This window comes from Cheilinus undulatus, linkage group 14, assembly GCF_018320785.1.
Source record: "Cheilinus undulatus linkage group 14, ASM1832078v1, whole genome shotgun sequence".
In the NCBI taxonomy this organism is placed as follows: domain Eukaryota; kingdom Metazoa; phylum Chordata; class Actinopteri; order Labriformes; family Labridae; genus Cheilinus; species Cheilinus undulatus.
The window spans coordinates 21,783,834-21,928,012 of record NC_054878.1 but is presented as its reverse complement, the minus strand read 5'-3'; the positions used below and the strand labels follow the sequence as shown (position 1 = coordinate 21,928,012).

Sequence of the window (144,179 nt, the reverse complement as noted above, 5' to 3'; positions counted from 1 at the left end):
CCAATCCCAAGTCTTTTAACATTCATCCGTTCATAACACTTGGGTCTCTTCCTTGTATCTTAATCCCTCTCACCAGAGACACATGGAGGGACACAAGGAAACAGAACAGAGGAGAAAGGACTGAAGAAATATTTTAAGATATGAGACATCCTGTTATTTTTGCTGAGTCACATGAAGCAACATCCAGTAGTGGTGACAGAGGAAGATGCACCCCAGATTTCACTGCCCCTCCATCTTCTCACTTTACTGCATCTTCCTCTACTTGTTTTCTGTGATTTCCTTTACTCTTGTTCTGCATCTTCCTCTACTCTTTTTCTCTGCATCTCCTGGTGTCTTTTTCTTCATCTCACCTTTCTCTCTCACCTTACACCCCCTTTATTCTTCATTTCCCTCTTTTCTATTTCTGCATCCCCTCTCATCTCTCTTCCTGCTTCCCCCCACCCCAGCATAGCTTCGGCAGATGGCCTTCCAACATGAATCTGGTTTTGCTCAGATACCCTTTGCCACTGCAACAACATGTTTTGTGCTGAGCTCATGTGGATTAATGTTGGGTCTTTATAATCATATATTAGCGTGAACAATCTAGAACGGCCTCTTCGCAGTGTGTCTTGAGATTACTTTGGTTATAAATTGGAACTGTACAAATAAGAATTGCCTGATTGAATGGTTGATTTATTGAGTTGAAAATGAAACATGGGACACAGTGGCTCAGGACTGGTTGGGGCTGGAGCAGTGTGAGTGCAGGCTTGCAGGGCAACTGGGCCAAGGCTGAGTCAGTCCTATTATCACACCTATTTCTTCACCTCTCAGGATTGATCTGGAGTCTTCTTGAGGACAACCAGGTATCACACATAATGAGAAACAGATCCTGGATCCAATTAAGTCTCAGCTGCCAATAATAATCAGACCTTGAAATCAAACTGCCTCTCAGGGCTGTTGCCAATGCTCTCATTAGTCATTTCTTTTGGGTCTGAATTTACACTCCTACCACCCTTACACTTTTTAATTCTACCATCAATAATTAAACAAAATGAAACACTTCTAAACACACAGGCAGAGAGGGAAGTCATTTTAAAGTTGAAAATTATATTGCTTTTAAGTTATCACTCTAATAAACATTTTCTTACTTTGGAGATATTTTAAGTGATCTCTACTTAAATTACGAAGGCCATTAGGCATCACTTTGATGTCACTTTAATGTAAGCCGTAAGAAAAATCTCCAAGTGCATAAGTGTAAATGAGCAGCATCATTTTGTCTCACTTGGAGAGTATCCACTTATTTCTGAAGTATAATTTAAGAACCGCAAAGAAGTTTGAATATGCGTTAAAATTTTTTTTTTTTTTTTTTTTTTTTTTTTTGCACTGCACACAAACCATTCACACTCATATCTGACGCCACTCATTTATGGGCATGTCAGTTCTTGACTCATCAAGAAAGCACAGCAATTTTCTGTAACGATTACCCAAAGCCAATCATACAGACGCTGATTAGCACTTCAGCGCCTGTTTGGTTGGCCGCGTTCATTTCCAGGAATGAGAGGGGCCATTTCTGGGAAAATAACACAGAAAACACACACAAACACTCAATCCAATATCACTCACACACCCGATAACTATCATGTTGAGCCGTAGAAAAAAACAAATCAGAGAGAGTTGAGAGGAGCTCAGTTGTACCGTGAACTTTGTGTGACACTGAGAGGCTCCAGTCAATCTGTTAGTGAAGAAACTAAAGTTTAGTGAGAGAAGCATGCAGCACACGGTCATCGAATGCCAACTGTGTATAAGAAGAGGACAAGGAGGTCAAAGAAAAAGATCAATTACTCATTACAAACCCTGCCTTTCTCAGTTCTTTGTGTGCCATTAAGCAAATGTTTATTTGCAAGCCAATGAAGCCGACTTAATTGATCTGCAAAGAGACGCTAGAAGGGTTAAGATTAAATGAACACGAGACAAAGTCTGTGAGAAGAGGAGAGGGATGGAGAAAGTCGGTCGTGTTTCCAGTCAACTCCAGCAATCTTTTTAAATATTATAAAAAATGTTATTGAATGTTAAAAAAGAAAATGTTTTGATGAGATGTTTTGAAGGATCAATCTCAAGACTCTTAGGTTAAATACTCAAGGCAATAAAGGCTCCTGGAGCCATCCCAAACTTCACGTTTATTCTGATGGGTCCAGCAAATAGAAATAAAGGGCTTAAGGACCAGAGTTCTTCCACTAACCTTCTAAGACCTGAGCTTTAGTTTGGAATGCTCTTTTTAGTTTTTATCACTTATTTGTGATAAGAAGGACCTGATAAATTAAAACATCAGCCTCATCTTTGGACAGGAATTTCTTGGAAATTTTCCCTTTCAATTCCTTGTTTAATTCTTAAATATATATATATTTTTAAAAACATCCCATAAAAGACACCTCAAATTTCTCTACAAAGTCCTCCCTAATGTTTCAGTGAAATTTTATTTTTAAAAAAAAACATTCCAATAAAGATTTCCCTAAAAATTCCTTTTTTTTTTTTTTTTTTTTTTTTTTTGCAAATTCTCTTAAATTTCAAAGAAAGTCCTTTAAAATTCTGTTGATATTCTAAAACATATTTTTAAAGTATCCAATAGGAGGAACCTCAACATTTCTTCAAATAATTCCCAAATGTATCGATTAAATGTAATCATAAAATAAACAGTCCAATAAAGTGTTCCCTAAAAATTCCTTTGAATTTTAATCTAATTCCCAAAATTTGAAAGAAAATTTCTTCTGAAATTGCTCAGCAACTAACCCAGATTTACAAATATATTCCCAGATTAAAAGAGAAGTTGTAAATGTCCAAATAATTTCCCAGAAATTTCCATAAAAATGCCAGAAAACCTCCCCAAACATCCAAACAAATGACCAAAATTAGCGTAGAAATTCTAAAAAAGGAGATTTTTCCCGAAACTTCCAATGAAACTACTCAAAATATACAAACCCCCCAGATTTCTAATAAAATGCAAGAAAATTCCCAAGCAAATTTCCCATAATATCCAAACTGCAAATTCTCCCAGAATCCACACAAAATCCATGCAAATTCCCTAAAATCTCAAAATTACAGTAAAAATTTAAAACATACTTTTATCAAAGATATATTTTGTGGCTTTTTATGCCTTTATTGATAGAGGAAGACAGTGGATAGTATTTGAATAGGGATGAGAGAGTAGGGGAGAGACATTCAGGAAATGGTGCCAAAGGCCAGACTTGAACCTGTGCTGTCCGCGTATATGGGGCGTACCTTAAACCACTACACCCTTAAAACAGATTTTTCAAGTATTCATAAAAGGGACCTCAAAATTTCCAATTTCCCAAATTTTTCATGAAAATTTTATCATAAAATAAACATTCCAGTGAAGAATTCCCCAAAAATCTTGCTGACACTTGTGACAGAGTAAACATTCCTTTTTACTGATTTCTGAAGAATAGCCTGGCACTTTCATGGTTTACTTTTCCATGTTTGATCTTGACTCTTGCCGCACCAGGCTTTGGGCTTATAAACTTTGTAACCAGCCCCGACTCCCAGCTGCACAAGAACGTGGACATTAACCTGTGAAGAGGATTAAATGTTGGCAGTGGTAGCACTGCTAACATTAGCCGTACATTTTGGGACTGATCCGGATCACCATCTGGAATTTCCAGGAATTTTTTTGAAGGATTCTTTACAATTGGGAGATGGGGCTAATGGCCGAGGTCTGCGCTGTTACCACTTCACACCAGGAGATGGCGGACATGAGTAACTTCAATCCCAGCAGCAGTTTTTGGTGCAGCAGTTTTTGAGTGTGTTTCTATTCAAAGTTTTGGATTTTATAGAGTCTGAAAGACACACGTCCCGTCGAGGAGACGAGTCAGAGTGTAACAGAGAGAAAGACAGTGAATTGTAGCGAGAATACTCACAATGCTGGGAGGAATAGAGGAATAATCACCCTGTCATGACTTCCAGTCGTCCAGTGAGATCATGGGTGCATCTGATGGCACCCGTAGTGAAGCCAATGCTTTGCCACTGTGTTTCCACCCCACTGGGGAGGGAGTAATCGGCAAATGGGGGGCACATGGGGACGGATCCAGGAATTTTTTGAAGGGTTCTTCACTATTGGGAGATAGGGCTAATGGCGGAGGTCTGCCCTCTCTGAGTGCTTTTCTAGTCTTGACTTAAAACTTGTCAGCTACAGGAAATTATAATTTGCATTTAATCGGATGTGAAATTAAATGCTTAGGAGCATTGCTAAGTTAGAGTTGAGAATTGTTGTCTGCACCAGCATGCACACATTGTTTTGATAATACTAATCATGGCGAACTAAAAAGTTTAATGGCCTTCAGATGTCCTCTGACTGGAGTACAAAATTTTACCATGATAATTGCATTTGACCTCATTTTTTTTTAAACAGGGGGTGATTTTATGCATATTTCTGATGAAACACAAGAAGACATGAAAAATGGTTTTGCCTCCAGATTCTGCATTCATCTGCAGAATGTGTAAACAAACCAAGCTTGTGAAAAGAGTAATATCATCAGAGGTTGTCAGCATACACCATGCATAACCTTTGACCATAGTCTGCAAGCTAATTGAGAAGAAAGAGATGAACTTGATCAAGAAGCAACCCCTTTAGTGTTGAAAAATAAAGCAAATTCTCAGGCACGAAACACTGACGTTCCTGGAGTGTATTACCAGGGGTGAAAAGGCCCAAACAAAAAAGATACCGTTGAGTTTGACTCTGGCCGCACTCATGCCCCTCTCCAGCCCAGGGTTGTGGCACGTCAGGCCCTGCAATGAATCCTAAGCACCCTATGTGCCTAAAACCTATGCACAGGTAACCTGACACACTAGATGGATTTGTTTCACACAACCATCTGGAAACCTCTCCTAGACTGTGTTTGGGAAAGGCCAGAGCCTATCAAAAAAGACTCAGTGGGTGGTTGGATGGACGTTCTATCTGTCACATCTTTACGGGCCAATCAGAGCAACAAAACACATGAAGATTAGACTTTTGCAGAATCCGATCAGGGGAAAGACAAAAGCATCATTTCCACAAAGAAAAGAGCTCACTGCTGTTCTTTGTTCTCCTTTTAAAGAAGCAATGTCATCAAGTTCTGATAAAACTGACGCTATAGCAGCATTCATGCTAATTTCTTCCACCATAATTGCACCGGCCTCTTGTCGCTGCTTGCTAACGTCACAACTCTTACTCCTGATTGGTCCTGTCACTTTCTTACAGGGCCCAGTCTGTTCAGATGGGAGCTTTGCAAGCTGGATTCGCCAGTGAGAAACACGGAAACCAGCGAATCCATCTGCTTTGCAAGGTTAAAGCACAGATCTGTATGTAAAAAAAAATCAGTCTAGTACAGCCATCCTTGCCTTAGAGATAGGCATCAACCACTCAGTCCATCCAGTTAATCCACGTTTCAGGAGCAACAGCTCATAATTAAGCTTCTGATGAATCATCTTCACATTTTTCTGCAGCTGCTTGCTGCTGATATTATCCTGTACTCGTGCACTCTAGGATGATGGCTTCAACGTGCTACTTCATCAACAACAAGAAATCAGAGACAGAGATCACCTGCAATGATTACAGAAGATTGAGAGAAATATTGCAAAATGCAAGTGATTTTATTCAGGTGTCTTTATACAAAGTTCTGGTGATGAATGCTGTTAAATGAGCAGTAACACTCAAAAATAAATCAAAATGAGCTGAGACTTCATCCATCTTGATACAGGCTATGATTTAACCAAACTGAAAAAGTTTAGTATGACATTAAGTTTCAGTGGGATTTCTACCGCTAAACTTCAAGATGTGCATGAAAGAGGAGGGGGATAATGAGTGACAGGGCTTTTGCACAGTATTGATCTGTTGACCAGATAATCACTTTGATTTAGTGTCACTCTGTTTCATGATTTAATTAGGATCATTGATGTGTTCGGACATGTCATTGTAGATTAAGGTATCCCTCTCCTTCACATTCCTCCTTCTTTTACAAATCAGTCGGCCGATGGAGCTACACCTGCCTCCTGTTTAGAAATAGATGTTCAGTCTGCAGGGCAAATCGAAGGCAAATGTAATTTTGGACTGTGATACTCTGTGGATTGTTTCTTTTGATCCTCTATAATGAAAGAAAATCTGGAAGAGTGATACTTTTTGTCTTGCAGAAAATGTGTTTAAGAACTTTTCAGATTGAATGTTTCTCAAAGAAAGTTTCTGTTGTACCAGATTGAAAGTTTGTTAACTTTTAACAACTTCCACGATTTACACAGGGTGCGTTATTGTCACTCAAGTGTCTTAATCCTCTGTAGATGCAGTGACCTGTGGGAGAAATCTCGTGGTCTGGGGCTTAGAAGTGGATGGACAGATGGATGGATGTGCACAAGGATGCGTGAAAAAGGTGCCCTGAAAATTGGCTTCTCTCGCCTCTGCCTCACAGACGCAGGCGGCTAAAAACAATAGGAAAATAGAGGGGAGTCTGGGAGACGGGGAAGGAGGGTTATCGCCATGGGGCCTGTCAGAGAAAGCGCTGAATCGTGGCCTGGCTCTTTTTCTCCTGCCCAAAAAAAATTCCACACCCCATTACCCCCCCATAGCTACACCTGGCCTCAGTCACAGAGGTGGAGGGGTGGCATCGGCTAGTGGAGGCGGAGAAGAATGACACATATGCACATATCCAAACTCTCCTACCTCTCGAGACAAGCTGTAACAGCGAAGCAGCACCATCAAGATGAGGTCGCGGTCCGCCAGATGTAGGATGCAGACGGAGCTACTCAAGTGAGCCACAGAGCGAAAGAGATGTAGGAAGACGAGGAGGGAGAGATTGGAATGGGATACACAACTCATGATAAACACATCCATCCTCATTATTGTAATAACCCGCCTGCCACGCACCAATGCAGCATCTCTCTTCCTCTATCTCTGTCTCTCCCCATCAGTCCAACTCTCTCCCTCTCACACACATACACACACATATTACAGGCAATACATTTCAAATGAATGTATCAGTGCATAAAAAATCCTGAATTCCAGTTTTATACTCTGGCCCGCCTATCTAATCTCAGAACTGCAGAGCAAAATCACTTTTCGGTGCAATATTGTGATTCAGGAGAGGTTCTGCACCAATACTTCTGTTGGATTACCAATGAATGTTTCCTGTGGCTCCTGCATTGTAAGCTCATCACCTATTCCTGCTCTGTCCACGGGCCATGAGAAAAGCTGAGGAAAGCAGGGCTAGGATTAGGGCTCTAAAACACACACATATACACACAAATATACAACTTCCTCTAAATTCAACAACATCCCTGCTCCTCTCTCAAGGTGATTCAGGAGGTGCTCCGCCGTAAATCGAACACTTCTCATGGAGTAGTGTGGTGAACTCAAGAGTATAATTTACAAGTTTTATGTAAAATAAAGTAACCTCACAGGGAAACTGTCTATAAATAAGTGTGTTACATATGTGAATTAAAAGCCTTTGCTTACCCTGCCAACTATATACATCATAATAAATTGTTTCTCTTCTGTTCTTCTTCTGCCTTTATTACACAAAACGTTGTTTATTTCAGTAGGCCTGCCCACAGAATGGGCTGGGTCCCTGATAAACCCAGATAATGAGCCCTCCCCAGTTGTGATTTATTGATAGAATCAACGTATGTGTGTCGGACCAGTAGCATTGGTGCTAGCACACATTCTGGCTAATATTTACCTCATTTTGGAACTTTATAGCGGGCAATTATTGGGATCTAATGTCATAAGTTATTTTATTTATGCCACTTCTTAACCTCTTTTAATCACTTTTCCTCACCTATTTTTGGCACTTACAGAATATTGCCACTTTTCATGATTTTTTCACTTTTCTGCCCATTTTTGCTACATTTTAAATGCTTTTCAGCACTTTGCCCCACCCATATCTGTCACTTAAAACACATTTTTGCTACTTCTGAAATCCCATTCTACTACCTTCTGCAATTTTTTGTATTTCAAACCCATTTTCACCACTTTGAAGCCACTTTCACCACTTTTCTGCCCATTTTTGACACTTTCTTTTACCTCTGTTAAGTAATATTTGCTACTGTTAACCAAGTTTGACCATTTTTTAATCGTATTTTACCACCTTTATGCCATCCTTTGCCATTTTTAAGCCATTTTGCCTCTTTTGAACACTTTTCCACCACTTCTTCTACCACTTTACTGCTATTTTTGACCAAAGTTGCCTCTGTATGCCTATTTTTTAGAACTGTTGACCCCTCCAGACCATTTTCTACCCATTTTTGCCACATTTAAAATGTTTTTCATAACTTTTCCCCAAATTTCTTAAAACACATTTTTTGCAACTTTTTGACCATTTTTGCTGCTTTTGAAATCCTATTCCACTACTTTCTGCACAGTCTTTAACCCATTATCACCACTTGTAAAACATTTCAGTACTTTTTCTGCCATTTTTGACCACTTTTGACCCATTTTTGCCAATTTTGCTTATTGTATTGCCCATATTAATGAATATCTGCCACTGTTTACCAATTTTTACCATTTTTTAAATCCTATTTCACCTGCTTTATGCTATCCTTTGCCATTTTGCAACATTTTCAAACTTTTCCAACACCTTTTTCTGCCAATTTTAGCCACTTTAAAGCCATTTTTGTCAATTTCTGCTCATTTAGCCACTGTTACCCCCCCCCCCCTTTTTTTTTTTACCACTGTTAGGCCCATTTTTGTCAATTTTACCATATTTCACTACTTGTTGCACCTATTTTTCCATCTGTAATGCCATTGTTGTCATATATAACTCATCATCAGTATTTTGCCTCTGTTAACCCATTTTTGCCACTTTCAATTTTACCACTGTTGACCCCTCTTCACCACTTTGAGGCCCATTTTTGTCAATTTTGACTGTATGTCACTATTTTTTACCCCCATTTTTGCCACTTTAAAATCATTCTTGTCAATTGTAACCCATTTTCATCTCTATTCTGCCTCTGTTTATCCATTTTGCTACTTTAAACACATTTTACTTCTGTTTTAAGAAAAGGCTTTAAATTTTGGAGAAGACTGTATACTACAAGATACATAATGAGATATATGTTGCTTTGATAAGAGTGGTTTTAAGTCAGGTAAAAAAATATCACAGCTTTACTTTAAAATGGACCATGATTTTGCATTCCACTTTGTTCCCCTTATGAATGGCCTTTTACTTCAGTACAAATATTACCATGCATGCATGTGCAATAGATTGTTTGCAGATGCTGTAACAGAGAAGAACCCCACACTGGGGGCAGGGACTGATTCGTGCATATTAAAGCGCTGTCAAAATGCCAAAGTTTGGTGATGTGTACAGGTACGCCAACTGTTTAAATCTTAAGCTGCTGTGGAGTTCCCTAAAGTAGAGACACATATTCAAGCAAAAAAAGTTTTGAAACTTGGTAAACTGTGGTAAACATGGATTAAAAGCTTCGACTAAAGCCTGGATGAGCGGTGCCAGACAATGCCAACTGAGTTCAGTTTGTTGCAAGTTTTTAAACCTTGATCCTGCTCGTTTTTTCACAGCTGATCTCTGTCCAGCCTTTCTGGATGCAATAGGAAATCTTTCTGTTTTTAGAGAGCCTGATCATTTGGCTCAGCTCAGAAATAAGAACTGTTTTTTGGCTCCAAAACAACTCTTCATTTGGTATCAGTTTTGGCTTTTAAAATGAATGTGGCCAAATATAGGAAAATCCTTGAGGACAATTTTACTCTGTCTGCAAGAAAACTTGGGAGAAGACTTATTTTATAGCAAGGCAATAACCTGAAGCATACAATGAAAATGGTTTAAAGAGAACAAGGTGAATGTTCTGGAGGGGCCGAGTCAAAACCCATACCAATGAGAGAAAAAATGAATCGACTCCACTGTAACATCAGGGTGCAACATAACAAAAACTGAAAAAGTGAAGGGGTCAGAATACTTTCTGACTGCACTGTAAATACACAGCTCGTGTTTTTGTAAATATTTCATGTATTCTGGTTTAATTTTAAAATTCATATTACAGAAAAAAAGATATCCCAGCTTCAGTCTCTGAATATTGGCAGCCCCATTTCTATCTCTTTAAAACTGCTCAGATGTCTCTTTTGGTTCTGCTCCTCGCTCATCAGAGACGGGGTGAGAGAGATGAGAGGGGAAGAATAATCAATTTCTCCTCCTAGCACATCTCCATCAACTGTGGTATAAATAACTAGATTGATATTAGTGTGTAGAGGCCTTAGGGGAGACATGGCCTATCGACCTCAGCAGCTTACAGAGCACTAAGAACAAAGATGGCGGTGAGAATAAAATGAGAGTCAAAGGGTGAAAAAGGTTAAGACGAAGGTTAGGAAAAGGGTGTGTGTGTGTGTGGAGTTTGATAGTGTTCTTTGGCATGTTTGAGATTGTCTGAGTTGGGAATGTTCCTCCAGTATGTCATCAGGGTTTTAAAGCTGTAGTCCAGGCCTAGACTTCAAGGTGTGTACAGGTACCAAAAAATTAAACAAATGGCATGTGACAGTGCAATTTCAGTATATTCTGTGCTACTTTTTTTTAGTTTGGAGTGGTTTATTGGTGCCCACAAACAATCTAAAACAATGTAAGAAAGTGGGGGAAAAAGTATTGGGCACAGACTGATGGAAGTCAAAGACTGTAGCAGCACTTCCTCATGCAGCCGTCCTGAGTGTTGGTGATCTCTCTGTTGGGGGGAGGAACTGTCAGCCTGACAGCTGGTATGGATCCAATCTAACCCCAGTCTGTCTGGCAGCTTTGCTATTTGTTCCTGTACAACTGGCCCTGCCACGTCAGAGAAAGGTGTGTATGTGTGTTGCTGCTTGGAGCCTTTGGATGTCTGAGCTGAGCACATGGAGGGCCAGCGGGGGTTGCCACCCTTTGGCTTCAACTGGTGCCAGGTGTTAGAAATCACCTGCTGCTTGGTGCACAGGTTGTAGAAAATGCTGACACGCACACAAAGACACAGGCAAAAACATTAAGCTGATATGTTGGCACAACAAAGAAGACAGTAGTTTCAAGGATAGCAGTTTACATGTTTATCAAATTAGTGGCATCCTCTGATTATGAACTGGAGCATCACAGGAGCAAAATGTAGCACCCTTTTAAAGCATTCTCTGGAGTATTAATATTATGTATTAGACATCTTTACATTGACTTTACAGGTAATTGCCTCACATGAATGATTTTACTTGCATCTGGTGCAAACACAACATTACAGTTAGCATGGAAGAAAGCCAAATAGTTATAAATAGTTTTTACAGACTGATTTTTGGGCCTGTGTTCATTTTTTCACTCACAGCGTCCATGTTTCCGAGGGCTTCTCACTAGCACTTACAGTTACTACACTATATAAACTAATGCTGGGCATAGATTAATTTTTTTAATCAAGATTAATCTCACTGCAATCCTGTAGTTAATCTAGATTAATCTAGATTAAAATGCTAGATTTGAATTTTGCCAAAGACTTTAAAAAAATGCTTGACCTATCTAAATATTAAGGAAAATGCATCACAGACTGCTTGAGAACACCTCGCTTGCTCTCCACTGAACCCTCACTTTAAACACCAAAGTTTGCTCATTTATCATGTGGACCATGGGAATATAACAAAGAGATGGGTGAAGGATGATCCAGATCAGCGCCTGTTCTCTCTTGCTTGCTCACCACCGCCCGACTCTCCTCTCTCTCCCTCTCTCTCTCTCTCTCTCTCTCTCTCTCTCTGAACCTCACTTTAACACCGTAGTGTCCATGACATCAGTCATGAAAATCTAACAGATAAAGGCATATGTTTGTAGCCTACTCACAGGTCATTACAGAGACAGAATTAAAAAGTTGTTCTCCATCTCTCCAACTTGTCTCAGCGCTGTGATGCACGAGCATGTGCTGTATTAAGCTCTCTGTCAGGATGGATCCAGCAGGATTTTAGGGTGCTTTCACATTAGGCCCAGTTGATTCGAACCGCGCCACGGCACGATTCCTCCCCCTCCCCCTTCCCCTGCAGGTATGCTTTCACACTAGCAATATCAAACCGTGCCCTGGCGCACTTGTGTATTTACTCGGTCTGAAACAGAGTAAATGGTTTACAACCCCGCAAAGGGGGAGAAAGAAGAAGAAGATTGTTTTTGTTTTGACCCGGCAAAAAGTCCATCATGCATCCATGGATGATTAAAATCACTTTTAAGATGCCAGCAATTTCGTTCTTCGTATCTGCACATCTACATGCAGCTCAGAGGATTAAATGGGCTCGCGCTGCAAAGATACAGCGGTTTTTGAGGTGACAGGAGAATTTTATTGCCTTTGCATTTCCTCTCACTGACTCCAGCCTGTGTTCATCTGTAAGGTGAGTCACAGCACACCATTTATTGACTGGATTCTGATGATTTCCACGCTTTATTGAGGAAAAATGTGAACAAACTGCCGCGCTGTTTAAAGAAGTTTAGTTTTTACGATGATGTCATAAAGCTGATAAGGCGCTCTGTCCCAGCGCAACCTCTGGTTTGTGCTTATGTGTAAACAACATGTAATATCGACTACTGGTTGTAATCACACACCCAAGCATCCACTCTTTCATTAAAAACAGACGTTGTCCAGTTCAGCGGAGCATAAGCCTGCTCACAGCAGACCCAAACCTCTGCTCTCCCCCCATTGGAAATGACTGGAGGTGTGTTGGTAGCCCACTACATGGGCTCGGTGGCGTGTCTGTAAGCCCCTTTAGTGAATAGATTAACGTGTGATAATTTTCTTATCGTACGATAAGAGTCTCACGTTAACATAGCACGTTAACACCATTAACGGCCGAGCAATAATATAAACTAAAGTATTTGGCCACACCTGTTAATTACTGAAGTCAGGTGTTTCAATCAGGTGTATAAAATCAAGCACCTAGCCATGCAGTCTCTATTTGCAAACATTTGTGATACTAAATTGGTCATTCTGAAGAGCTCAATGTCTTCAAGTATGGTTGCCAACACTCTTCTGACTCCATAGCTGAAGAGTTCTGAACTTCCACTGGCCTTAATGTGAGCACAAAAACTGTACTGTAGGTGCTTCATGTGTGTTTCCATTGCCAAGCAGCGGCATGCAAGCCTCATCACAACAAGTCCAATGCCAAGCATGGGATAGAGTGGTGTAAAGCACACGACACAGGACTGTTGAGCAGTGGAAACACTCGGTGGAGTGATTAAACACGCTTCTCTGTTTGACAGTCAGATGGGCAAGTCTGAGTTTGGGAATGCTACCTGTCTGACTGCATTGTGTCAACTGTGAAGTTTGGTGGAGGAGGGATAACGGTGTGGGGTTGTTTCAGGGTTTGGGCTAGACCCCTTATCTCCAGTAATGGACAATCTTAATGCTTTAGCATGACAAGACGTTTTGGACAATGCTATGCCTCCAACTTTGTGGCAACATTTTGGAGAAAGCCTTTTTCTATTCCAGCATGACTTTGCACCAGTGCGCAAAGCAAGGACTACAAAGACGTGGTTTGATGAGTTCAGAGTGGAAGAACTTGACAGACCCGCACAGACCCCTGACCTCAACCCCACTGAGCACCTTTGGGATGAGCAAATCAGGCCTTCTCCTCTAACACCAGTGTCTGATTTTAAATGTTCTACAGAATAAATGGGCACAGATTCCCACATAGTCACTCCAAAATCTTGTGGAAAGCCTTCCAAGAAGAGTGGAGGCTGTGAGGGTAAATGTATTTGAGTACAATGTCATTACGGTCTCTGTTGGTGTAATAGGCAGGCAACCGGATATTTTTATGCATATAGTGTAACGATAATGTACTTCTCCTTCCCTCAGTAGTGACCTTTAGGTCTGTTTCAATAAGCTCTGTGTATTTACAATTTTCCACTTTCAGGGAAATATCACTAAAACTTGACAATACTGTAAAGAAATCTGTCCTTTTATAAGCTGAAGGTTTAGATGTATCCCAGAAAAGATTAAGCCTGTTAGTTTTTCCTCCTTGTTGCTGTTTACAAAGCTGATATCAGAAATCCCACATTGTCTGATGAGGGAGAAGTGACGGTGATGGCACTGTCCTGGACATCCACAGATACTGACACAGATATTGATTATTTGTAAGTCATGATAGCAAAAACAAATATTTGTAACTGACATGCATCTACGATAAAAAATTAGCCATTAGTAAGTTTCAGTTTTTCAAATTTTAGATTTACAGTCTATAATAAGATGAAAACCTGTCATCAAAAGCTACTTCATGATTAAATACTAAGGAGGAATGTGTGCAGAAATAGAGGTTAGTTTAAATCTTAGAAAAAGTATACTGTGTGTGAATCATTAGTACAAGTTCTCCAATTAAAACTTCTCTTAAGTCTTGCATTCAAAATCAGAGCTATGTGATCATGACACACAAAATATACTTACTGAAACAAAAGTAAAATTTCATTTTAGAATAATAAAAAAGAATGAAAACAGAGCCAGAGGGGGAGACAAATCACAGTGGAGCCAAAGCAGAGAACTTTTAATTAGTTAACAAGTCAAAAAAAATGAAACACTAATACAGAAAATTGTCAAATGCTGAATTTGTTTTGGCTGAGAATCAACCAGGCTGGTATTCAGTCGACCCCTGCTTTGAGGGCAATTTGAATGAGGAACAATAAAAAGCAGCTAACAGAAGAAATTTTTGCATTTAAGATACTCCATGCTAATAATTAAAAACAATGTGGGGAAAAAAAGTTTTTAAACATTAGATGGCAAACACTTTTACTAGTAGACTATGGGGAAATATGCCCCAATGATTATTGAGCCATGTTCCTCAGTTGGTGGGCCAGGACCCAAAAGCTGATTGCAAAGCTTAGCTTTTATTTTGAAGGACATGTCTCAGCCTCATTGTTTTGCATCATTTGTTTGGTTTTAGACCAAACTGCCCGGATTATTAATTAGAGCACTGATCTCTTGAATAGATTGAAGTAAGAAGCCAACTCAAAGTTATAAAACCCACCTGTGCCTTATTATGAATAACTTTTATTTATTTATTTAGTAATTGGTGTATTTTCCATCCTGAAAGTTTGGCTGTCAATGTCTTTTTGGAGGAATTTGTAGACAAAAAACTATTTATTTTGCAGTATAGGTCTCAATGCTGTTTGTGTGTGTGGGATAGAGAGAGAGAGGTGATGACTGGAAACTCGTCTTCCTCGGTGTGAGAAACTTTTACAAGTACGACTTCACTCAAACAGTGTGAGCACCCAGGTCGTTCACAACCATCGGACCATATAGTGTGAGCACATAAACCACGGGTGATGGTTGTGCTTCGCAAGTGAGTCGACGCACTGTTTGAGTTGACATTCTGCCACGACTGTCGGCTTAACTCTTCAGGTATTCCTTTTTTCTCATTTTATGACTTAAGTGAAGTTATGTCTGTCTCCCATTTATGAGATTTGTTTTAAGGTTGCTGCTGAAAACAGTCTATTTCCTGATGCTGCTCTTTAAAATAAAAGTCTTCTATGATGATTAGCATTGGAGACTTTTATTTTGACAGTACTGGCAGGAATAGGACATGTCTATCATAGGAAACTTCACTTAACTTTAGCGCCATCATGCTAACACACACGGGGATTGAACTGTTGCTGCTTGGAGAGAGACAGACACAGTCCTGTTAATAATACAGGACTAAAGACAAGTGAGATATAGATTAAACACACCTTCAGCTGGTAAGATGTTTGTTCCCGCTAAAAATAAACAAGCACTCCAGCAATTAGACTGACCCCTGACATTACAGTGAACTCCGGCCAGCGGACAGTAGAAGTAGGAGATTAAATTTACTGTTTTCTGGCACAAATCTCTTTATTATGATCCTTAAATGACCCGTAGGCCACCGTGGCTGATAGATTTGGGAAATTTACCTCTCTCTACAAAAACAGCAAGTAGCTGGCTGTTAACTTTCAATAAAATCAGTGACATCAGCTAAAAAAAAAGACTGAATTCAGATGAACTGCTTGGCGATTTTATATCATTGTAGGGTTAGAAGGGTGGGGTAATTCCCCATGAGGCCCCGTGACGTAGATTCAGTCACACAGAGATTTCAGTGTTTTCATGTTGACAGCAACCTTATTTCAAAAAAGTTAGTATGTTTAGACACAAATTTTGGGTTTCACTTTACAGGAACTAACAAAGAAAACCATAAACCTACCATTCTGAAACTACCTCTGATCATCATCTTGGATTCTGTTTATAAGTTAATGCTGGTTTAAAAATGAATTTGAAGTTGTCAAAGTCAAAATAACAGGTTTAACTGACACAAGTTGATGCTTTTAACACTCTTATGTAATTTGGCGTATTATTTTGTCCACTCTGCAAGAGAAACAGAGTTTTTAGATCTTATTAAAGCAGCCTGTGTGATGTACAATTACATGTGTGGGAGGCTTGTCAAGTTCCAAACACCAGGTGGTCAGTAGAGGTGTTAAGCATATTTAAATGCTTTGCTACTACAAAGTAAGCATTAGAGCAGCATGTGCAACATCCCCTCAAACCTACACTGTGCTACAAGGCAGTCATCATGTCATCAAAGTGATTTGAAAGAGCCTGCAGGGCTGTAATGAGACAGCTGTGTTTCCATTAAGTTCCCACATATGCAGACGATGTGACTGCTTATATAAGACTCTCACTGATTTGATATACTTTTGGGCTACCTTAAATGTCACAGTGAGTACAAACAATAGCTTTTCAGGAGGAAAATGCCAAGAAAGGCTTTCTTTTTCCAAAGATAAGAAAATAAGTCCTGCAATATCACAGTACAAAAATGCTCAGAAAGAGGGTACAGTATGCTGCAACTTAAAACAATAGCTGACACAATCTTGAGACTCATCGTATTGCTGAAAAAACTCATTGGCACAGTCAGACATAGAGATATTGCAGGACAGAAGCAATAAACAGTAGGGAGACTTAAGGCTGTGCATACAGAAAACCTGAATGAGGCAGAAAAATCACTCAAGGATAAGAAAGATGGTGGGAAACAAAAACAGATCAGCAGGTATGGAGAAACTCAAGGATGTGCCGAGCCTGTCTCTCAGGGAGAGCAAGGTCAGAGCAGAACACGGGGAAGTGTGGAAATTAAGGAGACTGGGGAACAAGTTGTGGATTTTGAGGTAAAAGCAAATCATTTCAATTATACAGGCAGTGTAAGATGTGCTGTGATACTCCGTTCTTTCTGTCAGTGGGTTGGGGGGGAGGGGGGAGTGATGTCTGGTAGGCAGGGCTAAAAAAATCTCCTACTGTAGCAGAATGGTTAATTCAGTGATGCATGTCTATGATTAATCTGTCAAATTAGAAATACTCGTTATCTGTATTAAGACAGTAATCTAACTGGAATATTTGCATAATATAGGCAGGAAAAAATCTAATATTTGCTGATGCCTTGTGAAAAAAGCTGGTAGGAATAAATGTGCCATCCGTGGAGATGTTACAGAAGACTTGGATGTTTTTCCATAAGTGCAGGGAGCAACATAAAAGCTTGCAGAAACATTTTTCACCAGCCAACAGACTCAAAAGAACAGATGTCAGACTGTTGACCAGTGCACAAAAGCCATTTCCCCTGCAGATCATTTTCCTCTCAGTCCAGTGTCCAGGGAAAAAGTCTGCTGAAATACACAAGCATTCATGAGAAGTTAATTGAGGGGATTCTTATTGAAGAGATGGCAAACTCTTTACAGTTACAGTCACTTTGAGGCCAATTCAAGGCCTCTGTTAATGTTAAAATAAAGAAAAAGACTTCAACATTAAAAGTAGTTTAACAGTAGAGCGATGGTATTTTAAGGCTGCATATTTCAGTAAGGTTAGGACAGAAGCAGAGAGTTAGATTTAAGGCAAAAAGCTGATAATCCCACAGGCAACAGTGAGCAGCACCTTAAAGGCAGCCTTGTTGTTGTTGTTGTGGTCAGAAGTGCAGCAGACCGTATATTTTCTGAAGCTCACAGTACCATGAAAGGACACAGTGAACGAGCTATTTAAAGGGAAATTCTTAGCAGCACTGAGTCGGCGGGGAAAATGGAGCAGCAGGGTCTGAATGCTACCTGCAGGGTTTGGTGGTGAGGTTGGGTTATTGCAAGTCATCTGCATTCACTGGAGCTAATGAGAGGCCTGTGGAGGAAGGGACTGAAGCAAAAAGTCTACAGGTAGGTAATCTATGTGGACTGAGAGGTACAGAGTAAGGGTAGGGAGTGTTGAAATTAGTTGTGTAGTAGTGCATGATTAATGGAGAATGTATTGGGTTATAAAAGAGAAGATGAGGATCTTGATTTCAGCTTGAGCATGAAATTGTTGCAGAAAGACTAAGATGTTGTAACAAATGTCATTACTGAGTACCTTTTAGTAATGTATAGCATTATAGTATATTATCAGTATTTGCATGCAAGATATCCAAGCTTGCAAGCACATGATATTGTTTTCATGAACGCACACATTTACTACCACACAAAGTTTCCACAGGTTACGCGGCACCATTCTGTCCCCACTACAGCAAAATCATAGTCCTTTGAAAATTTAATCTGTCATAACCATATTAAAAAAAAGATTTTATTCAATTATACTGTTGTGTGGTATAGCCTTTTACAGAATTTATAGCTAAGTTAAAAATGTGGATGGGCACGATGACTAAAGCACTTCATAAAGTAATGTCAGACTTTGTAGCTAAGCCATGATGTACACAAATGGATAAGGATGCCAGATCAGGGGTTCTGGCCAAGCCAGTGGAAATCCCAGTTAAGACCTCCTTTCCTGTACACTTCAGATTAGAAACTCACCTGAGAAAGGAGAGGCAATGTCTATAACCAGACTGTTATTGAAGCTCAGTTTTTATTTAAAACTAATAGAAAGCATAATTTTTGTATGATGATATCCAGTGGATTCAATGGCCATGGATAGTCCATCCAGACTTCTGACTCTAAAAACTAGTCCCCAACCTCCAGATTGGACTTTTCATATGGAGGTATTAATGCATTAGAGGCTAACAGGCAGAGGTCTGACAACTTTATAGAAGTAAAGTGCTTAATCCCTTTAGTGGCCTTCTAATTCAGTTTGGCTGCATGGTGTGGATGCAACCTTATCAGCACACAAGAAAGCTAATATTGTTTCCTCCTGTAATTATTCAAGATCTTTGTGCTCTGCTGTCCATTTAATTGGTTTAAGTGGATGGTCACTTTGCAATTGTTATAATTATGTTTGCTGAAGTCCAACATAGCAGAAAAGGGGCTGAGTCTAATGTTGCACAGTAACAGCATGATGGTAGATGGAAGGGAAAACGTCTGAGAATTATGTTTTTGGGGTGACAAAAAATGAAGAACCAGAATAAACTAACAGAGAAGCATGACAAATGCATGTTAATTTATGTTCAGTTTTGCTCTCGCCTTAGCATTGAATTTGTCCTCATCTCTCAATTGTACATTAGAGAAACGTATAATCAAGTTTGAGGAGTAGGGCCGTACCTCAACCATGCCCTTTCTGTGGTTACTTGAATTTAAATGCAGCTCAGCAAATGTTCAAGAAGGAAGACTGTTTCTACTAATCCATAAGCCACAACTTGTTTATATCCCTCTCTTCTTCCATTCTGTCTCTCTCCTTGCTTTGGTGATCAGCTGATTAGGGGTGTTCACTCTCTTAAGTACTAAGCTAATAAGATTCAGCCTCCCCCTCATTTGTCCAATGATCATGCACCTGTCATATTTTAAATCTGTTGTCCTCTCTTCTACAGTCAGCTTTTTGTTTCAGTCTGAACATTCCAACCCTCCTCCACCCCAGCCACCTCAATACAGATCATCAGTATCTTGTCCAGATCTGATCTGTGGGGAAACAAATAAAATCTCAGCAAAAAACACCATCAAAAACAAAATGGCCAATTGCCTTTTATGATTTATTGTAATTTTAACATTATCATCTATAGAACAAGACGCAAGAAGCAAACAATAAAAATAAATTAAATAAATAACGATAATAGATGATAATGAATAAAATCAGCAGCAGATGTTAAACTAAGTAAACTAGACTCAAAAAAATAGCAGGACTTCACATGGTGTATTGTATCGTATGACTATAGGCTTTTTTATTTCAGAACAGTTTTTAATTCTTCAATGTTTTTTCTCCATAATAATTGATTAATTTAACACACAGCTGCTCACCTCCTTCCTCAGGGGGTACTTGGGCTTGTTCAGGTGGGGCAGGGAGGAACTGACAGACAGCTGCTGCTGCTGCTCTTGACATGTCCGTTCAGAACATGCGTCATTTTTTGACTGAATATGAGCAGAGCAGCTTGCTAAACATTTGCACGCATTGTTTATTAACTGAAATGTATAAATCCAGAGTTTTCTTCAGAAATATGAGCTGATATGGAGAGAGTGGTGAGCTAGCTTATAAAGCATGTACAAAGTTAGGAATAGACAACAGGCTAATGTTCCAGAACTTTCCTTCACATGAACCACTAACAGACCCACCTTGCCTATGAAAGAACTGGGTGACATACTGTCGACCCTTCACTTTTTTCTCCTGTCTAAGCGTTTTTTTTTTCTTTCTTCTTTTTTTTTTTTTCTTTTTACTCCCTGACTATTGAGGCATCCTGCCGTCTCTGCCTCCACTTGCTATCTGTGAAAAGTTAGCACTCTGCAGGCTGTCTGATGGAGCAGGTGGACTGAACCATTTTACGTAAATGGGGGGTGGGGGTTAGAAATGTTTCGAAAACAAATAAACTTAGTGTTACCAATACATTGTAAATAAAATATATATGTGTGATTGTACGTTTATTACTGAGTGTCATATTATTTTGTCAGAAATATTATTGTATTAAGGGCCTCTCTGGGCCCCTGTCAATCATGGGCCCCTAGAATCCTTCTCCTTATTCTCCCCTTTTCGGCACCCCTGGGAGGGGCACTTGAAGGTTACTGCACCCCCAGTCCTCTTTTTCTGTATTTCTTCTTTTTCCATAGGACCCTCACGGGACTCATTGTGCCTGGGAAAAAACGACGGATGCCCAGTTTCCCCAAGCTGATTTCAGCAGGACATGAAACATCAACTGATTTAGTGAAAACATTCCAGCATCACTAGTAACTACCATTAAATTGTACCCTGTTGATGATGTGGTCCTTGCTAGTGAACTGACAGCTGGCGGTCTTGGTGAAGCTTTGTTCTTATGGATAGAAATGGTTTTTGAACTGCCGTGTCAGCTTTCCCAGCAGGGTCAGCCATCCAATTAGCCTGTTGTCAAGGGCAGTGGTAATTTCAGGAATTATTGAATTTGAAGTCAAGGGTGGTGAATTTGATCACTGTAGGCATGGGTGCTCTTTCCTGGATGCCAAAACGTATTAACCAAGTCGCCGCTGGTGTCATGGTTGTATCTCAGTGAGTAAATGGGGCTTCTTGATAAAGCTGGTGACAATGGTACGTTAACAGCCAGCACTTTTGAGATTAGGTTATAAGTGAGTGCTGCTGCTTGCCACATGGCGTTGTAGATCTGTATCACTGCTTCTTTATGTCTTCCACCAACACCATTTCTCTGCAGCGTACACATGTAATACAGTCAGGGCACTGTCAGAATAAAGGAAATATTTTTCCAAAACCATATAAAATTGAAGAAATGAAGGTGACACAGGACTTAAATTCTGTGTTTCTCTTGCTATCTATTTCCCTTGTGTGCTCTGTGAGTCATTGCCAATCCGAGCAGCATACATCATCCACAGTATCAATGACAAACACGAGTACATGCGTGTCAGAGTCCCCTGCATCAACATGATAAGCATTAAAGCAGCATGCCTATAGGCTACCCTCATGCTTCACGTCCACGAGTGAATTCCAAAACAAACAGATGTGCTTCCCTGCTCACACAGCAGAACGGATAGCACGAATCATGAAGGTAATAAACGAACACGTCAAACATACGTCGCTCCATTGTTGGACATATTCTCCCCAGAGCGCATCCACCAACATATATATGACTTATTTTAAGGGGGAAACATTACTCATGCACACGAGATAGCTGTACACAAGTGTGAAAATTGGATTCACATTTAATGGGACATGAAGAAGACGCGATGGGAGAAATGGCACAAGTCCAAACATTGATATTGGATACATATCATTGACTGAGATATGCTAGGTTGCTTCATAGTAACACAACCAAAAGAGGGTTATAAACACTTCCTACACCTTCTGCCCTGTTTTATATGCTTCCATTGGCATAAAAGTAGCAGAGAAAGAGGCTCAAGGATGAGACAGAAGCAACCTGAGGGACTCTATAAACGTCAGCCAGAATTTACCAGTCACACTTATAAGTGCTCTTTTTCTCTGCTAAGATGAACCAAAAAGAGGGAAGATCATTTGTAAGAAATACAGCTATCATTTGTATGAAACATTTTACTGTAGTTTTTATGATGTGTGGCTATGAATAATGCATGATTACAGTTACAGCTTTGCTCTTAAGGCTGTTTCACCTGCTCTGATGAATGAGTTAGATTCCTCTTTGACCCTAAACCCTTGGTTTCTTAGTGAGCATACAGCCAACAAAACAACTGCATGCTCTACTCTTCTACAGTGTCTTTAAGGTGAGTCTGTGATATGTTCATAGGGTGGTATGATTAAACTTTTCTTAACAAATCCTCAGGGAAAGCGGTAAAGCTGCTGTAATCAATATTTTTAATATTTTCAGCAGATCAAAAAATATGAAAGGTGTCGCTGGTGGTGTTAAACCTGGAGATATTATGATCCAGCTCTGCAGTCATCCTCAAGTCATCTCATCTGTTATGACTGTCTCCTTAAAGTGACAGTGTTCTAGTTTTAAAGCTTAAAACTTTTCATTGAAATGCCGCCTTCTCATTAAAGTTTTTTCTAGCAAAATAATGATAATAATTATGTGCTTTAATAGTCCTGTCTGTCAGATTCATTACAGGCTGATCAGAGTGTGAAAACATGGCATACTATGCTGGTGTAGAGTGGTTTAAGGCACACCCCATGCACACGGGCGGCCCAGGTTCGAATCTGGCCTGTGGCCCTTTTCAGCACGCCTCTCCCCACTCTCTCTCATCCCTGTTTCTGAGTCTATCCACTGTCCTCCTCAATCTAATAAAGGCACAAAAGGCCCAAAAATAAGTCTTAAAAAAATTGGAATAAACCTTAGTTATAGCCAAAAGTTGTGGTATATTTGTAGTTCAGGAGTTCTCACTGACAACAAATAAACATACTACAGATGTCAGCTTTACAGTACCACATGTTTTTATACCACACAATTGCCATTGTTCTCATTACCTAGAGAACTGAGAAGTATGGAAGTCTGAAAAAATACAGATCTATAGTTGTCTTTGACCAAAAACTGCTGCCAGACAAAGAGAGTAGTAGTCCATTTTCAGTCCAAATTCAGAAAATAGAAACATTTCTAAAGTCCTTTTAAATTCTCATAAAGACACAAAAATTGTTTGTCATTGTCTTATAAATAAACAGTATGTAAAAAGAGACAGTGGAGGGGACACAGTCTGAATCTCACTAATGAATTGGCAACATTTCACTTCTAGAACATCATGGTGCCACTATTTTGATGCCAAAACGAAAGGTGGAAACACAGTCACAGAAATAACCAGTCAAGCATCTTTTTTCTTGTATTTTTAAATGTTTTTATAATGCCTTTCTAAAAATCTTTTAATGAATTTGATTTCTTCTGCAGATAGCATTTTAAAATGACCCCAGTATTAACTGTAAACTCATGTTGTTATCATGTTTCCACACTGATGCCAAAATTTCCGTCCGTCATATTTTTTTCGGAACAGGTTTGATTTTATGCGAAATTTCGCATCAGTCCAAGTCATTTAAATGGGTGATTAATGAGTCAAAACAGTGCCTGCTGCTTCCTCCTTGTTTGTTCACCCCAGACAGACCCCTCTCTCTCCTTCTCTCTCGCACCAAAACCTCATTTTAAACACCAAAGTTTGCTCATTTATCGTGTGGATACCAACCATGGAAATATAACAGATAAAGGCAGAAGTTTGTAGCCTACTCACAGGTCATAACGAAGGCTGAAATAAAAAGTTACTCTCCATCTCTCCTGACACTGGCTCAGTGCACATGAGCGTGTGCTGGATGAAGCTCTCTGTCAGGATGGATCCAGCGGGATTTTAAAGGAGTGACAGAGACACAGGCTCGCAGTACGAAGCAATTCCTGACATTCTACGAATTTTCGCAGTGAAGACAAATAAAAATGCATTGGATCCCAGTGTGCAAGGTCCGAGTGCGTGATGTTTATCGGATTACAGATCCAAAAAAACCACATTCGAAAATAAGGGACCCAGTGTGTCAAGACCTTAAGACCAGAGAAACACACCAGGACCAATACATGGGGGAAAATATTTATTAAATGAAGCGTAGATGGTGTATTCTGACCACCAGTCATCATGCAAACACAAGGTGAAATGACAAGTTGATCTCTAACACCACCCAGTGGTTACTGCTTCCCAGTTTATTGACATAATTATGGTGTCAGTGCAGTCTGTTGTTGGACACCACCCTCCCTCTCTCTCAGATTTTTTTCATTTATTGAGGGAAAAAAAAATCCAAACCTACATGCCCCTATGTTGTATAGTAATTGACCCCCTCATTAAATCATGAAGTGTGATTTACCACATTTTTTGGAAAGCTGAGTTCAGTTTCACTGACCACACCCAGGCCTGATTACTGCCAGACCTGTTGAATCAAGAAATCCCTTAAATAGAACCTGTCTGACAAAATAAGTAGGATAAAAGAGCTGAAAAAACAATACATCATGCTGCCATTGAAAGAAATTCAAGAACAGATGAGAAACAAAGTAAATAACATCTATCAGTCTAGAAAGGATTACAAAGACATTTTTGAGGCTTTGGGACTCCAATGAACCATGGTGAGAGCCATTACCCACAACTGGAGAAAACTTGAGAGAGTGCTGTACTTTCCCAGGAATGGCTGGCTAACCAACATTACTCCAAGTGCGCATCCGGGAGGTCGCACAAGAACACAGAACAACATCTAAATACCTGCAGGCCTCACTGGCCTCAGTTAAGGTCAGTTTTCATGATTTAACAATAAGAAAGAGACTGGGGAAAAATGGCATCATGGGAGATTTCCAAGGCCAAAAACACTGCTGACCAAAAAGAGCACAAAGGCTTGTCTCATGTTTGACAAAAAAACATCTTGATGATCCCCAAGACTTGTGAGGAAATATTCTGTGGACTGATGAGGCAGAAGTTGAACTTTTGGAAGGTGTGGGGCCTGTTACATCTACCAACAGTCAAACTGATGTTGGTATTATGGTGGTCTGGGGCTGCTTTGCTGCTTCAGGTCCTAATTGATGGAACCATAAATCCTGCTTTCTACCAGAAAATCCTGAAGGAGAATGCCTGACCATTAGTTTGTGACCTCAAGCTCAAGCACACTTGGGTTATGCAGCAGGACAAAGATCGGAAACCCACCAGAAAGTCCACCTCTGAATGGCTTCAAAATCAAAATGAAGGTTTTGGAGTGGCCTAGCTAAAGTGCAGAATTAAATCTGACTGAGATGTTGTGCCAAGACCTTAAACAGGCTCATGCTGGAAAACCCACCCATGGCTGAATTAAAACAATTCTGTGAAGAAAAGTGGGATAAAATTCCTCCATAGTGATGTAAAAGACACATTGCCATTGCTGGTAAATTCCAGTTTGAATGTGTGGTAGTGTGACAGCTCTACATGGACAATAAATAATTTTACACCTATCTATTTTTAGAGCATATATCTTTTAAGTTTCGTTCTTACATGCCATGAATGTTGTTGATTTCTGAATTATTTTCACTTGACTTAGCTGATGAATATGGTGTTCATTCCTTTGTATTTTTGTCTCTGTGTATGCCGTTGTTCTTTAACTTCAGTCTTACTGAATATGATGATGGTTGGCTCCTTGTTAGAGAGGCAGAGAAAGCAGAGCACAGAGTATTTGGACTGACTGCATTTCAAACATGGCGAAATCTCAGCTGATCACTGACCAAGGCAGCTCAGACAGACACAGAGAGGAGGGGTGCCTGGGTAAAAAATGAAAAGGCTTTTCAAAGAGCAAACAAAAGTAAGTGCTGCAAAATCAGATTATTGTCTGTTACAGACTCATAACAAAAGAAGAGAGCTAAGCAGTGGAGAAAGGCAGAGGTGACGCATGATCAAGTTTGAGATACAACTCATCAGCTTTTACATGTGTGTAAAAAAAAACATGAGTGTTTCCAGTCACTTTAATTGGTTGAGACAGACTCAGCCGACATGCATCAAAATATCGAATTTCACCATCAGTGTCCTTCTCTCCATTGCCCCTCTCCTCCTCCTCCATTCACCTCCTCCAGTGTGCTGTCAGTACACAAGCACAAACTCAATCTGCTTCTAATGATTGCTTTATTGACGAGGCGAGGGTCTATTCACTCACGCAGGCCCACAACTACAGGCCAAATTATTCGGAGAGAGAGAGAGGGAGAGGGGAGAAATAAACAGTGAAAAAGCCAGAGATGAAGAGCCACTGGTAAAGGATGTGAGCTATATTTACTCTGCACTACATAATACTCTGGACTAAATAATGGTGAACTTGGCAGAGTTTCAATTTCAAGGACTTTGAAGGCAGAAATACAGAGAAGTCATCTACTTGAATACTGTATGCACTGTGGGTCTGTTTTAAAATTAGAAGCAGTATGATGAGGATGATGCAAGAAAAGGCAATTTTTACATAAAATGTGTTTATTTATTTTTAGCCATGCTAGCTTACAGGATCCAGGGGATATATGCCAGATGATGGGTCGATCACTCTGCTCCAAAAAAATATATACTTATTGGGTAGACTGCCATCAAATTTGAGTAAATTAATAACAATGCTGTCCTTAGACCAAATAAATTGCTTCATGTGTGAGACAGGTATGTTAAAGAAGATGTCTATGGAGGTTGTAAGGGCACTGTTGGAATCTTACTTAAAGGAGGAGTAAAAAGAGGGTCAAGATTATGGGTTTTAAATACTCTTAGTGAAGTCACCCATTGGTTTCTGAAGCCAAGTTTTGAAGCCAAAAGATCGCAGTCACCATGTGGAAATAGTGATCCAACCCAACTTCTGGACAGCAAAGAACACTCTGCTGATTCCTTAGCTGAAGAGTTCTGAACTTCCGCTGGCCTTACTGTAAACACAAAAACTGCTACTAGTATGGGGCTGTTTTTCAGGGTTTGTGTTAGGCCCCTTATCTCCTGTGAGTAATTCTAACATGACTGTGCCCCAGTACACAAAGCAAGGACTAAAAGGACATGGTTTGATGAGTTTAGTGTAGAAGAACTTGACTAGGGAAGGACATGGAAATGGGTTCAAACTTGCAAAAAGAGCTAAGAGGTTGAAAGTGACAAAAGAGGGAGAAAATGTGTTAAAAAATGGATATAAGTGACAATAATGGGCTTAAAGTGGCAAACAAGTGGCTAAAATTGGGGGGGGGGGCGGGTTGAAAGTGACAGGACCAATCAGCGTTGAGGGACAGTACTTTCGGGCACGGCGGAGTTGTGAGTTGTGCAAGCAACAACAAGAGGCTTAGTGCAATTATGGTGAAAGAGATCAGTGTGAATGCTGCTAAAGCGCCAGTTTTATCAGAGTTTGACGAAGAACAAAGAACAGCATTGAGTTGTTTTCTTTTCAAAAACAACAAAAGTCATGTACTAACATGTCTACAGTAGCCATGGTTTGCATTATGCAGCTCTCTATGGAGTTTACTCCTCGATAGGGACTCAACTCGGTTTGGGTCAACGACGTCACGTGTTTTGTTGCTCTGATTGGCCCGTAAAGATGTGACAGACAGAACGTTCATTCAACACATCATGTGAAACACATCTATCTGGCGTGTCAGTTTAGGTGCCACTACACTAAAGGTGCAAAATTGGGGTTAATTGTGGCTATTAGTGGCAACAACGGGGGAAAATGGCATCTCTTGGTTTAGTTAAGAAAAAAAATGCCATCAATGGGTTAAACTTTGCAAAAACTGGAAAAAAAGGGTTAAAAGTGGCAAAAAGTGGGAAAATGGGCTAAAGGTGGCAATAAGGGGGCAACAAATGGGTTAAAAGTGGCTATAAGTGGTAACAAGGGCTAAAGTGGCAATAAATGCAAAATGATGTGAAACGTGGCAAAAATGGGTTAAGATCAAACAATTTCAAAATGGAACACAACAATAGCTTGACATACTTTCAGCTCCAAAATGAAGTAACTGTTGCCTAAAATGCTAGCACTACTGATCCAACACATGCATTGACACTGTTGGCTGACAGCTGCGCTTACTCTCAGACAAAATAGTGAGCAGTGACGTATGACTACATGGATCCTCCCATCATCATTTTTTTTCTTTTGATTACTTCCTTCCAATTGTGTTACCCTCATTTATGTCCTTATCTAGGAAATCTGTTAAGAACTGCATTCTGTTTTTAATTTTTAAAAAGTATCAGTAAATTGCACCAACAGTATAATAATTGTATCAAAGGGCAGGACAATGTTATTTCAACATATTGATATTTGTTCCATCCCTAGTCAAGACATTTCTGACTAAATTCTATGATATCCAAACTGGAAAGTTGTGATAGCTTTCTAGGAAATTTGAACATGCATGTAGTTTTGGTCAAGCCTAACTTGTCGACCAAGGAAACACCTGAAGTAGTAAAGGGCTTAAGTAATGTTAAGCCCTAAGCACTAATGCTCGTATGGCTCACAGTCTGCATCTCCTTATACTTTAAAAAGCTTAATCTCCCCAGGAAAGGACTTTTATGAGTTTGATTTTTTTGTGTAAAGTTACAGTTACTCTATCTATGACTAGAATACATCACAGAGCATTTCTTATCCTCACTCAGTTATCGAGATGTTCCTCTGCAGGCAGTGCAGGGTACACTTTATTTCTTTATGACAACTTTATTTTCCTCATGGAATCCCCTGAGATAATTCCTGAGCTTGGACCATTTCTCATGAGGATTTAAATTTTTTTCTTGGTATAAACTTTCAGCGTGAGCCTGCAGTGATTATCATATCTAAGAGTAATTCTTGACAGCCAGCCTCAGCCTGCATAACAAGATTAAATCTCCATGAGATGCTAGTTAAATTGAGCTGTAAAACAAAGTAAAGCTACCACTGCCCGCCCACTTGGATTTCACTTAATGTTTCTTCTAACAAATGTCAGTGTCTTGTAAGAATTACTCACAAGTTTTGCTTCTTGCACCGGTGATACAATATGACAGTAATGAGGTCCAAAGTAGTTTGTTATTCAGCGCAGCACTCTTTTAACCTGAATGATCCTGGGCTAATTTTTGTTTTTGTTTGTCAGCTACTCCTCTAACAAACACTTCCTGCTGAATATTGCAGCATAAATCACAATTTACATATGTCAAGGTCTTCTATTTGACACAAGGAGGATGCTACATAAAAGCTGCATAGCTGTGTTGCAGCTATAAACATTATCTGATTATTTATTCATCAATATCTCCTGAAACATGTCCTGATCCTTTTAAGAAAGTGCGATGCAAACTCCTTTCAATGGAAAAAAAAAAGATTCAATCTTTCATTTCAAAAGGGACTGGTAATCCCAGCACTGGGAACCGACTCTGACAAACACACATATAATTCAAACCATCTGATCCCTGTATCTCTGAGAATGGCAGAGATCAGGACTCGGCCTTAGAGATGAAACAGGGGGGCAGGAATAAAAGCCAGTTTTATTTATCACTTCTGTGCATCTCTAAGATAAATGAGCATCGTTTGATTTCTCTGTGGGGACAAACAACAAGCTCCTCATGCCATACAAGGCTTTGAATTAATAAAAAAGCCGTTCGAGAAGTTCATTATTAACATTTGTTTGTTGCAGCTCGGGGACAATCTGCAATGCGGTAAATTAAAAACACATTTCTGATGTTTTGTGATGTGAGTGAAGTGGAAAAGGTCAACTTGCAGATACAAGACAGCAAAGCCGTTTGTCAAGGATCAAGAGATGTAATTGTTGCGGTGGATGTCTCAACCGCTCTGCTCCAACTTGCACATTTGAATAATGACTAAGCATAAGAAAAAGCTTTGACTGGAACAATTTCATGTCATTTCTCTGCAACATTTGCAGTGCAAGGGAAGTCATTTGAGACACAAACATGCAGGAGAACTGTTTCATAAAGATGTTAAAAAGAAGGATAAAGAGCATGTGTGCATGCATGAGTGTCACTGCTGTAGAGCATCACAGAAGCAGGGAGAATGAAGTTGCTGACTTATGCTGGAAGAGGCCTTGTAAATCTGCTTTTATTCCCCTCCTCCTCCTCTTCCTCTTTGTCTCATTTCAGACGAGAGAGTCATTCCAGGAGAGGATCACTGATTAAGGGTGTGTGTGTCAAAATGCTGCATGCGTGGTTTTATGTGGCTGAATGAGAGAGAGAGAGGTGTGTTTTTGTGTCACAATAACAGCCCTCATATACGCGTGCTGTTGTCTGTGTGAGTATTTGTGAGAGGATCACAAATTCCTCTCAAAAGCTTCCCTCCCTTTTTTTTCCTTTGCGGTCTCATTTTGATGCTGAGTGCCAGCACTGCCAGCAGATCCTCTTTGTACTGTACGTCTTTGTGTGGAAACCCACACCCTGTGTTTGCCCGTTACACTGCGGCTTCGTCGCTCTGCATGTAACACGTTTGTCCAGATTCAGTAATGGGGCTTGCAGGGATCACAACATGTCTGCTAGAGGCTGCGCTGAGACTGATTTAAATAACTCTACTACTAAATGAATTAAGAGAAATGAAATGTCTTGGTAAAGTGGCCTGCAAGGACTGCTCCTCAGAGGAATTTTGTACATATTGATGTGTGATGGCGCTTGAGAGCAGCTCATATGTGTGGAGCTCAGCAGAGGTCGGTGTCTGTTATGAAAATCCTGTGTCTGTGACCCTCTTGTGCCCCACACAGAAGGTTCTGCATTCATTTCCTCTCTAATCTGTCACCCATTGACTTATAGGGAGTCAAGGAGACTGTGTGAGAGGCAGCAGGGAGCACAAATAATGGGAACAGAGAATTTTTGACACATTCATGCTAGGTCTGGATGTTCCTTTGTACTTTGTCTTTAAATGTAAGGTTTGTGATTATTTTTCTTTGAAGACATTTATCTCGAACGACAAACTTCTGTCCTTTACTGCTGTATGACTGATACTTGATGGGATTTAATTCAGGGGTTCTCAACCTTTTCAGACCGCGACCCCCAAAATAAAGGTGCCAGAGACCGGGGACCCCCACTGTACCTGAAGATGGTTGAACACAGCCATGAACATTCAAGAATAGTCATGTGCAGACAAGGCTGTCCACAAGAAGGGAAAAAGGGGGTGCTTTCTTGGACCCAGCCAAACTGGGTGTTCATGGAGGTCAGCAAAACCATGGTCCATTGTGAAATTGAGCTGTGAAATCCATATTTTATATTTGACCTGAATAATGGCCACTATTATCAAAGAAACAAATACCTTTATTTATTCGTTTAGCCTTCTGTAAATGAAAATAACTTTTGTTAAAAACATAATTAAAATGGCATAAAAATTGCTCAAATTGGATAATAATGGTGAAATAGGTGCTGAAATTGGATTTTTAAAGATCATAAATGGTTTAAAAATGGCAAAAGAAAACCAAAAATAAGTTAAAGTGGCAAAAACAGGCACAAAAAGTGGTAAAGGGGATTAAAATGTGGCTGAAATGGTTTTAAAGTGCAAAAATTGATGGAAATTAGTTAGAATGGGATGAAAAATTGATACAAACTGGCAAACATGGGTGAACTGTGGTAAAATGGGCAAAAAGGGGTGTAAAAGGTGGTTGAAAGAGGCAATAATGGGTCAACAGAGACAAAAACAGGCAAAAAAAAGTCATGAAAAGGTTTAAAATGGACAAAAATGGGTTTTTAGTGACAAAAATGTGCTAATATTGGTGTTAAAAGTGATGAAAAGGGTTAACATTTGGTAAAATTTGTGTCAAGTGCTTTTTGAAGGCATGTGGTGACCCCCTCTCAGTGTCTCGTGACCCTCAAGGGGGTCCCGACCCCAAGGTTGAGAACCACTGATTTATTTAATTGTCAAGTCAGTGTTTATTTATATAGCACATTTAAACAAAAACCTTAGTTGACCGCAGTGCTTTACAGGCTTTAACAAAACGTTAAAGATATAAGAAAGATGAACCATAAAATCACAGTAAATGACTCATGAAAACAAAATGAAATAGAGGCATTAAAATAAATATATATATATGAAAATGTCAAGCACAACTTGTATTAAAAGCCAGTGCAAATATGTGAGTTCAGCAAGGATTTAAAATTATTTATAGACTGAGCAGATCTAATGTTCAGAGGTAAACTGTTCCACAGTCTAGGAGCAGCCACAGCAAACACCCTGTCACCTCTGCTTTTCAGACTGCATCTTGAAACATCAGGAAGCATCCGATGCGTTGACCTCAGTGCTCTGACTGGAACATGCTGGTGCATCAACTCAGACAGATAGGAAGGTGCCCATCCATGCAATGCTTTAAAGACAAGCAACAAAATTTTAAACTTATCCTGAAACTGACAGGAAGCCAGTGGAGAGAAACCAGCACTGGTGTGATGTGGTCTCGGCATCTCTTGCCAGTCAGGAGTCGTGCAGCGGCATTTTGAACTAAAAAAAATGACGACTGATCCACACACAGAGAATTACAATAATCTAAACGAGAGGTGATAAGCATGTGGATTACCCTCTCAAAGTCATTTGGAGGAAGGTAGGGCTTCACTCTTCCCAACAGTCTTAACTGAATGCAACTAGTCTTGAGCAGATAAATTTGCAGGTTGTCAGCAAAAATAATGGAATGATGTTATGTTTTTTTTTAAAAATAGACCCCAAGGGGAGATCACAAAGAAAAGAGTAGGGGGCCTAAAAGGGAACCTTGCAGGGACCCCATGGCATTATGGGGTACTGACTAAGATTAATGGACAAAGTCCTTTCTGCCAGACTGTAAAAATGTCAGGACAGTAAAAGCAAAGTGTGATTTCAACTGAATAAAAAACACTTTCTCTAAGACCTTTCAACAGAAAAGGAAGTTTAAGAAAGCACAAAGAGGCTGCACAACAGCATGTTTAAGAACAGCTTGAGTGCAGCCTGACATAAGAGATGCATTTACAAGTGATAAAATTCATGACCCAACTGAGTTAAAAGCATCCTTTAAAAACCTGGGAGGAATACTGTCTGTGGAACTGTAGAGGGTCTTAGTTTTTGAACCACCTTAGATCGCTCTGCCAGAGACACTGGCTCAAACTGGTCAAAAACGGCTGAGTACAAGGGAGACACAGCAGGATCTAAGGTGGGAGGAGAGGAAAAAAACTGATTGAGGAAATTTGTATCAATTAAAAAATGAATTTAATCTGTTGTATGAAGTAGGTGATGGAAATAAGAAGAAGAACTCCAAAACCAGCAACCTTATGTGAAGTTCCCTCTAATAGACAGAGACCTCCAGTCAAGCCATGCTTGAGGAAGCAGACTACAGGCTATTTCTAATAATGTTAATGCCTTAGACAGCATTAGCCTGACAACCAGCTCCACTGTGAGAAATCTAGGAGGTCTATTTGACCAGGATATGTCTTTCAACACATAACGAATGTTTCAAAAACAGCATTCTTTCCCCTTTGCCACATCACTAAAATCAGGCACATCTTGACTCAAAAAAAAAAAAAAAACAGAGTTCATGCTTTTCTTACCTCTTGGTTGGACTGTAATTTTCTCATATCTGGCTTTCCTAGTAAATCACTAAAGACCCTTCAAATGGCCCAGATGTTCCCTATAAAATATAGAATAGAATTTAAAATTCTTCTTACTTACAAAGCTCTGTAATGTTCAGGCACCAACCTATTTTTAGAGCACATAGTGCTGTATCATTGTGCTCCCAAAATGCTGGCACACTTATGGTACCTTCAGTATCTAAAAGTAGTATGGGAGGTAGATTTTTCTGCTAACTGGCACCTCTCCTTTGGAATCATTTACTCGTCAGGTTCCAAGAGGCAGACACTCTCACTACCTTTAAAAGGAGGTATAGTATGCTGAAGAGCGCTCTGGCCAAATGATGTCACACTACCAGTGCAGACCAAAACATGGCGGCCTCCTGGTGAGTTTAAAAGCTCAAATTTACTCAAAATACATATGTGTCTAGTGAAGAGATACAAAATATCTAAATCTAGTGAGAGATACAAATATTTATCCAATAAGGTGAATTTGTGTGATCACTCAGGGTTCCTATTAAGAGTATGTTTAAACTTTCATAAAGCTAGTTAAGGCTGCCTCAGGCTTCAAACAGTCCTTAGTTAGTTATGCTGCTATAGGCTTAGACTGCTGGGGGTCGTGGCACACTGAGCTTCTCTCTCTCTCTCTCTCTCTCTCTCTCTTTATCGCGATATGCATTCATATCATTACTGCATATTACCTGCTGTGAGTCTTTATGTTCAGTCAAAGCTGTGATTCATTTGGATCTTTGGCCAGACGACCTGCTGCTGTGGACCCACCTGACTCCAACTACTACATTTCTTCTTCTTCTCCTTCTTCTTCTCATTATCCTCATCATCATCAACATTGCCATCATTATTATTACAGTCTTAGACCTGCTCTCTTTGTCAAGTGTCTGGAGATAACGTTGGTTATGAATTGGCGCTATATGGAAGAAAGTATATGTAAGCATGCATGTTCTGTTTCATTTAAAGGCACACTGCCATCTGCTGACCTGGCATGAATTTTACAGCAATTTTTGTCATTTTTGCCAATAATATGCAAGCCAGATTTTATCAAAACATCATCTGAGTGTAGAACTTTTTTAAACTGAAACTGAAAACCTTTTCCATTTAAACGTTCCTTGAGGAACTTTTGGTTAATTTTGATTTTGGTGCCCCCATGTGGACAAATGCTTATTTGAACTATAGGGGACATTTGTACAAGGGCCAGCTTTTTCTTTAATAGGTGCTGTGGGGGCCATATTTAACATATTGTTGCATCACCTACACTAAAACTAGCCACAGGGTGATATTTAGGCTACATATATCTGGGCTTGACATGTCGTCCATCACTGAGTTTTACACTAATGTGTTGTGATGGTGAAAAATGTGCAGGAACCAAGTCTTCTGTTTTGATCCTGAGGCCGGAATACTGCACTCTCAAAAAGCCTGAAGTAGACAGTTGACTCTAAAAACCATAGCTTTAATCAAGAATGGACTGATACATGGGCTTTGTGTTTATCATGCCATGCTCCTCACATTTTTGAAATCGAATAATCTTCTGGGGGCCAGAGGGGATGCTTGGGGGGTCTGATGATGCCCTCGGGCCACCAGTTGACGATCACTGATATACACGTAACACTTTTAAGAGATCCTCCTTCTATCTATGAAAAGTCAAATATAACTCATTTGAAAGTAAAAAAGGTTTCATCACAAAGAATCAGCTCATTTCATCTGACGCCTACACTGTAGAATGGTTTAGAGGTTTCAGACATTAAAACCAGCCATAGAGAAATGATAAACCTCATTGCTGATAATCTCTCTTAATTTATGGGGTCATTAAAAGCTATCAATATTAATTTCAGTCTGAGTCATAACCAGCGGAAACTGAGACATTTTTCCATTCCAGAAAAATATAAGCTCATTTTGAATTGATGTCAGCAACACATCTCAAAAAAGTAGGGACGTGTTTACAATCGTGTAGCATCCCCTCTTCTTTTAACGACAGTCTGTAAACATCTTGGAAGTGAGGAGACCAGTTGCTTGACTTTTGGGAGAGGAATGTTGTCCCATTCTTGTCTAATATAGGATTCTAGCTGCTCAACAGTCCTGGGTCTTCCTTGCAGGATTTTTTCACAAAATGCTCTCTATTGTGAAAGTCTGGACTGCAGGCAGGCAGTCCAGACCGCTCCCCTTTGGAAGAAGAAATGCTTTAGAGTACAAATGTACTGTAGCAGAAAGAAGAAATGTCTGACATTCTGGAGTTTCTGTACTTTTTAAAAGTACTTCTGTAAATGAACCTACCCTGGTCTGCTCTGGTTCATGTGCTTTGTTCTCTTGAAACACTGAAAACTATACCCTGTGGGCAGGAAAATGCCCGGAGAGTGAACTGTACAGCTATTTCTTTACAGTTCTGAGCTTGTGTTGGTTGTGCAGAGGAAGCAAACAGTAGAGTAGCCTCTGTAAAAAACGAATTGCTTTAAGATGTAATTACTCAGAAATCTCAAAACGAGGTATTTTAAAACTTAACATTTCAACAAAATGCACAACGGACTTTTTCGATTGTGTATTCTTGCCTGACTTCAAAGCCTGGTCCATTTAACATATGAACAGTGCTGAGATATAAAAAGAAGTGTTTGTGTGTACAAAGGGCATTGTTAACTGTCTGTCTGCTTTCATTCAGTGTTTAGAGGCCGGTGATGAAGATTGGGTGACTGTTTGTCAACTTCCCTTTCGTCACCAAGTGGACAGTCAGATTTGATTTATCAAGCACTTGCTCTCCTTCAGTATGGTTGTTCACATGACCATAGTTTATATCTTTACAGTTTGATATCCTCGTTGTTGTGATGGATAGACTGATAAAGCGGCACAGCAGACAGTGTCTTTATTGCATTGTTACACTGAATGCTTTTTAGATGGAAACAACTCTTACAGCTTTTGAATGTGAGTAAAAAGCAGCGAGGGAAGGAGAGGACTCTCATTTCAAGTTGGCTTGGAGTTATGTAGAGTCTAAGGCTTGTATGTATCAGGGTTTTACCTGAGAGGACTCTCAAGTGGCTACATGAAGACTAATGAGGTGTCAGAGGTGTGTTGGTTGTAAATGGGATGGGACAATGTGCTGTTTGTGTTGTATTGTTTACAGCTGGTTTGACAGATATGACTGTGTACATACTGTATATTGTGTATTGTACAGTCCTTAGACAGAATACATATAAGTACTGCATAAACAATCCTGCTCCCAGCTATTTGTTTGATGTAGCTTATCGGATCGGCCTTGCCGCCGCACTGCTGAGAGGCTGACTTTGTTCAGCGGGAATGACAGCATGCATTTATCACAAGTCTCTGCAAATTAGCATGCTAGCACGCACAGAGTAGCTAGCGCTTGCTCCTGGGGCACCTGAGTTGTTATTGTGCATTGAGTGAAGGCATTATCACTGCCTGGACTTGGCACGCTGACACAGGTTAGGGCTAATCATCCCCCGTGGGAGAATCAATAGGCCCAGCGCAATTCACTGAGAGAGGGCAGGAGGGGTAGGAAAGAGCAAAGAGAGGAGAGGGGGATGAATAAGATTTAACACAGGGTGCTGTTAAAGAAACATACCCATGGTGTAGAAGTTTACTGTTAATTATCTTGCTGACAATTGGATGAATGCATTTTAGACTGGCCATATTTATGTAAATATGTCAAAATATCCCATCTGAACTAGTTTATTACTGCCTCTTCATAAACAGACGTTTTGATACACCCACTCACCCACTTTTTACAAAATACAAGCCATCACAACCCAAACTTTGTTTTCCATACATCAGTTCTTATCAAGTCTGGCTTCTGCACCATCCTTACTGGTTGGTTGTGCTGATGGCTGGTGCTAGCCCAGATAACATTAACTCTAGACTCATCTGATCCTGATCTGGCACTTTCTGTCTTGTAAGACTAAAAGGAGCCACTTCACTTCCATCACGTTGGCTTTCTTTGGTCAGGAAAAATGTATTTCCTTTTTATTAGCCAAGCATCCATGACTGTAACTTCAGCTTTTTTGCCATCCATTGGCTGGTAGAGTATTGCTTTGTGTTCTAGTATGGTTGAGAGGGTGAGTGTTATAGGGTGGAGCCCCCTATGTGGCTATAATGTGTACTGCAGACATAAATGTCTCATTAAATACTGTAGCAAAGAAGTTCTGACAAACTCATTTGGCAACCCCCCCAAAAATCTCCGCAACTCAACTATGGGTCTCAACTCAGACTCTGGAAATAATTGCTTTATACCACTCCATCCAACGCTTAGTTCAAGCTTGCATGCAGCTGCTTGGCATTGGAAACCCATTCCATGAGGCTCCCACTGCACTGTTTTGTGCTTACATTAATGCCAGTGCAAGTTCAGAACTCTTCAGCTATGGAATCAGCAGAGCTTTGGCGATTTTTTTGGCACCATGTGCCTCAACAGTTGTTAACCCTGCTCTGTGGTCTTCAGCTTGGTATAATACTCCTTGGCTGAGTTGCTGTTGTTCCTAAACGCTTCCACTATCTAATGATCTCACTTACAGTTGACTGTGGAGTATCCAGCAGGGATGAAATTTCACAAACCATCTTGTTGCAAAGGTGGCATCCATCACAGTACCACACTTGAAGTCACTGAGCTCTTCAGATCAACCCATTTTGTAACACAAATGTGTGCATTTGGCTAGGTGCTTGATTTTATACATCTGTGGCAACAAGTCTGATTGAAACATCTGAATTTAGTTATTAACAGGTATGGCCAAATACTTTGTCCATATAGTATAATGTAGTATAGTCATAATATGTCCAGTCTCACATAGGTATTCATAACTACATATCTCATACATATTGTACTGCCTAAACATGTACAGAGATACTTTTACACCCACTAACAGATGTCCTAGTCCATGAGTCCACACAAATCCACCTTCACATGTGGTCACATGCAGAAGCATGTATGTCTGTTTTAATCATGTTGTTCAAATTCTCCTTCTCTCTCTGGGATTCAAAAACATTTTCATCTCTAAGATGCTAAAAGGCAGAAAAAGATCAGATTGCAGTGGCAAATAGATCTATTAACAGAAGACACTTATCCAGAACTTGACAAGACATTTTGACATGTATGAAAAGGAAATGGTGTACACTAAGAATAGGGATGGGTATCCACACTTCAGTGCTCCATCTGGCTGTCATTACCTGAGTAATGTTTCATTGTTTTCATTGCCACACACTGCATGCTATTATAGGCTGAAAGTTCAGAGTCGCATATGTGACCAACTGTCTGGATTCACCTAACTAATGGTTACTCATTGCACGGCTCCGAGCCACATGCTTTAATTGGTGGCTCGTATGGAAGCATAAAATAGCACGGTTACACAGCCAATATATCTGGTAAGGTGGATCTGATAAATATATACTGTATACAGTGCTACAAACTTAAAATAGATTGCATTATATTTGTACTTTGACCTAATAATAGTCTCTAAAAGGGTGGTCAATTGTCGAATCTGGCAACAGCACACTCGCGGTGAGTGCACATGCGTTGCATGTGTTAGCTTGTCACAGCTTCTCATGCTAGCCAGCATAATATGCACAGAGGAAAAAATTGATCTGACATTACCTGTCACCTGAAAACCCTCAAATTGCAGCTTCAAGGGAGAGATAAGCTTCCTAGTGCCATGCTGAAGGCAATTAGAGCATTCCAAAACAAAATAACAGTCCTGTTGAAGCCTGACAGAGAGCTCATCCACTTCCCAAAACTCAGAGCTACAACCACAAGTGACCCATCTTACCAGCAACATCAGAGTTATGTCCCAATAACCATGCTGCTCTGGAAAGTGAGACAGTCAAGTTGCAGACAAATGCCATTCTCAAAGTTGAACTACAAGCAGGTGTTTGCCACTTCTGGAGTTTGGTGTGTGAAGCAGACTTTCCCACTTTGAAACCACTTGTACAGAAAGTGATGTCTATTTTTTATGAGCCCATACACATGTGAGGCAACATTTTCAACCATGAACATTATCCAGAGAAACTGGCTGACCCATGCATGTCTTGAATGCCTCACAGTGATTGCAACAGCAAACTACAAATACAATTTGCACACCAACTTCTGCTCATCACAGTATTAAGGTAAATGCTGGTTTGAATTAAATCTGTATTGGCTGTGTTATCACTGTGCTGTAGGTTGACACCTTAGTATTCCGTAATGTTTTTTCACTTTTGGTGGCTTTCGGTTTAACTAAAGTGGCTCTCCTGTTGTTTCCTGCCAACATGGCTCACATGAAAAATAGTGAGGATCCCTTATCTAACTGAATAAGCGTGTAAAGACATAAGAGGAGCTCAGCTTTTCTGATATTTGGCTAATAACATGGTACAAACAGACCTATTTGCAGCAATGTACAACTGAGTTTTTGTCATACCTTATAGTCTGCAGGACTCGGTTCAGTTCAGCTCAGATTGCAACATTGTTGCATTCTCCTGTGGTTTGCTCACTTTCACATTACACTTGGTCAAACAAGCCAAACCCTCTGGCAGACGTTGAGCAGTCATATGTTGGTAGAGCTGTCGTCCTAAACAAAGAGTGGTGAAGAAAAAAAGGAGATGTAGAAAAAGATGAAACCGGAAATCCATCTCCTTCCAACCTTTCTAAAAGTTTTTGAACAGATGATCTAAAAAAGATGTTAAAATATCTTGGAAAATTAGTTCATGGGAAAAAGTGATCCTGAGCAGGTAAAAAATTAAAGAATGTGGGTGCAGATGGCTTAGTGGTTTAAGGCGCGCCCCGTGTGTGTGGGTGGGCCGGGTTCAAATCTGCCCTGTGGCCCTATCCCTCATATTTCTCCCCATTCTCTTGACCCTGTTTCTGACTCTATCCACTGTCGTTCTGTATCAGTAAAAGCACAGAAAGCCCAAAAATGTGATACAGCTTGCAAAAGGCAGCTGAGGATGCTGTGTATGGAAAAACATACAGTCAAATAAAAAAATATACAAATTAATAATAATGCATTTAAACTGCAATTTCAAAAGTTACAACCATTACTATTAGGATAATTGTATAGAATACAATATCAATAAAATATTTTGATTACGTATTCAGGCGGCCCTGACAGCTTAAACCGTGTATGTAAAAGTTAATGAATAAATAAACAAATGAATAAATGAATAATTTTGCTATAGTGATGAAAAATGATTATCATTATTACAATCATTATAATCATAGAGTTCATACATTTGTAGAACAACAACAACAATGATAATATTAATAATAGCATTAACAATAATAATAATAATAATAATAATAATAATAATAATAATAATAAAAGATGCTAAGTATATTGTTTAGCCAAATAACTGAACAGCTTTTACTAAATTGTCAGTCTTGCATTTGCGAAACCTTACACTTGTGAATATTATAACAGATTAACACTGACTCATGATATGCAAATATTGGGTAAAACTGTTTGAATTAAGGTTACCTGAGTCTCAGAAAATGGCTGCCGTTCAGGTGTGTCCCTCTTGTAAAATGACTGGTAAGCCATCCTTTGTAGTGTTTGATTTCCTTCAGTTTACAGATGCTGTCCCTTTTCTTGGTTGAGGTTTTAAAGTCATTAAATAATGATGCTGATGATAATAATTCTTGGGTTGTGTTTCTTTTCTTTTCTATCCTTCTTTAATTTTTAGCAGTAGATTTCTAAAGTAACTGCTTCTTCATATTTTCTTTCAAAGATCACAATCTACTATGAACGATATCAAACAATCCTGGCAGATCCAGCTTGGAATGAATAATCACTGCAGCCCTGCGCCTTCTCAAAATCTTTAATCTTGGTTGTAACTCAACATTTAAATGTGCATCTTCCAGCACCAATACAGACTACTTCAGCATTACACTGAAGGATCTTGCCTTTCATTATTCAGCCCTAAAAGAATAGGAGTTTCATTTTCTAAAACATTCCAGTTTGACAAATATTTATGGGGTACTCAATTTGCCTTTCTTTTCCTTCCATGATGAAAATATTGCATCCTGGCTTGCTGCCCTGTGGGCCTGCTCCTTCCATCTATGGTTGCATACATGATGAGATCCTGGCTCTCCCATAGCTACATGATCTGCCTGAGCTGTAGGTTCTCCTGGCTACAATTTGTGGAGCTGTCATTGCTGAGAACGACCTGAAGATAATGCGTGCCCAGGTCTATCACATAGTAAATCCTCAGAGCTTAGCATCAGGCTCCCTGTTTGTAACTTTGGGGGGGGTTTAAGATGTTATCACATCACTCCTCAAATTCTCCATGTAAAATAAATCTGTGAGACATGATGAAGTCAGAGCTGGACGCCAACCATGTTATGTCGCCATAATAAATGCGTGAACAAACTACAAACGTAAGATGACTGACTATACTTTAAGTTAAGGCACGCCTCTTAACAAATAATCTAGTTGGAGATTCTTATTCTGTTGTTGTCACTGCACAGTAAGGAAAGATCACATGTCCTTTCACAAGCTATTTGCATATCAAAGGTAGCTGCTCAGTACTTCGAAAATTTTGAATGATCAACTTTTTACTTTTACTTGAGTAGATTTATAGATTAGTAATTTTGCTTCTACTTGAGTGAGTTTTAACCAAAGTAACTGAATTTTTACTGGAGTATGATAGTTTTGTACTTCTACTACCTCTGGTTGTAATGCATGCACAAGGCACAATGTCTCCACTACACCGCGTTCCAAATTATTATGCAACTTGGATTTTAGGGTCAAAAATATTCAGTCTGTTGTTTTCCAATTAAACTCATGGATGATATTGTGTCTCAGGGCTCTGTGGATCACTGAAATCAATCTCAGACACCTGTGATAATTGGTTTGCTACGTGAGCCCAGTTAAAGGAAAACTACTTAAAAAGGATGTTTCACATCATTTAGCAGGCCACAGTTTTCAAGCAACATAGGAAAGAAAAACTATGTCTTTGCTGCCAAAAAGCGTCAAATAGTTTAATGCCTTGGAGCAGGTACGAAAACATGAGATATTTCATGAAAACTTAAGTGTGATCATCATACTGTGAAGAAATTTGAGGCTAATTCAGAGCACAGACAGTTTCATGCAGATAAAGGCACATTGAGGAAGGTTGCTACCAGACAAATTCATTGGATTGAGAGAGCAGTTGCTAAAGTGTCATTACAACGCAATGGAGTCATGTTTTGGGCCGGAATCATGGGGAGGGAGCTGGTTGAGCCCCTTTAGGATCCCTGAAGGTGTAAAAATGACCTCAGTATATAGAGTTTCTGACTGACTACTTTCTTAACCTTGCAAAGTAGATGGATAAACATGGATCCTTGTTTTTCACTGGCGAATCCATCTTGCAAAGCTCCCATCTGAACCGTTTGGGCCCGGTTAGAAAGTGACAGGACTAATCAGCGATGAGGGGCACTACTTTCAGGTGCGGCAGAGTCTTGACGTAAATAAGCAGCAGCAAGAGGCCGGTGAAATTATGGCGGAAGAGCTTAGCGTGAATGCTGCAAAAGCGCCAGTTTTATCAGAGCTTGCCGACATTTCTTCATTAAAAGAAGAACAAAGAACAGTAGTGAGTTGTTTTCTTTCCAAAAATAACAAAAATCAAGTACTTACATGTCTACAGTCGCCATGTTTCGCGTTATTACTTGGTGGCTGCGTACGCGCAGCTCGATAGCGGCTATGCAACGTGTTTTGTTGCTCTGATTGGCCTGTAGAGATGTGACAGACAGAACGTTCATCCTATCTCACTCAGAGTTTTTTTTTTTTTCAAAGTCTCTGCCTTCTTCTAAACGTTTCCTATTGAAGCTTTCCCATGGATGTCTGGATGGATGTGTGAAACACATCCATCTGGCTTGTCAGGTTACCACTTTCTGCCATGGTACAAAAAGAAGAACCATGCCTTCCATAACAAAATTATCTTCATGCATGACAATGAACCATCTCATGCTGCAAAGAACACCTGTGTCATTGGCTGCTATGGGCATAAAAGGAGAGAAACTCATGGTGTGGCCCCCATCCTCCCCTGACCTCAACCCTGTTGAGAACCTTTGGAGCATCCTCAAGCAAAAGATCTGTGAGGGTCGGAGGCAGTTCACATCAAAACAGCAGCTCTGGGAGGATATTCTGACATCTTGCAAAGAAATTCAAGCTGAAACTCTCCAAAAACTCACAAGTTCAATGGATGCAAGAATTGTGAAGGTGATGTTAAAGAAGGGCTCCTATGTTCACATGTAACTTGGTCTGTTAATATGTTTTTGATTGAAATAGCTTTTGATTTCAGTAAATATTAATTTTTAGTGCTTTACCATCTATAAAATGTTTTTAAACTCTGTTGTGTATAATAATTTGAAACAGTGAATCTGGTGTTATTCTATTTTTGAGAAAAAAAGTTATCATTGGGAGGTTTGTTCAACAAAATTTGAATTATGCTCTAAAGGCTTGACCTGAGAATTATATTGACTGTCATTTACATCAACTTTTAAGGCAAATCAGAGAAAAATGTCATTTGCATAATAATTTGGAATGCGGTGTAGCCGAGTGATATGTGACAGACAACAGTTAAGTCTGAGTCCAAACACTCAGCGCTAAACTATAGCACAGCCGACAAACCAATAGCAGCCACTGGTCAATTCTGAGTGCTGACTTATTATCACAGAGCTACTTAATCTAATCCATAAAGAATAATAAGCTGACAGCACTGACAGCATCTTATAAGAACAGCACAGTTTAGCACTATTTTGATTTTGAAAATAGGGATAAGGTCATCCAGAGGGTGTGTCAGGTTATATTACATATAACTGAAGCACTGGTCGACAATAGCTGCTTTAATGTTACAGTGTGAAGTTGGTTTACATAATGTTTTTCTTGACTTTAGACTGCTTGACTAAACACAATTCATATTTAGATTTAAACAAGATGACGCTTTTTATCGGGAGGAAGAGAAGATGAAAGACTGAAAAGCAAAAAGCATTGGTCAATTTGAATCAGTGGGCTCAAATGACATGGTAAGACTGACTTATGTATTCAACCCCCGTTTGTTTCTCCAACTAGGAAAAATATAATTAGAACAAGTGATGAGAAAACAATCATCATTTTACTAATGTAATCAAAGTTATTTAAAGACATTGATTTAGGTTTTAATTTAATTTTGCCCAGTCTTCAACAACAATTAGAGTTCCCACAAAGAATCAAACAGCACAAATCCAGAAGGTGCGTTCAATGAACAGGGCTCACTTTTTTTGTTTTTTTTAAAACAAAACCAGCGAAAAGCTGTGCCTTAGTCTGCACGATAATTTATCAATGAACACGGGTTTCTTGATTGTCAGTGAATTGTTAGACCACAAAGAAAAACCCGCTGGAGTTGACAAAGTACAAAAACAGTCACACATGGACACACTCTTTAATATTCAAAAACAAGAACACTTAGGCACCATCCTCCCTCTCACTCTCTTTCTCTTGTCTATCTAACTGCATCTGGGCGAAGTGCCTGTACCAAAGCACATTAATTAGGCAAACAAAGTGCATACTGGGGAGAAATTACACCTCCATTTCTGCAATGCATTTATCATTTTGGCTTTTGTCTATCTGTTGTGGGTGCTGCTCCGGTGCTTGATGTTGCAGGCTGAAACACCCACCTCCGGGGAAAAAGGATAGTCCGCTTTGTGTCAGTGAATATTTTGTTCTGCCTCATCAGATACTTATAGTTTGTTTGTGAGAAGTTGAAAAGAGCAAATGGAAGTATTGAATATTTCAGAAATAAAATATATCAAATAGACAAACAGTAAAGCCGTTGTTTGGAACCGTCTGAAATGATGATGGGCCAGTGCATGAAAATCATTTGAGGCATACTGCTATTTCCATGCAGATTTCTGACAATAGTCATGAATAATTTGTTCATTTTAAACTGTAGAAGTTTCTGAAAAAGTTAAAGACAACTGAAGTCATACAAAAAGGAAAAAAGGGCTGACAAATAACTGATCCATATTATCTATCCAAACGGTAAAAACATATGTGCCACGGTAACATGCTTTAATGATATATATGATGGTATGTCTGACTTGGATATGTGAGGTCAGCATGTTGGCTGCCTGGTGGGCAAAAATGTGTTGTATTTACCCCCCTCTGTGAGCTCTGTATGAACGCTGTCAATCCAAGTTCTTGTCATGTACAGTTTCTGTAAAAAGTATTCACTCCCTTTGATGTTTTACCCTTTCATTGACTTTATAAATCAATCATTGTCAATATAATTTGGCATTTTTGACCAAAAAAAAAAAGGTTGTTAATGTCAAAGTAAAGACCGATTTCTACGAAGTAGTGTTAATTTTAATAAAAATATATGTACCATTTACCAAGTGACTGTATAAATATTCACCTCCTTCAAGTCACTGTTAGGTAGATGCACCTTTGGCTGCAATCACAACACTGAATCTGTGTGGATAGGTCTAAATCAGGCTTGCACATCTAGACACTGCAATTTTACTACATTCTTTTTTGCTGAGCTGCTCACGCTCTGTCAGGTTGTATGGGGATTAAGTGTGAACAGCCCTTTTCAAGTTCAGCTACAGTTTCTCTATTGGATTTGGGTCTGGGCTTGGACTCTGCCACTCCAGAACATTCACCTTCTTGTCTTTAAACCATTTCATTTTAGCTTTCTCTGTATACTTTGGATCATTATCTTGCTGGAAAATAAATCTTCTCCCAAGCTGTTGTTTGAATATTATTGTAGCATTCCAGTCACAGGTGTCTTTATACTACAGTCCCTTGAGACACATTCACTGCACCGAGGTGATCTCCATTTCACTAATTATGAGACTACAGCACCAAATAACTGGACCTCTGTTCAATTAAGCCAGTCACTTTAAAGGTGGTTTAAATGAATGCAATCACTTAATTTATATTTCATATTTTTATTTAGTTGACATTACTTTGGAGAAATCTGTTTTCACTTTGACATTAAAGAGTTTTTTTTGTCCTTTTTTCCCCTCAAAAATGGTCAAATTATATTGACCATGACTGACTTATGTACTTTTTATAGGCACTGTATATAGCACAGTGAAATACAAATAGTAGTTGTATAATATGCTCAGAACTTCTTTGCCGGTAAAACATGAGAAGCCCTGAGGTTTTTTTTTAGTAATGTTTTAAACAAATCTTTCTTTTGGAGGTTGAGTCCTTTTTTGTGTTTGTACATAAGGACTTAGATAAAGCAGGTACCCTCTAACCCCTTTGTAATTCAAGGAAAGTTTGAATTCAGGCTGTGATATACAGGTTTTAATACAGTATGTGGGCAAGTTATAGGTGTTAAGGCTCCCCTGTGGAGTTTTTAGCTGATTATGAAGTTGGCTTAAATTAGTACTAATGCCTCTATGTGACCAGTAGGATCAAACAGGGCACAACAACATTTGTTATTTCCATAATGTAATTTTTTAATGTCAAGTTCAAACTTTATTTATAAAGCATATTTAAGAATAGCATATGCTGACCAAAGTGCTGTACAACCAAGAGACAAAGAATTGATATAAGGTAAGGTTTTTAATAAGATACACATTTGAATTAAAATGTATCAAAAGATTAAGGTAATTCAAGAATAATTAAGAAAAAAGATAAAACTGTAAAATATGTTGATAACAGACTGTCCAGTGAAAAATAAAATACAAAATATCAAATAACAGGTCAAATGGGAAGACTCAGAGCTAATTACAGTAAAAGGCCAATGAGAGGAGATGGGTTTCCAGCAGTGACTTAGAAACATCAACAGACTGGACAGATCTCATATGGAGGGGGAGACTGCTCCTTAACTTGGAAGCAACCACCGCAAAGGTTCGATCCCCTTGGTTGTTAAGTTTTAATCTCGGGACCTCTAAAAGCAGCTAACTTGACTACATTGGCTTGACGTGTAGTACAGTTAATTACATAGCTAGCATAACTGTGTTAGTTTTAGCTGAAGCTAATGAAGCTACACATGCCACTGCTTGTGTACCAACTTCTAAAACTAGTGTATACATAACTAAATCCCAGATTAGACCTCTGACCTCTTTCTTGCTTTTGTTTATGAAACAGCCAGACATTATGAATAAAGTTGAATTTTAAAAAAAAATCAAATTTTAAATAGGTTATGCCAGCAAAATACGACACTTCTTTTCTGAAATATACAGTGTGTAAGATCAACGCCCTTAAAATAAATAAATAAAAATTAAAATTAAAGAAAAATTAAAAAAAACAGGACTGACCCCTCAACCTTAAGTGTGTATAATAAAAAGTCTATTTACTGAGCAAATGACTGGTCACAAATTTTAAAAAAGGGGAACACATTGTCATAACTTTTATTGACATAAAAAATCTGAACTCCGTTTACACTAGGTTCAATTGAAATCATTCTTCAGTTATAACAAATGTGAGATCTATCAATCAAAAATACTCTCATCCAATAAGCATTAAATATGCAATTCTAAATACCTCAAACATGAATTTCATTGTAACTGGATTTGAGCTTGTATAGGAATTTTCTAGTCATCTGAAAATTCAAAGTGTCAAACCGAGACACCACAAGTTACAACTGACAATTCATACTCCTTCACTCCACATTCACACAATATGTCAAAGGATGCCATTTAAAGAGTCCATCACTTCAGCTAATCCCATTCATATGCACAATATACATTTACATGCCATTAATGTGGAACTCAGGACAATCTGGGTTTAAGCGTCTTGCCCAAGGACACACTGACGTGTGACAGCGGGAGCTGGGGATCAAATCCCCCACTTTCTGGTTGAGAGATTACCACCTCTACCTACTGAGCCACAGTTCAGATATCAAATACACATGTGGACAAAATTATTGGTGTCCCTTCATTAAAGAAGGAAAAACTCACAATGGTCACTTGAAAAACTTGAATCTGGAAAAAGTAATAATAAATAAAAACGTACAGAAAATTAACTAATGGAAACCAGACTTTGCTTTTGAATTGTGGTTTAACAGCTGTTTCCGGTTTGAAGGGTGCCGTCTCCAGACTGCTTATTCCTTCCACAGATGTTCAATAGATTTAGATCAGGGCTCATAGAAGGCCACTTTAGAATAGTCTAATGTTTTGTTCTTAGCTTTCTTTTGTGTTTTTATCTGTGTTTTCAGTCATTATCCTGTTGGAGGACCCATGACCTGCAACTGAGACCAAGCTTTCTGACACTGGGCAGCACAACGACAGAACTTTTATCAATTAATACAACTCAAGGGGAACTCACAGACTGTGAGAGCATATACGCTTAGCATTGAGTAAAAAATGGAAACTGGTTGAAGTCTTCCTACAAAGGAGATGTTTTGTATGCATGGACTGGGTTTAGATATTGCAAGATATGATGAAAGATCTGCACTAATCTGTCTGACTGTTTCTCACTGTTTATGATAAAGTTTTTAGAAATGAGAGCTGAATTTTCCACCTTACTCTAGCTAAGAAAGCAACTAAATATATTAACCCGAAAGTCAATCTATCCCTTCATCATCAAGGTTTATCAAGATGTCACAGTAATTTGCAAAAGAATGCGGATAGATTATTTTACAATCAAAGTAGCCTTTGAGTTGTGATAGATGAGTTTGAGTGACTGTCAAAACAAATCAATATGTGAAAAAATGTGTCCTTAAATCTCATGTTATCAAGCGTATGCATCCACCCCCACATGGTGTATACCAACGACTGTGGTTTGACAGAGCAAACAGCCTGAATGTGACAGCTAATAGAGGGCCGTATTATGAAGGGCCATACGGAGCCATGTAATTACCATGCATAACTCCACACTGCACTCTCCTCCGTGAAATCCCAGCGGGCACTGGTGTTTGATGTGCTCACATATCAGCTCTGTGTGTGTGTCAGAGTGTGTACAAGTACGTGTGTGTGATCTCCACAATGTGACAGTTCCTTTTCGTATCTGCTCACTGACTGATTCTATTTGTGATTAGCTTTCTCAAGAAGTTATCCACCAAGTCTGAGCACTAATCAATACGAACAAACACGGCACGAAAGGATAAAAACAAGCCAATCATGGATTTAATGGACTGACTTATAAATTCTACAATCATGCAAATTGATGAAACAACAGCAGAAAAAATGTGAGTTGAATGCAAATAACAATTCTGTTATTGTTGTAAGTAAATTGTTTTTTTCCTCTAAAATAGCATGACAGTAGTTGAGCTGATTTTCTCTTTGGCCCATGAGTTGGATACGCTGTTAAGTAAACATTAAGCTAACACCAGCAGCTGAAAAAAAAGACCAGAATAGGAAAACGTATCCAGCCCTATCTTAAGGTCAGAGAAACCTGACTGCCACCTCCAAAGCTCATGTTTTAAACTTGGTAGCTCAATGCCTGGTGCAGGCCTGGATATTGGTCATCAGAGTACAGGACCAAGGTTGGTGAGTGCCAAAGCAACATATGTTTCTAGACCTGACCAGATCTGGATAAATAAAGTATTAGCTGATCTTAAAACAACTATTAGAGGGTCTACTACTTGCTCATCCCTCAGCTCTACTTTATTCAGCCTCTCTTTGCACAAGCCACTTTTGGTGTCTTTTGTGCAATTAAAAGGTGTGCACATGTCCGAACTGGATCAGCTAAAAGAAGTTTGGAATATCAAGTAATGTAGGTTTATTGTAATTTATGCACCTAGTACATGTACCCTGTCTCTTGAGTCTACTACTGATAATGCTTTGAATGGAAATGCTCTAACCTTTTTGGTAAAATCATGAAAATGAAGTTTAAAAACTATTAAATGGTGTTTCTAGGCAGGTTATAACCTTCAGGTTTCTTGGTGCACCTTCCTTTTTACACCCTGTCTCTCCAGGTATCCCCCCCCCCCCCCCGGAAAGCATGTCAGGTGCCTGTAAAAGCACAGCTGCCATTCCTGTTCATTGAGGAAGATCTGTGATGAATAAGAGGCAGACATATCTGCCCTATCTATGTGGTTTTAATGATTGTGATTCAGTTCTGACAGATATTTGCTTATTTCATGTTTTTCTAGTATGTCTGGCCGCTTATTTTTTTTTTTAGTTTTGTTGCTGCCTATCTTGGCCAGGACACAATAAAAATATTTATCGCAGTGAGGGTTTCCTAGTTAAATAAAGGTTAAATGAAATGGATAAATAAACTTACACTCAAAATTGATGCTTTTAGAATCAACGTTTGCCTGCAAGTGCGTCATATCTGAAAGGCAGCTGTCAGTGACAGCTTGCCTGCTGCCACTCCTGTAAGCACTCTCTACTGTGGCAAGTGTTTCTCTGATAATATTTAATGGTTAAAATGTTTTAATGCACCAAGCATCCTTTTGTACATTAGAGCAAAGCTTTATCCCGTTTCTTGTATAATGTGATTAAAAATGACATTATACAAGAAGCAGGTCAGACCAAGCACCTACCAATGTGCAAAGTGTGTGCCTCTCCTTTCAGATCAATCAATCCTTTTAGAAAATATTTCTTTTACTGAGTGTAACAAAAAACAATAAATACACTTGTCACTTATTACAAGGGTGCTGAAGGTCATTGATGGGTGTCCACACACTAAAACTAAACTGGTTTGCATTAGGACAGATAAGAAAATGCAGTTTTGTCTTTTTTTTCCTTCTCTTCATGCGCAATGGTTTCTCTATACCACACTCTCACACAGACGTTTTACAATTTATAAAAACAGAGTGTTTCTGATCATTTGAGGTAGTGTTCAGTGTGTTTTAAATCAGATAAAGATGACTGCAATAGTGTAAAAGGACTGAAAAATGAGTGAACAGTTATTTATTTGACAAGTTTGGAAACAGAAATTTGATTTTTTTTCCTATAGGCCTGATTGTGATGTCTGTGTGTACTCAAAAGGAGTAGTGAGGGCGACAGCAGGATAAGATACCTCATTTATGAAGTCTAGACACTGGTGGTTGTGATGGAAGGATGGCAGATGAGATGAGAGGTGGACTTCTAAAGAGCCTGACCAAGACCCTGATGTAATGGCTTGAGGTGGTGATAAAGGGATGCAAGAAGATATGCAGAGTGGACTTCTGAGGAGCTGGACCTGGACCCTGATGAGATAGAACGGAGATGAGTGGGGTGGAAGATGGTTGTAGTGTTCACACTGAAACCAAATACCGGTGAAGGAGAGAACAGATTTTACAAGATTTTACTACTACTTTAACTATGACAGCAGCAGGATGATTGGCCAAGAGAGGTTGTTATCGAATATGAAAGGTTTAGGTATTTAAATGAGTAAGATATAATCAAATTATTACAAGAGCAGGAAACCAGAGGGAGCGAGGGAAAGGGAGAGATGTGAATGAATGAGTGATTATTAATGAATGAAAGGATTAATGGAAATGGAACAATCTTCCTGCTTAATCTTACATGAAACTTTATTTGTTTTACTCACTTTTTGCAGTTAATTATGTTGGCTACATTGTTACTATGTGCCTAATGAACACTGGGCTGAGTTTGTATTAGTCTTATCACAAAACCAAAATTTTAACAAAAACAAGACACTGAACTCCAGTTTGTTTGTCAGATTATTAATGCTGCACGATGGGGGCTATAGTTCTACAGATTCACTAACGCTACGTTTATGGAATAACATGATGTAGCAACCCATCACCTTCCAACTAGAGAGCTAAACAGCCAGCCCATATGCAAAACAGTCATGCTTTGAACTCCCTCGAGAAGTCTGTTTGTTGCTGAGGTGCTTAGTGATCTTGTGGGTGTGTGCTTACTATTATGACACTGTTTCAAAGTATCTTTAACATGCAGGTTCAAAAAGGTTCCTTGGTTCAGCTCTGTTGGTAGAGCTCTGTGGGAGACATCGTTGACCAGTTCTGTTCACCTACACAGGACAAAGCAGTATTACGATGGATGACTCATTGTTATTGTTTGTAGCAGACTTGCTTTCTCTCACAAATGAGACTCTTGCTGATTTAAACTGACTGGATGCCAGCTAACAGCTGTGTGCTTCACCTGCCTTCCTTTAACACAATGCCATCTTGTGGAGATCCACATGAAACCTTTTATTTTCCCCAGCCTCCTTTATACTCTACTAGTCACTAGCACCATCACCATATTTGAAGACCGGACAGAGTCTGGTCCAGTCCGACCATAAAAGGCTAACATGTAAGGCAAAAGCTTGGGCATATCTGTGCAATGGGTCATGTATTTACAGTTCTTTATTTGGAAAATTAGACTTGCATCATTTACAGTAGCTCTGTCATCACTTTTATAGCCTTTACAAACACAGACAGTAGTGCTGCTGTTGGACACTGACAAACACTTCTAAGGTATTTATCAAAAACCTGCACATTGCAGTTGAAGATTATGACCGTGATTGAAGGGATATTGTGGCTATTTTCAAATACCCCAGGATACTGTCGTACCATATCACCACTCAACCCTAGCAGCTAGTAATTTGAGTAATTCAAAAAATTAGGTGGTTTAGCTTGGTTTTGTAGGGATGACTTGATGCTCTTTTCTAATATGTAAATCAGTCAGATTGGCACATTTTAGACAGACAGAGCAGATAAAGCACAACAGTAAAAATTAATTATTTCTGCAATTACCAAAGGTCCAAGAATAAAACTAGTCTTTTAACCTGACATGCTACACAGACTTATATATCTATTGTATGGGATATATTTCACAATTATCTGGGAGATCTCCCATACAAAGCCTTTGGGAAGGGCAGGAACTTTCAAAACATTCATGTCACATTCTTTATGGGCCAATCAGAGCGTCAAGACAAAATGAGGTAGTAGGCATGCGTAGCTCCAGTAGTAACCAGAGCTTACTGTCACCGGCAGGCACTGCCATTGTATAGGAGCTTTTTGGTGGATAAAACTCATGCCAAGGCCAGCTGAGAGATGTGCACAAACATCTTCTCCAACTTTCCTGTAGCCCTTTGCTTTTGTTCTGGTAAAGAAATGTGGCCCTCTTCTGATAAACCTGTTGCTATGTTATAGCTACATCTGGTGGAAGCTACTGCTATTGCTTCCAGGACAACTAAACACTTCGTGTTACTATTACAATTTTGTGCCAAAGCAGGTCAGGAGGAGAGCGAAAACATCTTTTCCATCATGAAAAGCTCTCAGTGCTATTCTTTACTCTTTAATTCATAAATAAATGTGCTCCACTGCCGCTATACTAAAGCTACATCGGAGCTAAATGTTACACTGGCAGCAGTTTCAAACCCTACCTGTAGCTATTGCCTCATTCTCCTCAAATGACACTGATTGGTCAGCTCTGTTCTCAGACCAGGCACAATCATTCCAGATGGGAGCTTTACAAGATGGATTTGTCTGATGGCATTCATGGAATCTGGCCAATCCTTCTGCTCTGCAAGGTTAGAGCAAAAATTTCTTGCTGAGTCTAACTTTTACATTTGTTAGTAATAGTTCCTGGTCTAGTTCTAACAGAAACACTTCTGCATAATTACTTATCACAATAAGGGCCTAACTCATACCCAGTCTGTTATGAGCTTCATCTATCACAGAAGTGTCGTCGTGGATAAAAGTGAACTCAATACAACTCTAATAAAAACTTTATTGGTAGCTCTTAAACCTCAAATATCAGTCAACTGGCTTTCATATAGATTACATCTCATGAATTAATGTGCATGACTTTGGTGAACGTATAGAGAAATATACGACAGAGATCAGGGGTGTGTGAATTAGTGGCTCTCGAGTTTGTCCCATTAAAGTTATAGCACACTTACCAAAATTAAGGACATTAAAGCAGATTTCAATCAGGGAAAATATCTTCAGATATCAGAACTGCTTCAAGTAAAGTCGAGCATGCATTTAAATTGATTCTGCCTCAGGGAAAATTGAGCCTCCTTACCATTTTTATTTTTACCTCTTTGATCATCATTTGAAGACGAGACCACTGGGAGAAACATTTTCCTTCATCAGAGAAGAACACATTTCCAATCAGTAGTGTTGCACCTTCCCCAGATATTAAAAGCATGGACACTACTTAAAAAACAAAGCACACACAGATGCACACAAAGAAATCATAAAAAAGCTTATTAAAGCCTAATGGACCTGTGCTGTCATTTAGAAAAACTGTGGTATCGACAGCTAATTTCATATCAAATTCAGGACTGCCAAACTAATTTAGATTATGGCGACAAGGGGAGAGCAACAGTTACGAATGTGTGCAACATTTAAAGCAAGGTATGATATTTCCTTGAAGAAAGCAGTAAATCCTGCTTTACTTATCTCACATAAACACCTTGTAGCTGCATGAGTAAGGTGGCAAACAAAATGTCTCTTCCTTATGTGGCAGTATTGATAAGGACAAAGTGTAATAGCTTGTAATATTAGATGATACAGCTTTATTGTTGGAGAGAGATGATGTTTGGAGTTTTTGGCAAATCATCCATCTTCATTTGATTATCCAGACAGCCAGAGAGACATTCATATTGTCAGGACGTGAAGGACAGAATAGCACCGAGGCTTTCAGGCAGGAGGATGTGTCATTCACCGGAGTAATACCGTGCCATATCAAAGCTGAAACATCAGTAAGCTAATGCAATCCAAGTAACACACAGCCTTTGATGCCACGTTTGATGGCAAGCAGATGTTCTGTAGATGATATACACTGTGTGTATGCGTGCAAGTACATGTTGCCGCAATTTTTACTAAAAGCAGAATAGTTTCTGGCTTTTTTTTCTTTGTCTACAGGTGTAAGTGCTGCAGCGGAGCGGGATCACAAAGTCAGAAATGTAAGATCAAAGGTAAAAGAAAAAGGGACACAGAAGATGAAAGAGGGCAATGAGGTCAGCTGTATTTGAAAAGAGTGGATCCAGCGTTACTTTCTGACATTTCAGGGAAGCATTATCAACTTCTGGCTTCAGTGTCCACATCCAGCAACAAAGCAGTGATGGCAACTTTCAGACATTTTGAAAAAGCACCACTTGGAGCTCAGCGCTCTGTTATAAAAGCCAATGGTAGCAAAGCATGATCATCCTCCTGGCAAACATGTCTTGGTTTTTATTACACATTTGATTAAAGTATAGCTCTGTCAAATCTGAGGATGAATAAGAAAGAGCCAATTATGATCAACCTTTATCTTGACAGAATGGGCCGCCCTTGAGGTCCTTATTGGATTGTTTTAGCTTTACAAATTGAGCAAATTAAGGAAACCCTGTCGATGCCTGGATGTAGGACCACGGTACCACACAATGGATACAAAATGGTTTTGTAAGGATTTCATTATAGGCCGGCATTATTCATCCCTCTCTCCAGTGTTTCCTCGCTCAAAGTCATTTTAGCCTCACTCCCTTTTCAGAGCTTTATTTCATCGCAATCAGGACCCTGCAAGGAAAGCCATTTGGGTTGGAAAAATACCTTTTTTAAAGGTTGATTAAATCATTAAATGAAGAACTGATTAGACTGTCAGGACTTTGGAGGAGGAAAGGAGCAAGAAAAAAAAGGGAGCTGAACAACAAAATCCATTTATTTACCCAGAGGCTCATTAATTCTATTTTCCCCTTCTATATGCACCAGCAGCCCAGCTAAACAAGTGGGAAAAACAAGCACTACACCAAACAGGACAACGCTTTCTACAGGGTAAATACACCTGGAATAAAAGTGTGCATAAATCCTCTATACCAGGTTGTTAACATAGACTTTGTGGTTTATTTTTGAGCTCTGCAGATACCTATGTTTTTTATGTACTTCAGTTGCCCTTGGACATTTTTATCTTAAAGTACAAGAGTAACAGCCTGTAACAGAATACCAAAAAGGGGCAACATGATCGAGCAGGTTGTGTAAAATGAATGATGGAGATGTCATAAAAATTTCTAGCAGCACTGTAGACTCGCTGTCTTTTTCTAAATCAGAAATCCCTCAAGTGCAACTCCAAAGACCAGAGCAAAAAATACCATATCTGCTGTACAGGAAGTGAACCATGCTGGATGAACATAGGGGACATCTGATTGTGAGGGCTGTACCTTCAGATTGCAAGAACATTTTATAATAGTGTACTTTGTACTGAAATATATCATGCATTATAGTCAGGTCTGTACAAGTGAATAAAGGATAAGGTCATATAAGTGTAAAGTAGACCTATACCCACCTGCTCAACCAACAGAGAGGTGGGCAGGTGGGTGGATGGATAGATGTATGGCTATGGGATCAATAATCATCAGCAAAGTGCAACAAATTGTTTGCTTTTCGCCAATATATGATGAAAAAAAATACAATAATCTCCACTTTCAAATACAGCATAATCGTAACCCCTACAACCCATAGCGCCATAGCACTGGTTTGTCTGATGGTATATGCTCTAACCCAGTGGTTCTCAATTGGTCAAGTCACTAACTTCAGTTAGAAACAACAACCCAAATTTCTGCAATTTGACTAATCAAAGAAACAGGCAAACAAGCATGTTTTGATAGGGTTTCATGACCTTTTGATGCAGTTTTTGTTTCCAGGAACATTTCCTCAACCAACTGAAATATACCCTGCAATCCACTTTTGGGTCTAAACCCACCAGTTAGGAATCGCTGCTCTAACCCACTGCTCTTTTGTTCAGATTGATGGGATTTGGAAGCAATTCTATTGAAAATAGGGGTCTGACATGCCAGTGAAATGTCCCCCTTTGTAATATTTTCACCTGGAATGTTCCACAAGTTGAAAAAAGTTTTTGTGGTGGATTTCAGAGAGCCCATGTGGTGGTGCGCTAGCTTAACCAACAAAGCTGACTGACTAACAGGCAATGGTTAAGACAAGTGATATTTTTATCAGTTTGGTCTGAAATACAGCATGATTTATCAGTTCGATATAAGGTGTGGCAAGATAATCTTGGCAGTTTGAAATATAATCATTCATTTTATTGAACGGCAGATGTAAATGGTAAATGGACTTCAGCTTCTGTTGCACTTTTCTAATTGTCTGACAACTCAAAGCATTTTTACACCATAGGTCACACCTACCCACTCATACCTTTTCACGCCATTCACTCCATATGGACTTTATATGGCTGTATTTACAACTACATGCTGTATTTCTGAAAAAAAATGCTGCATTCCTCTCAAGGTTTCTTCTTCACTTATCTCTTGACATACAATATTAGTCCTATTTTATTTCTCTGCAATTCTCTGAACACATATTCCAAACTACTGGATGGAAAAACCAACACAATGATCTTCCCCCATGGATACAGGTAGTTTCTATCAGGAAACAAGAAGGGTTGACGACTTCCAGTCGGATGGTTGGCCGATATGCTCTCATTCCACTAAGGTCCTTCTCGTAAGTTGGTGTTGCGTGCGTGACTGCGTGTGAGAACGAAATGGCGAAAGCACACAGCTCACTGACTGAGAGATGCACAGCAGAAGAGAGCGAGGTGCAATACAGCGCTGAGCAATCCCGAGATGCACACAAAGTGACCCAGAACATGTTAGATTCTGATTTTTTCACTGCAGTAAATAAATGCTGCATGTTGTCTGATACATACACATCCATTAGATAGCATTGGCTGGAACAAGCGTTCTTGTTTATAGTTATTGTTATGAATTGTTATGATTTTTATTTTTAATAAATGTATTATTATTATTATTATCAATTAATACAAACAATGATCTGGGGATATTTTGTAGGCTACATTATGCTAAAGAGTTATTGTGACATGAACATGAAATTATATGGTTAAAGGCAGGTTTGGCTGATTGTCTCTGAGTTAGTTGTTATTTCAGTACAACAAAATTAGGAAAAAAATAATAATGCCTCTAAAACCTTTTTATGTATTTTTTAAGGTCAAGCAATGAGGGACCTGTCATGGATTAAAGTGATTTTGAGATCAAGTGAAGGGTTTTCTCTATCTTTTTTTTGTTACTTGAACAATCATTTGATTGGTCATGTGTGGGTGTAATTTCAGTAAACCAAGTTTTTCTTTGGTTGACTACAGGCCGAGAGACAAAACACTGAATTAAGATTCAAACAGAGTGCTGGTTTGTAAGCCAGATTTACAAATAACTCTCAGCACTATCGATTTAATTCTCATTTTATCATTTTAATAGCGCTAACAAAAATCATCAAAACCAAACAGGAACCTCCAGTTTTGAAAATTAAAGCCCAGGAGAGTACAAAAACTGCAGTTCCTTCAATGTCCACAGGAGGCTGGCTTCAAAAACCACGAAATATCCATCAGGGTTGCATTTTTACATGTACATGTCCTTATGTGTTAACACTGTTTGGTAGATAGCAAACACACCCATCTTGACATCACACCCATCACATTAAGGCTGACAGTTTAGCATAATCAAGGGTGCTGCTGAGCTGACTAAAAGATGAAGCATTTCGACAGAGGCGTAAAGCCTGTCTCAGATCCACCTCCTTGGAGGTGTTGAGATTGCATTCCAACATAACCACCACCATCGCTAGGCTTCACAGTTCATTAATGGTGATGTAACTGAGAGTGCGTCCATGTTTTATACAGTCTGTGATCACATAGTTTTTTGTAGTTTATGCACTGAAGTCTATGCAGGTCCGTTAACAAAAACATGCTACTTTAGGTTTAGAGGGGAATAAAACTACATCTTTTTGTTTTTTAGTTAAATGATTAAATCAATGTATTCCCCCATCTTATAAATGATAGTACCACTCCGTATTACATGGCTTTTCAAGTTGAGATGATGAGTTTGAGCTCAAACATGGATTGATTTTCCTCAATTTAGATGTGAAGTTCATGTAAGAATACCACAGTTTGGGGTTTTAAAATTTTAGGGTTTTAGTGATGAGCAGCCCAGAGCTCCTAGTTTCTAACACCATATGTGACTTGAGAATTGTGTCACGGTTGATAAATACTTGAAATCACAAAAATCCTTCCTGCCCCTGAAAGGCTGAGATCCCATATTGACAAGAACATTTTCTTCTTTGTCTCCCTCCCTCCTCGCTCATAAAAATAAAAAAGACAGCTGAGTCCCCTATGTGATAATAATCATAACACAAGACTTTTATTGATCCACGCTGGGAAATTCTCTTTTAGCTAAACCCTCGCCACAGGCCATCCCAGCGCCTGGAGTTGAAGAGAGAAATATCTTACTCGTCTGTTAAAATGCCTTAGATGACACCGAGATGTTTAGTTTTCATTCAAAGGCACTTGACAGCTCTGAGTGCAGCAAGGAAAAGGCAAAATTTGCCTCTGTGATTAGCTGTTTGGGTACTTGCGTGCAGTAAAGCGACAGTGACACAGATTATTTTTCTGCAGCAAACGGAGCACAATTAGGGCGCTGCAGGAAGTGGCATTATGAGAAATACAGCAAAAGAAATGCTGTTTGTTCTCTCTGTAATTGCCGGGGCGTTTAATGTGATTGCAGCCATTTGCTTTCAGGTCGCATACCATCAGGGTGGCTGTGTGTGCCCCTGAATATGTGTGTAAATACATCATTTTGCTTGTGTGTGTGTTGCTGTTTCATTTCAGGATATAATTAAGACGCACTTTAAATTCACTTTAGACTCTCAAATTGCTGCAAGGTGAGACTTGTGGGTCGCTTCAGCAACTTAGACATGTAAACCCATCCCTTCTCTCAATTCATTTGGCTTTCACCAAGAGAATGATGCAGAACTCAATAATGACAATACGCAAAAAGCCCCTGAATCTAATTTCCACCCTATCCATCTGAATTACAATGCCGTCATTATTATTCCAATGTAGGAATTATACACTCCGTCAGCTGGAATAAGCAGTTTGCATTGATGAGCCGGCTCTGTGTGTGTGCATATTGGCCTCGTTGAAACCGTGTGTGTGGTGTGTTTAAGAGGGAAAACACACAAACACAAGCTCAGACACATACATGCACACTATCTCACGTTAAAAGGTTAATCTTTCACGACTAAAGTAATTATTTGAAGGTTACTGCCTGAGCCAAATGCAGATTTTTCAAAAAGGAGCAAATGGCAGGTATGCACAAATGTGACATGAAATTAACAGTCTGTATCAGAGAAAGACTTTGTGTTACAATCACATTATTTGAATTCAATAAAACTTCAAAAAGGCTTTGAGATTATGTGTGACTGGCCAGCTTTGCTTAAAGGGCGTACCAGTGATTGTCAGCATGTCCTAACATCATTTGCGTTTATGGTGAAAATCTTCACTGTGTCATATTTTTCAAGACTACTCCATAAATAAATGAAACAGAAGGTGGCCTGACAGTGCTAAATTAAGGACTATAGCTCTGTATCAAACAGTATGGAGTAACTGTGTCGAGGTCAGGCTGGCAGATGGGCTGCTGACTCCCTCTGATCTGGGATGAATTTCTCATTCATGTCCTGCTGTGAGTTCCTATCTGAGAAAGGCTTTTCTTTTATCTTTCTCCTAAAAAAAACTTTTAAAAAACTTCTGAAAACCTTTTTCTCAAGAAGCTTGAGGGATTAGATTTGTCACCTTGCAGCAGTGATGTAGGTAGAAATTATATTCAGGAAACTGCTTCATATTTAGTATACAGACACATCATGTCATCTAACCCCTGACAGAACAGAAGCATGCAGTATTTTAGTCAGGAACACCCTCTTCATACTTTTAACCATTTTACTGCAAAATTCTTAAGCAGTTTCACTTTGCGGAGAAGGCTCTGCTGAAAAGATGCTCCCTGGGTTAGTCAAGCTGCATGCTTTGACTTTACAGGGAGCACATGGATAGAAACCACCATATAGATGCGTACTTAATACAATAAAACTGATTAGAGGCAATTAATCCATAGCATCATGTTTCTGAATATGAGGTTGCAACAGCTTTATGCTATAAAGGAGAAGGCTGGAGTGGAGGAGGTTAAGCTTTGCCAGCAGCAGCATTGTGGTGCATCAGCCTCAATGCAAGCAAGGATTGTTGAGAAATATATCATGTTTAAAAGGACCACTGTGTTTAGAGAAAGTCAAGTCAAACTTTATTTCTATAGCACATTTCATACACAAGACAACACACTGTGCTTCACAATCATAGGCAAGTTAAAAACAAAAACGAAGGTACAGAAGAAAAAAGAAGGCGGAAAGTCAAATAAGTGCAACACACCCATCACACATTCGCCACACAGATTAAAGCGTACAAGCACATACTTACAATACACAAGAGAAAAGAGCTGTGATTGGCTGTGGGAACCAAGAAAAAGTATTTCCCCCCTTCTAATTTATTATTTTTCACACATTTGTCACACTTAAATGTTTCAGATCATCAAAGATTTTCTGGTAGAGCGAAGACTTCATGGCTCCACCAATTACAGCAAGTTGTTCTGGTCCTGAAGCAGCAGAGGGGCCCCCAGACCCCATCACACTACGACCATCATGTTTGACTGTTGGTATGATGTTCTTTTTATAAAATGCTGCATTTGTTTTATGCCAGAATTAAAGGGATGCACATCTTCCAGAAAGTTCAGTCTTTGTCTCATCAGTTCCCTGAGTATTTTTTCATAAGTCTTGGGGATCATCAGGATGTTTTTGTCAAATGTGAGACTTGTTTTTGGCCTTGTGAAATCTCCCATGGATGCCATTTTTCCCAGTCTCATTTTTATTGTTAAATCATGAACACTGACCTTAACAGAGTCAAGTAAGGCCTGCAGGTCTTTAGATGTTGTTCTGGGTTCCTTTGCAACCTCTTGGATGAGGGGTTGATGAGCTACTGGAGTAATCTTGAAAGGCCAGCCACTCCTGGTGAGGTGCTCCAAGTTTTTCAATGCTCCAAATTTTCTCCATTTGTGGATAATGGCTCTCACCATAGTTTTCTGGAGACCCAAAGACTTTGAAATGGTTTTGTAATGCTTTCCTGACTGATAGACGTCTCATATCTCACTGGTACCAAGACTATTAGATATAAGTTAAGTCAAAAATCTTTCTTTAGCTGCATCAGAGTGAGACTGAAAGTGTCATCTTTAGGCAGCAATCACAATACAATCACAGAAACAAGAATTTTAGCTACACGGCAATCATTTTTCTTCTATTTAACCACAACTTCACTGGTCTCCAGTAAGTTTTAGACATAGTTTTAACATGTTTACAATGAGTCTCTAAGGCACAAGTGAATTAGCCCTGAGCTATATAGTGTAAATTCACCATTTTTCCTTTAAAATGCCTCCTAAAAATCACTTTCACCAGAAGGCTTTTACATGTTTTTGTATTTTTAATCATCATTTTCATCATTTACAACACACGAGACCATACTTCTTCCCTATCTTTTATTATTTTATTTGTTCCTTGCTTGTGTTCAATTGTTCTTTTAAAGAAAGCACCAGGTGGAGTTTATTTTCAAGAAATTGCTGTACAAATAATAATTAAATAAATAAAATGAGTGGGTTCAAGGAACAAAAAGTTAGAATAATGATGCAACATTGAATTTCAAAAAAGCTACTCATTTTAGGATATGTGGGATGATGATACAGAAATAAAAATATGGAGAAATGCAAGTCATTTTATTTAATGAGTCCTATAATAAACAATTACTTATCCTCACCAAAGAAAACAAACAAATTAAACCCTCGTTTATGGGATTTAACAGCCGTTACTTTCATTAAAGAGATATACTTGTTTTATTTTGTGGCACCCCGGGCCAAACATAACATTTTTATTTAATAGTATTAAGAAGGAAAATGTGTCTAGATTTTTAATCCAGACAAGAGTTTAATTAATAACACAAGGAAAAAAGAGTCCATGAAAGAGCAAAACTTGGTCAGCATATATTTAAATGAGTCTTTATACGAGAACTTCAAAACTCTGAGTCCTTCAAGTGCATCTTCAGTCTGTTTTTAATTCTTAATCTTCTTATTTAAAACTTTAAATATCCAGTCTGCTTTGCTCTGTCTGCATCTATATTTAATTATGTATTTTATGGATGAAAACAATTCGATGCTTAGACTTAAATATTGAATCAAAGTCAAAGCTATTAGATATTAAAAAGATTGAGCTGGGTTCATATGATAACACTCTGCTGATGCTCATACACAGAGGTCAGAGTCTTCAACACACTGGTCACAGGCTTGATTACTGATCCTAGCGATCTTTGGTGCAGGTCCTCTCCCACTCTCTCCCCATGTCTCTTTTCAGCTGGCCCATCTAATAAAAGCAATAAACACAGAAAAATAGTTTAATCGTGTCTAAATCTTGAGACTTGTCTGATACATGAGAAAATAAAGATAAGAGAATGGAGAAAGTGGAGGCATTAAGTTAAGAATATGTGGAGGTACACTGTTTCACAAAAAAATTAAAGTGACTTTTAATCTGATTTTCAATCACGATTGATCTCATAACTTTCATAGTTAACTGTATGTACCATACAGAGATTCTCAAGATTGAAATACCCTTATCAACACATGAGTGGATAAAAACACTTTCTTTATGCAATTGTTTGTTCATGGAAACAACCCAAAACAATGACAGATAATGTCCAAAAAGTTCTCTAGATTAATCTCAAAGATACTGAATGCTCCAAAAATATGCTGAGAGTATAACATGGTAAACAAACACAACAAGCCACAACAGGTGGAGATACTGACCTCAATGTGGCATTACTGAATAATACCACAATGTAGTGTCCAACTTCAGACCTCTAAGAGTTAACTCCTCCGTTGATCTCAGCAGCTTAACACATAACAGATCTCATCATCATACATGGACAGACAGTTCATGGTCAGTTAAGTTCAAAATCACTTAAAGAGCATTCCCTGGATCCTTTACACTTTAAGCATAGATCTTCAACCTCACAAATAGGCTCAAAGAAACATCCTTTTCTACCTTGAAACAGGATGATAAAAAACAAGAGAAAATAAATACAGTTACAGAATTACACTACAGATTACTGGGATTACTGAGGTATCCAAGTCTCCAGCTAAAGCAGACATGAAGAGGAGAGAGCCTTTTAATATTTTACTTACAATATTGGCTCTTGAAGAAAGTTGATTAGTGCAGCTGTTGGATGCAAATTATTTCCATCTGAACCTCATCCTTAATGTTGTCTGAGCATCTCTATTGTAAACAATCCAGCATGGCCTGCCTTTGGCTAAGGGGCGGCGTTGTAGGTGTGTTTGGCCAGCAAGTGGTACGAGATATTTAAGACTCTACGAACTCTTGATAACTCAGGCACAGCGACAGTAAATGCAAATAACTTCAGTCTTATCTAGCATTATCTTCAAGCTGAACTTGCCATTAAAAAGTTTCTGACCTTTATCCATGTCCGCTTGCTTACTCCCAACATCACTACAGCATCACGTCTCGCAAACTACAACTAACAACTAACACATCATCACCGTGTTAACTTAAATTCATAAACTATGTGTATGCATATCAGAGCATGTATGAATGTGTATACAATGCTTATGCAGATTTTAGAATTTAAGTATGTATGCATTTAGTAGCGAGCCACATTCGCGAGCTGCACGACAAGGCTCTTGTTGCACAGCTACTTCAGTGTATAGTTTTGCAAAAATTATTGCAACTTGGAAACTGCTATCTCTGTTCAATGGTTTTAAGCACTTTTATAAAACCTGCTCCACAGTCGTAACAGAAACGGTGTCTTCAGCAATATGGTAGGTCATAACTGGTAATACCACCCCACTTTTCACCTTTGTTGTCATATGGTATTGCTCGGCTTGATGAAGCTTGCAGCGACAATTGACTCAGTGCAGATGGCTGCAGGTTCTGGGTTGCAGCATGGAGTTTTACACACTCTTCGTACCGCTGCTGTAAGTGGTGGAAGAGATTCGCCATGCTCGAAGCGTTACTAGCAACATGTTTTCATCACTCTCCAGGAAAAGTTGTTCTGCTCCTTTTACAAAACTTTAAACCTAACCACCTTCAAATAAGTTTTTCTTTTTGCTGACTAGCTCCTCTTCTTCTGTGATGCATACAGGTATTGTTGCTGTGAATAAGCAGGGAGAGGGGTGTGTGATTTTGATGAGGGAGGGAGGAGGGGCAGGGTGGAATGCCAAGAGAAGAAGACGAGCAGGCAGCTGCACAGAAGAAACGTATTTTAACTATAACGATGTATTAGATAATGTCCTGTACTAGGTTGAAAATATTTCAATATATTTGAAAAACTTGATATATCGCCTGGCCCTACTTTATCCCAAGAAAAAATGAGCCAAGCACAGGCACTCCTTGTCTTGTTATTTTCTAAGTTATATACCCAACACAGAGAAGTCTGATTTACTAAAATGTATTTTAACACAGTGATAACGCCACTTCCCAGACAGACATATCCATGGTCTATGAAATAGCATGTCTTCAAATTACTGAATCATTTTTAAAGAAGTACTAATGAATCAGTTTAACACCTCAATCGGTCTTGTTAATAAACAACAGCTAATGCCAAGTAATGAACGTATATCAGTATCGGCACTGATTTTCACAATTGATGCAGCTTAAATAATTATAACTTCACATATCAATTTCAAAAACAAGGGTTAAGGGACGCAGGTGGCCTAGTAGTTTAAGGTGCGCCCCATGTACATGGATGGCCCGAGCTCAAATCCAGCCTGAGGCCCTTTACCGCATGTCTCTCCCCCACTATCGCCCCTGTTGCCAACTCTATCCACTGTCCTCCCCTGTACAAAAATGCCCAAAATAAATCTTTAAAAAATTAAAAAAAAAAAACAATAACAAGGGTTAACCAAGTGCTTTGACACATGCAGAGGCATAACTAAGAACAAAGCATTAAAGCCAACCAACAGCAGAAGCAATCCAACAGAAGCCTAACCAACATATTTCACATGTTCCTTTTAGAACAAACAGTACAAACATAAAGCACTCGACATGTTTTTACCTGTTATTCTTGTACTTAGGACTAAAACTAACAAAATGAGAGGTTGTGAGCAAAATGGACAGCTTGTACAAATACTGTATATAGCTGCCATTTATTTAGTGCTTTTATCCGGAGTATCTTGAGTGCATCCATTTAGACCAGCTGCCCCCGGTGGGAAATGAAGCTGTAACCCTGTAGTGCCACCAGCACCCCACTCTACCCATTACAGGACTGAACACACTTTCAGAACAGCAGGTCGGACTCATTTGAGCAAAAAGAGTTTTCTGTGACTCACTCTGAAGGCAAAAGGGCTACTGAACCACACCATTTATTGATCAGAGTCATCAAACAGCCACAAAACACCCTTTTTGGGGATTAGTTAAGGTCCTCTGTCTGGATTTAAAGCTGCATAAATCAATATTTAGAGGTTGACAATAGGTTGAATAACTAAATGCAATGTCAGAAATGTCAACAGAATGCGCCTGACCCATCAAGTTTACTTTGAAGGTTCGCTGTCAGAAGTTCTGCTTCAGCATCAGCAAGCTTTTGCTATAATAATCTCCCTTTAGGCTATTTCCTAAGCAACAGACATTAATAAAACAAACTTGCAAGTGAACAACCAAGAGACAGTTATCTCTCAAAAGAAGTATGACAACCAAACACATGCAAAAGGGAGAGAGCAAATTCATTCATAACATGACATGGACATGCTCTAAATGGATGCAAATATTTCTCCTGTATGAGTAAATAAGGGGATGTCTGACAAAATATCAACTCTGCTGAAGTATCATGACTTCCACTGTTGCACTGTCTCATATTACAAAAGTAAGTAACTTGGAGTTTATCGTACCATTCATTCGGGTTGGCAGACTGGAACTCTTCCAACAAAAGAAAGGGGAAAAATACTACATTTATTCTTGTATGTAATTTGCTTGTTTGATTTCAACATATCCCAGGCATCTATTATACATGTGAAGCCATCCTAAACAATGTCTCTGCTCTGCTCACATGTTCTAAGGGCTAGTTTTCACCTATTACACAATCAAATAGACTGACGCATTTCCTTTAATATTTGTCTATGGTGTAGCATTAAGCTATTTTGCATTCTATTCGCATTTTTTTTAGATATTTGTTTGGGCTTTTTATGCCTGTATTTAAAAAGGAGGACAGTGGGGTGTGGCCTAACCACTTTGCAATCTGAGCGCCCCTTTATTTTCTTTTTTAAGACATTTCTCTGAAACATTTGGTATTGAGACAGCTTTCATTTAACCTCTGACTTGTAAACAGTCCTTGACATAAAGAGTAAATAGCCCTGCTCTTGAAGTGCAAAGCTATAGATGGTTTGGCCATTACATATTCTAAAAACACTAATTATCATTCTGCTTAAGAATCTGGGTGGAATTATATAGTTAATATATACAGCAGATGGATGATCGATCATCAGACATCACCAGCGGGGGACTTTTAAGAGAGAGCTGCACAGCACCGTTATGATGAGCTTTCCTTATTGACGAGGGAAGATGGTCACATCCACAGGGAGTGGTCTGACTTTTTACCAAGGTAAAAGTGATGTCCCTTTCCTTCTTGTTACCTGCTCTCTCCCACCATCAGAAAGTTTGTACAGCTGCTGATCAAAGTAACATGACACCAGGCCACCATCCATGACACTTAAACCAAGAAGAAACACTGGGATGCAAAACCAACAACCATTTTTATGCAGAGATTCTGAGGCACCACTAACGAAGCTTCATTGATTTGCTACCTTTACATCATTTCACTAAATCAAACAAAGCTGCCATACTATATGGACTTTTTAAATGGACTTGAGCACACATAGTGCTTTTCTAGTCTTCTAAAAACTTGTGCTTTTTACACCACAGGTCACACTTGCCTGTTAAAACAACACATTCACACACTGATGGTGGAGGATACTTTTTCCATTACTATTAATTCATACACATTTACATGCTGCTGATGCACCAGTGAGATTTAATGCCTTGCCTGAAGGTACTTCAACATGCGACAGCAGGAGCTGAGGATCAAACCCACACCATTCTCGTTGAGAGGCCACAGCAGCCATTTTTATCAGTATAACTTTCTCATGCTACCACTTAGACACACTCAGCACTGATCTATTCATTAGCTGTGAAAAACAAACTACTTATTCTAGAGGTTGTCAAATAAAGCGGGTTGTCACAGCACTTTCACATTTTATATGCAAAGGGACAGATACTCTTCTGACTATTTTAAGCTGCTTTCTTTCTTTTATATCCTTTTCAACCACAAATTCTGTGTAACACATGTAGTGTCAAAAACTTGTGTAAAATTCCAACTTTTTTTGGTGAGCTGCATGAGTGAAGGCAAATAGCCACATTTTTCATCACAATGTTGCCCCAACTTTTTCCTGCCTACCCCCAAGTGAAACTGCTGCAAGAATGAGCGAATGTGAGCACTAAGCGGGAAATTATCAAACTTCACTGCAAGTGATTGGGAGGGGGTGTTGACGGTTATATCCTGGAACCCCTGTGTGACCAGTTCAGACTTTGGTCATGTAATGAAACTTTTTCATTACTTTCCTTTTCTCCAGGATGTAATTCTCCAGTCTTTCACTGACACCTGACACATGTGCACACACACTATTGTGTCATTCTTTATGTCACATACTGCCTCATTTACTGAACTTCTACTCTAAAAATGTCAGATTATACCTTTAACCAAACAGAGCTGTCATATTGGTTTACTGCAATTCTTTTTACAATGCAAAATGGAGCAAAAAAGGTTGAACAGCCAAACTCCACTAGTAGCTATAACTTTCACATACTCCGACAGACTCTTCACTCCTTACCACCTTAAATTACGTCCCTTTGATGCTGACGCAGGAATTTGATTTTCTCTCCTTTCTGCCTTCGTACCTTTAAAACAGGTGAGGCTTAACAGAGACATGAAGATCCTGTCTGAAAGAGACTTTTTAAAAGAGACTAATGTGTAATAAATAAGTAGAGAAGGCCAACGCTAGCTCACTTTTACGGTTTGTACAGTTGGTCCAGCATATGGCTGCTTTGGTTGAAAAATAAACCTGTTCTTATAAGACTTCTGCAAATAAAGCTGGTTTTTACAGCACCTTCACATCTTAGAAGCCCAAAATTTCCCATCCTACCATGAACACTGCATGGCACATGGTTAACACTACCCTTAAATTCATGCTCTATGTGACACAAAAAGGCCTGAATAATATTGATATTTGCTGACCACACTTTAAACACAGAAAGTTTGCAGATAAGTTCATCTTTTAAGGTTGGTCTGAGTATCATCTACTGGACTTAACAAATAAACAATTACACCCAACTTTTGGAAAGCTTAGTTGACAAAAAAGTGCTCATACTGAATTAAGATACATTAATGTTGAAATTTTTCACAAATTTTGCTTTGAATGTCTTGTAATGGATACATTCAGCATCATATTCATGCAAAATGTATGAGGTCAACAGTTTATTGAAAAACTTGATCCCATTGGAAATATAAGAAAATGTGATAAAATATCCTATCAGAAAACCGTGTTCTGTTTATGCCCTACTTACATTATTGTGTCAAATATCTATTACAGCTTAAGGCTGAAATCATTCTTTCAGGGTTTGTAAGACTGATTCATTGTTGATGAAATCTCTGTGAATAATGTGATTCCTCTTCTGTCAAAAAGAATGGAGGAGTTGCTGCTCTTCCCTGTTACATAAAAGCTTTCTGGAAAGGATGTTATAAAATAAACCTTGATCAAATACAGCAAGACACAATCACATAACCATTTAAATGGAAATCTTTGCAGCACATTTCTTCTATTCACATTCTGAGCACTTATTTGAGACATGCTCCTAGTCATCCATAAACATATAAACACTCACTGGTGTGTGAAGTGTATTGGATTGAAGCTTTAGGTGTGCGTCCACATTTGTGTGAGTGCGAAGCATCAGAAAGAGGATTTTCAGTTCTTTTAAACAAAAATGCACAGGCAGCTCCTTCTAATGCAGATGTATTTGACTGATCGTAAACAACATTTAAAACAGGACAATGTAAGACAGGTCTTTTGAGCATGGAAGTAAAGATGGTGTGTTTTACAACTAGTATTCATGATTAAATGAAGGGTGGCTTCATTTAACTTTCATTCTAGGTCAATCCATTGTTCAATATTTGCTCTTCTTGTTATTGAATACGTTTCACTTTATATCTAGATTTGTTTTTCTATATATTTTAGTTGCTGAAGAATCATAAAACAGTTAAATGGTAAGGATTTCTCAGGTTTTCTTGAACTTTAAGTATAAAAGCATTCAAGCTCTCCACCCAGAGTGTGTTAGCCATGTAAATGTAGTAAACAGCACGTTGATTTTCTTTAATTTGTTGGATATCTTGAGTCTCAGATATACTTGTATGAAGGAGTAATTAACAACAGGATGCTTACAGGTAAAAATAAAAATGAGGAACATTGTGAACATTATATCAGCTCAACATCAACACGGTTTTGCTATTGTAAGCATGCTGGTGTGCTGATGTTAGCAATTAGCTGATAGCACTGCTACGCCATACAGCCTCACAGAGCCGCTAGCATAGCTGCAGGCTCTTTTTCTTATGTTTTTTTCTAAACTCAGCATAACTGGCAAAGGCCTTTTATTATTTCTCTGCTTCGCCTGTGTTTGACATTGTGTAGGTCTGGTCGTATTTTCCCTTTTTGGCTCACCAACTCTCTTTTCTCCCCTCCCTGCTTTGCAGTCACCCTATAGCCAAAGGGCACAATCACACTGGCAGAAAGCCAGTCAGGAAGCTTATTAAACATGACACTCACTGAGCACGCTCAGTATAGGCGAAGGACATGGGCTCTGAGGTCTACGTGCCAATTAGGAAAATCTGATCAATCATGGCAGTCAAACTAGATCTCACTGTGTCTCTTTGGCTCCCTCCTCTGTGGGTTTTTGCTTCTCTTGCAAATCGTCTCCTCTAGTCACCATCCCTCTTTCATCCAAGTCCAAAACACTTCTCAGTACTACACACACCAACACTGCTGTTAAACACAATCACACAGCTTCTTACAAAACAAACAGGGACTAGACAGTCGCACACAGCGCACTCAGGCAAGCTATTCATCACAATTTAGCCACAGCATTAGACATTGAGGGACAATAACGCCCCACTTTAGAACCCCAGCTGAAACACAAACAGCGACACACATCTCCTCCCTTGACACTCATTTTCCCCTCCATTTGTCAACACTCTTCTTCACACTTTTTAATTCCTGCTAAGCTCTCTGTCATTCCTCTCCTTCCTCTTTCAAACTAGGCTACGTCATTCAGGTGAATTTCAAGAGTATGTCAATCAAACTGAGAAATGCTACTGAACACGACATTGCTTCATTAGGCCATGTGAACAGATTAGATAAAGTTTTCAATTATATTTTTTATTGCAGCTGTAGACATTTAGCTCTCTTAATTGGCATTTTAAATATATTTTTAATGATTTAGAAATCTTACTCTGCAGGTAATGGAATGAGTGTCACCAATGTTGTATTTAAGCACCAGGGGGTCAAGGGAACAACTTTTCAAGGCACTTCAATAAGACTTAACTATTGACCCACTCAACTGCACTTAAGGCTCACTTAATTTGCATATAATAACTGACTGAATGAATAATTACTGTGAATTAAACATCAGCCCATGATGACCCATATAACACTGTGTGAACAGTATACTGAAATTACTCCACCAAAAGGTAGCTTAACAATTGCACACACTAACTCACTGTTATCCAGCTTCTTCATACAGTGTCGATGTACATGGACAGCTGCCCATAAGGGGGGTAAAGAGGAGAGCTTTCTGGGGCCAGGCCAAATTGGGGGGGGGGGCTCATGGAGGTCAGCAAAATCATGGTCCATTGTAGAGTTAAGCGGTGGTTTAAAAATGGAACAAATAAACACCAGAACCCATAATAGCTTCACATGCTTTCTGCTCCCAAATGAGGTAACTGTTAGCCAGGATGCTAATGCTACTGATCAGACACACATACATTATCATCAATAAATCATGACTGGGGAGGGACAATTTTCCGGGTTTCCAGGGCCCCAGTCAGTTCTGTAGACAGGCCTGTGTACATGCACAGATGGAAGAAAGCAGTCTGTTCAAGTGTCATGTTATCTAAGGCAACATTAAAAGGGACCGGTGTCCTTAAACTATGCTAAGATAAATGGCTACTTCTAATTTTGTGTTTACGCATAACAGGTAAAAATACATTACCCTTTAAGACGTCATGTGCTTGGTTTTACGGCGCAAAGTTTGTCCCTGATCTCCAAGAATGTCACTTTTCAGTCACATTAATTCTGCTCATATCCTGAAAAGTCTGCCTCCTTATTCTGGCTCCACCTAGGTCCCTCCATACACGTCCAAGTCCGCTGCATCCGTGTTAATCCCCTCAAGTGCCATTTCCCATGACTGTGCTAAATTATACAAGAGGAAGGTTTTAGTTTTTAATTATAATATCAATCAAATAAACAGATTTGCCTGTTATGAAGAATAAACCAAAAGGCACTGGTGAGTCTTTCCATTTTCAACAACTTTTACACAACCACCAACACACTCGGCTTACAGTCACCTGTTAGCAGGGTGACCAATTGATCCACAACACCAGTCAAGTTATTAGCACCTACTAAAGGTTATAATCCGTTGACCTGGCTCAAACTATTGTAAACCAGCCTGAATAACTTGCATTAACAACGCTATCTGGGATTGAGTTCAAAACCTGAGAGGAACAGTCTTAGATTCAGATTACCTGTTGCTTCATTTGCTAATTGGCTCGTACTACGTGCTAGGTTAGTTAACCTAGATCATGACGTCGCTGATCTCTACCTTGTTGCCAGAGTTGCTGTAAGGTTTTTGGGCTTACAGCTGAGCACTGTTGAGCGCTGGAATTATTCTCCACAGTCTCAATAGCTAAAACACAATAATTTCGTTTTCAGCGCTCCTTTTATTTCTAGAGCCCTTAAAATCATTCATCTTGGGCGCACGTTCTAGTTTACCTCACGCCCATGTACATGCACGCGCAGACGGCAGTTAGGCAAACAAGGGTGTAGTCTACCAAAACGGGCCCCAGGGCTTTAACGGTTACCTGTCAATGTGAAATGGCCCTCAATGTAACCTCCCTATAAAAACACAACGACTTTTAAAATGCCCAAAACGTTTTAGGTACTTTTTTCTTTTCTTTCATTTTCAAGCACTCACAGCAGCACAAGGCTGTTTCTTCTGTTATCTAAGTACACAGAGACATGCTAATGTAACACTCCTGTGAGACATGAAGAAAAGACGTTTTGTATTTGTCTGGCATGTTAATGTCTCCTGATGCCTCTTGAGCACCCTTTCCGCCTTATTTTTCATCAAGCCACTGATGGAGTGCTGCAGGGAAAGGGGCTTCTTGGGGCCTTGTCAAAAGCTTGTTGAGAGGTGGTAATAGGCCTCCTAGACTGGCAAAGATGAAAAAGACAGATCTACTCTCAAGATCTAATTTCAGAGCTGACTAGGAAGCTGGAGGCAAAATCTTGTTTTGTTTGCATAAAGTTTTGAAGCACACCAGCACCACCTAGTGACAGATGTTTACACCAACAGAAATGCTTCAAGCTATTTAATAATCACAACTACCAATACTAATGCTGATCTATAAATATGTGCTCTTACAGAACGTAAAGATAGCCTATTATTAAACAAACACTTGTCTTGTTTAGCCTAAAAGTTAATACTTTATATTTAAAGACATTATTGGAAAAAAAGTAAACAACTGCATTATCTCAACCTTCATCTGTACACAAAGAAGATATTAATAAGGGCTTTAAAACAGTGTTAATAAATGCTGGGCTGAGCACTTCCGCTATAGATTATTTGACAAATTAGGTTTCTTTTAGGATGATTTTACAACAAAGTCATGATTTATTTTGCATGTTAAAATATGCTGCTGTCTCTAACTTGAATAAATTCCCTCAGCATGTACACCAGGTGATGGTTCAACACTTCTATTTGTCATAAAAATACTATAAAAGGTCTGTTTCATTTCCAATAATGCAATAACTTTGCTTTACACAGAGCAGGGGGTGTGATTGTCATTTTCATCCAGTAGATGGAGCTGCAAGTAAGCAGTAAAGTGAGGTCTAAAATTATAAACTGATATATTTGTTATAATGTTATTTAAATAAATTCATATCCATCTTAAATCGGGGATATTTGCTATTTGGCCATGTTTTTGGTTAAATTTCCCATAAATTGAGCAAAAATAAAAGGGTTTGTCACACATTTGTACACAATGTAGAGGAGCTGAAAAAAGCTGCTCTTATTATCCTACAGATTAATAAATTCTATGGCAATATCACCATTGAGGCCCTAATTGTGCAAAAATTAACCATGATGAGAAATCACTTCCCAAATGTCCAAAAGCTTCCAACCACTCATTTTTTTCATGTAAATGTTGCAGTTTAGACCTTAGGCATTAAACAAAACAGGACTGAACAGACCCAAGACAAATGTGCTTTAAAAAAAGTGCATCATTGCAAAAGCCCTTGAAGGACATGTATGCATAAATTTCATTTTACTCTATTTTGCCATGATAACATAAACAATTTTAAAAAATACTCTAGGGGTCTCGTGATATTAACACATTATCATGGGAAAAACATGAGCAAAATGTGCTTGATAAAGCAGCAAAACAGAGTAAAATAAAAAACATTAGGGATGCAAGATATTTGTATATCAGTCAAATCAATGTTGACAGATGTTAGCTTAAGTAGTGGATTATTTTTGCAGATATTCACAACAAATGTTTTGGGTATAAAAATCTGCCTATATCAGCTTTAGATGTTGGGCATACGAACAAATAATTTAGTGGAATTCTAGTCTGGATAATCATACATAAGCGTTAGTCTTTTTCTTTATTCATCATTATTCCCTATACTTGTAAGTGGGTTTCAAGGCATGATTTTTTTCATTTGTCATATGAAAACTCTAAATTGTTTGTTTTAAGGACTGAAATTTAAGGTTTGTACTACATTTACATATCGGTATTGGCTAAAATCACTTTGTAAACAATGGCATATCAGATATAGGGATATGGGCTAGAAAACCCCACAATGTACATCCCTTATCCTGTGACCCACTTTTTGGTCCCCCACTCCATATATTGAAAAACAATGCTTTACTACTAAACACCCTAAAACTACACAAAAAGAGAAAGGCAAAAAAAACATAATAATTTATTTGATCAGATACAGCACAGACCTAAACTTTGATGTTACAACAGAAAAAAGGTAACACTGAAACTAGTTCTCAAACTTCTTCCACAGTAGAGTCTGAGGGCACAGAAGACGCTGCATATTGTAGGTTAAGAGGTTTGACCAAAGACCCCATTGAAATAAAGTTAACTGTTGTTTTATAAAGGTGTGGCAGTCAGACGTGGGCAGTTCATAAGACTGGCAGGACATCTTGAGGTCTCTTCACAGTTGCAGACTTGTCCAGGATCCAGCAGCTTTGCAGAGCAGTCCAGCATTCCTGTAGACCTGACAGCCTCAAATCCTGGACGATAAAGGAGAATACAGAAATGCAGCACCAAGTAACAGTAGGAAGAATGGCAGCCATGTCAGTGCAAATACAGAAGTAAGAAGATAATTAAGACTCCTTTGTAGAGGGAGTGCCAACTTAACACGTCATTACAGATAACTTAGCTAACCGGTTGTCTTACATAACTTGGCCTGCCTTTATCGTTGAAGCACTACTGTTAAATCTAAATTCACGTTAACGTTAGGATTTTATTGGTGCTATTATCCTTCCCAACTCAGAAACGCACTAATGTACTACCATGCCTAAACACCCATGAGCCGGTGTAGCTTTCACGTTACCATTCAAGCCAAATCTAGCTTCTTCTGAGTTTCTGACAGTTTGTCCTGCAGCCGTTTCTTCCTCCAGTCCAGAAACTTCCTCCTCATTCTGTTTGCCTGCCACCCGGCCACGAACCCGGCAGCGAAGGAAACCACGACGGCGACCTGTAGTGTCCTCTCCGAGACCTCTGCCATGTTCCCCTCTGTCAGACAGATGCACACATTTGTGAAAGCCACATGAAGATCACTGGTGGAATGCTCATACAGGAAGTAATCGCTTCAACTCACGCGAGAGTACAGCGCGGGAGGTCTCGCGCCCTTCAAAGTAAAAAGCTTCGACTCAGTTTGAATTGAAGGCAACTGGAAGGATTTAGGCACACGAAAATTGTCAAAGTTCAGAACGATAATACCAGGCCTGCCCACAAACCTGTCTGATCCCACGAAAAACCCAGAGAATGGGCCCTTTCTGTTGGGATTTATTGTTTTTATTAATGCACGTGTGATCATTGGTGCCAACGTTATGGCTATCAGTATGGGTTCTGATCTTTTTACAGTCTTTGGCTCTGATGTTCAGATTACTTTCGATGGCACTTTAAACTTATTTTCATCATTGATTCCACCAGTTTTCCATATTTCTTTCCACATGTGACTCATTTTTCTGCCTCTTTTTTTTAAGGTTTATTTTTGTGCCTTTGTTAGATAGAGGAGGACAGTGGATAGAGTCAGAAACAGGGTCAAGAGTGGGGTGAGACATGCGGCAAAGGGCCTTAGGCCAGATTCGAACCCGGGCCACCCACATACATGGGGAGCGCCTTTAACCACTACTTCCTGCCCTTTTTCTGCCTCTTTTAGCCATTTTTGAACATCTACTGCCCATTTTTGCTACTTTTAAACCTGTTCGCCACCTAATTTTGCCACTTGTTTTCTCTCTTGCAGCAAAGAGAGAGGAGCCGTCCACCATCGTTTGGTCATTTAGGGATATATGAAGTGGATGATCCATGTTCCTCAGAATGGCCTCCACCTTCTTCACTGTGCATCTCTCCACCTCATCCTCCAATGAGTTCAACTTGATTCCAACCACAGAGCCAGCTTTTTTCACCAGTTGTTCAGACGCCTTGCATCCTTGTGTTTTGCACTGCCTCCCCAGCAGACTGTAGCATAAAACAGAACACTTGCCACCACAGACTGATAAAACATCTGCAGCATCTTACTGAAGATGTCTATTGATCGGAGTCTTCTCAGGCAAAAAAAGGCGGCTCTGCCCCTTTTTGTAGATTATGTCAACGTTTTTAGGCCAGTCCAACTTATTATCCAGGTGTACACCTAAATATTTTTGTCACCACCTCGATGTTCACGCCCCAAGTGTTCACTGGCTGAAGAGGGGGTTTGGATCTGCAGAAATCTATGATCATTTTCTTTGTCTTTGAGGTGATGAGTAGGAGGCAGTTTGCCTCAATGTTGCCTCTTTTCATGAATTTTGCCACTTTTAACTGCTTTTCACCATGTTTCCTGCTCATTTGGACCCATTTCACCCATCTTAACCATAGACTGTAGAAAGAATTGGACAAAGCCTGTGTGATGTCAGCAGTGTTCTTACAGTAAGTGGACTCAAACTGCTTTTGAAGCTAATCTGTGTCGGGCTCCATATTGAACTCGCTGTCTCAACCGAACTTTCGATCAACCTTACAGCCCAACCACTAAGCTTGACTTCCTGTCAACCAGCTAGGTAGCAGTCTGGTTGACAGAAACATAGCTTCTGCCTTCGAGCTATCGGTCAATCAAATGAGGCATACCAATCAGTCCGCAGTGAGGTTATCCTCAATATAATCGAAATGATTGTGGTACAAAAAAATTCACCCCCCGTACAGTGAGAGCATATAAAGTCATTAGCTAAAGGGACATGTCTGGTTTTTTGAACCAGGCTGTAAACCAGCTTATTTCTAGTGTAAAAGCAGCTGTTTAACATGTATTCAGACAGGACCTCCGGTGTTCCCGCAGCCAGCCTCAATTGTATTTTTTTGCACTTCCGCATTTGCTTCATTTTTTGGGACCAGAGGTTGCTGCTTGATCCTAACCCATTATTGCTAGTTTTATCCCATACTTGTTGCTTTGCAGTCATTTTTGCCACATTGTGACCAATTTTTGCTACCCTAACAACATTTCATCGCCTCTTTTTCTGCCAATTTTTGCCACTTAAAACCAATTTAGTCAATTATGACCTTTTTTTCCGGTATTATATTATTTTTTCTCATTATTTTAGTTCTTTCTATTTCTATCTCTGTTGTTTTAATTATTGATAGTATTTTTAAAAAGTACCAAATGATATGATTTTGAAAAGATACATAGTACAAGAATTAATCCAGCAATCCTTGCAACTACTGATGGCATCTTACAAAGATGCAAAAGTTGAAATTATTTGAAGGGGACCTTGAGGAAGGAACTGTCCTTCCTGTGCAAACACATTGGCAACGTTTTGGTATCAAATGTTGCCAGTGTTTTTTGTGCAGAGTATACAGAAAAACCCAACACATGGTGCCTAGAACTTCTTTTGTCTGTTTTTTGTTTGTTTGTTTGTTTGTTTTTTGTTAGTGTGGCATGGCAACAATTGTCAATATTCATGACTTCATATTCTAAATTTAAAATTATGGTTTCAATTAATCAATTCTAAAGCACACCAAAAAAAATAAAAATAGGTTCAACGTACAATTACATCAGCTTTCATACTACATTAATTAAAAATTAAAGGTCAAACTTCATTGAATGAGATGTTTTATTTCCTCTGGGAAAAGTAAGCTTAATTAAAAAAATGGGGGAGTCAAACTTGATTTAATATGGCTCACATGAGTAATGAACATTTCTAATCCAGAGAAAACAGTTCCTGTGCAACCCACTTCATTTTATGTAACATTTAAATCATGAAGCTATCAGATTGAAAATGCAGAATTGGACAATAATGTTAAATCCTGTTGTCACTTGCAGCTTACTGAGGTAAAATACAGTCTTTAAGAATTTATACATACACATACATGTTGTACTTCATTATTCAGAATTTAAGCAAAACACAGAAGAAAGAAAAATAAATACTACACAGAATTTTTGAATAAAAAAAATGAACTGTGTTTACAGGTTGTTTCTACAATTCCATGACATGATTGTATTTGGCAGTTGCAAAAAATGTCAAAATTAATGCTGTAGATAGTTTTTCACTTCTTACTGTCTGAAGAAGATATACTGCTTTTTATCACTGTTCAGAACACAAAACATCTCAAAGGCCTTTTTATTTAAAAACACAGTAGAGAGGTATTGCATGAGAAGAACATTAGCTTTACATTATTTGGTAAAGATGGCAATGAGGTGTCTGTAGTGGCAGTAATGGTTTAATTGAGGACCCAGTTCTATGTTATTTCGGAGCCCCAAGTAAAATAGCCTCCCTTGGTAAAGTGGCCTGCTGCTTGCACAATTCATGAGAACACAGTGAAAAAACACAATGTCTCCAGTCCTTCCTGTGACTGTTTGCACCTCTGATTGCTGTAGCACCATGTTGCTTTAATGTCCTGTTGTGGTTTGTGGTGAAAATTTTCATGTGAGAAAATAACTCACTGTTCTTGAGTGCGAGAAACACATTTGCTTCTGATAGAGTTTGTTGTATTATGGTGAAGCCTTTATACAACAAATGAAATGGATGAACAGACAAGACTCATCTTTGGGATAGGACATCTCAGAAAATTAATCAATTTTTTCCACCCAATCTGGATTTCCACAGGATGGATTCAGATAGATGTTGTAGATTGTTATTTTGGTAGAGTTTGTATGTAGGTTCTTATTTTAATCAGTTTACAACAAAACCCACCCCAAAACTGCAGCAGAGTTTTTCAGTGGAGTTGTCTATCAACCCAAAGATTTCTTTATGTAATATGATGTGATGAAAAAAGCACCATAGAAGTTTCCTGCCTTTTTCGAACCTCCAATGGGTCCATACCCTATGCATGATGAAGATCTGCACTGACTAATATCGTCATTTCGAGTAGGATGCACTGAGTTGTGTGCCAACAACAGAGGACACAAACAAAGGCTGTTTCAAAATACAGTCATTTTACACTCATTTACAGCTAAAGCCATTGAGATACCCAGTAAACAATGATGGATATATACAACCAGGATGTCCATTGTGTCCATTACACATATTTTTAAATGCAGTGAAGGCTGGTAAGTTTGTATTCAGGATCCCACGGGTGTTTATGATATATTGCTGATGGTTGAGAAAGTATGGCAGAATTGGCATTGGTGCAGTTTTTTGGTGAAAGGTGATCAGTAAATCACAACCGATTCTGTTTGAGTCTGTCGATATGGTAACACAGTTTAAGAGCAGGTCCCAGCTTCAGTCCCAGATACTTCATCATCATTTCACTTTTTAGTAGGAGCAGAGCGTCTCCGTCTATCTCCTGAAACAGATTACAGAACTGTGACAATGAAATACAATAACACAGATTTCAATTGTTCAAAGGAAAAATTTCCATGTAAATAAATTCAATCTTTACTACAATTACTAAAAAATCCATCAGTTCATCAATAACAGCATCATGAATCTCTAGCATGTAAATACAAACATTATAAACACTGCATGAAATGATAAGAAAATGTGAAAACATGTGGTCACAATGCATTCTGGGATCTGCAGTTGAATCCCACACCATTCAGTATGACAGTAGCAGTCAATAACTAAGAACTACAACGCATGGCAGTCTGGACTCACATGTTTTCTAAATGCTTCAGCGTGGGGTCCCAGGGCTTGGGGGTCAGCCTCTTTGATGAACCAAACAACGTCCTCAACACCCCACCTGGATGGGTCCTTACCTGCAGGACGCTTACAGTCTCCACTGTCAGGCATTGGACTGTGACCTGGGAGGACAGGGGTCAAGAGCAGAGATGGTCAATAGGGATGTAAGCTGTTATTGGTATGATATCGGTATCTGCAGACATAAGCTTAAAAACTGAATATCAGTATCAGCAGACTGGAAAATTAACAATCTGCCTATATCTTTAAATATTGCCATACGTCAAATAAGTTAGTGGAGTTTAGTTGTTTAGTGGACTGACAGATCTATGTCAGCTGAAGTCTTTGTCTTTATTCATCATCAGCCTTCTTTACACCTTGTCTGTTTTAAGGACTAATTTTGTACAATTTTCATCCTCAAACTTTAAATTGTGTGTTTTAAGGACTGATGTTTAGGGTCTGAACTACATTTGCTACACAAACAAATGAGAAGTTGACAGACTAAAAAGTTACTAATCAAGACCTTTATTTCAAATATTTTGAACTTTAATGAACTGTACAACTTTTTGAAAAGATGCAGTTTTTGTCTGCCATTTTCAAAGTAATTTTCCTCGTTGTTCGTCCATATTAACACCAATGTTGCTGTATCGATGTTGGGACATCAAACCATAAAACAAAGTCTCACCATTCCTGTTCCCCTCCTGGAAGCTTCCTAGGCTTGACGCCTGTCTGCACATGCCCATCTGAGCAGAACATCTGCTGCCACGGTAACCATAGGAGTGTTTTTGTGGGTACTGTGATGCCATGAGGTTGAAGGCAGAGTCACTGGGATCAACAGCGTAGCGCTTGGTGTCCACTGGTGGGTCACATAAGTAGTCATCAGGCATTGGTGTCTCTGCTGGAAGATTGACAACAGGAAAGGACATCATTATAGTCAAGCTTATGTGGAAAATTCATTATTATCTCCGCCAAGGAGGTTATGTGATCGGCAGGGTTTGTTAGTTTGTTTGTTAGTTAGTTTGTTAGCAACATAACTCAAAAATTTATGGACGGATTTTGATGAAATTTTAAGGAAATGGCATAGGGAAGAACTGATTAGATTTTGGGAGTGCTCCAGATCACTGTCTGTATCCAGGAATTTTTTGAAGGATTCTGTACTACTGGGAGATAGGGCTAATGGCGGAGGTCTGCGCTCTCCGAGTGCTTTTCTAGTTTTAGGTTGTGAAGTATGTTTGCCAGCAGGTTTAAGTTTTTTAATATACACTGTAAATCAATATAGATCTACAAAATAACTCTGGTTTATGAATTCATACCTACTTAACAAACATGTGATCTCCATGTTATGAATGTGCTGTAGAGCTTAATGAAATTCTAACCAAATGGATATCATCACTGGGCACTCACGGTGTTTGGCCTGCTAAAATCTACACTGCCTCCAACATTTAATATCCTCTTCATCAAAATGTGCTTTAAGCAACAAAAAACTAATATACAGCACTCAGAGCAGTTTTAGTCATTTAGAGGCCAAACTGTGGCCTGGGTAATAAATGTGGCCCGTGGTCCATTTTTATCATCCTGCAGCAAATTCTAGAAACAAAATCATATATGGCCCAGATTACACCATTAAGGTTTGTATTATACTTTTGGTAAAAACACTAGATGGTGCTGATTCTGTAAACAAACATTTCGACAAGAATAATTTATCATTTTTTCATGACTAAGTTGAGATAGTAGGGTAGCTGGGAATTATATTGTCATTAGAAATAGTGATACCTTGATTCATGGAATAATAATAATAAAAAAAAAAAAAAAAACAGGATTACAGCAGCCAATAACAGCACTCCGCTGCTCTGCTATCTGTTTCGTCTCAAGGTGCGATTTACAAAGCTTGTAATGCTAATCATATTCAAGCACCAACACTACTATGAAGTTCTGCATCTGCATGCAGTTTGCTCTTGTTTCAGGTCTGAATGTGGGTGAGATGTCAGCGTCTCCCCTCCCAACTGCATGGAACATCATTTTCATCTTGACCAGGGGCGGGTCTAGTTGTAAGGGCTGACTAGGGCCCCCTGAAACCTGATAGGCTGGCCCAAACTACTTGACAGTGATTAGCTGTTTACATTGAAGTGGATGTTGTTTTTCTTCAGGTACATTCAATACCGAAGCAAATCGAAAACTTTGGGTATATTAGATTCGTTTAACTCATTTTAACACATTAAATCTAGGGATGCACCGAAAATTCGGCAACCGAAAAATTTCAGCTGAAAATGGCCCAAAAGTGCATTTTCGGTTTTCGGCCGAAAGACTTTTATCACCGAAACAACAAGGCCAAAACACCACATTGTGATGACGCAAGCAAAAACCGCGGCAAGCACGCGCTTGGATCAGTGGTTCTCAAATAGGGGTACGCATACGTGAAGGCACTTCAGGGGGTACCCGAGATTTTAAAATACGTGCCCGCTATTGAAGAAAAATAGCGCCATTCTTTGCACATCAGTGTCATGTCCAGCTCAGTCATAACCTAGGTTATGTTTCATTTTGTTGTCGAGTTAGTTACTTCCTGTTTTATTTTGGTGACTTACCTCTCCTCTCGTTTCAGACCCTCTACTTCCTGCCCTCATGTGTTTCCCGCCTGTTAGATTGTCTGCCTCGCCCTGATTGTGTCCAGCTGGGTCTCATTGTCTCCCCTTAGCTTAGCTTTTAGTCTGTGTCTTCCCTTCCTTCTGTGCCAGTTTGTCTTTGTACCTCGTGTCGAGCATTCCAGCCTTATCCCCAGTGTTAGACCTTTGGAGATTGACCTCTAGCTAGTATCTGTTTCTGATTTTTGCCTGCCCCTTTTTTGGATTTGGATTTTTTGGATTATATTCACATTAAAAGTCTGTGAACTATTGACTGTCGTGTGTGTGACTGTCTGTGGTTCAGTGGTTGTTACAATCAGGAGCTACACAAGTATATTACATTCTAGAATCAAATTCGTGCTGCAAATGTCTGCGGTGTGTTTTCTCTGTCCTCTAATAAACAGTGATATTTTTTTGAAGCGGAAGATAAAAGGAGGTTTGTCCCTCTCTGTCCTTCACTCCGTGCGTAACGCGGCACTTTTACGCACAGCCAGGATGTCAGTGCCGTTTTGTTTCACGGTTTCATTCACTGTGCCAGCCAAGTTTGTACGAGGAGGGACTGACTTTTCATTCACTCTATGTCAAATATGATCAATAAGAGTTATAATATTGGACAGACTGGCTCGCGGTGAGAGGAGTTAACACGCTCCACAGCGCACAGACTGGCTCACCTGTTTGTGTTCCAGACCGTTCAGAGGAGTCATTTAGCTGGTTGATCTGGAGCTTTTTTAAGTCGTACGTCTGAGGTCAGAGGAGACCATGTTGGTAAATATTTCACTACAGTCCCGGTAGTTTAGAAACAGCTCCAGCTGTGTGAGTTTCGCTCCAACGAGCACACATAGTGGTGGTGGTGCCGATTTTTAAGGCAGACAGAGGAACAAAAATGTCCTCCTCTCCAACACCATCTGATGTTTGATATCTCCTCATATTTGTCTGTAGTCAGTTCTTGTGTTTTTGCCTCTTTTTTTTAGCCTGGTAGAGAGGGAGACAGGCAATAGGTAGGCCGACATGTCCACACGAGCACAAATGCGCTACTTAAATATGCAGCAATGTCACGCTGCGAAATGATGTTGCAGGTGAGGAAGCTTGCATTGACTCGCTACAGGTTCTAAATGTAAATATTTTGTGTAAATAATTTGCATGAAAAAATTGCGTATAGAGTGTAAGGACCTTAAGTTTATAAAATGGAGTTAATATGTTGTAGGCTCTTAAATGTAATCACCCTAAAACCCCCTGAGTCTCCCCCATGGCAGGATGGTTTGACCCATACTGGAACATGCCTGTCAATCACTGTATTCACAACCTCTCCATTCATAAAAAGGTTTATGATTTATTTTTGTGAAGAAATGCTGATCTATAACTAAGTTCCTGATTTCAGTTTGAGAAGAGAGAAGTCTTTTTTTATAACTTGTTTATTATTTACAGGTTTTTTAGTTCTTTCTAAGTCTGTTTTTATTTCCAAATTGTTCCAGAGAGACCGCTGCAGCCGAGCAGAGTTTTGCACACTTCTGGGTTTAAAGCCTTTCCAGTCACTGTTTTCAATAGCTACATTAATTTGAATTCCCACATTTAGAGATGAGAAGATGTGCCATGACTTTAGTCATGCATTTTTAATATTTAAAATGCATGAAAAAAAATCTAATATTTATAATTTGAAAGTGTTTATCAGTTACAAAGTTTGATAAATCAGACGGCTGTCACAGCACTCTGTAATGTCTTTCTTTTTGGCCAAAAAGCTTTGGGCTGTTTAGGGGGTACTTGGCTGAAAAAATACTTCACAGGGGGTACATGACCGAAAAAAGGTTGAGAACCATTGATTTAATGTATACATGATTGCAGCCAAGTTAAACATTTTATTTTGTATTTTATTTTATTTTATTTTATATTGTGTATTGTTGGAATGAAGTGCTTAATAAATATTTACATAATTTTGTAATTGATTTATTCTTTGGAGCATTAATATTAATTTTTGCAATTGCAGTTGATTTTAGTGAGGTTAGTACACAGACATAGCCATAAATGCAATGGTACTAATAATTGGCATAACAATTTCTTTCGGTGTTTCAGTTTTCAGCCTTGGTTTCCTCATTTTCGGTTTTCGGTTTCGGCCAAGAATTTTCATTTCGGTGCATCCCTAATTAAAACATATATCAGTTTAGCCCAATTAGCTTTATATTTTTCTGAATGCCACCCTCATTGAAAAAAGGTTTGACACCCCTGCCCATGGTGAAGACCAACTTAAGGGCCTTCCACATTTAGCTTAAATCAATCATAGCCAGTGAAGAAGATATTTTATAGCATCTCTTTTCGGTTGAAGTCAGAGAACTACAGAGCAGAACCAAATCTGAAGTATGAATACCCAACAGTACTTCATTAGCTCTTGAAAAGACACTGTAACTCTAAGACATCTTAATATTCTAGGATGTCTCTAGATCAGGTGTAACCTTTAAAAATGTATGCTTACTACTGGTATAAGGATCTACCCAACTTTAAACAGCTTGATATGAGGAATTTGGGGCTTTTTGATGGGCTTGACTTTGCTGTTGAGGCCAGAAGTCCTCCCAAGGGACTTTGTTGGATAATAAAAATCAAATTGTATGTTATTTTATCACATTTTGCTCTTTAATAACATGACATATTCATTTAAAGTATGTTTAGACTCCTACTTGATACATGCCTGTATGACTATACCTTGAGCCTCCTTGAAGCATGACGCCCCAGGCAATAGCTTATCTTTGCCTAATGGTAAAGCCGCCTATGATAGCACTTCCAACCAAATTCCCGATGCACTTGACAGTTTGTGCATTTCCAATAAATTCCACACATCAGCCCCATCAGATTTGAACTGTATGGGTGTGAAACAGGCCGAAAGGCAGACTGCAACTCCTCTGAACCTCCTCCCTTTGTACCAAACATTTTTCAGCATGTCAATAATGCAGATGCCTGCTGGTTATACCAGAGCTGGACTGTTATGTATTTACCTGATGACAGATTTATAAGCCTGAAATAATCCTATGAGATGATTCTGAACAACCTCTACTTTGTGCTAACACAAAGGTCAAATGTTTTGTATTGTTTTCTAAAAAATTAATTATGTGATAAGACCTGTGCATGAGTTTGGTGGCTTGAACACTGGCAGACACTCAGACAATAGATCTGCTTCAAATAAGAATGCTTAATATGTTCATATTTGACAGATTTTTATTTATTTATTTTTTTTTTGAGATTTATTTTTGGGCCTTTTCATGACTTTATTGGATAGAGGAAGGACAGTGGATAGACTCAGAAACAGGGAAGAGATTGGGGAGAGACATGCGGTAAAAGGCCACAGGCCGGATTCGAACCAGGCCGCCTACGAACATGGGTAACGCCTTAAACCACTCCACCATCTGCGCACCCCCAAGACAAGTTTTATTTGGTATTATTAAAATGAACACGATCGCTACCCTTATAAATGATAAATAAATGCTTTAAAAATAAAATCATCTTTAAAAAATGTGTAGATATAGTTTGCATATTATGAAAGAAATTACTCTTTAAAAAGAATATACACTGCTCAGACTACAGCTCAATTCCTCCCAGTTTTTCAAAGCAGTAATTTACATATGTGTCTGGCACCACAGGGGGCACACTGGCTTCTAGTTTATGTGTGTGCATGTATGTGTGCTTGCTTCTTAACGCCTTCAGTCTGACATCAAATACTTTTTATGATTTGCAAGAACAAAGACCTTTTTGCTGGTCCTTGACACATGAGATTCCCATTCCCACCTCAAATACACAAAAAACCTTTTTTAAATATTTGCTTATCTGAGCAGGTCCAACCACAAGGGGAAAAACAGAAAAGAGGGAAAGTGAGACTAAAATGATAGCTGCATGAGATGCATTTTTCTTTTGTGAAAGAATTTAAAATGTCTGATTTTCTCCTGAGTCGAACCAAGAAAGAAAAGCTCAACGTGAAGACTGAAATAGAATAAGTAATGAGAAAGGTTTGGGCTACATTTGAAGGCATTTATTTCTCATTTTTAAGTATTTAAACTTGCACTTAAAACCAAAATGTTAGGGCTGCCTTTATTCTACATGCAGACATACACATGCATGTACACAGTGTTTTACATCTCAGTGTATTTTCTATCACAGAGAACAAGTCTTTTGTGTATTTAGAGAACAAAGAAGGAAGACACCGCACCAACACAAAAGAATACTAGTCCCAGTCAGAGCAGGATATCAGAGGATGAAAAGATAAGATACGAAACAAAAGGAGATAAAGGAAGGGTGCATTTCATGCCCCTTAAGTCCCAGCAAGTCAAGCTGTGAGTGTATAATAGGTGTAAAAATATTAGGACCACCTTCCTCATACTAAGAAGGCTCCAGGCCTCAAAGCTTAGAGGAAAAATCCTTAGACTTTGTAACACGACTGCCTTCATCTCTTACAACACAGGCTTGTTCATACATACTCAAGTTTCACCCTATTCTGTAAAAATATGATTTTTAAAATCAGATTCACGATAGAGGGAATTGTAAAACTTAAAAAGACACTGTATGTCTCTGTGTGATGTTACCTGTTAGGACTTGAGGAGTGGCAGAGTGGGGGACGATAGCAGCATCCTGTGGGAGAGATCCCATCTCAGGCTCTGGTGTACTGTTTGGAGGAGAGTTTGCCAGTGGAGACATCACCATCCTGGGCTTCAGCTGCACACAAACACATGACCAAACACAATTACAAGCCCCAGTTTCAAAAAGTTAAGACACTGTGTAAAATGTGAATATAAACAGAATACAGGGATTTGACTATCTTTTGTAGCCTGTGTTCTATTTAATAAAGCACAGAGACAAGAAATTTAATGTTCACACTGACAAACTTTCTTGGAAATATACACGTATCAAAAATTTGCTGACTGGACAAGAGAATTTGTACCACTGAGTTATATTACATTTTCTTATAACACACCGTGTAAGCATGTTGGAACCAAAGACAGCATTTTTTGCAGTATTGAGGGTAGAATTCTTACCATTCTTGCTTGATGTATATTTTTAGTTACTCAACAGTGCAGGGTTTCTGCTGGCATATTTTGCACTTTATAATGCGCCATATATTTTAAATTGGAGACAGTTCTGGACTGCATATGGGACAGTTCAATACCTGTACTCTCTTATCATAAAGCCACGCTGTTGTAAACTGTGCAGTGTGTGGCTTGGCATCATCTTGCTGAAATAAGCAGGGGCATCCCCGAAAAAGACGTCATCTGGATGGAAGCATTTGTTTTTTCCCAAACCTGCATATACCGATCAGTGATAATGGTGCCTTCACAGATGTGCAAGTAACACATACCATGGGCACTAATACACCTACCAACACCATCACAGCTGCCGGCTTTTAAACTTTGTGTTGATAACAAGAAGAATGGTCTTTTCCTCTTTAGTCCTGGGCAACTTCCAGAGACAATTTGAAATATGGACTCATGAGACTAAAGAGCAGCTGGGCCCAGAGAAGTCAGTGACACTTCAGGATATTGCTGATATATGGCTTTGGCTTTGCATAGCAGAATCTGAACCTACATTTCCTCCCAAGCCAGTATTGTAATATCTATTACAGAATGATTCCATTTTAAATGCTGTGCCGTCTGAGGGATTAAAGGTCGCAGCGTTCAGTGATGGTTTTTCAGCCTTGCCCCTTGCATGCAGGGATTTCTCCAGATTCCATGAGTCTGTTAATGATATTATGGACTGCAGATGGTAAAATTGCCCATTGAGGAACATTGTAACCTTTACTCTACTTGCTTATGCAGTCTTTCACCTCTTCCAGATATTTCTGAGCATATCACAATGTTCCCAGTCTTTTCTTTTCCCTGAACCAACACTTTCGAGCTTGTTGAAGTCATGAACTACTTTTAAGCGGTACACTGCTTGGCTTATTAACTCATGAGCTCCACCATGAATAGTCTTAAGGGCCACAACGCATTGTGTTTGGCAGCTGAGTAAGACAAGTGAGCTCCCACATATTACCTAAATATTCTGGCCAATCTGTTCTTCAGATTGTCCCATACACAGAATATTGTTCAGTGACTTTTGAATGTACTAAATTTAACACACTCAATGTGATGTCACATTTTAACAGGAGTAGGTAGTTTACAGATGATGCCAAACAGCAGTGGTGAACTCCCCTTGGGAGGCAAGTAGGGTTTTCTTCAAAGAGAAACTCTTGACTCTTAAGTACTTTTATATCCTGAAAGCAGTGAAATATTCAGGCAAAAAAAAATGTAAAACCTTCTAACAAAGTCAGAGAAACAGCAGCTGGCAGAAAATTAAAACAAGCCTGGATGAGTCGCTTGCTTATGGTCCATTTCCAAAAAGCAGTCCAGCTTGGTTCAGTACAATTTTGTCATGGTTTAGCATGATCTTACCCATGTTTCCTCAGCTGATGTACAGTGCTTAACAAATTTATTAGACCACCCTAACCCTAACCAAAGTAAGGTTTATGCCACAGCTGCCCTAAATTAACAGCATTGGTAATTACAAAATCATTTTTTATGTTTCTGCAATGGTTAATACACCAACATGTAGAAGCTCTTTAACCCAAATGATATTTTTAATGCTAAAATATAATTATTATTGTTATCCATGAATTTTCAAATTTACTGATTTACAAAAAAAATAGAAAATGTAGTAAAGCACATTAATATTTCTTGATGAATATGTCTAATTATAGTTATTTACTTGCATTCCTGAACAGAAAAAAAAATGTTTTAGTGGTTGAATGTTATGCTTGATTAATTTCTGACTTCTCAGAGAAGCCCAGTGAGCCGGCTCAAATTTGGGTGAATTCAGTTTGAAATCCCTCATTCCTTGTTAAAATGGTAAAATGTTGAGAGCTTACTGAAAATGAAGAGTCCGCATTAAAGCACTTCATAATGCTGGATGGTCTTTGAGACAAATATAACAGGTGGTCTAATAAATTTGTTAAGCACTGTACATCTCAGCAACCTCCAGTCTCCTTTGTTGTGATGGATAAGCCATCCTTTAAGAGATCCAGATCATTTGGCTCAGCTCAGTGGAGCTGGTTGTTTGACTCTCAAACAATTCTTCCTTTGGTACCAGTTTGACTTTTAATTGCAGATTAAATGATGAAAAAGCATGGAGGAAGAGGAACTCCCACTCAAAGGGGCGCTATCTACCATGTCTAACATACAAGAGCTGTTTCATAGCACAGGCTCATTTGTTAACAGCTCATCATCTCTCAGTTGCTTACCCCACAAAGGTTATTGGACGGATAATATATCATTGTTTTAGTTGAAAAGCATGTTTGTAGCTAAAAAAGTTTTTCTATATGTTAAAGGGGAACAGCCAGCCTCTTAGCTCTACAGAGAATAACCTCCAATTTACACATACAGCGACCGCACTGCGATCACCGATGAATCGTACTGCATAACAAATCACTCCCTTGCAGGTCTATTTTCACCACAAGCTGCTGCCAAACCGTGTCAATTCCCATTGATCAGAAAGCTCCAAACAGGAAGTCACAAGCGTAAAATATCCTGTTCTTTCAAAATACAACACAATGCACAGACTCCCGATCATAAATCATCACTATATCAACATTACGTCTCATCCTGCAGCGAGAGCAAAGGGTCACTGAGAGGTCAGTGGGTCACAGAGCTACAATGGTGCCACTGACAAGGAAATTAACTTATGAGGACATTTAGCCAAAGAATTTTACATAAAACCACAGATCCTTTAAGCAAACATTAACCTTTTAACTTCCTAATGTACTAACCCAATGGCGGCAGCAATAATATCATGGACTTATACCGGAAAGGATGATAAATTAACCCCAAAAGGTAAAATAGTCCGCTCTTGACATACTATTCCTGTGTGAACTCGCAGTTCTCCAGTGATCCCAGCCCTCTAGATCTGCTTACAGTGGGCGAGGTCACTCTCCTTCAGAAGAAAATCACTGTTTTGTAAAGTGTAGGGATTGTACTCAATGTATGTAGACATTTTCTGATGATAGTGCAGCATACAGGTCCATTTAAAGCTTTTAAGTACAAAATTTCATTTGTTCTTGTTCATTCCTAATAGTTTCCCCACTTCCTTACCCCTGACAGACATTTTGGATCACGTGCAAACAACCTGTACTGATATTAATGGACTTTTTTTTTATTGTAAAAAAACACCAAGTGTCTCCAATGCAAAAAGAGGCTGAGTCAAGAAAAGGTTACAGAGGAGTTGGGAAATAGACAGTCTGGTAGTTGTCTTACATCTGTGTCTTCATTAAAATGTTCAAATGTGTGTAGCACCCTAGATAACCACCCAGACAAAAGAGAGAGACACACTGAAAATGACTTTACTGTGACGTTGTTATGAGTCACTTGTACTAAATCTTTCACAGGTAGCTTTAAAATTTAGAATTGGTGTCACAGACTGGAAAAACTGATATTGAACTCAATCAATAAAGTTAAAAAGTATCATTAAATTTTAAAAAATACAACAGACTGACCTTAAAGCCAGGTTTTCTGCCCCTCTTCTTTGGGACTTTGAGAGGCGGCAGAGACTCGATGTAGTGACCCTGGAACTCCAGCTTACGAATAGGAGGCCTTCCTCTCTTCCTGCCAGGTACTTTACCTTGTGGCCCCGCTACGAACTGTGGACTGAGTGCGGGCATCTGCATCTCTGATCCGGCAGACAAGGTACTCATCAGACCTGATGGGCGCAGAGTGAGATAGTTATAAACACTGAGCTAAGGTAACAGGAAAGAGCTTCTTAAAACTGCATCGCCTTAGCCTCAAAATGAAGTGGAAACACACACAAGAGAGAGAAGCCTCCTTCACACATGCACAGAAACTATGATAATAGTACATACAAAGCCACATAAAGCTTTGTACTCCCCTTCACCCTTCCCCCTCTCCAACTGCAAAGATTGCAATAAATATCATTACTGCACAGAGAGCGAGACAAAGCCACACAGATGCACACAGGAAGTGGAAACACAGAGCCCCTATCTTTAAACACTGAATCCAGTGCACACTCTCACGCAGTGCTTTCAAGTGTAACTCTTAGTACCACTGATTCACACTTTAACAACACACCTCTCTCTGTATCGATCTGTCCAATTATTCATTCATGCAACACAATCGCTAACCTGACATGGCCTTTCAACGTGAAGCTAAGTTGCTCTCACTGTTGTCATACATGACCTAAAAGGCTTTTATTTCTAGAAGTGTCACACATTTAACATTTTCCTCTTGTGATGCTAAAATATTCTCCAAAAGCAGAAACACAGACATGTGAATATGCATCATCCTCTTCCTCTCAGACCAAAGTGCCTTAAAAAAAAAAACATTAATTTTTGCACAAAAACATCATTCTGAGCATTGCCTACCATGCACACAGCCGTCTGGTGATCTCTGCCTGTGTGATGCTTCCGCTACAGCGGCAGCTTTTGAATATTCCCCTGATGGATCTCCAACAGTCTGCTTTCACTGCTGTCAGGACACCGGCAACTCTGCATGTGAGTCTCTCTCTCTCTTTCCCTCTTCCTCAATCTCCATCCTCCAAAACAAGCCCCCTCCTCCTCCTCCTCCTCCTTCCCCCTTTCTACCCTAACTCCCTTCCTCTGTGTCCCCTTTCAGTCGTCATGGCAACACGCCTCTAACATCCCGCAGCAGCCGGCAGACGTGCTGAGCTCAAAATGATGTCTGTGTGTGGTTGTAATGTAATTACAGTTGCGGCAGCTCAGGGTTTTTTCTTTTCCGCCTTCAAAAAAAAAAAAAAGAAAAAAAAGAGGCTTAGAGCGGGTGACAAGGGATTCATGCTGTGCTGTGTTTTTGTGACACAAGCGTTAGAGGTTACAACTGTAATCTGTACTATAAATTATTACATTTCTGCACAGGAAGCAGCCATTTTAAAGCAGCCAACCAGAAAAGCTGCATGAACATCTCAGTGTTATTGAATCACTTAAATTTCTTTTAACTTTTCTTTCTTATCCGCTTGCTTTCAGGTAGAGAAGATTGATTTTTCCGAAAACATCAAACGGCTCCAGCAGAATCCCTTCAGGATTTTGCTTTTGTTTGTGATGAAAGATCACACTGCTGCTAAAGCTCAGTGCCTTCCTTTTATTTATAGACTCCCTTTGCCTTCATGTCAGCTCCTGTTTGTTTCATCTATAATACAATATCTACACTATGAAAGAATACAGCCACCCCACAGCAAAGGGTTGTGTGTTTAACTAGCTGAAGCTTACATTGCTCTTATTTGCTTAAAGTACAGCTCCCTTTCATTCCCTTGTATTGATTAGTCACGCTCAGGCTGGTCAAAGAAGCCACAATGATGGGTTTTAACACTCAATCAAAATCAGGTTAACCTCTCCCAGGGAGGATCAAACGCTGGCGTGGCCTCGCTCGTACGCACAACAGCTCCCAGCGTGTAAGGGGATTTGTCAGGAGGAGGCTGTAAAGCTTTCACTCACAAGCTGTTTTAACATTGGATGTGACTGGACAGACAAATTACAGTTTCATTACCTGGAGCTTGAAAAAAAGGCAATAACCAGCAAGGTCAGGACAATAAGGCGGTGAGAGAGAGCACTGGCACATGTTTGCTCACTTCATCTGCACTGATAGGGATGCTGGGAGCCCTAGTGTGTGGAAGAACAGGACCATAAATCATAAAAGTAATTACACAGTGAGATTAATCCTGATGTCCCCTCTCAATCAGTCTTGTCCCATTACGCCGCATCACAGTACAGACACAGACAGACTAAGAGAGAGCATATTATCATCTATTACTTACAAAAATTAGATATGAGGCGAGGGCACATTAAACCTGCTGACAATAGGAGACAACGCCATATTTGGGAGGCGATTTGCACCACTGCACCGCACCCTATCACAATACATTTGGGACCTAAGTCTAATTTGTTTATGGTAAATTAAGCAATTAAGAGATCAGCGAACCCACACGCCCAATTGTGTATCCTGACTAAAGGATAATGTCCCTGTTTGGAGTCTAACTTTTGCAGGAGGCTGCTGGAGCTCACTGTTATGACTGCAGTGATGCTGCAATGATCAGCAATGATTAGCATAACTTAATCACCAGCTTCAGGGGAAGGAGATTTGTATCTGTTTTCACTTACGCAGAGCAACCAAGTGAGATATGCTAATTTCTCTCTAAACTGCACACCTACACACAAAAACACAATCAAATAGACCAAACACGGCGACTCACATTAAAGTGCACGCATAAAATGATGCATTTTAACTTCATTCTCTCGCCTGGTGGTAAAGAAGACGGTGTGTAAATGTGTGTGTTTTTAATCAATGTAACAGTGCAACAAACCCCCTGAATTTATTTACAGCTCAGGCAGGGCGTTTCCATGGTAACAGACAGTGAAATCGGATCCTGCACCAGAGTCATGTGATAAAGTGTGAATAAATAAAACGAATAAACAACAATAAGTGTATTAAGAAGGCCCCCTCACACACGCTGCCCTACCTTATCTTCACTGAGCTCTCTCACTCCAGAAGACAGGGTGAGTGAAGAAGACGACTCTTTTTATTACTTTACAGTCAGATTGACTTAAAGGTCATCCTCTCATCTCCCTCTCTTTTCTTTGTCTCACACTGACAGATTTGAAATAGGAGTCTAAACTTAAATGTAAGGTAAATCTATGAAGAAATACAAGATAACCCACGGTTTGCAAGGTCAAGTTAAGAAGTTCTATGATGGGAAATTGTTATAAAAGGCCTACAGTACCTATAAAAGATATTTAACTCCTTGGATGTTTAACCCTTTTTTTGATCTTATGAAGCAGTCACAGTCAATATAATTTGGCTTTTTTGACTTTGATGTCAAAGTGAAAACAGATTTCTACAAAGTAATGTCATTTAAATAAAAATATGTCATGTAAAGTAAGTGACTGCATAAATATTCACCCCCTAATTCAGCAGAAGTCCTGCAAGTTGGTGCTAGCAGTCTCATAATTAGTGGGATTGAGATCAGTTGAGTGCTGTGAATGTGTCTCAGGTGATTGTAGTATAAAGACACCTGTGTCTGGAAGGTCCAGTCACAGGTTAATCAGTATTCCTGGCTACTATTAAACCATGAAGACAAAATAACACTCTAAGAAACTCAAAGAGAATATTGAAAAATAAAAGTCAGGGGATGAATATAAAACAAATCCAAGGCAATCCATGATCAGGAGATGGAGGGAATATGGCACATGTGTAAATCTGACTAGATCAGACCTTCTTTACAAACTGAGGGGCCATCTCACAAATGAATGTTCCTCACAATGTAAGACTGTGTGGCTTGTTAGGTATTATGACGTGATGATGTAGCCAAGATGAGGCCCTGTTGAGCTTGCAGCAGTGTGAGTGAAGCCAGTGACAGGCTGGGAAAAACTAACTTCATGGTATGAAGCGACTGACCCTGGTGTGAGTGCCCAGTTTTTAGGTCTGAACAGAAAATAGGAAACGCTTGATATACATGTTCATTTTCTATAGAAATGTCCTTTTCTATAACACTATTTAACTTTTAATCATTGAATAAATGTATCAAGCTGATAGTAGAAAACAACTGCAGTCCGGCCCCTTCAAAATAAAGTTTCAAGAACACCTTCTTACTTTTTTCACAGATATCAGGTGCACGCTTCCTCTGTCTCCGCCCCACTGTTTCTGACCCCGCATCCAAATCAACCAGCTGCCAATAGCTCCGCCCTCGGTCGTCACGGCGATCCAGACGCAGACGAAGGCGCACGCCTTTGCTGAGGACCCCTGGTAACCAGGAGACAGGTGGAGGGGCCAGAGAAGGATGAGGGGACACATTCAGCTGGGAGCCAGGGTTGAAATCCCGCCCTCCTCTCAGTCTCATGCCCTCACAGCCCGCCAGGGGGAGGAGAGATACATCACACTGGGGAAATAAAAGGGAATGCAATATTCATCAGATATTTAATAGAAGGCTGGAGAGTACCATCTACCAACATTCATCTTTTCCTCTATCAATGTATCAGAGACTAAATGGGTGGGAAAATAGCAAAAAAAAAAATGGATTGAATTAAAGGCTGTGATGGAAAGGGATGGGAGTTGGGAAAATTAGAGTAAAGTTGTGTTAGACAGTTCTGTAATTAATAATGTCTATTCAGTTCATAGCTAAAAAAAGATGGTGGCAAAAACGAGAAATTATGGCTTCACATATGATAAAAGTATGTGGGACGATATGTCTATTATTCATGAAAGTAAATGCAATTAGTGCTCTAGTGTGCTGGTTTCACTGACCTACCTCTCAGGATGGATTTGATACAGCAAAGAGGGGTTAGAAAAGGATATAAAGAGGCTGTAGAACTTGTTAGAGCTGATGGAAATATTCATAGCATGGACTTATTAACCTTTCTTCAGAAGACGGTTTGGTGGCTGCAGAAAATGGTGTTAATACTGCAGAGATGCTTTAATCTAGCACTAAAGTATTCAGCCCAATTAGCAATGTTCAGTTTGGACTTTTTTTTTTACAATCATACCTTTCAGAAATATTTAGCTTTTGTTCTTTAAAATTCAAAATATTCACACTTGTTCGTCAATAGTTTTCAAGATTTCGCAGTTCATTTATACTTTGATTCAAAGGTCATAAACGGGTCAAATTTTCATACTGTCTTGATATTACTTTCAAATCCATTAACATGTTCAAGGTTGGTCAGCTTTGTTAAAAGCCAATTCATATTGAGTATCAATAAGAAAAACTTCCAAACCCACTCATGTTAAACCTTTTCCATTCACACCCATGATGCTGGCCTTACAGAGCTATTAAGTAAGAGTTCACAAGTCGGTATTATAGCTGACAACTTTTGGATCCCCATTCGTACACTGTCTTGGGCTCTACCAGCAAGCAGCTTTTAATTTTTAAAACAAAAATACATTCTAATAGAGCAATTTTATGCTACCTGCTCAAGATCTTAACTGTAGACATATCAATTGCATTAATGAGACTTCCAGCACTTTTCAGCCAGCCTCGAGTGGACACTTGAGGAACTGCAGCTTTATTTAATTCAGTTTAAGCTTAATTTTTACACCTCTGTGCTTGCTGTAGCTGAGGCCTCTCAAGACCACTTGAACTGATTTTCTTTAAACTTTGCATTATTTTTTTATCGTTACCCAAGCATTAACCTATTGAATTCTGAAGGTCAGAGATGAAGGTCATCGCGCATTATGCCCCCCCCCGAATAAAATATTTTGAGAATGCTTTAAGGGATTTTAAAACCTGCTAAAAAGATTTTTGTCTTTCTGTTTTACAGATTGAATAGTGGCACAGTTACACTGATGTCCACTCAACAGACACGAAGAGTCCGAAAAATAGGACTTTCATTTAACAAGCAGTTTTAGCGCTGCTTCATGTAAAACATCATGCAATGTCTCTTACAGATTTACTGTATCTTAAATACTGTAAGAAAACTCACAGTGATAAAACTCATCTATGACCGAAGCCAGATCAAGTTCCTGCAAGTCGGCATTCCGGTGGTTGAGAAAAATGGATACAAAGTCGTTTTCTTCAAAATGATCATTTTTCGTTTTTTCTCATTTTAAGCAAGTCCGACATTTAAACTACTCATTTGATGAAAAAAGTAACACAAATGTGACATTTAAAAGCGTTAATTTGTGTTTTAAAATGCCCTGTTTTCAAAGTTACTACAGGGAGAATGAGGGAAGGGGAAAACGATATTGCTGGGTGATAATTGGCCACTCAGCCTGGCATTGTTCTCAGTTTCGCCCATTGAGATGGACAATAACAAACATCACATGGCTCAAACGCCACTCCTCCCTGGCATGTAAATACAGCTGTTTCTAGTTATCACCTTTTATTAACGAGCCTCAAGACACACCCTGCAGCAAAGAAAAGTAGAAGAGACGATGAAGAAGCAGCAAGAATTATAAACAGACTTGGGACGACTTCAGGATCACTTGACAGTGAAAGTTTGATGAAGGCGGATTTCCTATGGAAATATTTTGATGAGTGTCACCAGTCCGATTCAGAAGCTTGATTTGGGTGAACCTTATGTAAATGTGGCTCTATTGTTCACACCCATTACTTGGCCTGCCTGAAGGTAGGAAAAGTCCTGAAACTTTGAGCCTGGTTTTCTCAGAACAAACAGGAACTAGAAGTTAACATTCAAATGAGCATATCTTTGTAAAATATGCTCAGATTAAGGTGTATGATACACCATTAGAAAGCTTGGATCTACGCTTTCACAATGTCAAAAAAATGCAAAAATGACCTCGGATGACTTGCAGGAGTTTTTACCAGCTTTGGTCACATATGCTCATTTGCACTCACTAACCATTAAAATGTAACTTAAATCACTTACTTTACTAACCATAATAACAACTAATTAAATCTGTTTACCGTACTCAGATACTGCAAGAACTTAATCTATTCACTGTAACTCAAATGCTGTAAGAAGTCCTTCTGTGGTAAAATGCCTTATCTCATATGCACATCGCACAATTCAGGTATCTTAAACTATCATATCTCCCTTGTGAATCAGGCCACATCCTTGCATATTTTATACTTTGATCATGTCTAGTCAGCATCCTTCCACCCTTTGCACATCTTGAAACCATACTATTAATTCACACAGGCTTGTGTATACTATAAATAATACCTTCAAGAGCTTATACATATGTTTTTGTATTTGATGCTTAATTCCTGTACACTGAGAGCAAAGCTAACCTGAGTCAAATCCCTTGTTGTGTAAGCATAATCGGCCAATAAAGCTGATTCTGATCATGAGCATAAAAAGAAGTGTTTCTCTCTTCTTCTCATGTCAGACCTTTGTGACTCGGCTGTTCACAGCAGCCATACAAGTTCACCAAAGAGGTGTATTTCACCAACATTTACAACCTAAAAATATCCTGGTGGAACTACACTTTGAGGCCCCCCACTTCAGGATTATCAACTTTGGCTGTGGGACACCCCAAATGAAAACAACTTTCTGCTCTTACAGTGGTATGATATTTAGCTTGAGCACTTTTATCTTTACTCTCATGTTTGAACAGAGCTCTCACTTTATTTTGTTTGTCTCTGTCATCAAGGGACCTGCGCACTCGCCCCACCAGAATGGCATTCATTTGGATTCCATAAGGCCACCCCAACAACTATTTTGTAGCTTGGAGCCCTGGCGTACAGCATTCTGCACAAACTAAAATTCAACAGCATGGACTTTATAAGCGGGGGACTGCGCCTTAGCAATTAGCCATCAGCAGGTACAACATTAAGTTTCTTAATGGGACAGGAGCAATTTGAAGGTGCTTTGAAACCAAAGCAAAGCAACTTCACACAAAATAACCTGCAAAAAAAACAACCCATACTGTATTACATAACTGAGAACAATCAGAATTTTATCTTAGCTTAATTTTCAAGTTGAGCTCAAAATTAGTGTGACTCTGTGTCCGTCAACCTTCATTCTCTTGACACTACTATCATCAGAAATGGTGAATCTAACCCAGAAACTACAATTTTAGCATTTCCAAAGCAGCTGCAATGCACATTTATAGACAAGATCATGAAAAACACATACTTTAGCTATAAAAAGCCTACATGTCAAAAATGCTTACTTGTGAACTATGATTGAGGCCACCAATTCAGGCACCAGCAAGAACAAAATTACTTTCAATTTTCATATCTAAATCTGCAAAAGCAAGTCAAAACAGCAAGTGCGTGCAGATAATGCACTTTCCACCGAAATTAAATTAATTAGCAGCGAAAACACATGGGCATTTGACCATTTCCAGGGATCATATTTGGATGAACTCACCCCGGGGATTTACTCCAATCAGCTTTTACTTGTACAGCTAGATGAGACATGAATGATGAAATGTTCTTTAGGAACTTAGCCTTCATTTAGGGGCATGTCTGTGGCGAGCCCTCATATTGGCATATTTTTTTAAAAAACAGGAAGTAGCTTTTAACTCAGCTGTGGATTGTTCAATCTGACTTACACTTGCCAGGTACAGCATATTGAGGTCCAATGTCTACACACATTCATATGGTCACATTTTGTACGAATCAAAGTTCCCCCTAGAGGGGACAGGAATATTAAGGTTTACGGTGCCTGCTGATGTTTCAAGATGACCCAAGATATACATATCAAATTTAGTCTGTAAGACTTAAAGAAATGGATTCATGTCTGTGCAAAATCTATAATTTTTTTGTCAGAGGGTGTGGCCTTTACTGGGGGCAAAGTCATAAGTCACAATTTTGTCTTGGCATAAACTTTAAACAGCTACAACTCTTGTATATCAGATCATATCAGGCAAATTATATATGCTCAAAAACAATCCCAGCCAAGACACATTCATATTTGAAATTTTGCTAAACTGTGTAGTGCCACCCTCAGTTTCCAAGATGCTGACCTTATGCATATTAGATGGTAAAAAGTCTATGTGAAAAGGTGTGGCAATGGCAACTTGTTTCCATGAAGCAAACGTTAATTTTTTGTTGCTCTGATGTGCATTTTCAGCTGTGATGCCTTCTATGGAGAGGTGGTGCCTTTCCAAACCATGCCCAATCAGTTAAATTCACCAGAGGTGGACTCCATCAACATCTAGTGTAGTGTTTTAAATCATTTGCACTCTTACCAAATCATAACTTTGGGTTGCTGCATTTTAAAATACACACACTAATACAAACTGCCACCCCCACGGCACTTTCATGCATTCTTGGATCCTGAAGCTTTTTTTCAGTTTCAAGGGGAAAACAGTCAACTGCCAGAGTATTCGAATTTAACCCAGTTGGAAGGAAAAAAAGAAGATAGTGTGTGGTTGCGAGGGGCACTGTGGGATGCAAAGTTTCAGGAGCAGGTCTACACCTCAACTGCCCCTTTCATTGTTTCAGATCTAACTAAATCCTCCTCTTTCGCTCTTGCATTCAGAACCCTTTCTCTTCTTCCTTTCCTCTTACCTGCAGGGCCCTAAGGAGGTTTAAGGTGCCTTTGGAGCTGTCGCCTTTCCAAATCGATATTAGCCAAACTTTAACCTCAGCTAATTCGGAATAATCATTCACCCCATCATTAATTTATATATTTGTCAAATTCCATTCTGTTGATGGTGAGGTCCATGCTAGAGAAAGATGGAATATGGGGGCCTCAAACTGATTCAATGTGAGGGCCACTTAATGAAAACAACACATGAAAATAGAAAATTAAAGACTTTTAGGAGGCATTTAAAATTAAGGATAAGTTCTATATTTTTATGATATTAATAAAAACGATTGTGGCCACAAACATTACGTTTTTAAAAGCGAAGGCTTCCTCACAATTATCTTTATACAAAATGAGAAGTGATTTCATTGTGACCTTGCAATAAGTCAACCAGAAAGTCTGCATTATCGAAAATACCCGTATACTTTAGCATGGGCTGCGACGATTGCTGGAGAAGGTGCCTTCAAGTTCGTCTCCATGCATAAATTTACCTGTGTCGATGGGGCAGATTCAGCGGGGGGAATCCATCGCTCCACAGCAGGCTGCCTGCGCACACACCACGCCGGCTCATGGAGCAGCAGAGGCGGCGAGACACAGGCGGACTGCTGGCTTGGGTCAGTCCGGGTTCCACCCCTCCAGCTGCGGCGAAGAAGCAAGCGAGTACCGTGGGCTGGTCAGGAGGTACAGCCGTAGTTTGACCTTCCCGACGCTATCCGGAGGAGTCGATATGAGTAGTACCGTCCTGATGGTCTGCAAGTTTGGAGAAAAACGAGTGACCTCGTTGGCTAATGGGAAGCAGTTAGTGTGGATAATTTTCCTATCTGGTTCAAAGCTGCGTGTTATTTTACCTGCACTGGCTCAAAGACGGAGAGGGAGAGATAGCACAGTACATCTGTGAGGAGGTTCAACCCTCCTGTATAAAACACACCTACTGAGATAAAGTGGATGTTTAATTTGTGCTTAAAAAATAAAATAAATAACTTGATTAGATTCCTCAATAAATGATTAAATGACCGCCACCTTTAGGACCTTTCCTGATAAGCCTGTGAAGTGTTGCTCAATATTATGCTAATTGAACTATTAGCATAAAGTGACACCTGCGTTTAGCTTGTTAAGGTAGAATAGTTGCCATTTCTTGAGACCATCTGAGATAACTAATCCCATACTGATTCCGAAAAGTGGGTGTACGAGAATAAAGCTGGTATTTTCCTGTTGAAGCCTTCACAGACAGGAACATGGACCATGCAGGCCACAGTACACAGTGGTGATTCTAGTCCTTTGGGGCCCTGCAGGAGGCCCTCCCTCCAGCCTGTATCACTGTTTCATTCTAGACACACACTTCAAAAAGGAAATACAACATTCATTTCAAAGGTTATTTTTAAAAATCAAGAGAAAAACATTGAAATCGCCTGATTTCTGAATATGAATATAAAGAGTATTAACAGAAGTATCAACATACATTTTTTAATACAATAAAGTCAAATACTTCTTAAAATGGTGTTCTACTGAAAAAGAGCATGTTTTCACATTAGTGAAATGTATCACCTTATCCAGTTTAATGTGAACAGAAAGAATAAAAACCATAATGTAAAGCTAAAGTAAATTGTACATATCTACCCCATTAATACCAGACCAGCAACTTTCATTTACTTTTTTTATTTTGTCATTATCTGCTCCACTTACAAGCACCTTGCTTCCTTTTTCCTCTTCCTCTGTTTGACTCCTTTTTCCACTAGACAGATAATTCTTTTACATTTTCCTTCATGGACTCTCAATGACAAATTTTATTTTTCTCTGGAATAATGCATTCAGTGCTTTACAGCACAACAAGAGTGAGTGATTTCAGATGGAGCACACTTGTAGTGCATTTCCACCAAGCAGTCCATGCTGATTTAGTATAGTTTTATTTTTTTTATTTTTATTTTATTTTTTTTGCATTTACACAGCCTGCCATCCCTTTTACTTGGAAGTCTGGCAGCACATTTTAGGGTTGGTACTTTTCCTCCAAGTTGTTCAGTTAGTAAGGGTACTGTTCGTATGGTTTCCACTGTCAAAATTTTGAAAAAGTACAAGTTGACTGTACTGTCTTAAGTGTACCAGTCTAGCCTGAAGGGTGGAACTGGACACATTGCTGGTTAAACACTTACCCACCCACAGTTAGGGTATGCTGGCCATGGAAACGCCAAGTCAAACCATACCAAACTGTACTTATCAGCAATGGTGATAATGGAAATGCAACATCGGTACCCCAACAGAGGGGTCCCAAAACGTAGGATGGTATGGGTTGGTTATGTCAGTGCAAAGCTTTTGGCTTTCCCGTTTCTGGACGACACAAAAACTGCATATCCAGCTGTACAGTTCTGAATCTTTTAAGTTTTAAAATCATGAAAAATGAAGAAGTAAAATCTGCTCCAGGATGGTGTGGGGCTTTCGGTTGCATTAGCTGAAGCCACACCCTCACGAGAAATAAGATCCTTTCAATTAAAAAAAAATGCTTCTGATCACAGCACAGTTTCCTCACTCTGTGCCAGAGCTGAGACAGTAGGTACGGACTAAATTTACTGTTTTCTGGCACAAATCTCTCTGTTATGATACTCTTGATGACCCATAGGCCACCGTGGCTGATAGATTTTAGAAATGTACCTCACAATGAACAAAAACAGCTTGTAGCTGGCTGTTAACTTTAAATGAAGGCAGTGACATCAGCTAACAACAGCGATTAACTACTCTGTGATTTTATATCATTTTTACCTTAGGGGAGTGGGGAAGTAGTAGGGACATGTGATGTCATGGGCTCAGATTTTCTCCCTGCTCAAATTAAACCAAGCCAGGAAAGAGGTGAACACCTTTCACACAATCTAAAAAAAAAACAAAAAACATAGATGTCAGTGTATTCACATGTTTACAGCAACCTTACTGACACTAATTTAAAAAAATGCTTAAGATGTAGTCCTTCATCTGATTTTAATTCCTTCACCAAAGTAATACTGTTGCTTGCTTTCTTTTTCTTCATGGTCATTTTCTTTGCTATTATTTTCACCATAACACCCCAACAACATGTCAAAAGGGAAAGGTTTCTAACAGCTGATAATTAACTGCTTTTAAGAGAGATATAATAACCAAGTTCTAACCACAACAGTATGAATAATCCTTTGATTAAAGTTCTTCATAGGCTTCTTTGTGATCAACTGCATTACCCTGTGGGGAAAAAATGATGTCATCTAATTTAAAAGTTTTTATTTGAAATGATTTTAAATACAAATAATATATTTTTCCATTTACAATGACAGTTCCTTTGTAAACAAAAGTGGCAGATAGTCATTGGGTAGTTTGTCCGACATGAGGCGGCCTGCTGGCCAGTCGCCTAGACGAGGTCTGTCATGGGAAAGATGGTGTCGTGTTTAACCTCACTGCAGTTTGTTTGTTTTTTTCCACACAGCGTTAATCACTGATGCTACATTCTATTGCAGAGCACTAAATACTCGGGAGAACAATATCACCTGTTAGCAAACACCTGCCTTCAACACAATTACAGGAGGGTACATTGCATGTGAGTTTGTCTAAGCGTGTTATGTGGTGTCAGGTGAGCATGCCCACAGAAATTCATACCGTCTCTCCCACACCAACGTAACACAGCCATAAATATAGAAACCAAGAAAACAATCTTGAGTGAGGGATTGGTGACTTATTTCATAAAGATAAACTGCCAAGTCGTCAACATACCTTAAGAGCCTGCAGAGCTGCACATGGAAGCTCTGATTTTCTTTTTTGCACTCGAGTTTTCACCAAAGAAAAGACAAAGATGTATGTGTTACATTTGTTAGAGTGAACAGAAAAGAAAGATTGTGAAGAAACAGGTTCTCTTGGTGAGCCTGGTCTGCTTAATATACCTCTTAAATTTAAGTTAAAAGCTCCTCTTGAAGATTTGGTTGTGAGAAATAAAGTCCATATGAAGAGGCAATTTTACTTAAAAAAATTAAGCTAGTTCTGTGTTAATGGCTATAGAAAGAAAACACGGGACAAAATATGCTTAGCTTTACACTAAACATTACCTCAATAGGTTTTTTGTTTGACATCATGGGTGCTGTATGTGTTAGGAGCCCCACATCGGACATGGCCAATCATGACACTCCAAACTTGCAATTTAGAGAGAACTGTACTTGGAGATGTTTCCATGAAAAGATGTGATATGTATTTGAAGACTGAATAAGGTTATCATGAAGAGACTAAGCTGAAAAAAAACTAGATTTTAATAAACACACAAAAACACATTTTCTTTCTGCTCTCCCAAGAACTAGCGGTGCATGGCACCCACAGACTTGTACGTTGTGGTGTTTCAGTTGTATCATAAGGCCATTTTGGACAATGATTTTACACTGGAATGTGCTACAATTGAAAAGAAAGGAAGCAAAGGGAAGAAACTTTTCTAAAAAACTTCGAGTATGTATATATCCATATATATATGAGCCCCTTTAGAGACTGAAAACTCACAACTGTTATGTAATAAACAGACAATGAGAGTACTGAAATTAATCGTAACACTGCTGCTTTAGGAGCTTTCCGCCTTGTACTTGAGGTCATGAAAGATCCGCCTGCATTTTATTTGGAGGTTTGATGTGGATAACGGAGCAGGGCAGGTGTTAGAGAGCATCTCCTTTAACAAACAGTGAGTACAGGTGACCGGCTGGTGTAAAACTGAAAGAAAAAAAGATGAGACTTAACCGTGTTCCTCTGTACCGAGTCCCAGTGGTCGACTCGGATGTATGAGGGCTAAAGCTCGCACTTCTGCAGTTTAAGAGTACAATAGAAAGTATCATTGGTGTGGAAAACATTGGTGCTGAGTGATTAAAAAAAATTAGGAGCGAGAGCATTGTCATGTCCACACAGAAATCATTGTGTTTTTGTTAATTTTTGCGGGATTAGCCATTTTACATCCCCTATCCCCCCTTTAAAGAAAAAGAGCCCAAACACTAGGTCCTCCAGTCCACAGTGTGTCAATATTTCATACCTGTACAAACACATACAAGGATACAAACACAATCACACACCATTCGCCAATACTGAAGCACACTCACTCTCTCTCACATATGCATCCAGTCGCACGCAGGGGCCTGGGTAAGTATTCACAGAATCATCCTCTGCTCCAGCAGCAGAAAGTGTAATGAACAAGTCTCTGTAGAAAACAGGAAGTGGAAGGGCGGGCCCACAGTCCATGGAGGAGGGAGCTCTGGGTGTATAAACTGTCCCTGGTGGTTTTGTGTATGTTGGCGCTCCTCGTTCTCTGCTCTTGAGTGCCATTGTAGGGTCAGAGGTGGGTGGGCAGCCGGTCCATGGGGAGCAGGGAGGGTGCAGGGTCTGAGCGTGTGTCTGTGTGCATCCGCATTCAGTCGTTGTCCTCGTCGTCTTCTTCGCTCTCCTCAATGCCGTCACTGTCTTCCTGCTCCTCGTCCTCCTCTTCTGTGTCGGGGATGTCCCACTGTGGGTGGTTGTCCAGCATGGCCTTGGCCTCGTGGACCTCCAGCTGGAAAAATAGACATTTATATATTTGAGCATTGAGTCATATATTTAAAGTTAATCTTGGAAGCCAATAGTTTATCTGGTGATCATCTTGCCTGTAGGGGCCACAATACTGCTTTGATGTTTACTGATCTCAGATACTGGGTTCAAGACTTCAGTTCTAGACACTTCTTACAGTTGTTCTACCATTTATTTATTTTCTACATAAGCTCAAAGATAACATGAAGCCATACAAGTTATTTTACTCACTTCCATGATAACAACTGAGCGTATTTCAATCCCTATTTCTGAGCATATATAGGCTATATATACATTTTCAACAATAAATTAATTTGAGTCATTTTCTTTGGGACTTGATAAAACAAGTCTTTATCAAGAAAACCAGTGTCATTATTAAGGTAATGGCACAAGCAAATATTTAAACATACAGGTGTATATCCATTTAGGACTTTATCACATTACACTTTGAATTCACACATACAGCCTTGCAAAAATTATTTCACATTTCTAGATCCACTCCAGTGACAGTTTTTGATTATTATTTTTCTCAAATCCTCTCTGAGCAGGTAGGAAAAGAGAGCACATACACTGTTATGCACAGAAAAAGAAGAGAAGTGACAAAACTTTATTTGATCTTCTGTCCCGATGTTACTCAGTTTATCTGTCAAGTATGTTAACTATGCAGCAACAATTAATTACTTCCAGCCCCCCATGAAAAATGTCACTTTTTAAACAAAACAAACAATTCATTTAACTTGAAGCTTTTGGTTGAAGGACTAAATGAAATGCCTGTGGAGGCTGTATAGAGGAGGGGATAAAAGCGCCTCAAAATTAAGATCAATCCCTTTTTTAGGTGAAATATGATTGGCTCATGTGGACTCATCATGTTGTGAAATAAAGTGTTGGCAGATTTTTAAAGTAGTAAAACAGACAAAAGGAAGAAAGTTTGCCTGCTTTTGTACACATTATGACAGCAAACCAAACAGAAGAAAATGATACAAAATTTTCATTGCACTTGATTTCTTCCAAATACAGACATGGCCGTTTGGCAAATAGAAATCGAGGTCTGACTGCTTTCATCATTTGTCCAGTGAGTGGCTGGTTTATGTTTTGTGTCTGAAGACTGTTTAAGCCACTTGTAGGTATCCTTTAAGCAACCACAGTCACACACTCTAGCAAACATATCTTCACAAAGCTTTCCACTTACCTTGAGTGGTTTGATCTGGTCCAGTCCCAGATAGGAGTCAGAACGGAGAATGACAGAATATTGGTAGTTTCCTGTTTTGGAGGGAGCTGGAAACTTCAACTCCACCTGGAAAACAACACACAAAACACACACAGCTGTCAAATCAAATCACAGGAAGGGATGGGTACCGAATTCGATACTTTTATAGGAATTCTGTCAGTACTCCCAAGGATCGATTCACGTTAAATCAAACAGTACCATGTTTTGGCACCTAAATGCATCCTTGTGACTGCAAGAGAGTGGAAGAGTAGTCAATTTTCGATGCCAGACGTGAACGCAGCATTGCACGCATGAGAGTAATGAAGTTGGCTAAACTAAATCAACAAAACAGGCATGGCTGATAAGAAGCAGTCGAAGGTAGTGCTCCACTTTTCAAATACAATGCAGATTACGCTGCAATATTTGTGACAAGAAGTTCAATGTTTACCACAGCAAAACTTCTAATCTGAGGAAGCAGTGTGATAATTGATGATTTGGATCGGCACCCCTTGTTTCCTGACTCGTTCGCCCCCCTCCCTCGCTCTCTCTCTCCTACTGAATCCTCGCTTTAAACTCCATGATTTGCCCGTTTATCATGTGGATATCAACCATGGAAATATATCAGATAAAGGAATATGTTGGTTCGCTAAGTCACCTAACAGACACTGGATTAAGGCACAGTGCGGACTGCCTAGTGTGAGTGCATCCTAAAAGTTGCTCTACAGCTCTCTAACTTGGCACAGCTGGTGCCATATGAAGTGCTCTGTCAGGATGGATGGGTCCAGAGTGAATCTGAAGGAGTGACAGCACTGCTTATTTTCATCGCAGAATGAAACAACGTGCCACTTTCTATTAACTTTTTGCAGTAAATACAAATATAACGTAACAGACCCTGTGCGTGACGTTTATGCTTCTGCGTGGACGGGCGCATGATTGATTGATTAGTGAGGTGCAGACTCTGCTCTTACCAGGGAAAGATGACATCTTAGTTTTGTTGGGAAAAAGAACTACATGAGGAAAGAAGACGTTCCGTCACGTAGTTCAGGATAGAGGAAGTAGTTTGTTTACTTTATTTGTAGTTTGTAATATTTTAATTTGTAAAATTTTATACCTTTATTTATTTATTTTGACTCCATCCTCATTTTTTTTCACCCTCCACGGACCCTAACACACATTTTTCCAAGAGGGGAAATAAGGGGAATAGGAGGTAGTGGGCTGGGTTTAATTTGTGCAATATAAAGAAAAAACACTGGGTAGTTATAGTAGTTTAGGTTTTCTATGTTCAAGTAATTTTTTGAAACACTTTTTTAAACACTGATATTTGATACTGTTTTGATATTGAAAATTCAGATGTGAGGTTATGTAACATTTATTACTGCATATTATTCACACTCAAAAGTACCGAAAATAGGTACCGTTGTGTACCAGTATTGGTTCACAGGCACTGGAAATTGGTACCATACCGGTTCAAATGTGAAAGGAACCCATCCCTAATTAAGGCTCAGTTATGATTCTTTGTCGACAGGTGCATGATTGATTGATGAGTGAGGAGCGGGCTCTGCTCCTAACAGGGAAAGATGGCATCTTAAGTTTTGTTGAAAAAGAACTGCACAAGAAAAGAATGCTCAGTACATGTAGTTCGTGGTAGAGGAAATAATTTGTTTACTTTCGTTTGTAAAACTTTAATTGGTAAAATTTTATACTTTTATTTATTTAGTTATTTTGACTCCATACTCTGTTGTTCATTTGTTTTAAAACTTATTTAACATCCATGAACCCAAACACACATTTTTCCTAGAGGGTAAATTAGAGGAAAAGAGGGCAGTGGGGCTGGGTTTTAGTTTGTAGAGTATAAAGAAACTCAATGGGTAGTTATAGTAGTTTAGGTTTAGTAATTTGTAAAAGCACTTGTGATGTTACATTACAAATGGTGTTTGATATATTTGATATTTGATAATATCTTGACATTAAGAAATAAACATCTAAAATTTACAAGTTTTGAGTTTATATAACATTTATTATTGCATATTATCCACTCAAAAAAATACAGAAAATGGGTACTGTTGTGTACCAGTACCGGGAATCGGTACTGTACCGGTTCAAATGTGAAAGGTAACCATCCCTAATCACAGGAGCACTCAAGAAGCACAAATGCTCTTTTTTATTCAGAAGACTATAGAGAAGAGCATTTTGTGGCTGGACTTGGACTGTTGATGTCAAAATAAAATCTCCAGCAGTCTTACAGTCATCTGCAGTTAAAGAGGGTGTTTTTTATTTCCCATCAAACACAAGAATTAACTGAAGCCTCAAACCTGCAGAGGACAAACACTGCTGAGTAGTACAAACTGAAGCAGACAGCAGAAACAGATGACAGCCTCATCTACAGGAGCCTCAGAGGGACACAGCACGGTGGTAATCATAAATGAACCACCACACAATGATGGGGTCCAACTGTAAATATTAGACCAGCGTTACCTCAGGCTGTGATTACTCTGTTGTGCCCTCACATATGGCAAACATCTAATTAAAAGCAAAATGAGGCTAATTATTATTCAGCGTATGAGTGGAAAACGAGCCGTGAACACAGCGGCAGTTTCCCGCCCTGCCTCGTTGATGAAAGCAGCCCCCTCTGCCCTCCTTAAAAAACAACACGTCTGTCAAACACGCAGCAACACAACACAAACAACAGAAGGATTTGTCCAAGTGACAGACTAATTGATTGCCAGACAGTGAACTGTTTACGCATGGGCGGGTCACCTCTCACCGCCACATTCCTTCAGAGCGTGGACAGCTGCTAGTGCAGACTCACATAGGCCTCATTAGGCTTTTAGCTCGCCGTCAATCCTTATTGATGCAGGAAGACTCCAGGATCAAAGGTGCAAAATAAACACGCACACATCAACAGCTCACACTCCTCTGAGGAAACAATGACACGAGTGCAAGGGGTTGCCTAGCAACAGTATGTGTGAGAAGCTACAGTGCAAAAGAAACAAGAGACAGGGGCATACTGACTTAGAAAGCATTTTCTACTCCAGATAAGAGCATACACCACAATTTAACATCAGACTATTTTAATAGTCTGACTAATAGTCAGACTATTCCAATATTCAATATTCATATTCCAATAAAAATCTGCCACGATACAATTTTGATTCGATTCGATATGGGGCCCAGGATCGATATCAGGCGATTTCATGCAAAAAAATTTCCCACAGTTACAGAAAAAAACAGTTTCTGCAATTAAATTATTTACAGGTCTCTGTATTTAATAAAAATATGTCTTTAACAAAAACAACAAAGATCTGATTACCCCGGATTACCTTTAAATTAGGAACACAACTATGCATATTTGTGTTAAAACATGTTGATTTAAAACAGCAAACATTTTAAGTACCAACCGTTTTTATTTCCTCACATCCCCAGATCACTCTAAAGCGCCAATATGGACTTTTTCTGCAACCCTTTATAATAATGATCAAAATGTTTGGCCTGTGTTCCCATTTTAGATTTTTTTCTTAAACTTATTTAAACACATGTGGATGTTTCTGCTCTATATCAACTCTTCATACTTTACACAGGGGCCTGTTAATGTGGCAGATAGTTCATTTAGTTTATTCACCTTACGAGATTTAAATGAGGTATACATGGCATATGATGTTATATAATGATTCTTTATCATTTTTTATGTACTGCAACCTTGATTTTAATAAATGGAAAGGTTAGACAGAATACTAGAGCAAAGTTTTAATATAAAAGACGTTCCTGTGACGTGCAGCTTTATAACAAGAGGGAGGGGGTGCACACACACACACACACAACAGCTGTCCTGCTTGAACCACTTTAAGTTTGGACAGCTTATATTTTCATTATAAATCTAACATGAGACGGCGATGTAAAATAAGTGTATCAAAGGAGATATGCAGCAGTGGACTTTTCCCTCTCTGTGTATCTAGGGTCTGCTGCAGACAGCACTCGCTTCCTCAGCCATAACGGGTGGAGTGTTTTTATCTGTGAACGATCTCATGCGGCGGTTATATACAGATAAAGATGTAGATGTAGTCGGCAAACTAAGGGGAGAGATCCGTCCTGCAGTAGTGTCTGTCTGAAATATATCCACACAGCAGAGAGAGGAGAGGATATCCTCTTTCCCTCAGCCGTGAAACTTTAAGCCACGGCTGCTACTTAGTTAGCTTACGGCTAACTTGTTGAGGACCCTGCCTGAGGTGGAAACTGTCAACGGGCGTGTGGGGGGAATTTCAAAATAAAACCATAGCGTTGAAGCATCCATTTAGATCGATGTTTTGACTTTTCATTGATCTGATTGGATCATCAATCAACCAATCGATATATTGATATACATCGATGAATCGTTACACCCCTAAAAAATACAAAAATAACGTTAAAGAAAATGTAGAACTTTTGCTGATGCATGTTTCTCAAATATGTGGATTTTCAGCTTTTCATCCAATTAAAGGTCCTGAGAGCAACTGTCAAATTTAGCTGTGGATGGAGCAGGCTGTGTTACTTCCTACTGATCTTATTTTGTGTATGCATCAGTAGTGTTTTCTGACAAAATTGTATTTCTTCTTTATTTCAAATGTCTAACATGTAACTTAAAAATAAATCACAGGCAATGAAAAAGGCTACCGTCTACAGGGTTGGTTAAATTGGCAGGGGGTAACATGCATTGACAAGTTGCAGCAGTGCAGCCCAAATATACCATGCAGAGGGAATACTACCTCTATGATCAGCATGTGTGACATAACCCACTTCAGTGATGCTGTGGGTTTAAAACCCCATGTCTAATAAAGTTGGAACATTTTGTAAGAAGTAAATAATTTTAAATGATTTTAGTAGTGGAAGGCTGGAAAAGAGCTCAGCTTCACTGTGATGCTGGCACGTCAACACAAATGCACCAGCTATTACGCTTACGCAGATAATATTTGGATAATCAAATGCATTTAAAGGTTGTGCTGTACCTTTCTTGAGACACTTCCACCATAAATGCAGTGGGAAAGCAGCAGAGTATGTGTTTTGTCTCATTCCATATGTGCTGGATCTCTGCCTATTTTGTATGAAAAAGCCTCTTCAATGCCAAAGTGAACAGATTTCTACAATTAAACAAAGATATGTAAAGTAAAATAAGTGATTGCATAAATATTCACCCCCTTAATAGTGACTGATGTAATTGAACAGGGGACCAGCCAATTGGTGCTAGTAGTCTCATAATTAGTGAAATGAGGATCGCCACTGTAATGATCGCAGTGAATGCATCTCAAGTGATTGTAGTATAAAAACACTTGTGTCTGGAAGGTCAGGTCACTGGTTAATCAGAATTCCTATCTACCATTACACCATGAAGACAAAGAACACCGCAAGCAACTCAGAGAAGAGGTTATGGAAAAGTAGAATTCAGGGGATTGATACAAAAAAAATCAAAGGCATGGAACATTCCCTGGAGTTCAGTTAAATACATCATCAAGAAATGTAGGGAATTTGGCACGTGTAAATCTGCCTGGATCAGGCCAGCCGCACAAACTGAGTGATGTGATCAGAGTGCACAATAGGTCTATTCACTGTTATGGAACAAAAAAGGAGATTGAAGAAAGACTAAGAAACTAATTTAACAGACTATCTTGTCTCCTTTCCATGCTTTGAAACAAAATTAGCACAACTAAGCGCATCAAATTTAAACTGCTCCAGTTTTTGCTTAACAGGCCCCTGCAGAATTTCAGGATTTGACAACCTCCTTCATAAATAACTCCAGTAAATCATCATCATTTTGCACTGAACAAAAGAAAAGGGTTGTAAATCAAGTTTCGGTATGTTTTAGAATGGAATATAAAACATAAATTTCCAAAAACAAAATCATCATTTTAGTTTTATTTACATTTCACACTGTATCCTATTTTTTTATGAATAGGGTTTTATCTTATTACATGCCCTTTTGTGACAACTGAAATGCTGTGCGAATAAAAGTGTTGTTTAATTCAGTGTTAAGTGAGTGTAGTGAGCAGTTTTCATATCGGTAAGAGGACAGGATCCCTTCACACACACACACACGAAATCTCACCTCTTCTGTGTCTTTTAATGTGCACACGTGGTACGGCATGGAGACGAGGGTCTGATCCCTGCGGTCTGCAATGTAGAGCCACCACCACTCCTGCTTCTCCTCGGGGAAGTAAAGGCTGTAGACGGGGTGCGTCACCTTTGACTTTGTCTCCAGCAGAGCTCGCTCTCGCCGCTGGATGCTCTGCTGCAACGCCTCCCACTCCTGAAAGGTAGGTGTGGATAAAGAAGCATGGGTTTAGTAACAAGTATTGTTTATATCTCCAATTCTCAGCAGAAAAAAATAAACATGATACTAAATGATAAATTTCCAACATGTACATGTATTTAAAGTTTCCTGACCTCTTCATCATCACCACCCATCTCATCCACCTCTGTGTCGCTCTGTTTGTCGCTGTCTTCATCCCGCTCACTGGGAGAGTCCTTGTTTGCTTCACCCTCTTCTGAGTCGCTGCCTTTGTCTGAGGCGTCGTCATCCTCCTCCTTTGCTGTGGCTGCTGCAACAACTTCCTGTTTCATCAAGGCCAATAAGAAGAATTTTTTATGCATATTTATTCACAGTTTTCGCAAAGTAAATCAAAGTGAGTTGAACTTGGACTCTTACGTTTCCTGCCACATTGCCATTGGCCTGCTTGTTTTTAACGGGAGCAGGAGTGGCCTTCTTCTTGGTTAATTTTTTCTTCTTGGATTTTGCTGTCTTCTTTGCCCCTTTACTCTTGTTCTGCCACACTTTCGTTTTGGCTTTTGAGTCTCCTGTCTTTACACACAGACACAAAACAGTGTACAGTGATAAAGTAAGACTGTTTGGATAGAACTTTATAAACACATCTAAATCAGACCACTAAACAAATTTGCAGTGTATGCTATTCTTACTACATCCTCTGTAGTGGCAGCCTCATCTGCTGGGCATGGTGTTGACTCCTGCTCCTTCTCAAACACGTCCTAATCACAGGGAAGACAGATCAGTTCATTCATGGTTTTCTGAATGCTATTCAGTCCACAGTACACTCTAGTGGCCATCTTTGGAAGTGCATCTCAACGAAATGCAACATTTCACTCATGAAAGTTGCTTTCTAGTAACTCGGTTACATGTTAGGGTGAAAAAGAATGCAATCGTTTCTTACCGCCATCCGTTTTCTGGTTAAGGTGACCGTCACTGTTACAATAGAACCTGCTGTGATGTTATTGCTGTCTTCATCATCAAGGACTGCAGAAACACACGCAGATTAGAAAACAGTATCATTAATCAAAAAGTCTGAAAGGCAGCTACAAATCTTAAATGTATTTACGCAAACTAACACACATAAAATTGGCAGCAGTTTCAGTAAACTTCACTTGTTGATGGTGAATATTATATACAGGGGCATTTCAGAAAAATAGAATATAATGAAAAAAGTTCATTTTTTGCTGTGATTTCATTAATAAGTTTAACTTCTTTACTTTCTAGATTCATCTTATAAAACGTGAAATATTCCATGACATTTCAAAAAAATGTTGAAAATTACAGATCATAAAAATCCCCAATTTCAAAATATTAGAATACCACAAAACACCAGTCCAAAAAAAAAACGACTGATAATAAAGGAATGTCTATGTGGAAAAGTATGCTCATTTATGCACTCAGTAGTTGGTGGACGCTCTTTCGCGACAATGCAACATAGCATGGAGCTAATCAGTCTGTGGCACTGCTGGGTTGTCATGAAGCCCAGGTTGTTCTGATAGCAACCTTCAGCTCGTTTGTATTGTTAAGTCTGGTGTATCCCATCCTCCTCCTGACATTTCCCCAGAGATTCTCTATGGGGTTCAGGTCAGACCAGCTGGCTGGCCAATCAAACACAGTCAGCAAAGTAGGTCTGGTAGTTTTGGCTTCACTGTGGGCAGGTGCCAAGTCCTGCTGGAAAAGGAAATCAGTATCTCCATAAAGCTTCTCAGCAGATGGAAACGTGAAGTGCTCTAAAATCTCCGGCTAGACGGCTGACAGTGTTGACTTTAGACTTGATCAAGCACAGTGGACCAACACCATCAGATGAAATGACACCCCAAAGCATCACTGACTGTGGAAACTGAAAACGCTAGGGATTCAAGTATCTCCAGACTCTGGGATCTTGATTTCTAAATGAAAAACAAAATTCTGCTTCACCTGAGAAAAGGACTTTAGACCATTGAGACCACAACAGTCCCATTTTTTTCTCTTTAGCCCCAGGTGAGACCCTTTTCACATCTGGAGTTCAGGATCAGCTCAACACTAAAAACAGGACACTTGTAGCCCATTTCCTGGACCAGTCTGTGTGTGATGGCTCTTTGTGACTCTGACTCCAGCCTCCTACTACTCCTTGTGAAGTTCACCTAAGCTCTAGAATCTGCTTTATTTGACAATCCTCTGAAGGCTGAGTTCATCCCTGATGTCTGTGCACCTTTTCTAACTACGCTTTCCTTCCAGTCAACTTTCCATGAAAACGCTTTGCTACTGCCTCTAAATACAGGCTACCCTAAAAGCAGTGACCTTCAGTGGCCTACCCTCCTTATGGAGGGTGATTATTTGCTGGACAACTTTCAAGTCAGCAATCTTTCTTATGGTTGTAGCTGTGTGTAATGAACCACAGTGAAAGAAATTGGACTTTTTAACAATTTTATAATATTTTGAGATTGCAAATTTTTGATTTTGGAGAGTTGTGAGGCGTAATCATCAAGATTAAAACAAAAAACATCTTGTAGTATTTCACATTGAATGTATACAGAACATATGGACATTTAACTTTTTTAATTAAATCACAGCAAAGAATTAAATTTTTCACTATATTCTACTTTCAGAGATGCACAAATATATATAATTTTTACGTTATTATCCAACTGTATGCAGTGGCGTTTGATTTGCAGAGATGCACAATATTATCAGCATCAGCAGATATTTGTTTAAACAGTTAATAGGTATCTGGAAATTAAAAAATTCTGTCAATATTTACAACCATCATATCTGCAGTAAATATTAGCTGTGTGTACAAATAAGTTTGTAGAGTTTTCAGGAGGGCCAACAGACCAACACTATCTTTCATTTGTTTATCCTGATTCCTTTTAAAGGACTAAAGTTTTAGGTCTAAACTCCAGCTATATACCAGTATCGATATCTTTGTTGGCCAAAATGGATTTGTAAATATCACTATATCAGATCTAATTTCATGCATCCTTCCTGATTTACATTATAGGGTTTGTCTCACTACAGCGTGTGTTTATCAGTGTGTATTTATGGACTAACCCTGCAGTTTGGTATCCATGGTGATGTGAGGGAAGCTGCCCAGGACAGCCATGACCTCATCATATTTCTCTTCCCCTAGGAAACGCAACATGCTCCGCCTGTCTGAGTCCTTGAGGCTCACCAGATCCTGGAGGCTCCGAACTTTATACTAAAATGAAAAAAAAATCAATTGAACAACTGAAATATTGCAAAACTTGCATTTGTTCTTGTCCTAATGTACAAAACTAATGACCTTTTTAGAGATGCAGTAGCGCAGGTGCTCCTCTTCAAAATGAGGTAGCTGCAGCAGCGGAGACTTTGACTCCTGCAGACCCTGAACGATCATCTGGGTCAGCTTCATACAGTTCTCTATGGTTACTAATCGAGGAGCATGGAAACCTGCAGATGCAAGCACATTAGTTACCAAAAAGATTTACCAGAACTATTCATTCTTTAAGGATGAAATGTGTATTTGTGTACCTCCTCTGCTGTTAGCCATCATGGTCAGCTGACAGCCTACATTGATCATCTCCTGAAGGAGAGCTGGACTCTTCCGCGTCACAAACCTCTGATCTAGAAAAGAAAACCACAAATATAAACAATTCTGTGCCAAGAACCTGTAACTGATGAAGATGTGGTGTTTTAACTTCTCTAAACAGCTTGTCCTAGTTGAGTACACAGCATAACACTTGCGTAGGAGTGTTAACATACAAGCTGACTGGAGTTGTGTATTTGAAATGAAATCTTAATAATACACGTAGCAGACTGTGCAGCTGTTTTCGTTCACACTTTGGCACTTTTAAGAACCTCTTCCTGGCCACTTGTGTTGCTTTGGAAAAGGCTGACATGGAGCTATGCGGCTCATACAATGTTACAAATAATGTCCTCATCAGCCCTCTTTGAGCAGGGACAGAGTGTAACACCTGTTTTTATTATGTTACTAAGTCACTGAGAAAGCACAATGCCAATATATACATAAAAATTTTAGTGTCCTACCTTCCTCCAATTCCTCTGATACATCCATACGTGCCAGGTGAGCGAGCACCAACACCCTAGCCTTTAGACTGTAAGGATAGCAGAATGGAGGCTCCTTCTTCTTCACGTTGATGTTTCCTAACTCACGGATCAACTGAAAGAAACAAAACAGAAGATTTTATTGTAAAAAAAAAAAAAAAAAACCTTACTAACTCGAATTAGCAGGTCTCCCTCCCATTGGAACATGTTGAGTCCATCTCTGTAATCACCTGTGGTACTTCAATATTATCTGTGGGCCGGATGGTGGCTTCTTTATTGCTTCGAGGGTCGAACTCAAACGCTGCTGTCAACACCATGGCTAACCCTGGAAGGAAGAATTAACACGAAACAAGACAAAAACTTAATTTTCACAAAGTTAGTCTTTGATATAAATTTGTATAGATTATAAATTTATTTCATGAGCATAATGTGTGTATTTCTTGAACAAAAAAGTACCAAAATATTTAGCTACTATTCTTTTAAACATTTTATTATCTTTTTTTTTTATCTGAAAGCATACTGCGCCATCGTCACTGCAAGTGGGGTAGTCCCCATCAAACACTGAACATGAACCAATGCTGTTAAAAAAGTTATAATTTTTTTCTATTGTAAGCTTCTACTTCACTACTCAAAATCTACACTGCATACAGTGCAACACAAACCAGGCTGGCTGCACAACTTTTTAACAGCTATTCTTCCTTGTCAGGTAATACAACTGAATTTAAAGAAAACAGTGGTTTACAGTTGTGTAAATAAACCCTACTATGGAGGACTGGATTGATAAAGGACAAACAGTCCAGGCAGAGGTGGCACACATGACTCAGGCAGTGGGCCTGTATTTTGACATTACCATTGTAGGCTGAGAACTCAAATACCAAAGTGGTAGCTAACAGGAGTGCAAACTCCACATGAGGAAAACAGATGGTACCAAAAGAGCTTTCTTTAACCCATTAAGACCTAATGTAATTTTTCAAAAACCTAAAGGTTTATAGAGGTTGTTTGAAAAAAATACTTCAATTTAGAGGGTGTTTTATGCAGGTTTGGGTCTCAGTGGGTTAAAATGGACTAAGACATTAGGCAAATGGAAAACTGTTCAGTGGTCAGACAAAAAGATAATCCAAAATGCAATGACATTGCATCAAGTAAGGCAAAAGAATATGAACATAACATTGGGTCTAAATGGGTTGAGGGCACAGTTATGACCGAAAGAGGGGTAAAGCAGTTTAAAAGTGGTGGCAACCCCTGCCGGTGTGGTCCATGTCATTATGTAGTCCAATATGTTCAGAGAAGTTAAGTGGCCGCTTGCAATAAACTGTGAATGAGTATAAATTTTCAAAGGTGTAAAGTCTTGTATGGTGTGAGATGGTGGCAGCTGTTGCATGTCTCAGCACTTTATACTGGTATACAAGTTACCCTGGTCTATAAGCTTCAGTCAATTTTCCAGATGGAAAAACAGGTAATAAAAGTGTGGCTTATACACTGGATTTTATGGAAAGTCTTGGCTGGACAGGAACAAAAAAGCATTTTTGTATTCATTGTGCTATTAGAGAGTATATGTGACTAATAAATGTGGATTTAATTTTTTGGTTTGAACTTCATGGATAAGTTTTAAATATTCAAAGTGCTGATGAAAAAACGTACGCTTCATGTTCATGTTGGGTGTCTTGTACATGAAATGCATAAAGAGCTGGGTGGTGTTGATGAGGATCTGGTCCCCGCTGTATCGGATGGAGCGGTACCACCATGTGCCCTGTTAATGAAGCAAAAACAAGAGAAAAAGAAAAAAAAATTTAAAAGGACAAATCTTATTAACAATTGCACAGAACTCTGTTTGAAAACATGTGACAAACTCACCACAACAACAGGAAGGACGACCATGAAGGCTAGTCCATAAACTAACAGCACCTACAGAGACAAGCAAGAAACAAGCTGTAAACCAGACCTAAAAAACTATATAGCCCAATAAACTTTGAGTTTAGCCTCAGATAGATGTGTTGGTCAGCAATATGTTGAAACAATCAAATAGAAGTACCAGCATTGAGTTCTTCTGGTCAACAATCCAGGCAGGCAGAGCAATACCAAAACTGGTTGCTAGAAAGAGAAACATAAAACTCAACAAACCCTTTTTGACAGCCACAAAAATCTGTTAAAAATGCTATTTTTGGTGCCCAGTGACATTCATTATTAACACCCACAGTGGCAGAGTCTGAAAGTGGGAGACACTTGTTCATTGTAAGCTGCGGGTGTCAGCTGTCACGTTTCAATCCTTTTTCAATTGTTTGACACAATCATGAGAACAATGGGCTGACTCATCAGTCAATCACAGATGCCATGTCATCATTCATGCTGAAGGAATTGAGAAAGTTTTACTCACCTCCTGGACCATCTGGGTTGCCATAGAGTATCCAGTTTTCTCGTGACTGCTCATTGGTCAGACTGTTGAAACAGGAAAGTGAAAGGATGAATTAGAGACTCTCAGTTTCAAGTGAATCAATCTTTTTGTTACAGATTACAATGCTGTTAATCCAGGGTTACTAAACACTTCAGAATAAAGTTTCAGACTTTTTAGGCCCTTTTAAAGACCTAAGCTTAGAAATATAACACAATTTTGTGCAGCTAATGGTCAAATATAAAAGGCATGTGAGATTTCTCAGTTTGCTTGACAGAGCTGATTTATCAGGATTAATTCTCTGTGAAAAAGATGTCAAGTGATACAGGAAAAATAGATATTTCGTTCAGAAATACCCAAATTTGATGGTTTTTAAATATCTCTTTTATATCTACATGTGGAATAGTTATATCTATGGTAACATATGCAAAGGGCATATACTCAAAATAGATTGATTAAAAGACTGGATAAAGGCACATCCAAGTCAAAGTGTCCTTGAAAATTTAAGACAACTCACTAGAAAAAATATGAATTTTTAAAACTTGCAGATGGACGTTCCTGTCTGTCTTGCACTTGTTTTTAAGTTGCCATTTACATGTTCAAAATAAATCAATAAATAATTCAAAGCTTCCTGGATAACACTTACGCAGCATATGCTTTGGCAATTCTCATGAATGTAGCCTCATCACCACCTTTGTCAGGGTGGTACTTGAGCGACAGTACACGATATTGCTTTTTGATTTCTGAAAGCGATGCACCCTGGAGACAGAAATATATTTAAATCAACAGAGATCACCAAAAATAGAGCACTGTGTAGTCTTTAAAGTCATGTTGTAAGATATTTTTCTCTTCTTTTAAACATTAAAGGAAAAATTATGGCTTAAATACATGTACATACTCAATAAAAATACACCTAAGGGGAGTTGAGAGGCTGCTTTGAATGCAGAAGACTGCGTGTCATGTGTGCATGTTTACCGGGTCCAAGTTGAGGACTTCATATGGATTATACTCCTGGTACTCTCTGTCCAGCTTGGAAACCTTGTAGGCTAGCAGCAGGAACACAGCCCAGCCAAATAACAAGGCTGCTTTCCTAAAAAGATACAAAACAAAGAGGGGAAAGTTTAATGTCACTACTGTTATTGTGGAGACAAAACTGACCTTCATTCTTTGACTTGCAATGAGTAAAACTGTCAAAATAGAGATAAAATTTAAAAAACAACTTAGGCTTCAGCAGTTAAAGCTTAAGATAATAAAGTAAGTTTTAATGAGTACAGGATCCTGCCTTCATTTACATGCAAAAGGACAGCACAACTTTGTTTTGTTTGGTATTTGTGCGTTGAAGTTGAACTTGTTTCCATGACAATGGCAAAAACCCTATGGCCTCCTCTGCAGCATCTGTTGCCATGACAACCTTTCAAAAGCCTTGAGTTGTTTGAGTGGCTCAGCTGAAAAAATGCGTGTTGGGTGTTTATAATAAATGTGGTTATGATACAGCTGTCATGAGCCAACAAATGGATAATAACATGGTTATGATCCATTCTGGTGAATTAGAGGTGAAAGCTTTACAAGCTTGAATCAGAACAAGGTTAAATAAAATATTCATGACTTTTGAGAGGAAAAACAAGAAGTAGTTTTTCTGACAGAAATGGAGAGGAAAGTGGACACAAGAAGGCAAACCTTTGCACCTAGCCTTCATTCAACTCCTCTTCACAGGGGAAGTAAACAACAGGCTAATGCAAATACAAATGTTAAACAGTCTAGCTTTGTGTTTATACCAACTACCCATGCATCTGGCTCATGCAGCACATCTCTGTGCCAAAAATGACCCGTTTCCACACATCTAAGCTCCAGGCTGCCCACACTGGAGATAGCGTGGCCTTTGCTTCATCTTCACACATGATGACAACATCCCTGTCCAGCTGGAAACACACTTGATGAACGAGTAAACTATCAGGAGCAGTGGGAGGATGACTGAGCTTTGTCAATACAAACAACTCAGGCTAGACCTGCCCAAACAGCAGTGTTTACAACAAAGGAGAAGGGAGCAAACCAGTTAGACTTTGAAGGAAGTAATGGCCACTCATTAATCATGCGATTTATATGACAGTGATTCAAATGAAGTAACTCATGAATTAGGTAGTTCCATAAATAACTGCTACCACCAAGTAAGAAAATGCATTCCGAGCTGCTACCTGTGGACATAGAAAGGTAGGCCATTTGCCCTACCTGAGAGAATCAATACAGACTCAAAGCTTTGGACTCACTTTAGTGTTGGGACAATGCTCTGTTGTGATTTCATCAACCTGAGCCGGTACCACAGACACCTGCCATGTACCCGTCTTAGGCTCTTCAGACGCAGTTGTTCTGGAAAAGAACAAACAGAGAAATTACTTACTTGAAAGTTTTGGGGAGTAATAAGGTGGTCAAACAATACAATCTCTATTATAATGATCAACAGTGTTGAAAATAGGGTTGGATATCAATTGAGGTTTTTTCTGTTACCAGTGCTTAATCTTTTTAAAAGGTGCTAGTACCTAAATGGTGCCTTCAATGGATACTTTTAAGCTGCCTCAGTATTGTAGATGATTCAGAAATAGGATGGCAATAGAACATAAGTAAGGAAAACAGGTGTAAATCCTTAACATAATAATAATAATAATAATTAAAGCTGCAAGCAGCATTGGACGGGTCCTCGGTGTGTCGCACATCCCTCATTCCCGTTAGACCTCCACTTTGAGGGTTTCATCCCTCTTTGACCCTTTGACCTGCTCAAAGTTAGACTGAGGTGTGTACCTGCAGCTCTGTCAGGAGCCTCAGACTTTATAATGGGTGGGTATTAGACATTCCATTTTCCCGCCTTCGGTGAGTCACATGACCAGCTGCACAGTAAGCTTATTGTAATGTTCAAAAAACCTGCATCTGTAAGACACACAAACACACACACATGCGCGCTTTGCGCGCTAACACACACACAAATGCACCATCTCTCCCATTCACTTCATATGGGATATATGTGTGGCTGTCTTTGGCGACGTCAGTCGCCAAAGACTTTATGGGGGACTGTATGTGGATGAGAAGCCACCCACAGTACCAACCATCCCGTTACAGCATTGTTTAAATGGGCTGCTTTATTGGAACAGCTCCATCTGTGTGCGTGATCAGAGCTCATTAGGGGCTTCCCCTGGTTGCCATGGTAACTAATGCCTGCATTCCAGGTGCTTTCATCTGTCATTCAGTGGATGACATCATCACTAACTGCTTTCTTGATCAGGAGTGAAATTGACCGAAATTCTTTGAATCTCACCTCACAGATGCCTCAATTTTGACCAAATCTCTCTAAAAATAATAATAATAATAATATTTTTGTAGTAAATCTTGTCAGGAATCCATCCATGTAATTTTTTAAGCTGTAGGACCTTTGTTTTTTTGCGTAGAGGCCTAACTGCCACAGCTTATGCAGAGCCCTCCCTGCCGCCCCCATTCATTTGAATGGGGGCAGCAGGGAGGGCTTCTTCGGGGTTGACCAACTTCGAGGGCTTGGTTTTCGGAAACTGTTTGAGTAACAACAAATTCCCTAATAACTTTTGATCAGCATGGCCTAGTGTGTCTTCTCTGCGAGTTTCAAGCTGATACAATTTACAGCCTAGGACAAGATACATTTTGTTCGGAGCCCCTTTTTCCTGGAAAATTTTATTTTGAAAGGCAAATTGCCAGCTTCCTGTTTGAGATAGGTTAGGGGTGTCAGTGCGTGATTTGTGGGTCTCAATGAGATGAACGTTTCAACGTTGGTTTGATCTCTCTACGACATCCCTACTGGCCATGAGGGCCGTTTTAGTGTGCCTAGGTGGCGCTAGAGAGCACATTTTGGTATCTTCGTTTTTTTTTTTCATTTTATCAAATTTTTCGCCGAATCTGAGGTGTGTGCCAATTTTGGTGAGTTTTTGTGCATGTTTAGGGGGTCAAATTAAGGGTTAAAGAGGCTGTGGAATAAGAAGAAGAAAAAGAAGAAGAAGAAGAAGAAAGAAACGGAGCAGATACAATAGGGTCCTTGCCTTCTAGCTCCTGCTAGAAGGGGTCCTCGGACCCTAATAATATCTTGAATTTATATAGCGCCTTTCAAGAAACCCAAGGACGCTTTACAGGAACACATATACATGGACAAACTATGTGAGGGGTAGGATGAGTGTAAGGGGTGGTTTAGTGAAGACTGTAGGCTGTGGTGAACAAGTGGTGCTTGAGACGTTTTTTTGAAAAACATGACATATTTCATGCCTTTCCTTTAGAGTGACAGGGATTGTGATGGGGTGGCAAGGCACCAAAATGAAGCACTGAAATCTGTCTTCTAATTTGGTATCTTGGGTATCGGATGTGTTGGTAGCGGTACCACATTGGTAACAATTTCGATACCCATCCTTGAGTGAAAAGTACCAAAACTTAGAAAGAACAAACACATCTGCTTTTTTATCATTGCACTGATAGGGTTAACCCATCAATACTACGATCAAGCTCTTGCACAGTCTAAGCCATCATAAACATTTGCAATATATCAATACTGAAATGATGCTAATGTTTAGATACAAATTAGACTAAATGCAGTAGTTTGCCTATGATTTTTGAGCACTAAAAATAAACTACCTAGTGCACGGTTCTGTGGGCTTCTATTTTTCTTGCCCTGGCATCACAGGTATCATATCAAAGTTTCCCTTATCACAACCCCATATGGGGGTAGCATTTACACTGACTGACCCATAATGATTAGGGTAAGATGAATGCTGCTTACATATGATACAGTGATATTCTTAGTGGCAAGACATCCCTATTATGCTTACAAAGCAGGGAAGGCGTATGTTTATTCCAACAAGATTGAAATGAGTTAAAAATGTAGACTTAATTATAACAGGAAACGGACAGGGAATTGTTTAACTTGTATCCACCATTTTTGCCTTAAATTATAATCTTAATAAAAATTGGCCATTTCTTAACCTCTAATCATTGGTGACCTGTCACAGACTCCCTAGTAAAGCATGTGTGTAAAGTTTGCTATGGGTTACATAAGCCATTCTAGATATGCTCTATTGTTGACAAACAGATAGCTGTGCAGAGATAAGGATACATTGGTTTAATGTCAGACTCCAGGATGCTGGCTTAGCTTAACTTAGTTCTCTGTCTAGCCACTGTTACAAAGCAATACTGGCTAGATATGTAAAGTTAAACAGGTGGATAACAAAAGGCAGGTAGCTGAGAAAGCTCCAAAATTACCTATGTTAACATTAGCTAACTCGTACAACAGTGACAGAGACGTGAACACCAGCTTTGTAACGAGGTTAAGCTGCTTGCAAACACAAGTTAATATCACGTCAGGTCAAGTTATAAAGTGTCTGCAGCCGTTAGAAAGCCAGTCAGATTAAGTAACTGACAACTGGTGAGCTCTTACAAGCCAAGATGCTGTCTGAACACTTCACTTGAGGTTAGTGAGTTAGCCAAGTTAGCAGCGAGCCAGACAGCAGGCCTTACCAGCATTCTGATCCCGGGGCCAGAGGTAATATGTAGCCGGGATCACAATAAGGCCCACGAAGGACGTGAGAAAATAGAAAAAAGTATTGCCGCTGTCATCGTACTGGAACTGCTGCCCGGCCATTTCGTAGCGGCGCTTGGGTCGCCCTTCTTCTCCACCGCTACGCTTCCCCCTTCTAGCCCAATGTGTGAGACTTCACAAACCGTTAGCTAGCCAGCTAACAACTAGCCAAAGCAGCTCTCGAGACAAGTGCACTACGTGTTCTTCTTCTTCTTCTTCTTCTTTGGTTTTGGCAGACTAGACGCATCCAAGGCGTATTGCTGCCCTCTGCTGTTTCCATGCGATTTCTGTTAATACTTAATCATATTCTGTTGTATATTCCAATGGAGTGCAGATACTGCAGAAGCTTCTTCATATTGTTCCAGTCTTCCAGATTCAGCAGTGTGTGCATGTTGAAAACAGTCTCTCCAGCTGCACCCAGATTCCTGAAAAGTTTCCTCCTTTGAGATGAGTATCTCTTGCAGTGTAACATTACATGTGTCACAGTCTCTGTCTCTCCACATTCACTTTGCCCATAGGGGTGTTTCCCAATCAGAGCCAGCCCACTTCTAAGACCACAGTGTCTTAGAAGTGGGAAATCCAGTCTTATTCTGGTGATGACTACAGCATCCCTTCTGCTGCACCCAAAGCAGTTATTCCTTTCCCCTATGCTTTTTTGTATATTATAAAATACCCTGCCTTTGCTTTCCTTATCCCATGAGTTCTGCCACATTTCCTTTGCTGCCTGATTTATAACAAATGAGTATTCTGGTGGTCCAAAAACCAATTCCAGTTTAACTTTTTCCTGCTTTACTGCATTTTTAGCCATAATGTCCGCTTCCTCATTCCCCTGTATACCCACATGTGCTGGTATCCAGATGAATCCTACCTCACACCCTATTTTGTTAATTCTATACAAAATTAGGCACATTTCTGTTATTAAGTCAGGTCTGGATTTGGAGCGTGTCTCTACTATTGTCTGTATAGCTGCTGCTGAATCACTGCATATGACTGCATAACTTGGTTTGTTGTTCTCCACCCACTGAAGAGCCTTCAAAACTGCCATCATCTCTGCTGAGTATACTGACGTGTGATCTGATAACCTATAGCCTTCCTTTATACCTAACTGGGGGATTACAATGCTGATCGCCGACCTCCCACTTTCTGGTTCTTTTGACCCATCTGTATATATCTGCAAATGTGACCTCCATTTTTGCTGCAAGTGCTTGTGAATTTTGTTAACCATGTCTTCATCCTTTTTCCTCTTATTACTATTTAAAAAGCTCAAATCAACCTCAGGTTCTGTAAAAAGCCATGGTGGAACAGTTGCCCAGCAGACTGGGGGACACACTCTCTTCTCCAGAATACCTACTTTCCCTGCAATGTCTTTTAGCTTGACTCCAAAATTAACTTTGATCCTTCTTTCCCTCCCCTCAAATTCCCAGTGCTGGTCTAACAGTGTTTTAGTTGGAAAAGACTCATCTTGTCCTTTTATTTTCATCAAATACTTCAGCCCAAGCTTAACCCTCCTTATTTTCAATGGCATTTCTCCCATTTCTACCAATAATGCTGACACTGGGGTGGTTCGAAATGCTCCGCTACATACTCTTAAGGCCTTTGCTTGCACAATATCCAGAGCTTTCAGAGATATGTGTGCTGCTGACCCATACACCACACACCCATAGTCTATGCACGATCGAATCATTGCTCTGTAAATCATCAACAAGGTTTCTCTGTCAGCCCCCCAATCAGTTCCTGCCAGACATCTTAAAACATTTATTATTTTTTCACATTTCACCACTGTTTTCTCTATATGTGTTTTCCATGTCACTCTTTCATCCATCCACACTCCCAGATATTTAAAACTCTTAACTCTTTCTAGATTATGACTGCTGACCATCAGCCCTTTATCCGACACTTTCTTTTTATTCCCAAACACCATGAACTTTGTTTTGTCTATAGAGATTTTAAATCCCCATTTTTTTGTCCAATCAACCACTTTATCCAGGCTTTCCTGTATTTTATTGAAAATGTGAGTGAGATTCCTTCCTCGCTTCCAAATAGTGCCATCATCTGCAAATAATGACAAACCAAGGTCTCTGCTCTCTGTACTAAATATGCCATTGATTAAAATGTTGAAGAGTACAGGGCTGATCACACTTCCCTGGGGGGTGCCATTCTCCACTTTTACCTCTCCAGATAACACACTACCAACTTTAACCTGTATTGTCCTGTTGCCTAAAAAATCCCTAATCCAGTTAAATAGTCTCCCTCTTACTCCTGCATCATGTAGGGTGATTAATAGTCCCTCTCTCCATAACATATCGTATGCTTTTTTAATGTCAATAAATACTGCGACAACTGCTTCTTTGTTTGCAATAGCTCTCCTTACATCTACATCTAAGCTCATGACTGAGTCCATTGTTGAATGACCCTGATACAAAGTATCTTCTTTTTTCCAGCATGTACACTAATCTGCATGTTATCATGCGCTCCATGATTTTACATACCACTGATGTCAGGGCTATTGGTTGATAAGAACTGGGGTCACTCGGCTTTTTCCCCGGTTTCAAAATTGGGATAATAACTGCGTGTTTCCATTCTCTGGGTAATTTGCCAGACTCCCACACACTGTTAATTAATGCTAGCAGCTCCTCTAAAACACAAACTCCTGCATGTTTGAAAAGTTGATACTCTAGTCCATCTCTACCTGGACTTGTGTCCTTGCCTTGGTTTATTGCTCTTTTTAGCTCATCTAATTTAAAATAATTATTAATAGCATCTGAGTTATCGTTATTTTCCTGCAGCTTACTAATTTGCCCTGTTATTACTTCTTTTCTTATTCTTTTGTTTCCCTCGCTTACATTGTCTGAGCTATGAACTTTTTGAAATTGCTTTACTAACACATCTGCTTTCTCCTTATTGTTTATAGCCTCCTCTCCACTATGACAAAGGACAGGCAGACAGCTCTGCTTGCATACTCCAGACATTCTATGAATTAAGTTCCAAATTTTCTTCGTAGAGGTCTCCGGCCCCAGTTTGCAACAAAAATCTCTCCAGCTTGTTTTCTTTGCCTCCTTTATGATCCTTCTGGCTCTGGCCCTCAACTTCTTATATTCAATTACATAGCTTTCTAATGGATATCTTTTTAGTTTCTTGTATGCTTTATTCCTGGCATGAACAGCTTTGTTGCACTCTTCATTCCACCACGGGACCATAGAGCCTCTTTTAGGGACCTTCTTCCTAGGGATCGTCTCTGCTGCTACTGACCATATGTATTTGGAGAATGATCTATTCCATTCCTCTATACCATGTTCACTATCTATCAAGCCTATTTTTTCATTTAATTTTTCCTCATACTTTATTCAATTTGCTTTCCTGAAATTAAATCCAATTGCTAGGTTTTCTGGTTCCTCAATCAAACCTTCCAAATTTGCTCCTTATAGGTACGTGATCACTCCCCATTGTACATTGGTCCATTACTTCCCATCCACTTACTGCTGCTAACTCTGCTGATACCATTGTGATCTCTATTGCAGATGAAATGGATTGCCCTTCCCTAAACCATGTTGGCTGACCATCATTCAACACTACCAGATTATTTTTATCCATAAACTCTTCTATCATATTTCCATTCCTGTCATTTTTCTGTTTTCCCCATAACTCATTATGAGCATTGAAGTCCCCTACCCAGACTGTTGGTGCACTAATTTTATCCATTACTTCCTGCAAATGCTTCCCTTCCAGATTACTACTAGGGTTATATAGGTTGATGATAGTGATTTTCCCTCTATTGGTCCATGCCTCAATAATTACACATTCCAAATCTGTCTCAACTTCTTTCCTGCTGTACTGTATTCCTATCTTAACAAAGGTAGCACAGCCCCCTTCTGTCCTGTTTCCTCTATCTTTCCTTTCACATTTATATCCATTGATTTTAAAATCCAAGTTTGGCTTTAACCATGTTTCTTGAACACAGATGATTTCTGGCTTTTCCTTGAATTCCTCTAATCTTTTCTTAAATTCCCGACCGTTTGCTGTTAGACTCCTGGCATTCCACTGTAAGATGCAGAACATTAGGAAAAGGAAGTTAATCCTCAACATAATCCCCATCTCTGCTGTCCATCTCTTCTTCATCACTTCCCAACAGTAATTCCTGTCCCTCATTTACAGTGTGTCCATCTTTATTTTGTGAGTAGGTAGCCTCCCATACCTCTTTTGGATCTACACCCTTAAATCCCAGCAGCTGCTCTGCTGCAGCAGTAATTTCTCTTGCCACATCTGATTTTTTGTTTTCAACCATTTTCACCCTTCACATTGCTTCAACCATAAATGCCAATAGCCTTTTCTTATTGACCACAACCATGACATCATCACTGTTTAACATTTCTCCTCCTTTGATAGGCTCTGCTCTGGTCTGCCCAACTCTGCTTGTGTTTTCCACCCTTCGTAGTGCTTCTGAATAAGACACTTTGTTCTCCTTCCTTATTTTCTGTACATTCTCAGCTTTTTGATAATGTGTACATCCCCTATAGGAAGCTGGGTGATTACCTCCACAGTTGCAACACTTAGCTGTTCCTCTGCATTCTTTCCCATCATGATCACCACCACACAATCTGCACCTTCTTCTCTCCCTGCACACAGCTGCAACATGCCCAAATCTTTGACATTTGAAACATCTCATTGGGGGCCTTTCATAGGTCTTTACAGAGTAGCTCATGTATCCCAGCATCACCTTTTTGGGGAGCTCTTCATCCTTAAATGTCAAAAGTATGGGAGTAAATCCTCTATCATTTATACCCATGCGCCTCACACCAGTTATATTCCCTCCTTTCAAACTCCTCAGCAGCTCTTCCTCTGACACATCATTTGAAATATTGTATATCACCCCTTTAGTTTCAGAGACAGAGCGTGGTTTGAACACTTCAACCCTTTTGTCCAGGATGTTTTTTTATTTTAAGTGCCTTTTCTTGCTGAGCCTCTGTCTTGCATATAATAGAAATCATTCGATTGCTCAGGACAGTAGCATGCATCACATCACCAATATTATCCTTCAACTCTTTTGTCAATTTCCGGGGACTGACAGAGAAGAACCCAGAGCCACTCTTGACTTTTATCAGGACTTTGAATCGCACCTCCTTGTCTTACTCAGCCCTCCTTACTTTAGCCTGCACATTATCAATATCATTATCCTGTGAGGTATCACCCCTAGCTGTGCGATCTCTTTTGGGTTGATTCCTACTCACAGTCTTTCATGTTTCCCCACTCCCACCCCTATAGTTTACGTCCTGAGTGGACATAACTTCCCCTGCTTTGGGAATGTGGCTTCAATTTCTCCCTTGTATCTGGGGACCTGCAGATCAGTCAGAAGCTGAGCTAGAATACCGTCGTACCAGGCCAATAGGCCGTCGGCCGATATCCCGCACCCAACTCCCCACTCAAACCACTGGCACCCCAATACACGATCCAAAATCCAAAATTATAGCCAGTTAGTCCGTTTGAATCCGTTAACAGCACTGCTTCAATTCACACTCCCGCCAACCAACGTTCTAACTTCCGCGTCTCCGTCACTTCCTCTTCCTTCTTCTTCTTCTTTTGCATTTTCCGGCAGTTTAGACGCATCTAGGCGTATTACTGCCATCCACAGGTGTGCGAAGCTATTTCATTACTTCCTCATATTCTAGAGTATAATCCTGTGGCATGTAAAAATTGAATAAGTGCTTTTGTAATCAGTTGGTGGTTCTCATATTGGCCAAGCAACGCTTTAACTGAAAAGCAAGAGATTCCCATTTCTGATAATTTTTTGAACAATGTGTTCCTCTCTTTTGTGTAGTTTCTACACTGAATTAGGGTGTGAGTAACTGTTTCTGGACTCCCAAAAGCACATAGTCCACTAGGGTGTTTCCCAACTGTGTGTAAATACGTGTTTAGCCCACAGTATCCCAGCCTCAATCTTGTTAACTTTACAACATCCTCTCGGTTTCCAGAAAAACAGAACAATTTCTTAACTGAAGGTTGAATACTAAAATAATGCCGCCCTCTTTTTTCCTTTTCCCAAGTTTCTTGCCACTCCTGCTCTAGCTCTTCTTTGACTTGACTTTTGTATTCTATCTTCCCATACAGAACCTTTATGTTAATGGACGTTTGCTTCAATGCTGATTTTGCTATGCTATCAGCAATTTCATTAGATAAAACCCCAGAATGGCCTGGAACCCACAATAGAATAACTTCACAGTTTAATTTTTCAATTCTAAATAAGGCCAATAATATTTCTCTAACAAGGTCAGGACGAGCTGACACTTTGCTCTGTTTTAAGGACATCAAAGCTGCAGCTGAGTCTGAACAAATAACTGTTTTTTTCTGGTTTGACTTCCTCTATCCAGTGTAATGCCCAGAGAATAGCCAACAATTCAGCTGTAAATGCAGACACACCATTACTAACTCTGTGACACATTCTTACGTCTAGTTGAGTCACATACACCCCAAAACCTGCCTCACCACTCTCTGGGTCTCTAGAACCATCAGTGAAAATCTTTAAATAGGATTTCATTGACACATTAATATACTTGTCAACCATTGTCCCAATGTCACTATTCTTATTTTGAGCCACAGATAAAAGTGACAGGTCAATTTCAGGCTCCTGCATAATCCAGTAAAGAACAGGAAGCCAACACATTTGTTCTGCAGTTGACTCCCTGTCTATTTCCATTTTCTCAATTTGATTCTTGATACCTTTCAAAAAAGGACGTTTCCTATTTTGTCCCTTGAAACAGACAATCAGATAAAGGATTATGTTTTTTGCTTTGTACTTTTAAACAGTACTGAGCTCCTAGTTTTATGCGTCGTAAGTGCAAAGGTATTTAACCCATCTCTACAAGCAAAGCCGGGACTGAAGAGGATCTAAAAGCTCCTGAACAGAGTCTTAAAGCCTTGGTTTGGACAGTGTCTAGTTTTTCTAAAAGTGTCTTGGCAGCAGAGCCATAGACAACACATCCGTAATCAAGCACAGATCTAATCATTGCTTGATAAATCATGTGCATGGTTCCTCTCTCTGCACCCCGGTCACAACCCCATAAACTTCTCATAACATTCAGAACTTCTTCACATTTTTCAATAAATTTCTTAATCTGACATGCCCAGGTAAGTTTTTCATCAAACCATACCCCTAAGAATTTAAATTCTTTAACCTATCTAGAGGGCAGCCATATATACGCAATTCAAGATCAGGCATTTTTTTCTTAAATCCAAATACAATATACTTGGATTTAGAGGCAGAAATCTTAAAGCCCCACTTATCTGCCCACTCCTCCACAGAGTTCAGAGCCTTTTGGATCTGACTGATGGTGTACTGGACATTTCTCCCTCTCTTCCATATTGCCCCATCATCAGCAAAAAGAGACAGTCCAAACCCCCTGCCAACGTTGCAGAAAATGTCATTGATCATAATGTTAAACAGCACTGGACTTATGACACTTCCTTGGGGAGCTCCTTTATCTATTTCAACAGTTTGAGAACATTTTCCACCCACTCTTACTTCAATGGTTCGGTTCAACAAAAAGTTCTTTATCCAATTAAACATTCTTCCTCTAATGCCCAAGTCATACAATTTGATTAACAGCCCTTCTCTCCATAAGGAATCATAGGCTTTTTCAATGTCCAAAAACACACTTACCACTATTTCCTTATTCATAAATGCTTTTTTGATATCGTAATCCAATACTAAGATAGGTTCCATTGTTGATCTGCTGAGCCTAAATCCACCCTCACTGTCAACTTCACATATTAAATATGAAGCCTTTTCCTGGAACTCATCCCACCTTGCCTTGAAGAAGTTATATTTGTTTGGTCTCTCCTCTGCTTCTATTCTCAGGTCTCTTCCAAATCTGCATAAAACAGGAAAATGGTCACTTCCAAGGGTATAACAGTATAGCACATCCCATTCTCCTACTCTGGCTAGATTTGATGAGGCAATTGACAAATCTATATGACTACAAGTGTTTTTCAATATATTATACCTTGTAGGCTTCCCATCATTAGTCACTACCAAATCAAACTTATCCAACAATTCCTCTATCACCACCCCATTACTATCTTTGGAGTTACTTCCCCACAAAGGACTGTCAGCATTAAAATCTCCAACCCATATTATTGGAGGTTTGAATTTTCCAAGAAATTCCTCCAAATCAGGCATCAATAGACGATTACAAGGATTGTAAAGATTAATCACTGTTATTTGACCCTGTGATGTCCAAATCTCCACAGCTACATATTCAAATTTTGATTCAGCATGTATTCTTCTGTACTGAAGACCCGATTTAACAAATACTGCGCATCCACCACCAGGCCTATCTGGCCTATCATGTCTTAGACTGACATATCCTGACACAATGAAATCTAAGCAAGGCTTTAACCAAGTCTCCTGAATGCAAAGCAATTCTGGTGTAGCTTTAAAAGCACCAACAAATCTCTTAAACTCTTGGCCATTTGCAATTAAACTCCTTGCGTTCCATCGTAGGATGTAAAACATTAGTATGTTAAGTATCATCAACCTCCAGAGACGACTCCTCCATTCTGTCGAGTTCCGTCACTGAACAGGTCCTGGATTGCTTTTCTGTCATGTACTCGTGTAGCTGCTCTGGCAATAACTCTTTTATGACAAGGAATCTCTCCGCAGCACCAACCACAATTTTAATAACATCTGATCTTCGGTTAAAACTTTTAGCTCCGACAAACACGTCAACCACAAATGACAAAAAGGATTCCCGAGTCATGATCAGCATATCGGGGGGGTCATCATCGGCACTGTGCGCAGAGAGGATTTACTCCTCAGATCTCCGTTTGGAGTATTGACAGAAACTCTATTATTTCTTTCAACGCGTTTCAGAGCCTCCGCATATGAAACTCGCTCCTGAACTCTGACGTTTTGGACTTCTTTGGCTTTAAGAAAAGACACACAACCACGATAATCCGCAGCATGATCGCCGCCGCAGTTGACACACTTTAAAGCCTGTGCATTACATGATTTCACATCATGCTCATCTCCACACTTCATACATTTACGTTTTCCTTTACACAAATCTGCCACATGTCCGAAGCTCTGGCATTTGTAACAACGTAGCGGCGGTCTGAAGTATTCTTTCACCTGCAAAGCCATACTTCCCAGGAAAACTTTAGAGGGCAGTGCTTCACTATCAAAAACCAACACAGGTGAATCCACACTTCCTCCATTCTTTGGCTTGAACCTCTTTACCTCCACCACGTTTCCTCCTTTTACATTATCCAGAATTTCTTGCTCAGTCATACCACTAAAGACTCCATAAATCACTCCCCTTGTTTTCTTTTTATTTCCAGGAACAATACACTCCACTTTGACTACCAGCTTTCCGACTTCCTTCGCGCTTTCGAACTGCTTTTGGTTTTTGCAACACACTCTGAGAAAACTGTTGGAGAGTATTTTGGCCTGGTATTCTCTACCTATCCTTCCTTCCAGAGCTGAAGTCACTTTTAAAGGATTTAGAGCCCTAAATCCTTCCTCTCCCTCTCTTTGGTCCTTTACTTTATACAACACGACAAATTCTTCGCTCTCTCTCACTTTCCTGATCTTATTGTCTCCTGACATTTCTGCTCTTTCACTTGAAGCATCTCTTTTTTGACTACCACGAACATACTCTATTGTCTTCCACCCCCCTCCCTCAACCCCTGCCCCCCCATTTGCAGCCATGGGCTACAAATTACTCCCAACCAACCCCATAATTAACCAACACAAATAAAAGAAAATAAAAGAAAATGTATGTTAATTGTTCTAATAATGGCCAAGAAAAGTAGAGACACCACCACTGAAAGCACTCAGCACACAGCGTCTATCACCATCCACGCGGACCGCCGTTTCTCCGTTATGACTCTCGACTCTCCGTCACTTCCTCACGCTCAGTGTACGTGGTGTACGCCTGCGCAATGAGGCCCGTGTTCTTCTTCTCTTGCAGGTGTTTCAACGCTTTGTTTGCATGTTACTGACATCCAGAGGTAGTATGAGGACAGGACAGAGGAGCCGAGTAATAGCTTTGAGAGTTCGGAGAAAAAAAGTCAAAAGCATAAAATATCATACAACACATGCTTTTGGGACGTTTCCTTAGTTCCTAGTAAAGGCTGTTCGTGACTTAAATAAGGTCTTTATTCAAAAATCAGATTTTACGGAGCCGTATGGCTGCCACTCTGTTTCATTAGTTTTCTTTTTTGTACCTTTGCAACTACATTTATTTAACCGCCTTTATGTTTAGCCCCTTCTTTTGTTTGAACCCCTTTATTTATGTTTAACTTTTACTTGCTTGCGTTATTTTATCAAATCCTCATTTTAGAGATTTTACTTCTCTTGTTGTTTTTATACCTCTTTACTTCTCTTTTTTTTGCTCACATCTTCTTAGACTTGTTCTCTCAACCTATGTAGCTGGGTTCCTGTGTAAGTTATGGTACCTATGATGTCATGGGATGCCTGTGTCCTAAAGGTCTATGATGTCTGCATGGTATCTCACTTGGAGCAAGTGCAGAGCCTCGGTCTGTCTAAGGTGGCGATGCTGTTTTGGAAGTGATGGCAATGTGATTGGATAGGTAAGATATGATGTGTCTGTGTTGACATGGTAGGTGGTGAGAACTGGTATGGAGGGGGTGGCTCTAGGATGCTAGAAATCACTGTTCAGCCTTCGGGGGATGTTGTGGGATTAAGCTGAACAAAACACCAGTGAAGGAGGGTTCCCACTTGGCAACCCATGGGAGGGCTGGCTTTTTGATTCCATCGGCCTGCACGGTTGATTTGTGGGGGCAAATAATATTTCACTTGGTTCAGGGAAAACATTAATGTGTGCAACAGGTCTGCAGTCAATGCATTACTACATGACTTTTCAATTTTCGCGTTGTTTTTGCCATGGATAATCTTTCACTCAAAATTTGGCGACAGGTCCTCGTCTTACAGTCTTTGATCTGAGTCCATGATTTTTTGTTAAATTCTTTGTTAAAACTGGGCAATAGGTCTGAGGTCATGACTCGAGTTTTGAGTTGTTTCTGTCACGGGTACATGTTCATGACTTTTCGGTTGAATTTTGAGTTCTCTGCCATCATCAGTTTTTTTGCTCAAATTTGGCAACAGGTCCACCACATTCATGATATTTGGGCAAATTTTGAGTCTTTCTGCCATCGTAAGTTATTCACTCTAATGGGAAACAGGTCTGTGGTCATGACTGGAATTTTGAGTTGTTTCTACGATAGTTACATGATCATGACTTTTTGGTCAAATTTGACTTGTTTCTACTATTGTTGATTTTTTTGCTGTTCTTTGGACACAGGTTCAAGTTAGCAACTTCTGGTAAAATTTTAAGTTGTCTCTGCCATTGTCATTTTTTTCCCCCAAAATCTGGTGACGTGTCTACAGTCATGACTTCTTGTTCAATTTTGAGTTGTTTCTTCCATCGACAATCTTTTTGCCCAAGTTTGGTGACAGGTTTCCTGTGTTAATAATTTTTTGTTGAATTTTGAGTTGTTTCTGTTATTCTTCGTTCAAATTTGCCGGCAGGTCTGCCATAGTCAGGGCTTTTTGGTCAAACTTGTGTTGTTTCATCGTTAATTCTTTGATTAATTTTAAATCAGGTCTGCAGTTATTGATTGTTGATCAAATTTATGCGTCATGTGGGTGGTCATTAACCTTGCAAAGCAGATGGATACGCCTGTTTCTGTGTTTCTCAGTGGCGAATCCATCTTGCAAAGCTCCTGTCTGAACCATTTGGGCCAGGTTAGAAAGTGAAAGGACCAATCAGCGCAGGGGCAGTACTTTCGGGTGCGGCGGAGTCGTGACGTAAGCAAGCAGTAACAAGAGGCCGGTGCAGATATGGCAGAAGACATTAGCGTGGATGCTGCTAAAGCGCCAGTTTTATCAGAAATGGATATTTCTTCGTTAAAAGAAGAACAAAGGACAGCATTGGGTTGTTTTCATTTAAAAAACAACAAAAGTCGTGTACTGACATGTCTACAGTTGCCATGATTCACGTTATGCAGTTTTCTAAGGATTTACTCCTCGGTAGCAGCTACGTCATGTGTTTTGTTGCTCTGAATTGTGCGTAAAGATGTGACAGACAGGATGTCCAGCCAATCATCCTCCAAGGATTTTTTTGTCCTCTGCCCTTTCCCAAACGCCGTGTATGAGAGGTTTTCCAGATGGATGTGTGAAACACATCCATAGGCGTGTCAGGTTAGGTGGTCATGACTTCTTCATACAATTTTTTGTCACATCAAAGAATCAAGTCATCACAACAAAGGGTCTCGCACTGACAGAAACTTGGTCCTGGCCTGAACACACTGCAACGCAAGCTGCACTCTCAGTGGATGCAGTGTTCTCACACGTTTCACTCTTCTGGTTGAGGAGGTTGCACCTCCTTTCCGAAAGCTTCCTTGTATGATCTCACACACATAGAAAAAAGGTTTATGCATGTCTGAGTTACTTTCACCCCTCTAAAAATATTTCCTCTAAACAGCTTTATATTGTTCGTAAGAAAAGATCAAAACAAAAATCAGTCAGAAAACTCAAGTTGCTGCCCATGTGGCATCTTTTACAATCTAGTTAAGTCAAATATGGTTAAACATTTTACACCAGGACACAAGCTGAACTGTTTGTTGAAGCAATGGAAACCATATACTGAATGTATGTCTGTTGCTTGATATGAATTAATGTGTAAATTCCAAGGTATATTTAATAATCAAATCACCATGAATTATAACTAGAAAAATCAAACATTAGGGCTATTTTATCTGCAAAGTGAAAACATGAAATGAGTGAATAAATAAAGGGCATGTCATCTGTCAGTTAATGGTTTATTTGAAGTAAAAGTAGAATTTGCTAATTGTTGGTGGTCTACTTGACAAGAAACAGAATTAAACATGATTGCAAAAGTGCTTAACTATTTGTCCATTACACAGGTTGATTTATTTCCACTGACTTTGACTTCATTGCATGAGTCTTATCACAACTAAAAACAGGGAAATATTGATTGTTAATTTCCTGTTTACTCTGTATTTAACGTGCAGATCTTTTTCTCTCATATATGCACCATGACTTCATCCAGAGGCTTGCGTTTCAAATCAGGCACTGTGGCGTCAGAAGCAGGATAACCAACAGGAAGTAGCATCAACAGCTTCTCATTGACCGGCCGCTTAAGAAGAACCCTGAGCTGAGGGCCACAGTTAAGAGGGGTCGATGTCACGGTCACAAGACCCACGTTCTGATTGGCAAATAAAAAGAAAGAACGGACATTAGACTTTAATTAGCAAATGAAAAATAATATTTCATTTTTCTTTAAAGTCTGGGTTGTCATAAGGCTTGGGTGGTTAAATAGCTGTATGCAGCATTAACTTAGCTTGGTAAGTTGTTGTTACTCCTTACCTGTAATGCTGCCAGCAGGATTCCACAGGAGATGGAGACACTGATTTCATTGTAGTAATGAGTCCTTTTTTTGCCATTCGGTAGAATCCCATAGGTTTGTTTGAAGATTAGTACCAGGTATGGTGCCACATCCAAGTAATCCTTAATCCAGTTTGTCCTGCAAGAGGTGGTAGGTAGTCAAGATGTCAGAAGAGGCATGGACATACATATACACTAATTAAAAAATACAGGGAACACATATTCATCTCAATTTAACTCCAAGTTAATCCCACTTCTGGGGTATCAACCTGTCCAATTAGGACTGCTATCTGCTCCTTTATGCAAGGAGGAATAGGAGGAACACTGCCAGAACCCTACTAAATGATGCCAAGCAGGCCATGTGCATGTTTCTGCTCAAACGGTCAGAAACAGACTCCATGAGGGTGGTATGAAGGGCCAACGTCCACAAGTGGGGGCCTGTGCTCGGAGCCCAGCAATGTGCAGCCCAGCTGGCATTTGCCAGAGAACACAAGAATTGGCAGATTCACCTCTGGTGCCCTCTGCTCTTCACAGATGACAGAGGTGAGAGAGTCTGGAGAGGCCATGGAGAATGTGCTGCTGCCTGCAAAATCCTCCGGCATGACCTGTTTGGCCAAGGGTCAGTGATGGTCTGGAGAGGCATATCCGGAAAGCCACACAGACCTCTGTGTGCTAGCCAGAGGTATCCTGACTGCCATGAGGTACCAGGATGAGGTCCTCAGACCCGTTGTCAGACCATACACTGGTGCAGTGGGCCCAGGTTCCTTTTGATGCATGACAATGCTTGGCCTCACGTCGCTGGAGTGTGTCAGCAGTTTCTGCATGATAAAGGCATTGATGCTATGGACTGGCCTGCCCGTTTCCCAGACATTGAGCACCTCTGGGACATCAGGTCTTTCATCCCATCCACGTCGCACCACAGACTGTCCAGGAGTTGACTGATGCCCTGATTCAGGTCTGGGAGGGGATCCCTCAGGAGACCATCTGTCGTCTCATCAGGAGCATGCCCAGACATTGTAGGAAGTGCATACAGGCATGTGGAGGCCATACACACTACTGAGCCTCATTTTGAGTTGTCTTGAGGAATTTCACATAAGTTGGATCAGCCTGTGATCTGATTTTTTCACTTTTACTTTGAGTATGATTCTGAATCCAGTCCTCCATGGGTTTATGATATTGGTTTCCAATGATCGTTCTTATGTTATTTTGTTCTCAACACATTCCACTATGGAATGAATGAAGATTTTCAACTGGAATATTTAATTCACCAAGATCTGGGATGTGTTTTTTAAATGCTCCCTTTATTTTTTCGAGCAGTGTATAATAATTAAGCTTATCGTTGGTTTCTAATGACTCAAAATGTTTGTGTTTTTAAGACAAAGCTTATGTAAGGAACTTCTGTTTTTTTTTTTTTCTAATTTGGCGACCCCTGTGAACAAAGAACTTCTTTTCTCTTTGCTAGTTGGTGTTCTTTTTGTGTGAAAGCAGTCTTTTATCATTACATGGTACTCATTAAAGAAATGTTAACATTTGTTTTGAATGTGTGCTCACCTTAATTTGGCCAGATCATTCACCCACTTGTCCCCCATCCTCTGACGGTAGTTAACTTCCTCCTCTTCTTCTACTATCTGTCTGATCTTGTGCTTCATCTCTGGGTCTGACACAACGACAAAGGTCCACGGCTCTGTGTGAGCTCCACTAGGAGCTGTGCCTGCACAAAGGAGAGAGAGGCAAAGCAAAAAGAAACCTAGCTGTAATTAGAAAAAATTTCTTAACTTCTTGATTTGTCTCTGTTTTATTGTAAAGCAGATTTAATCTAAACTTGCCTGCTGTAAGGATGACATTATCAATGACTTCTCTTGGGACCGGCTCAGGGCTGATGAATCGGACAGATCTTCTCTGGTTCAACAGAGTGTAGAAATCCTTGGATCTCTGCAGCATCGTCTCCTCAGGGTAACGAGGCGGAGAGAAGGGCACATGTTGACAGTCGTCCTCATTACTGTCCACCCAGTCACCGTCCTCTACAGGCATTAAAGGTATTACCAGGTTATAAGCCTCTGAGTCTAAGTAATATTCAATGAGGAAAAAAGACACCTTGTGCACTGTTATAATTGTTACCTAGCAAAGAATTTTAAACTTTGATGTAATACTCACTTTATCAAGCAATATCAATACCTGTTTCTGCCACAGACACAGATGTCCTGTGTAGTTCCTGATTTTTAAGTATCAAAAATTTGGTGGTACACTCCTGCAAAATGTAAAAAATGAGAAAGTACATTGCCAAGGTTGTGTAGTGTGTCTCCAGCTTTAGATGTATGCAGGAGTTTGCCTTTTTTATGGATTCATTCCTCTTCAATGGTCCTTTCCAATTAGATAAATGACTATTTTCTGGAGTTTCAATTATTTTCAAAACCATCAATTGCTAATTGTAAAGGTTGAAGGTAAGATGAATTCGGCTAAATATAGGAAACTCCTGGAGTCTGTAAGAAAATTGCAGCTTTGAAGAAGATTTATTTTCCAGCAAGAAAGAAAGTGAAGCATACAGCAAAGCTACACAGAAATGGTTTAAAGACAACATGGCGAATGTTCTGTAGTGACTGAGTCAAAGCCCAGACCACAATCCAAAAGAGAATTTGTTATTGGACTTTAAAAGGGTTGTTATCACACAATGCCCATAAAACCTGACAGAGATCGAGTAGTATTGCAAAGAAGAAAGGAGTAAAATTGCAGTGTCAAGATGTGCAAGCCTGACTTATCCACATGAACTGTGCTGTGATTGCAGCCAAAGGTGTGTCTAATAAATACTGCCTAGAAGAGGGTGAATATTTATGCAGTCTCTTATTTTACCTTGCATATTTTTGTTTAATGGACATTAGATTGTTGTAATCTGTTTTCACTTTGACATTAAAGAGGTTTTTCTTGTAACTTGTTTTGTCAAAAAAGGCGACAACTGATTCATCAATAAAATGGATAAAACATCCAAGGGGGCGAATGAGACCAAAACATTAACAGACCTTTAAAGTGAAAAGTAGGCCTCACATTAGTACAACATAGTGGGATAGAGCAGAAAAGGGATTGTGAAGGCAGGACACTGAAGTGTCTACAAGTAGGCTACCTCAAGTAACACACTCAGTTCCACCTCAAGTTTGGTAGAAATAAAAAAATTAAAGGAATGTTTTTCAGGTGAACAAGTTTAAACATGTTCATTTAAAACCCAGTAGAAATGTTACACTTGTCCATTAAACAATAGGCAACTAACACTTTGACTAAAATCTAATCACAGTAGCCTATTGTGTTAAAAAAAAAAAGTGACAAGACGTTATAGCAAGATGGCCTGCGTGGGCTATATGCCACAGGCCTTAAACCATTATCATCAAGCAAAGGATTAAAAAATAAATTAAAAAAAAAAAGAAGAAAAAACGGTTCAATAAACCGTTGAATACTCGCTGCACGTGCGCGTCTTCAATGCACAAATACACTTAGTTGAACTAAAAACGTAAGCTCATGGGCTGTAAGGAAAACTAACTTTCCACTCAGCTCTTACCGTCTTCTTTGGCTGTGATATCTGTGTCGTCCTGTAAGTCCTGGTCCACCCACGGTCTGAATTCTTTATCTTTTAACGCCCCCTCACTTTTTCTCTCTGAGGTAGAAGTGGTCTCACTCTGATGTGATTTCAACAACATGAAGCCCAAAACCAAGCACAAAACCACGGCCAGGACTGGCGTGAGGACGGACAAAAGAGCCATGACGAGTGTAGGCCACGAGCCCCCGAGGTGAGCTGACCTGCTGTTATGTAACACGAGCACGCTCTCCTGTGTGGGATCTGTTAAACCTGACTGCTCCTTGGAGAGCGTCTGTTTTCCGCAGAGATGAACTGATCTGTTTCATGACTAAACCTGATAACAGTACAGGAGGACAATGTAAAAAAAAAAGAACACATTCAAGTTAATATTCTACATCTTCCTATATCAATGACTTGTCACTGTGGGTCTGAAGTTCATCCTCATTTACTTCATTCTTCTTCACTTAGCTGCACTAAAGCCCAAACAGTTATCTTCATCAACTTTTATTTTCACTCTTAAAAACTTAAACT

The 144,179-nt window shown here is 39.4% G+C and overlaps 3 protein-coding genes across 3 annotated transcripts; all 3 read right to left on the bottom strand.

The window, feature by feature from the left end:
* Positions 1-79,080: 79,080 nt before the first annotated feature.
* Positions 79,081-102,567, bottom strand: scml4 (Scm polycomb group protein like 4). Its single transcript, XM_041804767.1, has 8 exons — positions 102,494-102,567; positions 102,137-102,395; positions 96,304-96,589; positions 92,184-92,386; positions 88,249-88,378; positions 81,757-81,969; positions 81,051-81,196; positions 79,081-80,739 (listed from the first exon to the last, which is right to left on the bottom strand). Exons 3-8 carry the CDS (start codon positions 96,548-96,550, stop codon positions 80,614-80,616), a joined length of 1,065 nt encoding a protein of 354 aa, XP_041660701.1. The 5' UTR covers positions 96,551-96,589; positions 102,137-102,395; positions 102,494-102,567; the 3' UTR covers positions 79,081-80,613.
* Positions 102,568-104,867: 2,300 nt separating this feature from the next.
* Positions 104,868-126,886, bottom strand: sec63 (SEC63 homolog, protein translocation regulator). Its single transcript, XM_041805448.1, has 20 exons — positions 126,606-126,886; positions 123,356-123,455; positions 122,067-122,181; positions 121,738-121,850; positions 121,077-121,138; positions 120,735-120,793; positions 120,557-120,607; positions 120,344-120,452; positions 118,933-119,027; positions 118,685-118,817; positions 118,169-118,261; positions 117,942-118,087; positions 117,710-117,857; positions 115,581-115,663; positions 115,330-115,398; positions 115,061-115,213; positions 114,799-114,966; positions 114,461-114,661; positions 108,370-108,474; positions 104,868-107,166 (listed from the first exon to the last, which is right to left on the bottom strand). The coding sequence occupies exons 1-20, from the start codon at positions 126,727-126,729 to the stop codon at positions 107,029-107,031; spliced, it is 2,265 nt and encodes a 754-aa protein (XP_041661382.1). The 5' UTR covers positions 126,730-126,886; the 3' UTR covers positions 104,868-107,028.
* A 12,600-nt stretch (positions 126,887-139,486) lies between these two features.
* iyd (iodotyrosine deiodinase) lies at positions 139,487-143,894 on the bottom strand. The gene is made up of 5 exons (XM_041805648.1): positions 143,631-143,894; positions 141,913-142,107; positions 141,638-141,797; positions 140,069-140,225; positions 139,487-139,907 (listed from the first exon to the last, which is right to left on the bottom strand). Exons 1-5 carry the CDS (start codon positions 143,830-143,832, stop codon positions 139,725-139,727), a joined length of 897 nt encoding a protein of 298 aa, XP_041661582.1. The 5' UTR covers positions 143,833-143,894; the 3' UTR covers positions 139,487-139,724.
* Between the last annotated feature and the right edge of the window lie 285 nt (positions 143,895-144,179).

What these genes read in the sequence shown, in the direction of transcription:
- scml4 (XM_041804767.1), bottom strand. Translation starts at nt 96,550, where the DNA reads ATGAGACTGAGAGGAGGGCGGGATTTCAACCCTGGCTCCCAGCTGAAT. An exon ending in GCAGAAAACCTGGCTTTAAG is followed by an intron (nt 88,379 to 92,183) that starts GTCAGTCTGTTG and finishes GTTTGTGTGCAG; the next exon opens with CTGAAGCCCAGGATGGTGAT. An exon ending in CTGAAGCATTTAGAAAACAT is followed by an intron (nt 80,740 to 81,050) that starts GTGAGTCCAGAC and finishes AATCTGTTTCAG; the next exon opens with GAGATAGACGGAGACGCTCT.
- sec63 (XM_041805448.1), bottom strand. Translation starts at nt 126,729, where the DNA reads ATGGCCGGGCAGCAGTTCCAGTACGATGACAGCGGCAATACTTTTTTC. An exon ending in AAGTCCTCAACTTGGACCCG is followed by an intron (nt 121,851 to 122,066) that starts GTAAACATGCAC and finishes TTCTGTCTCCAG; the next exon opens with GGTGCATCGCTTTCAGAAAT. An exon ending in ACCCAACATGAACATGAAGC is followed by an intron (nt 119,028 to 120,343) that starts GTACGTTTTTTC and finishes TCTTCCTTCCAG; the next exon opens with GGTTAGCCATGGTGTTGACA.
- iyd (XM_041805648.1), bottom strand. Translation starts at nt 143,832, where the DNA reads ATGGCTCTTTTGTCCGTCCTCACGCCAGTCCTGGCCGTGGTTTTGTGC. An exon ending in TAATGTCATCCTTACAGCAG is followed by an intron (nt 141,798 to 141,912) that starts GCAAGTTTAGAT and finishes TCCTTTGTGCAG; the next exon opens with GCACAGCTCCTAGTGGAGCT. An exon ending in AATGATCTGGCCAAATTAAG is followed by an intron (nt 140,226 to 141,637) that starts GTGAGCACACAT and finishes CACCTCTTGCAG; the next exon opens with GACAAACTGGATTAAGGATT.